We start from the raw sequence: 144,179 nt of genomic DNA, 5'->3' as shown, positions 1-144,179 counted from the left end.
ATCGTCATATTAGCCGCTCTTCTCCCATAAACGGTTACATTTATCGTCTGCAAAGCTATGTCGCGTGCTGCGGTATACGGAGACACTAAAAGCACCATAGTAGAACACAGATAAAGCTTCTAAGTTGATGTAATAGCCAGTAAGAAGTAGTACAATTCAAGATTTAGTTATCGATTATTGACTTTTTAGCTGGCTTTGGTGCCTTTCACATGAGGTAGGACTATACGATTTTGCATGAAAGGAGGACTAGCAGCCGTTTGCATGGGAGAATGTGGAAAGTGTTCATATGTAGTAAAAATCTGAGAAATCCGTCCGTTATCGTCATTTGTTATCAAATCAACTTGAAGCCAGATCGTCACATTGCACGCTCTTCTCTCTGAAACGGATGTACGTATCGTCTGCAAAGCTATGTCGCGTGCTGCGGTATGCGGAGACACTAAAAGCACCATAGTAGAACACAGATGAAGCTTCTAAGTTGATGTAATAGCCAGTAAGGAGTAGTACAATTCAAGTTTTAGGTATCGAATATTGACTTTTTAGCTGGTTTAGGTGCCTTGGACATGAGCTAGGACCTTAAGATTCTGCATGAAAGGAGGACTAGCAGCCGAGTTGCACGGGAGGATGTGAAAAGTGTTCATATGTAGCAAAAACCTGAGAAATCCGTCCGTTTTCGTAATTTATTATCGAATCGACTTAAAGCCAGATCGTCACAGTGGCCGCTCTTCTCTCTGAAGCGATTGTACTTATCGTCTGCAAAGCTATGTCGCGTGCTGCGGAATTCGGAGACACTAAAAGCACCATAGTAGAACACAGATGAAGCTTCAAAGTTGATGTAATAGCCAGTAAGGAGTAGTACAATTCAAGTTTTAGGTATCGAATATTGAATTTTTAGCTGGCTTTGGTGCCTTGGACATGAGGTAGGACCTTAAGATTGCTTAAGAAAGGAGGACTAGCAGCCGAGTGGCACGGGAGGATGCGAAAAGTGTTCATATGTAGTAAAAACCTGAGAAATCCGTCCATTTTCGTCATTTGTTATCGAATCGACTTAAAGCCAGATCGTCACATTGGCCCCTCTTCTCTCTGAAACGGTTGTACTTATCGTCTGCAAAGCTATGTCGCGTGCTGCGGTATGCGGAGAAACTAAAATCACCATAGTGGAACACAGATTAAGCTTCTAAGTTGATGTAATAAACAGTAAGAAGTAGTACAATTCAAGTTTTAGGTTTCGATTATTTCCTTTTTAGCTGGCTTTGGTGCCTTGGACATGAGCTATGTCCTTAAGATTCTGCATGAAAAGAGGACTAGCAGCCGAGTTGCATGCGAGGATGCGAAAAGTGTTCATATGCAGTAAAAACCTGAGAAATCCGTCCGTTTTCGTAATTTATTATCGAATCGCCTTAAAGCAGTGCGTCACATTGGCCGCTCATCTCTCTGAAACGGTTGTACTTATCGTCTGCAAAGCTATGTCGTGTCCTGCGGTATGCGGAGACACTAAAAAAACCATAGTAGAACACAGATAAAGCTTCTAAGTTGATGTAATAGCCAATAAGGAGTAGTACAATTCAAGTTTTAGGTATCGATTATTGACTTTTTAGCTGGCTTTGGTGCCTTGGACATGAGCTATGTCCTTAAGATTCTGCATGAAAGGTGGACTAGCAGCCGAGTTGCATGGGAGAATGTGGAAAGTGTTCATATGTAGTAAAAACCTGAGAAATCCGTCCGTTATCGTCATTTGTTATCGAATCGACTCAAAGCCAGATCGTCACATTGGTCGCTCTTCTCTCTGAAACGGTTGTACTTATCGTCTGCAAAGCTATGTCGCGTGCTGCGGTATGCGGAGACACTAAAAGCACCATAGTAGAACACAGATGAAGCTTCTAAGTTGATGTAATAGCCAGTAAGGAGTAGTACAATTCAAGTTTTAGGTATCGAATATTGACTTTTTAGCTGGCTTTGGTGCCTTGGACATGAGGTAGGACCTTAAGATTGCGCAAGAAAGGAGGACTAGCAGCCGAGTGGCACGGGAGGATGCGAAAAGTGTTCATATGTAGTAAAAACCTGAGAAATCCGTCTGTTTTCGTCATTTATTATCGAATCGACTTAAAGCCATATCGTTACATTGGCCGCTCATCTCTCTCAAACGGTTGTACTTATCGTCTTCAAAGCTATGTCGCGTGCTGCGGTATGCGGAGACACTAATAGCATTATAGTAGAACACAGATGAAGCTTCAAAGTTGATGTAATAGCCAGTAAGAAGTAGTACAATTCAAAATTTAGGTATCGATTATTGACTATTTTGCTGGCTTTGGTGCCTAGGACATGAGCTAATACCTTACGATTCTGCTTGAAAGGAGGACTAGCAGCCGAGTTGCACGGGAGAATGTAAAAATTGTTCAAATGTAGTAAAAAACTGAGAAATCCGTCCGTTTTCGTCATTTGTTATCGAATCGACTTAAAGCCAGATCGTTACATAGTCCGCTCTTCTCTCTGAAACGGTTGTACTTATCGTCTGCAAAGCTATGTCGCGTGCTGCGGTATGCGGAGACACTAAAATCACCATAGTGGAACACAGATGAAGCTTCTAAGTTGATGTAATAGCCAGTAAGAAGTAGTACAATTCAAGTTTTAGGTATCGATTTTTGACTTTTTAGCTGGCTTTGGTGCCTTGGTCATGAGCTATGTCCTTAAGAATCAGCATGAAAGGAGGACTAGCAGCCGAGTTGCATGGGAGAATGTGAAAAGTGTTCATATGTAGTAAAAACCTGAGAAATCCGTCCGTTTTCGTCATTTGTTATCGAATCAACTTGAAGCCAGATCGTCACATTGGCCGCTCTTCTCTCTGAAACGGTTGTACTTATCGTCTGCAAAGCTATGTCGCGTGCTGCGGTATGCGGAGACACTAAAAGCACCATAGTGGAACACAGATGAAGCTTCTAAGTTGATGTAATAGCCAGTAAGAAGTAGTACAATTCAAGATTTAGGTATCGATTATTAACTTTTTTGCTAGCTTTGGTGCCTTGGACATAAGCTAGGACATTACGATTCTGCATGAAAGGAGGACTAGCAGCCGAGTTGCACGGGAGAATGGAAATAGTGTTCATATGTAGTAAAAACATGAGAAATCCGTCCGTTTTCGTCATTTGTTATCGAATCGACTTAAAGCCAGATCATCACATTGGCCCCTCTCCTCTCTGAAACGGTTGTACTTGTCGTCTGCAAAGCTATGTCGCGTGCTGCAGTATGCGGAGACACTAAAAGCACCATAGTAGAACACAGATGAAGCTTCTAAGTTGATGTGATAGCCAGTGAGAAGTAGTACAATTCAAGTTTTAGGAATCGATTATTGACTTTGTAGCTGGCTTTGGTGCCTTGGACATGAGCTAGGACCATTAATATTCTGCATGAAAGGAGGACTAGCAGCAGCGTTGCACGGGAGTATGTGAAAAGTGTTCATATGTAGTGAAAACCTGAGAAATCCGTCCGTTTTCGTCATTTGTTACCGAATCAACTTGAAGCCTGATCGTCACATTGGCCGCTCTTCTCTCTGAAACGGTTGTACTTATCGTCTGCAAAGCTATGTCGCGTGCTGCGGTATGCGGAGACACTAAAAGCACCATAGTAGAACACAGATGAAGCTGCTAAGTTGATGTAATAGCCAGTAAGGAGTAGTACAATTCAAGTTTTAGGTATCGAATATTGAATTTTTAGCTGGCTTTGGTGCCTTGGACATGAGCTAGGAACTTAGATTCTGCATGAAAGGAGGACTAGCAGTCGAGTTGCACGGGAGAATGCGAAAAGTGTTCATATGTAGTAAAAACCTGAGAAATCCGCCCGTTTTCGTAATTTATTATCGAATCGACTTAAAGCAGTGAGTAACATTGGCCGCTCTTCTCTCTGAAACGGTTGTACATATCGTCTGCAAAGCTATGTCGCGTGCTGCGGTATGCGGAGACACTAAAAGCACCATAGTAGAACACAGATTAAGCTTCTAAGTTGTAATAGCCAGTAAGAAGTAGTACAATTCAAGTTTTAGGTATCGATTATTGACTTTTTAGCTGGCTTTTGTGCCTTGGACATGAGCTAGGACCTTATGATTCCGCATGGAAGGAGGACTAGCAGCCGAGTTGCATGGGAGAATGTGAAAAGAGTTCATATGTAGTAAAAACCTGAGAAAACCGTCCATTTACGTCATTTGTTATCGAATCGACTAAAAGCCAGATCGTCACATTGGCTGCTCTTCTCTCTGAAACGGTTGTACTTATCGTCTGCAAAGCTATGTCGTGTGCTGCGGTATGCGGAGACACTAAAATCACCATAGTGGAACACAGATGAAGCTTCTAAGTTGATGTAATAGCCAGTAAGAAGTAGTACAATTCAAGTTTTAGGTATCGATTATTGACTTTTTAGCTGGCTTTGGTGCCTTGGACAAGAGCTATGTCCTTAAGATTCTGCATGAAAGGAGGACTAGCAGCCGAGTTGCATGGGAGAATGTGAAAGGTGTTCATATGTAGTAAAAACCTGAGAAATCGGTCCTTTTTCGTCAGTTATTATCGAATCAACTTGAAGCCAGATCGTCACATTGCCCGCTCTTGTCTCTGAAACGGTTGTACTTATCGTCTGCAAAGCTATGTCGCGTGCTGCGGTATGCGGAGTCACTAAAAGCACCATAGTAGAACACAGTTGAAGCTTCTAAGTTGATGTAATAGCCAGTAATGAGTAGTATAATTCAAGTTTTAGGTATCGAATATTGACTTTTTAGCTGGTTTAGGTGCCTTGGACATGAGCTAGGACCTTAAGATTCTGCATGAAAGGAGGACTAGCAGCCGAGTTGCACGGGAGGATGTGAAAAGTGTTCATATGTAGTAAAAACCTGAGAAATCCGTCCGTTTTCGTAATTTATTATCGAATCGACTTAAAGCAGTGCGTCACATTGGCCGCTCTTCTCTCTGAAACGGTTGTACTTATCGTCTGCAAAGCTATGTCGCGTGCTGCGGTATGAAGAGACACTAAAAGCACCATAGTAGAACACAGATGAAGCTTCTAAGTTGATGTAATAGCCAGTAAGAAGTAGTACAATTCAAGTTTTAGGTATCGATTATTGACTTTTTAGCTGTCTTTTGTGCCTTGGACATGAGCTAGGACCTTATGATTCTGCATGAAAGGAGGACTAGCAGCCGAGTTGCATGGGAGAATGAGAAAAGGGTTCATATGTAGTAAAAACCTGAGTAATCCGTCTGTTTTCGTCATTTATTATCGAATCGACTTAAAGCCAGATCGTTACATTGGCCGCTCTTCTCTCTGAAACGGTTGTACTTATCGTCTTCAAAGCTATGTCGCGTGCTGCGGTATGCGGAGACACTAAAAGCACCATAGTAGAACACAGATGAAGCTTCAAAGTTGATGTAATAGCCAGTAAGAAGTAGTACAATTCAAGATTTAGGTATCGATTATTGACTTTTTTGCTGGCTTTGGTGCCTAGGACATGAGCTAATCCCTTACGATTCTGCATGAAAGGAGGACTAGCTGCCGAGTTGCACGGGAGAATGTAAAAATTGTTCAAATGTAGTAAAAAACTGAGAAATCCGTCCGTTTTCGTCATTTGTTATCGAATCGACTTAAAGCCAGATCGTTACATTGTCCGCTCTTCTCTCTGAAACGGTTGTACTTATCGTCTGCAAAGCTATGTCGTGTGCTGCGGTATGCGGAGATACATAAAGCACCATAGTAGAACACAGTTGAAGCTTCTAAGTTGATGTAATAGCCAGTAAGAAGTAGTACAATTCAAGATTTAGGTATCGATTATTGACTTTTTACCCTTCTTTGGTGCCTTGGACATGAGCTGGGGCCTTAAGATTCTGCATGAAGCGAGTACTAGCAGCCGAGTTGCACGGGAGAATGTGAAAAGTGTTCATATGTATTAAAAACCTGAGAAATCCGTCCGTTTTCGTCATTTGTTATCGAATCGACTCAAAGCCAGATCGTCACATTGGTCGCTCTTCTCTCTGAAACGGTTGTACTTATCGTCTGCAAAGCTATGTCACGTGCTACGGTATGCGGAGACACTAAAATCACCATAGTGGAACACAGATGAAGCTTCTAAGTTGATGTAATAGCCAGTAAGAAGTAGTACAATTCAAGTTTTAGGTATTGATTATTGACTTTTTAGCTGGCTTTGGTGCTTTGGTCATGAGCTATGTCCTTAAGATTCTGCATGAAAGGAGGACTAGCAGCCGAGTTGCATGGGAGAATGTAAAAAGTGTTCATATGTAGTAAAATCCTGAGAAATCCGTCCGTTTTCGTCATTTGTTATCGAATCAACTTGAAGCCAGATCGTCACATTGGCCGCTCTTCTCTCTGAAACGGTTGTACTTATCGTCTGCAAAGCTATGTCGCGTGCTGCGGTATGCGGAGACACTAAAAGCACCATTGTAGAACACAGATTAAGCTTCTAAGTTGATGTAATAGCCAGTAAGGAGTAGTATAATTCACATTTTAGGTATCGAATATTGACTTTTTAGCTGGCTTTGGTGCCTTGGACATGAGCTAGGACCTTAAGACTCTGCATGAAAGGAGGACTAGCAGCCGAGTTGCACGGGAGGATGCGAAAAGTGTTCATATGTAGTAAAAACCTGAGAAATCCGTCCGTTTTCGTAATTTATTATCGAATCGACTTAAAGCAGTGCGTCACATTGGCCGCTCTTCTCTCTGAAACGGTTGTACTTATCGTCTGCAAAGCTATGTCGCGTGCTGCGGTATGCGGAGACACTAAAAGCACCATAGTAGAACACAGATGAAGCTTCAAAGTTAATGTAATAGCCAGTGAGAAGTAGTACAATTCAAGATTTAGGTATCGATTATTAACTTTTTTGCTAGCTTTGGTACCTTGGACATGAGCTAGGACATTACGATTCTGCATGAAAGGAGGACTAGCAGCCGCGTTTCACGGGAGAATGTAAATAGTGTTCATATGTAGTAAAAACCTGAGAAATCCGTCCGCTTTCGTCATTTGCTATCGAATCGACTTAAAGCTACATCATCACATTGGCCCCTCTCCTCTCTGAAACGGTTGTTCTTATCGTCTGCAAAGCTATGTCGCGTGCTGCAGTATGCGGAGACACTAAAAGCACCATAGTAGAACACAGATGAAGCTTCTAATTTGATGTGATAGCCAGTGAGAAGTAGTACAATTCAAGTTTTAGGTATCGATTATTGACTTTGTAGCTGGCTTTGGTGCCTTGGACATGAGCTAGGACCTTAATATTCTGCATGAAAGGAGGACTAGCAGCAGCGTTGCACGGGAGTATGTGAAAAGTGTTCATATGTAGTGAAAACCTGAGAAATCCGACCGTTTTCGTCATTTGTTACCGAATCAACTTGAAGCCTGATCGTCACATTGGCCGCTCTTCTCTCTGAAACGGTTGTACTTATCGTCTGCAAAGCAATGTCGTGTGCTGCGGTATGCGGAGATACATAAAGCACCATAGTAGAACACAGATGAAGCTTCTAAGTTGATGTAATAGCCAGTAAGAAGTAGTACAATTCAAGATTTAGGTATCGATTATTGACTTTTTACCCTTCTTTGGTGCCTTGGACATGAGCTGGGGCCTTAAGATTCTGCATGAAAAGAGGACTAGCAGCCGAGTTGCACGGGAGAATGTGAAAACTGTTCATATGTATTAAAAACCTGAGAAATCCGTTCGTTTTCGTCATTTGTTATCGAATCGACTCAAAGCCAGATCGTCACATTGGTCGCTCTTCTCTCTGAAACGGTTGTACTTATCGTCTGCAAAGCTATGTCGCGTGCTGCGGTATGCGGAGACACTAAAATCACCATAGTGGAACACAGATGAAGCTTCTAAGTTGATGTAATAGCCAGTAAGAAGTAGTACAATTCAAGTTTTAGGTATCGATTATTGACTTTTTAGCTGGCTTTGGTGCCTTGGGCATGAGCTATGTCCTTAAGATTCTGCATGAAAGGAGGACTAGCAGCCGAGTTGCATGGGAGAATGTGAAAAGTGTTCATATATAGTAAAAACCTGAGAAATCCGTCCGTTTTCGTCATTTGTTATCGAATCAACTTGAAGCCTGATCGTCACATTGGTTGCTCTTCTCTCTGAAACGGTTGTACTTATCGTCTGCAAAGCTATGTCGCGTGCTGCGGTATGCGGAGACACTAAAAGCACCATAGTAGAACACAGATTAAGCTTCTATGTTGATGTAATAGCCAGTAAGGAGTAGTACAATTCACGTTTTAGGTATCGAATATTGACTTTTTAGATGGCTTTGGTGCCTTTTACATGAGCTAGGACCTTAAGACTCTGCATGAAAGGAGGACTAGCAGCCGAGTTGCACGGGAGGATGCGAAAAGTGTTCATATGTATTAAAAAACTGAGAAATCCGTCCGTTTTCTTCATTTGTTATCGAATCGACTTAAAGCCAGATCGTTACATTGGCCGCTCTTCTCTCTGAAACGGTTGTACTTATCGTCTGCAAAGCTATGTCGTGTGCTGCGGTATGCGGAGTAACATAAAGCACCATAGTAGAACACAGATGAAGCTTCTAAGCTGATGTAATAGCCAGTAAGAAGTAGTACAATTCAAGATTTAGGTATCGATTATTGACTTTTTACCCTTCTTTGGTGCCTTGGACATGAGCTGGGGCCTTAAGATTCTGCATGAAAAGAGGACTAGCAGCCGAGTTGCACGGGAGAATGTGAAAAGTGTTCATACACTCCTGGAAATGGAAAAAAGAACACATTGACACCTTTGTGTCAGACCCACCATACTTGCTCCGGACACTGCGAGAGGGCTGTACAAGTAATGATCACACGCACGGCACAGCGGACACACCAGGAACCGCGGTGTTGGCCGTCGAATGGCGCTAGCTGCGCAGCATTTGTGCACCGCCACCGTCAGTGTCAGCCAGTTTGCCGTGGCATACGAAGCTCCATCGCAGTCTTCAACACTGGTAGCATGCCGCGACAGCGTGGACGTGAACCGTATGTGCAGTTGACGGACTTTGAGCGAGGGCGTATAGTGGGCATGTGGGAGGCCGGGTGGACGTACCGCCGAATTGCTCAACATGTGGGGCGTGAGGTCTCCACAGTACATCGATGTTGTCGCCAGTGGTAGGCGGAAGGTGCACGTGCCCGTCGACCTGGGACCCGACCGCAGCGACGCACGGATGCACGTCAAGACCGTAGGATCCTACGCAGTGCCGTAGGGGACCGCACCGCCACTTCCCAGCAAATTAGGGACACTGTTGCTCCTGGGGTATCGGCGAGGACCATTCGCAACCGTCTCCATGAAGCTGGGCTACGGTCCCGCACACCGTTAGGCCGTTTTCCGCTCACGCCCCAACATCGCGCAGCCCGCCTCCAGTGGTGTCGCGACAGGCGTGAATGGAGGGACGAATGGAGACGTGTCGTCTTCAGCGATGAGAGTCGCTTCTGCCTTGGTGCCAATGATGGTCGTATGCGTGTTTGGCGCCGTGCAGGTGAGCGCCACAATCAGGACTGCATACGACCGAGGCACAAAGGGCCAACACCCGGCATCATGGTGTGGGGAGCGATCTCCTACACTGGCCGTACACCTCTGGTGATCGTCGAGGGGACACTGAATAGTGCACGGTACATCCAAACCGTCATCGAACCCATTGTTCTACCATTCCTAGACCGACAAGGGAACTTGTGTTCCAACAGGTCAATGCACGTCCGCATGTATCCTGTGCTACCCAACGTGCTCTAGAAGGTGTAAGTCAACTACCCTGGCCAGCAAGATCTCCGGATCTGTCCCCCATTGAGCATGTTTGGGACTGGATGAAGCGTCGTCTCACGCGGTCTGCACGTCCAGCACGAACGCTGGTCCAACTGAGGCGCCAGGTGGAAATGGCATGGTGAGCCGTTCCACAGGACTACATCCAGCATCTATACGATCGTCTCCATGGGAGAATAGCAGGCTGCATTGCTGCGAAAGGTGGATATACACTGTACTAGTGCCGACATTGTGCATGCTCTGTTACCTGTGTCTATGTGCCTGTGGTTCTGTCAGTGTGATCATTTGATGTATCTGACCCCAGGAATGTGTGAATAAAGTTTCCCCTTCCTGGGACAATGAATTCACGGTGTTCTTATTTCAATTTCCAGGAGTGTATGTATTAAAAACCTGAGAAATCCGTTCGTTTTCGTCATTTGTTATCGAATCGACTCAAAGCCAGATCGTCACATTGGTCGCTCTCCTCTCTGAAACGGTTGTACTTATCGTCTGCAAAGCTATGTCGCGTGCTGCGGTATGCGGAGACACTAAAATCACCATAGTGGAACACAGATGAAGCTTCTAAGTTGATGTAATAGCCAGTAAGAAGTAGTACAATTCAAGTTTTAGGTATCGATTATTGACTTTTTAGCTGGCTTTGGTGCCTTGGGCATGAGCTATGTCCTTAAGATTCAGCATGAAAGGAGGACTAGCAGCCGAGTTGCATGGGAGAATGTGAAAAGTGTTCATATGTAGTAAAAACCTGAGAAATCCGTCCGTTTTCGTCATTTGTTATCGAATCAACTTGAAGCCAGATCGTCACATTGGCCGCTCTTCTCTCTGAAACGGTTGTACTTATCGTCTGCAAAGCTATGTCGCGAGCTGCGGTATGCGGAGACACTAAAAGCACCATAGTAGAACACAGATTAAGCTTCTAAGTTGATGTAATAGCCAGTAAGGAGTAGTACAATTCACGTTTTAGGTATCGAATATTGACTTTTTAGATGGCTTTGGTGCCTTGGACATGAGCTAGGACCTTAAGACTCTGCATGAAAGGAGGACTAGCAGCCGAGTTGCACGGGAGGATGCGAAAAGTGTTCATATGTAGTAAAAACCTGAGAAATCCGTCCGTTTTCGTAATTTATTATCGAATCGATTTAAAGCAGTGCGTCACTTTGGCCGCTCTTCTCTCTGAAACGGTTGTACTTATCGTCTGCAAAGCTATGTCGCGTGCTGCGGTATGCGGAGACACTAAAAGCACCATAGTAGAACACAGATGAAGCTTCAAAGTTAATGTAATAGCCAGTAAGAAGTAGTACAATTCAAGATTTAGGTATCGATTATTAACTTTTTTGCTAGCTTTGGTGCCTTGGACATGAGCTAGGACATTACGATTCTGCATGAAAGGAGGACTAGCAGCCGAGTTGCACGGGAGAATGTAAATAGTGTTCATATGTAGTAAAAAAATGGGAAATCCGTCCGTTTTCGTCATTTGTTATCAGATCGACTTAAAGCCAGATCATCATCTTTGGCCACTCTCCTCTCTGAAACGGTTGTACTTATCGTCTGCAAAGCTATGTCGCGTGCTGCGGTATGCGGAGTCACTAAAAGCACCATAGTAGAACACAGATTAAGCTTCTAAGTTGATGTAATACCCAGTAAGAAGTAGTACAATTCAAGTTTTAGGTATCAACTACTGACTTTTTAGCTAACTTTTCTGCCTTGGACATGAGCTGGGACTTATTGATTCTGCATGAAAGGAGGACTAGCAGCCGCGTTACACGGGAGTATGTGAAAAGTGTTCATATGTAGTAAAAACCTGAGAAATCCGTCCATTTTCGTCATTTGTTATCGAATCGACTTAAAGCCAGATCGTCACATTGGCCCTTCTTCTCTCCGAAACGGTAGTACTTATCGTCTGCAAAGCTATGTCGCGTGCTGCGGTATGCGGAGACACTAAAATCACCATAGTGGAACACAGATGAAGCTTCTAAGTTGATGTAAAAGCCAGTAAGAAGTAGTACAATTCAAGATTTAGGTATCGAATATTGACTTTTTAGATGGCTTTGGTGCCTTGGACATGAGCTAGGACCTTAAGACTCTGCATGAAAGGAGGACTAGCAGCCGAGTTGCACGGGAGGATGCGAAAAGTGTTCATATGTAGTATTAACCTGAGAAATCCGTCCGTTTTCGTCATTTGTTATCGTATCGACTTAAAGCAGTGCGTCACATTGGCCGCTCTTCTCTCTGAAACGGTTGTACTTATCGCCTTCAAAGCTATGTCGCGTGCTGCGGTATGCGGAGACACTAAAAGCACCATAGTAGAACACAGATGAAGCTTCAAAGTTAATGTAATAGCCAGTAAGAAGTAGTACAATTCAAGATTTAGGTATCGATTATTAACTTTTTTGCTAGCTTTGGTGCCTTGGACATGAGCTAGGACATTACGATTCTGCATGAAAGGAGGACTAGCAGTCGAGTTGCACGGGAGAATGTAAATAGTGTTCATATGTAGTAAAAACCTGAGAAATCCGTCCGTTTTCGTCATTTGTTATCGAATCGACTTAAATCCAGATCATCACATTGGCCCCTCTCCTCTCTGAAACGGTTGTACTTATCGTCTGCAAAGCTATGTCGCGTGCTGCAGTATGCGGAGACACTAAAAGCACCATAGTAGAACACAGATGAAGCTTCTAAGTTGATGTGATAGCCAGTGAGAAGTAGTACAATTCAAGTTTTAGGTATCGATTATTGACTTTGTAACTGGCTTTGGTGCCTTGGACATGAGCTAGGACCTTAATATTCTGCATGAAAGGAGGACTAGCAGCCGAGTTGCACGGGAGAATGTGAAAAGTGTTCATATGTATTAAAAACCTGAGAAATCCGTCCGTTTTCGTCATTTGTTATCGAATCGACTCAAAGCCCGATCGTCACATTGGTCGCTCTTCTCTCTGAAACGGTTGTACTTATCGTCTGCAAAGCTATGTCGCGTGCTGCGGTATGCGGAGACACTAAAATCACCATAGTGGAACACAGATGAAGCTTCTAAGTTGATGTAATAGCCAGTAAGAAGTAGTACAATTCAAGTTTTAGGTATCGATTATTGACTTTGTAGCTGGCTTTGGTGCCTTGGACATGAGCTAGGACCTTAATATTCTGCATGAAAGGAGGACTAGCAGCAGCGTTGCACGGGAGTATGTGAAAAGTGTTCATATGTAGTGAAAACCTGAGAAATCCGACCGTTTTCGTCATTTGTTACCGAATCAACTTGAAGCCTGATCGTCACATTGGCCGCTCTTCTCTCTGAAACGGTTGTACTTATCGTCTGCAAAGCAATGTCGTGTGCTGCGGTATGCGGAGATACATAAAGCACCATAGTAGAACACAGATGAAGCTTCTAAGTTGATGTAATAGCCAGTAAGAAGTAGTACAATTCAAGATTTAGGTATCGATTATTGACTTTTTACCCTTCTTTGGTGCCTTGGACATGAGCTGGGGCCTTAAGATTCTGCATGAAAAGAGGACTAGCAGCCGAGTTGCACGGGAGAATGTGAAAACTGTTCATATGTATTAAAAACCTGAGAAATCCGTTCGTTTTCGTCATTTGTTATCGAATCGACTCAAAGCCAGATCGTCACATTGGTCGCTCTTCTCTCTGAAACGGTTGTACTTATCGTCTGCAAAGCTATGTCGCGTGCTGCGGTATGCGGAGACACTAAAATCACCATAGTGGAACACAGATGAAGCTTCTAAGTTGATGTAATAGCCAGTAAGAAGTAGTACAATTCAAGTTTTAGGTATCGATTATTGACTTTTTAGCTGGCTTTGGTGCCTTGGGCATGAGCTATGTCCTTAAGATTCTGCATGAAAGGAGGACTAGCAGCCGAGTTGCATGGGAGAATGTGAAAAGTGTTCATATATAGTAAAAACCTGAGAAATCCGTCCGTTTTCGTCATTTGTTATCGAATCAACTTGAAGCCTGATCGTCACATTGGTTGCTCTTCTCTCTGAAACGGTTGTACTTATCGTCTGCAAAGCTATGTCGCGTGCTGCGGTATGCGGAGACACTAAAAGCACCATAGTAGAACACAGATTAAGCTTCTATGTTGATGTAATAGCCAGTAAGGAGTAGTACAATTCACGTTTTAGGTATCGAATATTGACTTTTTAGATGGCTTTGGTGCCTTTTACATGAGCTAGGACCTTAAGACTCTGCATGAAAGGAGGACTAGCAGCCGAGTTGCACGGGAGGATGCGAAAAGTGTTCATATGTATTAAAAAACTGAGAAATCCGTCCGTTTTCTTCATTTGTTATCGAATCGACTTAAAGCCAGATCGTTACATTGGCCGCTCTTCTCTCTGAAACGGTTGTACTTATCGTCTGCAAAGCTATGTCGTGTGCTGCGGTATGCGGAGTAACATAAAGCACCATAGTAGAACACAGATGAAGCTTCTAAGCTGATGTAATAGCCAGTAAGAAGTAGTACAATTCAAGATTTAGGTATCGATTATTGACTTTTTACCCTTCTTTGGTGCCTTGGACATGAGCTGGGGCCTTAAGATTCTGCATGAAAAGAGGACTAGCAGCCGAGTTGCACGGGAGAATGTGAAAAGTGTTCATACACTCCTGGAAATGGAAAAAAGAACACATTGACACCTTTGTGTCAGACCCACCATACTTGCTCCGGACACTGCGAGAGGGCTGTACAAGTAATGATCACACGCACGGCACAGCGGACACACCAGGAACCGCGGTGTTGGCCGTCGAATGGCGCTAGCTGCGCAGCATTTGTGCACCGCCACCGTCAGTGTCAGCCAGTTTGCCGTGGCATACGAAGCTCCATCGCAGTCTTCAACACTGGTAGCATGCCGCGACAGCGTGGACGTGAACCGTATGTGCAGTTGACGGACTTTGAGCGAGGGCGTATAGTGGGCATGTGGGAGGCCGGGTGGACGTACCGCCGAATTGCTCAACATGTGGGGCGTGAGGTCTCCACAGTACATCGATGTTGTCGCCAGTGGTAGGCGGAAGGTGCACGTGCCCGTCGACCTGGGACCCGACCGCAGCGACGCACGGATGCACGTCAAGACCGTAGGATCCTACGCAGTGCCGTAGGGGACCGCACCGCCACTTCCCAGCAAATTAGGGACACTGTTGCTCCTGGGGTATCGGCGAGGACCATTCGCAACCGTCTCCATGAAGCTGGGCTACGGTCCCGCACACCGTTAGGCCGTTTTCCGCTCACGCCCCAACATCGCGCAGCCCGCCTCCAGTGGTGTCGCGACAGGCGTGAATGGAGGGACGAATGGAGACGTGTCGTCTTCAGCGATGAGAGTCGCTTCTGCCTTGGTGCCAATGATGGTCGTATGCGTGTTTGGCGCCGTGCAGGTGAGCGCCACAATCAGGACTGCATACGACCGAGGCACAAAGGGCCAACACCCGGCATCATGGTGTGGGGAGCGATCTCCTACACTGGCCGTACACCTCTGGTGATCGTCGAGGGGACACTGAATAGTGCACGGTACATCCAAACCGTCATCGAACCCATTGTTCTACCATTCCTAGACCGACAAGGGAACTTGTGTTCCAACAGGTCAATGCACGTCCGCATGTATCCTGTGCTACCCAACGTGCTCTAGAAGGTGTAAGTCAACTACCCTGGCCAGCAAGATCTCCGGATCTGTCCCCCATTGAGCATGTTTGGGACTGGATGAAGCGTCGTCTCACGCGGTCTGCACGTCCAGCACGAACGCTGGTCCAACTGAGGCGCCAGGTGGAAATGGCATGGTGAGCCGTTCCACAGGACTACATCCAGCATCTATACGATCGTCTCCATGGGAGAATAGCAGGCTGCATTGCTGCGAAAGGTGGATATACACTGTACTAGTGCCGACATTGTGCATGCTCTGTTACCTGTGTCTATGTGCCTGTGGTTCTGTCAGTGTGATCATTTGATGTATCTGACCCCAGGAATGTGTGAATAAAGTTTCCCCTTCCTGGGACAATGAATTCACGGTGTTCTTATTTCAATTTCCAGGAGTGTATGTATTAAAAACCTGAGAAATCCGTTCGTTTTCGTCATTTGTTATCGAATCGACTCAAAGCCAGATCGTCACATTGGTCGCTCTCCTCTCTGAAACGGTTGTACTTATCGTCTGCAAAGCTATGTCGCGTGCTGCGGTATGCGGAGACACTAAAATCACCATAGTGGAACACAGATGAAGCTTCTAAGTTGATGTAATAGCCAGTAAGAAGTAGTACAATTCAAGTTTTAGGTATCGATTATTGACTTTTTAGCTGGCTTTGGTGCCTTGGGCATGAGCTATGTCCTTAAGATTCAGCATGAAAGGAGGACTAGCAGCCGAGTTGCATGGGAGAATGTGAAAAGTGTTCATATGTAGTAAAAACCTGAGAAATCCGTCCGTTTTCGTCATTTGTTATCGAATCAACTTGAAGCCAGATCGTCACATTGGCCGCTCTTCTCTCTGAAACGGTTGTACTTATCGTCTGCAAAGCTATGTCGCGAGCTGCGGTATGCGGAGACACTAAAAGCACCATAGTAGAACACAGATTAAGCTTCTAAGTTGATGTAATAGCCAGTAAGGAGTAGTACAATTCACGTTTTAGGTATCGAATATTGACTTTTTAGATGGCTTTGGTGCCTTGGACATGAGCTAGGACCTTAAGACTCTGCATGAAAGGAGGACTAGCAGCCGAGTTGCACGGGAGGATGCGAAAAGTGTTCATATGTAGTAAAAACCTGAGAAATCCGTCCGTTTTCGTAATTTATTATCGAATCGATTTAAAGCAGTGCGTCACTTTGGCCGCTCTTCTCTCTGAAACGGTTGTACTTATCGTCTGCAAAGCTATGTCGCGTGCTGCGGTATGCGGAGACACTAAAAGCACCATAGTAGAACACAGATGAAGCTTCAAAGTTAATGTAATAGCCAGTAAGAAGTAGTACAATTCAAGATTTAGGTATCGATTATTAACTTTTTTGCTAGCTTTGGTGCCTTGGACATGAGCTAGGACATTACGATTCTGCATGAAAGGAGGACTAGCAGCCGAGTTGCACGGGAGAATGTAAATAGTGTTCATATGTAGTAAAAAAATGGGAAATCCGTCCGTTTTCGTCATTTGTTATCAGATCGACTTAAAGCCAGATCATCATCTTTGGCCACTCTCCTCTCTGAAACGGTTGTACTTATCGTCTGCAAAGCTATGTCGCGTGCTGCGGTATGCGGAGTCACTAAAAGCACCATAGTAGAACACAGATTAAGCTTCTAAGTTGATGTAATACCCAGTAAGAAGTAGTACAATTCAAGTTTTAGGTATCAACTACTGACTTTTTAGCTAACTTTTCTGCCTTGGACATGAGCTGGGACTTATTGATTCTGCATGAAAGGAGGACTAGCAGCCGCGTTACACGGGAGTATGTGAAAAGTGTTCATATGTAGTAAAAACCTGAGAAATCCGTCCATTTTCGTCATTTGTTATCGAATCGACTTAAAGCCAGATCGTCACATTGGCCCTTCTTCTCTCCGAAACGGTAGTACTTATCGTCTGCAAAGCTATGTCGCGTGCTGCGGTATGCGGAGACACTAAAATCACCATAGTGGAACACAGATGAAGCTTCTAAGTTGATGTAAAAGCCAGTAAGAAGTAGTACAATTCAAGATTTAGGTATCGAATATTGACTTTTTAGATGGCTTTGGTGCCTTGGACATGAGCTAGGACCTTAAGACTCTGCATGAAAGGAGGACTAGCAGCCGAGTTGCACGGGAGGATGCGAAAAGTGTTCATATGTAGTATTAACCTGAGAAATCCGTCCGTTTTCGTCATTTGTTATCGTATCGACTTAAAGCAGTGCGTCACATTGGCCGCTCTTCTCTCTGAAACGGTTGTACTTATCGCCTTCAAAGCTATGTCGCGTGCTGCGGTATGCGGAGACACTAAAAGCACCATAGTAGAACACAGATGAAGCTTCAAAGTTAATGTAATAGCCAGTAAGAAGTAGTACAATTCAAGATTTAGGTATCGATTATTAACTTTTTTGCTAGCTTTGGTGCCTTGGACATGAGCTAGGACATTACGATTCTGCATGAAAGGAGGACTAGCAGTCGAGTTGCACGGGAGAATGTAAATAGTGTTCATATGTAGTAAAAACCTGAGAAATCCGTCCGTTTTCGTCATTTGTTATCGAATCGACTTAAATCCAGATCATCACATTGGCCCCTCTCCTCTCTGAAACGGTTGTACTTATCGTCTGCAAAGCTATGTCGCGTGCTGCAGTATGCGGAGACACTAAAAGCACCATAGTAGAACACAGATGAAGCTTCTAAGTTGATGTGATAGCCAGTGAGAAGTAGTACAATTCAAGTTTTAGGTATCGATTATTGACTTTGTAACTGGCTTTGGTGCCTTGGACATGAGCTAGGACCTTAATATTCTGCATGAAAGGAGGACTAGCAGCCGAGTTGCACGGGAGAATGTGAAAAGTGTTCATATGTATTAAAAACCTGAGAAATCCGTCCGTTTTCGTCATTTGTTATCGAATCGACTCAAAGCCCGATCGTCACATTGGTCGCTCTTCTCTCTGAAACGGTTGTACTTATCGTCTGCAAAGCTATGTCGCGTGCTGCGGTATGCGGAGACACTAAAATCACCATAGTGGAACACAGATGAAGCTTCTAAGTTGATGTAATAGCCAGTAAGAAGTAGTACAATTCAAGTTTTAGGTATCGATTATTGACTTTTTAGCTGGCTTTGGTGCTTTGGTCATGAGCTATGTCCTTAAAATTCTGCATGAAAGGAGGACTAGCAGCCGAGTTGCATGGGAGAATGTGAAAAGTGTTCATATGTAGTAAAAACCTGAGAAATCCGTCCGTTTTCGTCATTTGTTATCGAATCAACTTGAAGCCAGATCGTCACATTGGCCGCTCTTCTCTCTGAAACGGTTGTACTTATCGTCTGCAAAGCTATGTCGCGTGCTGCGGTATGCGGAGACACTAAAAGCACCATTGTAGAACACAGATTAAGCTTCTAAGTTGATGTAATAACCAGTAAGGAGTAGTACAATTCACGTTTTAGGTATCGAATATTGACTTTTTAGCTGGCTTTGGTGCCTTGGACATGAGCTAGGACCTTAAGACTCTGCATGAAAGGAGGACTAGCAGCAGAGTTGCACGGGAGGATGCGAAAAGTGTTCATATGTAGTAAAAACCTGAGAAATCCGTCCGTTTTCGTAATTTATTATCGAATCGACTTAAAGCAGTGCGTCACATTGCCCGCTCTTCTCTCTGAAACGGTTGTACTTTTCGTCTGCAAAGCTATGTCGCGTGCTGCAGTATGAAGACACACTAAAAGCACCATAGTAGAACACAGATGAAGCTTCAAAGTTGATGTAAAAGCCAGTAAGAAGTAGTACAATTCAAGATTTAGGTATCGATTATTGACTTTTTTGCTAGCTTTGGTGCCTTGGACATGAGCTAGGACCTTACGATTCTGCATGAAAGGAGGACTAGCAGCCGCGTTACACGGGAGTAAGAGAAAAGTGTTCATATGTAGTAAAAACCTGAGAAATCCGTCCATTTTCGACATTTGTTATCGAATCGACTTAAAGCCAGATCGTCACATTGGCCCCTCTTCTCTCTGAAACGGTTGTTCTTATCGTCTGCAAAGCTATGTCGCGTGCTGCGGTATGCGGAGTCACTAAAAGCACCATAGTAGAACACAGATTAAGCTTCTAAGTTGATGTAATACCCAGTAAGAAGTAGTACAATTCAAGTTTTAGGTATCAACTACTGACTTTTTAGCTAACTTTTCTGCCTTGGACATGAGCTAGGACTTATTGATTCTGCATGAAAGGAGGACTAGCAGCCGCGTTACACGGGAGTATGTGAAAAGTGTTCATATGTAGTAAAAACCTGAGAAATCCGTCCATTTTCGTCATTTGTTATCGAATCGACTTAAAGCCAGATCGTCACATTGGCCCTTCTTCTCTCCGAAACGGTAGTACTTATCGTCTGCACAGCTATGTCGCGTGCTGCGGTATGCGGAGACACTAAAATCACCATAGTGGAACACAGATGAAGCTTCTAAGTTGATGTAAAAGCCAGTAAGAAGTAGTACAATTCAAGATTTAGGTATCGATTATTGACTTTTTGCTAGCTTTGGTGCCTTGGACATGAGCTAGGACCTTACGATTCTGCATGAAAGGAGGACTAGCAGCCGCGTTACACGGGAGTAAGTGAAAAGTGTTCATATGTAGTAAAAACCTAAGAAATCCGTTCGTTTTCGTCATTTGTTATCGAATCGACTCAAAGCCAGATCGTCACATTGGTCGCTCTCCTCTCTGAAACGGTTGTACTTATCGTCTGCAAAGCTATGTCGCGTGCTGCGGTATGCGGAGACACTAAAATCACCATAGTGGAACACAGATGAAGCTTCTAAGTTGATGTAATAGCCAGTAAGAAGTAGTACAATTCAAGTTTTAGGTATTGATTATTGACTTTTTAGCTGGGTTTGGTGCCTTGGGCATGAGCTATGTCCTTAAGATTCAGCATGAAAGGAGGACTAGCAGCCGAGTTGCATGGGAGAATGTGAAAAGAGTTCATATGTAGTAAAAACCTGAGAAATCCGTCCGTTTTCGTCATTTGTTATCGAATCAACTTGAAGCCAGATCGTCACATTGGCCGCTCTTCTCGCTGAAACGGTTGTACTTATCGTCTGCAAAGCTATGTCGCGTGCTGCGGTATGCGGAGACACTAAAAGCACCATAGTAGAACACAGATTAAGCTTCTAAGTTGATGTAATAGCCAGTAAGGAGTAGTACAATTCACGATTTAGGTATCGAATATTGACTTTTTAGATGGCTTTGGTGACTTGGACATGAGCTAGGACCTTAAGACTCTGCATGAAAGGAGGACTAGCAGCCGAGTTGCACGGGAGGATGCGAAAAGTGTTCATATGTAGTATTAACCTGAGAAATCCGTCCGTTTTCGTCATTTGTTATCGAATCGACTTAAAGCAGTGCGTCACATTGGCCGCTCTTCTCTCTGAAACGGTTGTACTTATCGCCTTCAAAGCTATGTCGCGTGCTGCGGTATGCGGAGACACTAAAAGCACCATAGTAGAACACAGATGAAGCTTCAAAGTTAATGTAATAGCCAGTTAGAAGTAGTACAATTCAAGATTTAGGTATCGATTATTAACTTTTTTGCTAGCTTTGGTGCCTTGGACATGAGCTAGGACATTACGATTCTGCATGAAAGGAGGACTAGCAGTCGAGTTGCACGGGAGAATGTAAATAGTGTTCATATGTAGTAAAAACCTGAGAAATCCGTCCGTTTTCGTCATTTGTTATCGAATCGACTTAAAGCCAGATCATCACATTATCCCCTCTCCTCTCTGAAACGGTTGTACTTATCGTCTGCAAAGCTATGTCGCGTGCTGCAGTATGCGGAGACACTAAAAGCACCATAGTAGAACACAGATGAAGCTTCTAAGTTGATGTGATAGCCAGTGAGAAGTAGTACAATTCAAGTTTTAGGTATCGATTATTGACATTGTAACTGGCTTTGGTGCCTTGGACATGAGCTAGGACCTTAATATTCTGCATGAAAGGAGGACTAGCAGCCGAGTTGCACGGGAGAATGTGAAAAGTGTTCATATGTATTAAAAACCTGAGAAATCCGTCCGTTTTCGTCATTTGTTATCGAATCGACTCAAAGCCCGATCGTTACATTGGTCGCTCTTCTCTCTGAAACGGTTGTACTTATCGTCTGCAAAGCTATGTCGCGTGCTGCGGTATGCGGAGACACTAAAATCACCATAGTGGAACACAGATGAAGCTTCTAAGTTGATGTAATAGCCAGTAAGAAGTAGTACAATTCAAGTTTTAGGTATCGATTATTGACTTTTTAGCTGGCTTTGGTGCTTTGGTCATGAGCTATGTCCTTAAGATTCTGCATGAAAGGAGGACTAGCAGCCGAGTTGCATGGGAGAATGTGAAAAGTGTTCATATGTAGTAAAAACCTGAGAAATCCGTCCGTTTTCGTCATTTGTTATCGAATCAACTTGAAGCCAGATCGTCACATTGGCCGCTCTTCTCTCTGAAACGGTTGTACTTATCGTCTGCAAAGCTATGTCGCGTGCTGCGGTATGCGGAGACACTAAAAGCACCATTGTAGAACACAGATTAAGCTTCTAAGTTGATGTAATAACCAGTAAGGAGTAGTACAATTCACGTTTTAGGTATCGAATATTGACTTTTTAGCTGGCTTTGGTGCCTTGGACATGAGCTAGGACCTTAAGACTCTGCATGAAAGGAGGACTAGCAGCCGAGTTGCACGGGAGGATGCGAAAAGTGTTCATATGTAGTAAAAACCTGAGAAATCCGTCCGTTTTCGTAATTTATTATCGAATCGACTTAAAGCAGTGCGTCACATTGCCCGCTCTTCTCTCTGAAACGGTTGTACTTTTCGTCTGCAAAGCTATGTCGCGTGCTGCAGTATGAAGACACACTAAAAGCACCATAGTAGAACACAGATGAAGCTTCAAAGTTGATGTAAAAGCCAGTAAGAAGTAGTACAATTCAAGATTTAGGTATCGATTATTGACTTTTTTGCTAGCTTTGGTGCCTTGGACATGAGCTAGGACCTTACGATTCTGCATGAAAGGAGGACTAGCAGCCGCGTTACACGGGAGTAAGAGAAAAGTGTTCATATGTAGTAAAAACCTGAGAAATCCGTCCATTTTCGACATTTGTTATCGAATCGACTTAAAGCCAGATCGTCACATTGGCCCCTCTTCTCTCTGAAACGGTTGTTCTTATCGTCTGCAAAGCTATGTCGCGTGCTGCGGTATGCGGTGACACTAAAATCACCATAGTGGAACACTGATGAAGCTTCTAAGTTGATGTAATAGCCAGTAAGAAGTAGTACAATTCAAGATTTAGGTATCGATTATTGACTTTTTTGCTGGCTTTGGTGCCTTGGACATGAACTAGGACCTTACGATTCTGCATGAAAGTAGGACTAGCAGCCGAGTTAAACGGGATAATGTAAAAAGTGTTCATATGTAGTAAAAACCTTAGAAATCCGTCCGATTTCGTCATTTGTTATCGAATCAACTTGAAGCCAGATCGTCACATTGGCCGCTCTTCTCTCTGAAACGGTTGTACTTATCGTCTGCAAACCTATGTCGCGTGATGCGGTATGCGGAGACACTAAAAGCACCATAGTAGAACACAGATGAAGCTTCTAAGTTGATGGAATAGCCAGTAAGGAGTAGTACAATTCAAGTTTTAGGTATCGATTATTGACTTTTTTGCTAGCTTTGGTGCCTTGGACATGAGCTAGGACCTTACGATTCTGCATGAAAGGAGGACTAGCAGCCGCGTTACACGGGAGTAAGTGAAAAGTGTTCATATGTAGTAAAAACCTAAGAAATCCGTTCGTTTTCGTCATTTGTTATCGAATCGACTCAAAGCCAGATCGTCACATTGGTCGCTCTCCTCTCTGAAACGGTTGTACTTATCGTCTGCAAAGCTATGTCGCGTGCTGCGGTATGCGGAGACACTAAAAGCACCATAGTAGAACACAGATGAAGCTTCTAAGTTGATGGAATAGCCAGTAAGGAGTAGTACAATTCAAGTTTTAGGTATCGATTATTGACTTTTTAGCTGGCTTTGGTGCCTTGGACATGAGCTAGGACCTTAAGATTCTGCATGAAAGGAGGACTAGCAGCCGAGTTGCACGGGAGGATGCGAAAAGTGTTCATATGTAGTAAAAACCTGAGAAATCCGTCCGTTTTCGTAATTTATTATCGAATCGACTTAAAGCAGTGCGTCACATTGGCCGCTTTTCTCTCTGAAACGGTTGTACTTATCGTCTGCAAAGCTATGTCGCGTGCTGCGGTATGCGGAGTCACTAAAAGCACCATAGTAGAACACAGATTAAGCTTCTAAGTTGATGTAATACCCAGTAAGAAGTAGTACAATTCAAGTTTTAGGTATCAACTACTGACTTTTTAGCTAACTTTTCTGCCTTGGACATGAGCTAGGACTTATTGATTCTGCATGAAAGGAGGACTAGCAGCCGCGTTACACGGGAGTATGTGAAAAGTGTTCATATGTAGTAAAAACCTGAGAAATCCGTCCATTTTCGTCATTTGTTATCGAATCGACTTAAAGCCAGATCGTCACATTGGCCCTTCTTCTCTCCGAAACGGTAGTACTTATCGTCTGCACAGCTATGTCGCGTGCTGCGGTATGCGGAGACACTAAAATCACCATAGTGGAACACAGATGAAGCTTCTAAGTTGATGTAAAAGCCAGTAAGAAGTAGTACAATTCAAGATTTAGGTATCGATTATTGACTTTTTTGCTAGCTTTGGTGCCTTGGACATGAGCTAGGACCTTACGATTCTGCATGAAAGGAGGACTAGCAGCCGCGTTACACGGGAGTAAGTGAAAAGTGTTCATATGTAGTAAAAACCTAAGAGATCCGTTCGTTTTCGTCATTTGTTATCGAATCGACTCAAAGCCAGATCGTCACATTGGTCGCTCTCCTCTCTGAAACGGTTGTACTTATCGTCTGCAAAGCTATGTCGCGTGCTGCGGTATGCGGAGACACTAAAATCACCATAGTGGAACACAGATGAAGCTTCTAAGTTGATGTAATAGCCAGTAAGAAGTAGTACAATTCAAGTTTTAGGTATCGATTATTGACTTTTTAGCTGGGTTTGGTGCCTTGGGCATGAGCTATGTCCTTAAGATTCAGCATGAAAGGAGGACTAGCAGCCGAGTTGCATGGGAGAATGTGAAAAGTGTTCATATGTAGTAAAAACCTGAGAAATCCGTCCGTTTTCGTCATTTGTTATCGAATCAACTTGAAGCAAGATCGTCACATTGGCCGCTCTTCTCGCTGAAACGGTTGTACTTATCGTCTGCAAAGCTATGTCGCGTGCTGCGGTATGCGGAGACACTAAAAGCACCATAGTAGAACACAGATTAAGCTTCTAAGTTGATGTAATAGCCAGTAAGGAGTAGTACAATTCACGTTTTAGGTATCGAATATTGACTTTTTAGATGGCTTTGGTGCCTTGGACATGAGCTAGGACCTTAAGACTCTGCATGAAAGGAGGACTAGCAGCCGAGTTGCACGGGAGGATGCGAAAAGTGTTCATATGTAGTAAAAACCTGAGAAATCCGTCCGTTTTCGTAATTTATTATCGAATCGACTTAAAGCAGTGCGTCACATTGGCCGCTCTTCTCTCTGAAACGGTTGTACTTATCGTCTTCAAAGCTATGTCGCGTGCTGCAGTATGCGGAGACACTAAAAGCACCATAGTAGAACACAGATGAAGCTTCTAAGTTGGTGATAGCCAGTGAGAAGTAGTACAATTCAAGTTTTAGGTATCGATTATTGACTTTGTAACTGGCTTTGGTGCCTTGGACATGAGCTAGGACCTTAATATTCTGCATGAAAGGAGGACTAGCAGCCGAGTTGCACGGGAGAATGTGAAAAGTGTTCATATGTATTAAAAACCTGAGAAATCCGTCCGTTTTCGTCATTTGTTATCGAATCGACTCAAAGCCCGATCGTCACATTGGTCGCTCTTCTCTCTGAAACGGTTGTACTTATCGTCTGCAAAGCTATGTCGCGTGCTGCGGTATGCGGAGACACTAAAATCACCATAGTGGAACACAGATGAAGCTTCTAAGTTGATGTAATAGCCAGTAAGAAGTAGTACAATTCAAGTTTTAGGTATCGAATATTGACTTTTTAGCTGGCTTTGGTGCCTTGGACATGAGCTAGGACCTTAAGACTCTGCATGAAAGGAGGACTAGCAGCCGAGTTGCACGGGAGGATGCGAAAAGTGTTCATATGTAGTAAAAACCTGAGAAATCCGTCCGTTTTCGTAATTTATTATCGAATCGACTTAAAGCAGTGCGTCACATTGCCCGCTCTTCTCTCTGAAACGGTTGTACTTTTCGTCTGCAAAGCTATGTCGCGTGCTGCAGTATGAAGACACACTAAAAGCACCATAGTAGAACACAGATGAAGCTTCAAAGTTGATGTAAAAGCCAGTAAGAAGTAGTACAATTCAAGATTTAGGTATCGATTATTGACTTTTTTGCTAGCTTTGGTGCCTTGGACATGAGCTAGGACCTTACGATTCTGCATGAAAGGAGGACTAGCAGCCGCGTTACACGGGAGTAAGAGAAAAGTGTTCATATGTAGTAAAAACCTGAGAAATCCGTCCATTTTCGACATTTGTTATCGAATCGAATTAAAGCCAGATCGTCACATTGGCCCCTCTTCTCTCTGAAACGGTTGTACTTATCGTCTTCAAAGCTATGTCGCGTGCTGCGGTATGCGGAGACACTAAAAGCACCATAGTAGAACACAGATGAAGCTTCAAAGTTAATGTAATAGCCAGTAAGAAGTAGTACAATTCAAGATTTAGGTATCGATTATTGACTTTTTTGCTGGCTTTGGTGCCTTGGACATGAACTAGGACCTTACGATTCTGCATGAAAGTAGGACTAGCAGCCGAGTTAAACGGGATAATGTAAAAAGTGTTCATATGCAGTAAAAACCTTAGAAATCCGTCCGATTTCGTCATTTGTTATCGAATCGACTTAAAGCCAGATCATCACATTGGCCCCTCTCCTCTCTGAAACGGTTGTACTTATCGTCTGCAAAGCTAAGTCGCGTGCTGCAGTATGCGGAGACACTAAAAGCACCATAGTAGAACACAGATGAAGCTTCTAAGTTGATGTGATAGCCAGTGAGAAGTAGTACAATTCAAGTTTTAGGTATCGATTATTGACTTTGTAGCTGGCTTTGGTGCCTTGGACATGAGCTAGGACCTTAATATTCTGCATGAAAGGAGGACTAGCAGCCGAGTTGCACGGGAGTATGTGAAAAGTGTTCATATGTATTAAAAACCTGAGAAATCCGTCCGTTTTCGTCATTTGTTATCGAATCGACTTAAAGCCCGATCGTCACATTGGTCGCTCTTCTCTCTGAAACGGTTGTACTTATCGTCTGCAAAGCTATGTCGCGTGCTGCGGTATGCGGAGACACTAAAATCACCATAGTGGAACACAGATGAAGCTTCTAAGTTGATGTAATAGCCAGTAAGAAGTAGTACAATTCAAGTTTTAGGTATCGATTATTGACTTTTTAGCTGGCTTTGGTGCTTTGGTCATGAGCTATGTCCTTAAGATTCTGCATGAAAGGAGGCCTAGCCGCCGAGTTGCATGGGAGAATGTGAAAAGTGTTCATATGTAGTAAAAACCTGAGAAATCCGTCCGTTTTCGTCATTTGTTATCGAATCAACTTGAAGCCAGATCGTCACATTGGCCGCTCTTCTCTCTGAAACGGTTGTACTTATCGTCTGCAAAGCTATGTCGCGTGCTGCGGTATGCGGTGACACTAAAAGCACCATTGTAGAACACAGATTAAGCTTCTAAGTTGATGTAATAACCAGTAAGGAGTAGTACAATTCACGTTTTAGGTATCGAATATTGACTTTTTAGCTGGCTTTGGTGCCTTGGACATGAGCTAGGACCTTAAGACTCTGCATGAAAGGAGGACTAGCAGCCGAGTTGCACGGGAGGATGCGAAAAGTGTTCATATGTAGTAAAAACCTGAGAAATCCGTCCGTTTTCGTAATTTATTATCGAATCGACTTAAAGCAGTGCGTCACATTGGCCGCTCTTCTCTCTGAAACGGTTGTACTTATCGTCTTCAAAGCTATGTCGCGTGCTGCAGTATGCGGAGACACTAAAAGCACCATAGTAGAACACAGATGAAGCTTCAAAGTTAATGTAATAGCCAGTAAGAAGTAGTACAATTCAAGATTTAGGTATCGATTATTAACTTTTTTGCTAGCTTTGGTGCCTTGGACATGAGCTAGGACATTACGATTCTGCATGAAAGGAGGACTAGCAGTCGAGTTGCACGGGAGAATGTAAATAGTGTTCATATGTAGTAAAAACCTGAGAAATCCGTCCGTTTTCGTCATTTGTTATCGAATCGACTTAAAGCCAGATCATCACATTATCCACTCTCCTCTCTGAAACGGTTGTACTTATCGTCTGCAAAGCTATGTCGCGTGCTGCAGTATGCGGAGACACTAAAAGCACCATAGTAGAACACAGATGAAGCTTCTAAGTTGGTGATAGCCAGTGAGAAGTAGTACAATTCAAGTTTTAGGTATCGATTATTGACTTTGTAACTGGCTTTGGTGCCTTGGACATGAGCTAGGACCTTAATATTCTGCATGAAAGGAGGACTAGCAGCCGAGTTGCACGGGAGAATGTGAAAAGTGTTCATATGTATTAAAAACCTGAGAAATCCGTCCGTTTTCGTCATTTGTTATCGAATCGACTCAAAGCCCGATCGTCACATTGGTCGCTCTTCTCTCTGAAACGGTTGTACTTATCGTCTGCAAAGCTATGTCGCGTGCTGCGGTATGCGGAGACACTAAAATCACCATAGTGGAACACAGATGAAGCTTCTAAGTTGATGTAATAGCCAGTAAGAAGTAGTACAATTCAAGTTTTAGGTATCGAATATTGACTTTTTAGCTGGCTTTGGTGCCTTGGACATGAGCTAGGACCTTAAGACTCTGCATGAAAGGAGGACTAGCAGCCGAGTTGCACGGGAGGATGCGAAAAGTGTTCATATGTAGTAAAAACCTGAGAAATCCGTCCGTTTTCGTAATTTATTATCGAATCGACTTAAAGCAGTGCGTCACATTGCCCGCTCTTCTCTCTGAAACGGTTGTACTTTTCGTCTGCAAAGCTATGTCGCGTGCTGCAGTATGAAGACACACTAAAAGCACCATAGTAGAACACAGATGAAGCTTCAAAGTTGATGTAAAAGCCAGTAAGAAGTAGTACAATTCAAGATTTAGGTATCGATTATTGACTTTTTTGCTAGCTTTGGTGCCTTGGACATGAGCTAGGACCTTACGATTCTGCATGAAAGGAGGACTAGCAGCCGCGTTACACGGGAGTAAGAGAAAAGTGTTCATATGTAGTAAAAACCTGAGAAATCCGTCCATTTTCGACATTTGTTATCGAATCGAATTAAAGCCAGATCGTCACATTGGCCCCTCTTCTCTCTGAAACGGTTGTTCTTATCGTCTGCAAAGCTATGTCGCGTGCTGCGGTATGCGGTGACACTAAAATCACCATAGTGGAACACTGATGAAGCTTCTAAGTTGATGTAATAGCCAGTAAGAAGTAGTACAATTCAAGTTTTAGGTATCGATTATTGACTTTTTAGCTGGGTTTGGTGCCTTGGGCATGAGCTATGTCCTTAAGATTCAGCATGAAAGGAGGACTAGCAGCCGAGTTGCGTGGGAGAATGTGAAAAGTGTTCATATGTAGTAAAAACCTGAGAAATCCGTCCGTTTTCGTCATTTGTTATCGAATCAACTTGAAGCCAGATCGTCACATTGGCCGCTCTTCTCGCTGAAACGGTTGTACTTATCGTCTGCAAAGCTATGTCGCGTGCTGCGGTATGCGGAGACACTAAAAGCACCATAGTAGAACACAGATTAAGCTTCTAAGTTGATGTAATAGCCAGTAAGGAGTAGTACAATTCACGTTTTAGGTATCGAATATTGACTTTTTAGATGGCTTTGGTGCCTTGGACATGAGCTAGGACCTTAAGACTCTGCATGAAAGGAGGACTAGCAGCCGAGTTGCACGGGAGGATGCGAAAAGTGTTCATATGTAGTAAAAACCTGAGAAATCCGTCCGTTTTCGTAATTTATTATCGAATCGACTTAAAGCAGTGCGTCACATTGGCCGCTCTTCTCTCTGAAACGGTTGTACTTATCGTCTTCAAAGCTATGTCGCGTGCTGCGGTATGCGGAGACACTAAAAGCACCATAGTAGAACACAGATGAAGCTTCAAAGTTAATGTAATAGCCAGTAAGAAGTAGTACAATTCAAGATTTAGGTATCGATTATTAACTTTTTTGCTAGCTTTGGTGCCTTGGACATGAGCTAGGACATTACGATTCTGCATGAAAGGAGGACTAGCAGTCGAGTTGCACGGGAGAATGTAAATAGTGTTCATATGTAGTAAAAACCTGAGAAATCCGTCCGTTTTCGTCATTTGTTATCGAATCGACTTAAAGCCAGATCATCACATTGGCCCCTCTCCTCTCTGAAACGGTTGTACTTATCGTCTGCAAAGCTAAGTCGCGTGCTGCAGTATGCGGAGACACTAAAAGCACCATAGTAGAACACAGATGAAGCTTCTAAGTTGATGTGATAGCCAGTGAGAAGTAGTACAATTCAAGTTTTAGGTATCGATTATTGACTTTGTAGCTGGCTTTGGTGCCTTGGACATGAGCTAGGACCTTAATATTCTGCATGAAAGGAGGACTAATGTTCATATGTATTAAAAACCTGAGAAATCCGTCCGTTTTCGTCATTTGTTATCGAATCGACTTAAAGCCCGATCGTCACATTGGTCGCTCTTCTCTCTGAAACGGTTGTACTTATCGTCTGCAAAGCTATGTCGCGTGCTGCGGTATGCGGAGACACTAAAATCACCATAGTGGAACACAGATGAAGCTTCTAAGTTGATGTAATAGCCAGTAAGAAGTAGTACAATTCAAGTTTTAGGTATCGATTATTGACTTTTTAGCTGGCTTTGGTGCTTTGGTCATGAGCTATGTCCTTAAGATTCTGCATGAAAGGAGGCCTAGCCGCCGAGTTGCATGGGAGAATGTGAAAAGTGTTCATATGTAGTAAAAACCTGAGAAATCCGTCCGTTTTCGTCATTTGTTATCGAATCAACTTGAAGCCAGATCGTCACATTGGCCGCTCTTCTCTCTGAAACGGTTGTACTTATCGTCTGCAAAGCTATGTCGCGTGCTGCGGTATGCGGTGACACTAAAAGCACCATTGTAGAACACAGATTAAGCTTCTAAGTTGATGTAATAACCAGTAAGGAGTAGTACAATTCACGTTTTAGGTATCGAATATTGACTTTTTAGCTGGCTTTGGTGCCTTGGACATGAGCTAGGACCTTAAGACTCTGCATGAAAGGAGGACTAGCAGCCGAGTTGCACGGGAGGATGCGAAAAGTGTTCATATGTAGTAAAAACCTGAGAAATCCGTCCGTTTTCGTAATTTATTATCGAATCGACTTAAAGCAGTGCGTCACATTGGCCGCTCTTCTCTCTGAAACGGTTGTACTTATCGTCTTCAAAGCTATGTCGCGTGCTGCAGTATGCGGAGACACTAAAAGCACCATAGTAGAACACAGATGAAGCTTCAAAGTTAATGTAATAGCCAGTAAGAAGTAGTACAATTCAAGATTTAGGTATCGATTATTAACTTTTTTGCTAGCTTTGGTGCCTTGGACATGAGCTAGGACATTACGATTCTGCATGAAAGGAGGACTAGCAGTCGAGTTGCACGGGAGAATGTAAATAGTGTTCATATGTAGTAAAAACCTGAGAAATCCGTCCGTTTTCGTCATTTGTTATCGAATCGACTTAAAGCCAGATCATCACATTATCCACTCTCCTCTCTGAAACGGTTGTACTTATCGTCTGCAAAGCTATGTCGCGTGCTGCAGTATGCGGAGACACTAAAAGCACCATAGTAGAACACAGATGAAGCTTCTAAGTTGGTGATAGCCAGTGAGAAGTAGTACAATTCAAGTTTTAGGTATCGATTATTGACTTTGTAACTGGCTTTGGTGCCTTGGACATGAGCTAGGACCTTAATATTCTGCATGAAAGGAGGACTAGCAGCCGAGTTGCACGGGAGAATGTGAAAAGTGTTCATATGTATTAAAAACCTGAGAAATCCGTCCGTTTTCGTCATTTGTTATCGAATCGACTCAAAGCCCGATCGTCACATTGGTCGCTCTTCTCTCTGAAACGGTTGTACTTATCGTCTGCAAAGCTATGTCGCGTGCTGCGGTATGCGGAGACACTAAAATCACCATAGTGGAACACAGATGAAGCTTCTAAGTTGATGTAATAGCCAGTAAGAAGTAGTACAATTCAAGTTTTAGGTATCGAATATTGACTTTTTAGCTGGCTTTGGTGCCTTGGACATGAGCTAGGACCTTAAGACTCTGCATGAAAGGAGGACTAGCAGCCGAGTTGCACGGGAGGATGCGAAAAGTGTTCATATGTAGTAAAAACCTGAGAAATCCGTCCGTTTTCGTAATTTATTATCGAATCGACTTAAAGCAGTGCGTCACATTGCCCGCTCTTCTCTCTGAAACGGTTGTACTTTTCGTCTGCAAAGCTATGTCGCGTGCTGCAGTATGAAGACACACTAAAAGCACCATAGTAGAACACAGATGAAGCTTCAAAGTTGATGTAAAAGCCAGTAAGAAGTAGTACAATTCAAGATTTAGGTATCGATTATTGACTTTTTTGCTAGCTTTGGTGCCTTGGACATGAGCTAGGACCTTACGATTCTGCATGAAAGGAGGACTAGCAGCCGCGTTACACGGGAGTAAGAGAAAAGTGTTCATATGTAGTAAAAACCTGAGAAATCCGTCCATTTTCGACATTTGTTATCGAATCGAATTAAAGCCAGATCGTCACATTGGCCCCTCTTCTCTCTGAAACGGTTGTTCTTATCGTCTGCAAAGCTATGTCGCGTGCTGCGGTATGCGGTGACACTAAAATCACCATAGTGGAACACTGATGAAGCTTCTAAGTTGATGTAATAGCCAGTAAGAAGTAGTACAATTCAAGATTTAGGTATCGATTATTGACTTTTTTGCTGGCTTTGGTGCCTTGGACATGAACTAGGACCTTACGATTCTGCATGAAAGTAGGACTAGCAGCCGAGTTAAACGGGATAATGTAAAAAGTGTTCATATGCAGTAAAAACCTTAGAAATCCGTCCGATTTCGTCATTTGTTATCGAATCAACTTGAAGCCAGATCGTCACATTGGCCGCTCTTCTCTCTGAAACGGTTGTACTTATCGTCTGCAAACCTATGTCGCGTGATGCGGTATGCGGAGACACTAAAAGCACCATAGTAGAACACAGATGAAGCTTCTAAGTTGATGGAATAGCCAGTAAGGAGTAGTACAATTCAAGTTTTAGGTATCGATTATTGACTTTTTTGCTAGCTTTGGTGCCTTGGACATGAGCTAGGACCTTACGATTCTGCATGAAAGGAGGACTAGCAGCCGCGTTACACGGGAGTAAGTGAAAAGTGTTCATATGTAGTAAAAACCTAAGAAATCCGTTCGTTTTCGTCATTTGTTATCGAATCGACTCAAAGCCAGATCGTCACATTGGTCGCTCTCCTCTCTGAAACGGTTGTACTTATCGTCTGCAAAGCTATGTCGCGTGCTGCGGTATGCGGAGACACTAAAATCACCATAGTGGAACACAGATGAAGCTTCTAAGTTGATGTAATAGCCAGTAAGAAGTAGTACAATTCAAGTTTTAGGTATCGATTATTGACTTTTTAGCTGGGTTTGGTGCCTTGGGCATGAGCTATGTCCTTAAGATTCAGCATGAAAGGAGGACTAGCAGCCGAGTTGCGTGGGAGAATGTGAAAAGTGTTCATATGTAGTAAAAACCTGAGAAATCCGTCCGTTTTCGTCATTTGTTATCGAATCAACTTGAAGCCAGATCGTCACATTGGCCGCTCTTCTCGCTGAAACGGTTGTACTTATCGTCTGCAAAGCTATGTCGCGTGCTGCGGTATGCGGAGACACTAAAAGCACCATAGTAGAACACAGATTAAGCTTCTAAGTTGATGTAATAGCCAGTAAGGAGTAGTACAATTCACGTTTTAGGTATCGAATATTGACTTTTTAGATGGCTTTGGTGCCTTGGACATGAGCTAGGACCTTAAGACTCTGCATGAAAGGAGGACTAGCAGCCGAGTTGCACGGGAGGATGCGAAAAGTGTTCATATGTAGTAAAAACCTGAGAAATCCGTCCGTTTTCGTAATTTATTATCGAATCGACTTAAAGCAGTGCGTCACATTGGCCGCTCTTCTCTCTGAAACGGTTGTACTTATCGTCTTCAAAGCTATGTCGCGTGCTGCGGTATGCGGAGACACTAAAAGCACCATAGTAGAACACAGATGAAGCTTCAAAGTTAATGTAATAGCCAGTAAGAAGTAGTACAATTCAAGATTTAGGTATCGATTATTAACTTTTTTGCTAGCTTTGGTGCCTTGGACATGAGCTAGGACATTACGATTCTGCATGAAAGGAGGACTAGCAGTCGAGTTGCACGGGAGAATGTAAATAGTGTTCATATGTAGTAAAAACCTGAGAAATCCGTCCGTTTTCGTCATTTGTTATCGAATCGACTTAAAGCCAGATCATCACATTGGCCCCTCTCCTCTCTGAAACGGTTGTACTTATCGTCTGCAAAGCTAAGTCGCGTGCTGCAGTATGCGGAGACACTAAAAGCACCATAGTAGAACACAGATGAAGCTTCTAAGTTGATGTGATAGCCAGTGAGAAGTAGTACAATTCAAGTTTTAGGTATCGATTATTGACTTTGTAGCTGGCTTTGGTGCCTTGGACATGAGCTAGGACCTTAATATTCTGCATGAAAGGAGGACTAGCAGCCGAGTTGCACGGGAGTATGTGAAAAGTGTTCATATGTATTAAAAACCTGAGAAATCCGTCCGTTTTCGTCATTTGTTATCGAATCGACTTAAAGCCCGATCGTCACATTGGTCGCTCTTCTCTCTGAAACGGTTGTACTTATCGTCTGCAAAGCTATGTCGCGTGCTGCGGTATGCGGAGACACTAAAATCACCATAGTGGAACACAGATGAAGCTTCTAAGTTGATGTAATAGCCAGTAAGAAGTAGTACAATTCAAGTTTTAGGTATCGATTATTGACTTTTTAGCTGGCTTTGGTGCTTTGGTCATGAGCTATGTCCTTAAGATTCTGCATGAAAGGAGGCCTAGCCGCCGAGTTGCATGGGAGAATGTGAAAAGTGTTCATATGTAGTAAAAACCTGAGAAATCCGTCCGTTTTCGTCATTTGTTATCGAATCAACTTGAAGCCAGATCGTCACATTGGCCGCTCTTCTCTCTGAAACGGTTGTACTTATCGTCTGCAAAGCTATGTCGCGTGCTGCGGTATGCGGTGACACTAAAAGCACCATTGTAGAACACAGATTAAGCTTCTAAGTTGATGTAATAACCAGTAAGGAGTAGTACAATTCACGTTTTAGGTATCGAATATTGACTTTTTAGCTGGCTTTGGTGCCTTGGACATGAGCTAGGACCTTAAGACTCTGCATGAAAGGAGGACTAGCAGCCGAGTTGCACGGGAGGATGCGAAAAGTGTTCATATGTAGTAAAAACCTGAGAAATCCGTCCGTTTTCGTCATTTGTTATCGAATCAACTTGAAGCCAGATCGTCACATTGGCCGCTCTTCTCTCTGAAACGGTTGTACTTATCGTCTGCAAAGCTATGTCGCGTGCTGCGGTATGCGGTGACACTAAAAGCACCATTGTAGAACACAGATGAAGCTTCAAAGTTGATGTAAAAGCCAGTAAGAAGTAGTACAATTCAAGATTTAGGTATCGATTATTGACTTTTTTGCTAGCTTTGGTGCCTTGGACATGAGCTAGGACCTTACGATTCTGCATGAAAGGAGGACTAGCAGCCGCGTTACACGGGAGTAAGAGAAAAGTGTTCATATGTAGTAAAAACCTGAGAAATCCGTCCATTTTCGACATTTGTTATCGAATCGACTTAAAGCCAGATCGTCACATTGGCCCCTCTTCTCTCTGAAACGGTTGTTCTTATCGTCTGCAAAGCTATGTCGCGTGCTGCGGTACGCGGTGACACTAAAATCACCATAGTGGAACACTGATGAAGCTTCTAAGTTGATGTAATAGCCAGTAAGAAGTAGTACAATTCAAGATTTAGGTATCGATTATTGACTTTTTTGCTGGCTTTGGTGCCTTGGACAAGAACTAGGACCTTACGATTCTGCATGAAAGGAGGACTAGCAGCCGAGTTAAACGGGATAATGTAAAAAGTGTTCATATGTAGTAAAAACCTTAGAAATCCGTCCGTTTTCGTCAATTATTATCGAATCGACTTAAAGCCAGATCGTCACATTGGCCGCTCTTCTCTCTGAAACGGTTGTACTTATCGTCTGCAAAGCTATGTCGCGTGCTGCGGTATGCGGAGACACTAAAAGCACCAAAGTAGAACACAGATGAAGCTTCAAAGTTGATGTAATAGCCAGTAAGAAGTAGTACAATTCAAGATTTAGGTATCGATTATTGACTTTTTTGCTGGCTTTGGTGACTCGGACATGAGCTAGGACCTTACGATTCTGCATGAAAGAAGGACTAGCAGCCGAGTTGCACGGGAGAATGTAAAAATTGTTCATATGTAGTAAAAAACTGAGAAATACGTCCGTTTTCGTCATTTGTTATCGAATCGACTTAAAGCCAGATCGTTACATTGTCCGCTCTTCTCTCTGAAACGGTTGTACTTATCGTCTGCAAAGCTATGTCGTGTGCAGCGGTATGCGGAGATACATAAAGCACCATAGTAGAACACAGATGAAGCTTCTAAGTTGATGTAATAGCCAGTAAGAAGTAGTACAATTTAAGATTTAGGTATCGATTATTGACTTTTTACCCTTCTTTGGTGCCTTGGACATGAGCTGGGGCCTTAAGATTCTGCATGAAAAGAGGACTAGCAGCCGAGTTGCACGGGAGAATGTGAAAAGTGTTCATATGTATTAAAAACCTGAGAAATCCGTTCGTTTTCGTCATTTGTTATCGAATCGACTCAAAGCCAGATCGTCACATTGGTCGCTCTCCTCTCTGAAACGGTTGTACTTATCGTCTGCAAAGCTATGTCGCGTGCTGCGGTATGCGGAGACACTAAAATCACCATAGTGGAACACAGATGAAGCTTCTAAGTTGATGTAATAGCCAGTAAGAAGTAGTACAATTCAAGTTTTAGGTATCGATTATTGACTTTTTAGGTGGCTTTGGTGCCTTGGGCATGAGCTATGTCCTTAAGATTCAGCATGAAAGGAGGACTAGCAGCCGAGTTGCATGGGAGAATGTGAAAAGTGTTCATATCTAGTAAAAACCTAAGAAATCCGTCCGTTTTCGTCATTTGTTATCGAATCAACTTGAAGCCAGATCGTCACATTGGCCGCTCTTCTCTCTGAAACGGTTGTACTTATCGTCTGCAAAGCTATGTCGCGTGCTGCGGTATGCGGAGACACTAAAAGCACCATAGTAGAACACAGATTAAGCATCCAAGTAAATGTAATAGCCAGTAAGGAGTAGTACAATTCACGTTTTAGGTATCGAATATTGACTTTTTAGATGGCTTTGGTGCCTTGGACATGAGCTAGGACCTTAAGACTCTGCATGAAAGGAGGACTAGCAGCCGAGTTGCACGGGAGCATGCGAAAAGTGTTCATATGTAGTAAAAACCTGAGAAATACGTCCGTTTTCGTCATTTGTTACCGAATCAACTTGAAGCCTGATCGTCACATTGGCCGCTCTTCTCTCTGAAACGGTTGTACTTATCGTCTGCAAAACTATGTGGCGTGCTGCGGTATGCGGAGACACTAAAAGCACCATAGTAGAACACAGATGAAGCTTCTAAGTTGATGTAATAGCCAGTAAGGAGTAGTTCAATTCAAGTTTTAGGTATCGAATATTGACTTTTTAGCTGGCTTTCGTGCCTTGGACATGAGCTAGGACCTTAAGATTCTGCATGAAAGGAGGACTAACAGCCGAGTTGCACGGGAGGATGCGAAAAGTGTTCATATGTAGTAAACACCCGAGAAATCCGTCCGTTTTTTTAATTTCTTAACGAATCGACTTAAAGCAGTGCTCCACAATGGCCGCTCTTCTCTCTGAAACGGTTGTACTTATCGTCTGCAAAGCTATGTCGCGTGCTGCGGTATGCGGAGACACTAAAAGCACCGTAGTAGAACACAGATGAAGCTTCTAAGTTGATGTAATAGCCAGTAAGAAGTAGTACAATTCAAGTTTTAGGTATCGATTATTACTTTTCAGCTTGCTTTTTTGCCTTGGACATGAGCTAGGACCTAATGATTCTGCATGAAAGGAGGACTAGCAGCCGAGTTGCATGTGAGAATGTGAAAAGTGTTCATATATAGTAAAAACCTGAGAAATCCGTCCGTTTTTGTCATTTGTTATCGAATCGACTTAAAGCCAGATCGTCACATTGGCCGCTCTTCACTCTGAAACGGTTGTACTTATCGTCAGCAAAGCTATGTCGCGTGCTGCGGTATGCGGAGACACTAAAAGCACCATAGTAGAACACAGATGAAGCTTCAAAGTTGATGTAATAGCCAGTAAGAAGTAGTACAATTCAAGATTTAGGTATCGATTATTGAGTTTTTTGCTGGCTTTGGTGCCTTGGTCAAGAGCAAGGACCTTACGATTCTGCATGAAAGGAGGACTAGCAGCCGAGTTGCACGGGAGAATGTAAAAAGTGTTCATATGTAGTAAAAACCTGAGAAATCCGTCCGTTTTCGTCATTTGTTATCGAATCGACTTAAAGCCAGATCGTCACATTGGCCCCTCTCCTCGCTGAAACGGTTGTACTTATCGTCTGCAAAGCTATGTCGCGTGCTGCAATATGCGGAGACACTAAAAGCACCATAGTAGAACACAGATGAAGCTTCTAAGTTGATGTGATAGCCAGTGAGAAGTAGTACAACTCAAGTTTTAGGTATCGAATATTGACTTTTTAGCTGGCTTTTGTGCCTTGGACATGAGCTAGGACCTTAAGATTCCGCATGAAAGGAGGAGTAGCAGCCGCGTTGCACGGGAGTATGTGAAAAGTGTTCATATATAGTAAAAACCCGATAAATCCGTCCATTTTCGTCATTTGTTTTCGAATCGACTTAAAGCCAGATCGTCACATTGGCTGCTCTTCTCTCTGAAACGGTTGTACTTATCGTCTGCACAGCTTTGTCGCGTGCTGCGGTATGCGAAGACACTAAAAGCACCATAGTAGAACACAGATTAAGCTTCTAAGTTGATGTAATAGCCAGTAAGAAGTAGTACAATTCAAGTTTTAGGTATCGAATATTGACTTTTTAGCTGGCTTTGGTGCCTTGGACATGAGCTAGGACCTTAAGATTCAGCATGAAAGGAGGACCAGCAGTCGAGTTGCACGGGAGGATGCGAAAAGTGTTCATATGTAGTAAAAACCTGTGAAATCCTTCCGTTTTCGTAATTTATTATCGAATCGACTTAAAGCAGTGCGTCACATTGGCCGCTCTTCTCTCTTAAACGGTTGTACTTATCGTCTGCAAAGTTATGTCGCATGCTGCGGTATGCGGAGACACTAAAATCACCATAGTGGAACACAGATGAAGCTTCTAAGTTGATGTGATAGCCAGTGAGAAGTAGTACAACTCAAGTTTTAGGTATCGATTATTGATTTTGTAGCTGGCTTTGGTGCCTTGGACAAGTGCTAGGACCTTAAGATTCCGCATGAAAGGAGGACTAGCAGCCGCGTTGCACGGGAGTATGTGAAAAGTGTTCATATGTAGTAAAAACCTGAGAACTCCGTCCATTTTCGTCATTTTTTATTGAATCGACTTAAAGCCAGATCGTCACATTGGCCGCTCTACTCTCTGAAACGGTTGTACTTATCGTCTGCACTGCTATGTCGCCTGCTGCGGTATGCGGAGACACTAAAAGCACCATAGTAGAACACAGATTAAGCTTCTAAGTTGAAGTAATAGCAAGTAAGAATTAGTACAATTCAAGTTTTAGGTATCGATTATTGACTTTTTCGCTGGCTTTGGTGCATTGGACATGAGCTAGGACCTTAAGATTCTGCATGAAAGGAGGACTAGCAGCCGAGTTGCACGGGAGGATGCGAAAAGTGTACATATGTAGTAAAAACGTGAGGAATCCGTCCGTTTTCGTAATTTATTATCGAATCGACTTCAAGCAGTGCGTCACATTGGCCGCTCTTCTCTCTGAAACGGTTGTACTTATCGTCTTCAAAGCTATGTCGCGTGCTGCAGTATGCGGAGACACTAAAAGCACCATAGTAGAACACAGATGAAGCTTCTAAGTTGATGTGATAGCCAGTGAGAAGTAGTACAACTCAAGTTTTAGGTATCGATTACTGACTTTTTAGCTGGCTTTTGTGCCTTGGACATGAGCTAGGACCTTACGATTCCGCATGAAAGGAGGAGGAGCAGCCGCGTTGCACGGGAGTATGTGAAAAGTGATCATATGTAGTAAAAACCTGAGAAATCCGTCCATTTTCGTCATTTGTTATCGAATCGACTTAAAGCCAGATCGTCACATTGGCCGCTCTTCTCTCTGAAACGGTTGTACTTATCGTCTGCACAGCTTTGTCGCGTGCTGTGGTATGCGGAAACACTAAAAGCACCATAGTAGAACACAGATGAAGACTCTAAGTTGATGTAATAGCCAGTGAGAAGTAGTACAATTCAAGATTTAGGTATCGATTATTGACTTTGTAGCTGGCTTTGGTGCCTTAGACATGAGCTAGGACCTTAATATTCTGCATGAAAGGAGGACTAGCAGCAGCGTTGCACGGGAGTATGTGAAAAGTGTTCATATGTAGTGAAAACCTGAGAAATCCGTCCGTTTTCGTCATTTGTTACCGAATCAACTTGAAGCCTGATCGTCACATTTTCCGCTCTTCTCTCTGAAACGGTTGTACTTATCGTCTGAAAGGTATGTCGCGTGCTGCGGTATGCAGAGACACTAAAAGGACCATAGTAGAACACAGATGAAGCATCTAAGATGATGTAATAGCCAGTAAGAATTAGTACAATACCAGTTTTAGGTATCGATTATTGACTTTTTAGCTGGCTTTGGTGTCTTGGACATGAGCTAGGACCTTAAGATTCTGCATGAAAGCAGGGCTAGCAGCCGAATTGCATGGGAGAATGTGAAAAGTGTTCATATGTAGTAAAAACCTAAGAAATCCGTCCGTTTTCGTCATTTGTTATCGAATCAACTTGAAGCCAGATCGTCACATTGGCCGCTCTTCTCTCTGAAACGGTTGTACTTATCGTCTGCAAAGCTATGTCGCGTGCTGCGGTATGCGGAGACACTAAAAGCACCATAGTAGAACACAGATTAAGCATCCAAGTTGATGTAATAGCCAGTAAGGAGTAGTACAATTCACGTTTTAGGTATCGAATATTGACTTTTTAGATGGCTTTGGTGCCTTGGACATGAGCTAGGACCTTAAGACTCTGCATGAAAGGAGGACTAGCAGCCGAGTTGCACGGGAGGATGTGAAAAGTGTTCATATGTAGTAAAAACCTGAGAAATCCGTCCGTTTTCGTCATTTGTTACCGAATCAACTTGAAGCCTGATCGTCACATTGGCCGCTCTTCTCTCTGAAACGGTTGTACTTATCGTCTGCAAAACTATGTCGCGTGCTGCGGTATGCGGAGACACTAAAAGCACCATAGTAGAACACAGATGAAGCTTCTAAGTTGATGTAATAGCCAGTAAGGAGTAGTTCAATTCAAGTTTTAGGTATCGAATATTGACTTTTTAGCTGGCTTTCGTGCCTTGGACATGAGCTAGGACCTTAAGATTCTGCATGAAAGGAGGACTAACAGCCGAGTTGCACGGGAGGATGCGAAAAGTGTTCATATGTAGTAAACACCCGAGAAATCCGTCCGTTTTCTTAATTTCTTAACGAATCGACTTAAAGCAGTGCTCCACAATGGCCGCTCTTCTCTCTGAAACGGTTGTACTTATCGTCTGCAAAGCTATGTCGCGTGCTGCGGTATGCGGAGACACTAAAAGCACCGTAGTAGAACACAGATGAAGCTTCTAAGTTGATGTAATAGCCAGTAAGAAGTAGTACAATTCAAGTTTTAGGTATCGATTATTACTTTTCAGCTTGCTTTTTTGCCTTGGACATGAGCTAGGACCTAATGATTCTGCATGAAAGGAGGACTAGCAGCCGAGTTGCATGTGAGAATGTGAAAAGTGTTCATATATAGTAAAAACCTGAGAAATCCGTCCGTTTTTGTCATTTGTTATCGAATCGACTTAAAGCCAGATCGTCACATTGGCCGCTCTTCACTCTGAAACGGTTGTACTTATCGTCAGCAAAGCTATGTCGCGTGCTGCGGTATGCGGAGACACTAAAAGCACCATAGTAGAACACAGATGAAGCTTCAAAGTTGATGTAATAGCCAGTAAGAAGTAGTACAATTCAAGATTTAGGTATCGATTATTGACTTTTTTGCTGGCTTTGGTGCCTTGGTCAAGAGCAAGGACCTTACGATTCTGCATGAAAGGAGGACTAGCAGCCGAGTTGCACGGGAGAATGTAAAAAGTGTTCATATGTAGTAAAAACCTGAGAAATCCGTCCGTTTTCGTCATTTGTTATCGAATCGACTTAAAGCCAGATCGTCACATTGGCCCCTCTCCTCGCTGAAACGGTTGTACTTATCGTCTGCAAAGCTATGTCGCGTGCTGCAATATGCGGAGACACTAAAAGCACCATAGTAGAACACAGATGAAGCTTCTAAGTTGATGTGATAGCCAGTGAGAAGTAGTACAACTCAAGTTTTAGGTATCGAATATTGACTTTTTAGCTGGCTTTTGTGCCTTGGACATGAGCTAGGACCTTAAGATTCCGCATGAAAGGAGGAGTAGCAGCCGCGTTGCACGGGAGTATGTGAAAAGTGTTCATATGTAGTAAAAACCCGAAAAATCCGTCCATTTTCGTCATTTGTTTTCGAATCGACTTAAAGCCAGATCGTCACATTGGCTGCTCTTCTCTCTGAAACGGTTGTACTTATCGTCTGCACAGCTTTGTCGCGTGCTGCGGTATGCGAAGACACTAAAAGCACCATAGTAGAACACAGATTAAGCTTCTAAGTTGATGTAATAGCCAGTAAGAAGTAGTACAATTCAAGTTTTAGGTATCGAATATTGACTTTTTAGCTGGCTTTGGTGCCTTGGACATGAGCTAGGACCTTAAGATTCAGCATGAAAGGAGGACTAGCAGCCGAGTTGCACGGGAGGATGCGAAAAGTGTCCATATGTAGTAAAAACCTGTGAAATCCTTCCGTTTTCGTAATTTATTATCGAATCGACTTAAAGCAGTGCGTCACATTGGCCGCTCTTCTCTCTTAAACGGTTGTACTTATCGTCTGCAAAGTTATGTCGCGTGCTGCGGTATGCGGAGACACTAAAATCACCATAGTGGAACACAGATGAAGCTTCTAAGTTGATGTGATAGCCAGTGAGAAGTAGTACAACTAAAGTTTTAGGTATCGATTATTGACTTTGTAGCTGGCTTTGGTGCCTTGGACAAGTGCTAGGACCTTAAGATTCCGCATGAAAGGAGGACTAGCAGCCGCGTTGCACGGGAGTATGTGAAAAGTGTTCATATGTAGTAAAAACCTGAGAACTCCGTCCATTTTCGTCATTTTTTATTGAATCGACTTAAAGCCAGATCGTCACATTGGCCGCTCTACTCTCTGAAACGGTTGTACTTATCGTCTGCACTGCTATGTCGCCTGCTGCGGTATGCGGAGACACTAAAAGCACCATAGTAGAACACAGATTAAGCTTCTAAGTTGATGTAATAGCAAGTAAGAATTAGTACAATTCAAGTTTTAGGTATCGATTATTGACTTTTTCGCTGGCTTTGGTGCATTGGACATGAGCTAGGACCTTAAGATTCTGCATGAAAGGAGGACTAGCAGCCGAGTTGCACGGGAGGATGCGAAAAGTGTACATATGTAGTAAAAACGTGAGGAATCCGTCCGTTTTCGTAATTTATTATCGAATCGACTTCAAGCAGTGCGTCACATTGGCCGCTCTTCTCTCTGAAACGGTTGTACTTATCGTCTGCAAAGCTATGTCGCGTGCTGCAGTATGCGGAGACACTAAAAGCACCATAGTAGAACACAGATGAAGCTTCTAAGTTGATGTGATAGCCAGTGAGAAGTAGTACAACTCAAGTTTTAGGTATCGATTACTGACTTTTTAGCTGGCTTTTGTGCCTTGGACATGAGCTAGGACCTTACGATTCCGCATGAAAGGAGGAGTAGCAGCCGCGTTGCACGGGAGTATGTGAAAAGTGATCATATGTAGTAAAAACCTGAGAAATCCGTCCATTTTCGTCATTTGTTATCGAATCGACTTAAAGCCAGATCGTCACATTGGCCGCTCTTCTCTCTGAAGCGGTTGTACTTATCGTCTGAAAGGTATGTCACGTGCTGCGGTATGCAGAGACACTAAAAGGACCATAGTAGAACACAGATGAAGCATCTAAGATGATGTAATAGCCAGTAAGAATTAGTACAATACCAGTTTTAGGTATCGATTATTGACTTTTTAGCTGGCTTTGGTGTCTTGGACATGAGCTAGGACCTTAAGATTCTGCATGAAAGCAGGACTAGCAGCCGAATTGCATGGGAGAATGTGAAAAGTGTTCATATGTAGTAAAAACCTGAAAAATCCGTCCGTTTTCGTCATTTGTTATCGAATCGACTTAAAGCCAGATCGTCACATTGGCCGCTCTTCTCTCTGAAACTGTTGTACTTATCATCTGCAAAGCTATGTCGCGTGCTGCGGTATGCGGAGACACTAAAATCACCATAGTAGAACACAGATGAAGCTTCTAAGATGATGTAATAGCCAGTAAGAATTAGTACAATACCAGTTTTAGGTATCGATTATTAAGTGTTTAGCTGGCTTTGGTGCCTTGCACATGAGCTAGGACCTTAAGATTCTGCATGAAAGGAGGACTAGCAGCCGAATTGCACGGGAGATTGTGAAAAGTGTTCATATGTAGTAAAAACCTGAGAAATCCGTCCGTTTTCGTCATTTTTTATGGAATCGACTTAAAGCCAGATCGTCACATTGGCATCTCTTCTCTCTGAAACGGCTGTACATATCGTCTGCAAAGCTATGTCGCGTGCTGCGGTATGTGGAGACACTAAAAGCACCATACTAGAACACAGATGAAGCTTCTATGTTGATGTCATAGCTAGTAAGAAGTAGTACAATTGAAATTTTAGATATCGATTATTGACTTTTTAGCTGACTTTGGTGCCTTGGACATGAGCTAGGACCTTAAGATTCTGCATGAAAGGAGGACTAGCAGCCGAGTTGCACGGGAGAATGTGAAAAGTGTTCATATGTAGTAAAAACCTGTGAAATTCGTCCGTTTTCGTCATTTGTTATCGTATCGACTTAAAGCCAGATCGTCACATTTGCCGCTCTTCTCTCTGAAACGGTTGTACTTATCGTCTGCAAAGCTATGTCGCAGTGCTGCGGTATGTGGAGACTCTAAAAGCACCATAGCAGAACACAGATGAAGCTTCTAAGTTGATGTAATAGCCTGTAAGAAGTAGTACAACTCAAGTTTAGGTATCGATTATTGACTTTTTAGCTGGCTTTGGTGCCTTGGACATGAGCTAGGACCATAAGACTCTGCATGAAAGGAGGACTAGCTGCCGAGTTGCACGGGAGAATGTGAAAAGTGTTCATATGTAGTAAAAACCCGAGAAATCCGTCCATTTTCGTCATTTGTTATCGAATCGACTTAAAGCCAGATCGTCACATTGGCTGCTCTTCTCTCTGAAACGGTTGTACTTATCGTCTGCACAGCTTTGTCGCGTGCTGCGGTATGCGGAGACACTAAAAGCACCATAGTAGAACACAGATTAAGCTTCTAAGTTGATGTAATAGCCAGTAAGAAGTAGTACAATTCAAGTTTTAGGTATCGAATATTGACTTTTTAGCTGGCTTTGGTGCCTTGGACATGAGCTAGGACCTTAAGATTCAGCATGAAAGGAGGACTAGCAGCCGAGTTGCACGGGAGGATGCGAAAAGTGTTCATATGTAGTAAAAACCTGTGAAATCCTTCCGTTTTCGTAATTTATTATCGAATCGACTTAAAGCAGTGCGTCACATTGGCCGCTCTTCTCTCTTAAACGGTTGTACTTATCGTCTGCAAAGCTATGTCGCGTGCTGCGGTATGTGGAGACACTAAAATCACCATAGTGGAACACAGATGAAGCTTCTAAGTTGATGTGATAGCCAGAGAGAAGTAGTACAACTCAAGTTTTAGGTATCGATTATTGACTTTGTAGCTGGCTTTGGTGCCTTGGACAAGTGCTAGGACCTTAAGATAACGCATGAATGGAGGACTAGCAGCCGCGTTGCACGGGAGTATGTGAAAAGTGTTCATATGTAGTAAAAACCTGAGAACTCCGTCCATTTTCGTCATTTTTTATTGAATCGACTTAAAGCTAGATCGTCACATTGGCCGCTCTACTCTCTGAAACGGTTGTACTTATCGTCTGCACTGCTATGTCGCCTGCTGCGGTATGCGGAGACACTAAAAGCACCATAGTAGAACACAGATTAAGCTTCTAAGTTGATGTAATAGCAAGTAAGAATTAGTACAATTCAAGTTTTAGGTATCGATTATTGACTTTTTCGCTGGCTTTGGTGCATTGGACATGAGCTAGGACCTTAAGATTCTGCATGAAAGGAGGACTAGCAGCCGAGTTGCACGGGAGGATTCGAAAAGTGTACATATGTAGTAAAAACGTGAGGAATCCGTCCGTTTTCGTAATATATTATCGAATCGACTTCAAGCAGTGCGTCACATTGGCCGCTCTTCTCTCTGAAACGGTTGTACTTTTCGTCTGCAAAGCTATGTCGCGTGCTGCAGTATGCGGAGACACTAAAAGCACCATAGTAGAACACAGATGAAGCTTCTAAGATGATGTAATAGCCAGTAAGAATTAGTACAATACCAGTTTTAGGTATCGATTATTAAGTGTTTAGCTGGCTTTGGTGCCTTGCACATGAGCTAGGACCTTAAGATTCTGCATGAAAGGATGACTAGCAGCCGAATTGCACGGGAGATTGTGAAAAGTGTTCATATGTAGTAAAAACCTGAGAAATCCGTCCGTTTTCGTCATTTTTTATGGAATCGACTTAAAGCCAGGTCGTCACATTGACATCTCTTCTCTCTGAAACGGTTGTACATATCGTCTGCAAAGCTATGTCGCGTGCTGCGGTATGTGGAGACACTAAAAGCACCATACTAGAACACAGATGAAGCTTCTATGTTGATGTCATAGCTAGTAAGAAGTAGTACAATTGAAATTTTAGATATCGATTATTGACTTTTTAGCTGACTTTGGTGCCTTGGACATCAGCTAGGACCTTAAGATTCTGCATGAAAGGAGGACTAGCAGCCGAGTTGCACGGGAGAATGTGAAAAGTGTTCATATGTAGTAAAAACCTGTGAAATTCGTCCGTTTTCGTCATTTGTTATCGAATCGACTTAAAGCCAGATCGTCACATTTGCCGCTCTTCTCTCTGAAACGGTTGTACTTATCGTCTGCAAAGCTATGTCGCAGTGCTGCGGTATGTGGAGACTCTAAAAGCACCATAGCAGAACATAGATGAAGCTTCTAAGTTGATGTAATAGCCAGTAAGAAGTAGTACAACTCAAGTTTTAGGTATCGATTATTGACTTTTTAGCTGGCTTTGGTGCCTTGGACATGAGCTAGGACCATAAGACTCTGCATGAAAGGAGGACTAGCTGCCGAGTTGCATGGGAGAATGTGAAAAGTGTTCATATGTAGTAAAAACCTGATAAATCCGTCCGTTTTCGTCATTTGTTATCGAATCGACGTAAAGCCAGATCGTCACATTGGCCGCTCTTCTCTCTGAAACGGTTGTACTTATCGTCTGAAAGCTATGTCGCGTGCTGCGGTATGCGGAGACACTAAAAGCACCATAGTAGAACACAGATGAAGCTTCTAAGATGATGTAATAGCCAGTAAGAATTAGTACAATACCAGTTTTAGATATCGATTATTGACTTTTTAGCTGGCTTTGGTGCCTTGGACATTACCTAGGACCATAAGATTCTGCATGAAAGGAGGACTAGCAGCCGAGTTGCACGGGAGAATGTGAAAAGTGTTCATATGTAGTAAAAACCTGAGAAATCCGTCCGTTTTCGTCATTTGTTATCGAATCGACTTAAAGCCAGATCATAACATTGGCCGCTCTTCTATATGATACGGTTGTACTTATCGTCTGAAAGCTATGTCGCGTGCTGCGGTATGCGGAGACACTAAAAGCACCATAGTAGAACACAGATGAAGCTTCTAAGATGATGTAATAGCCAGTAAGAATTAGTACAACTCAAGTTTTAGGTATCGATTATTGACTTTTTAGCTGGCTTTGGTGCCTTGGACATGAGCTAGGACCTTAAGATTCTGCATGAAAGGAGGACTAGCAGCCGAATTGCACGGGAGAATGTGAAAAGTGTTCATATGTAGTAAAAACCTGAGAAATTCGTCCGTTTTCATCATTTGTTATCGAATCGACTTAATGCCAGATCGTCACATTGGCCGCTCTTCTCTCTGAAACGGTTGTACTTATCATCTGCAAAGCTATGTCGCGTGCTGCGGTGTGCGGGGACACTAAAAGCACCATAGTAGAACACAGATGAAACTTCTAAGATGATGTAATAGCTAGTAAGAAGTAGTACAATTGAAATTTTAGATATCGATTATTGAATTTTTAGCTGGCTTTGGTGCCTTGGACATGAGCTAGGACCTTAAGATTCTGCATGAAAGCAGGACTAGCAGCCGAGTTGCACGGGAGAATGTGAAAAGTGTTCATATGAAGTAAAAACCTGAGAAATCCGTGTTTTCGTCGTTTGTTATCAAATCGACTTAAAGCCTGATCGTCACATTGGGCGCTCTTCTCTCTGAAACGGTTGCACTTATCGTCTGCAAAGCTGTGTCGCCTGCTGCATTATGTGGAGACACTAAAAGCAGCATAGTAGAACACAGATGAAGCTTCTAAGTTGATGTAATAGCTAGTAAGAAGTAGTACAATTGAAATTTTAGATATCGATTATTGACTTTTTAGCTGGCTTTGGTGCCTTGGACATGAGCTAGGACCTTAAGATTCTGCATGAAAGGAGGACTAGCAGCCGATTTGCACGGGAGAATGTGAAAAGTGTTCATATGTAGTAAAAACCAGAGAAATATGTACGTTTTCGTCATTGGTTATCGAATCGTCTTAAAGCCAGATCGTCACATTGGCCGCTCTTCTCTCTGAAACGGTTGTCCTTATCGTCTGCAAAGCTATGTCGAGTGCTGCGGTGTGTGGAGACACCAAAAGCACCATAGTAGAACACAGATGAAGCTTGTAAGGTGATGTAATAGCCAGTAAGAGGTAGTACAATTCAAGTTTTAGGTATCGGTTATTGACTTTTTATCTGGCTTTCGTGCCTTGCACATGAGCTAGGACCTTAAGATTCGGCATGAAAGGAGGACTAGCAGCTGACTTGCCTGGGAGAATATGAAAAGTGTTCATATGTAGTAAAAACCTGAGAAATCCTTCCGTTTTCGTCATTTGTTATCGAATCGACCTAAAGCCAGATCGTGACATTGGCCGCTCTTCTCTCTGAAACGGTTGTACTTATCGTCTGCAAAGCTATAACTCGTGCTGCGGTACGTGGAGACACTAAAAGCACCATAGTGGAACACAGATGAAGCTTCTAAGTTGATGTAATAGCCAGTAAGAAGTAGTACAACTCAAGTTTTAGGTATCGATTATTGACTTTTTAGCTGGCTTTGGTGCCTTGGACATGAGCTAGGACCATAAGATTCTGCATGAAAGGAGGACTAGCAGCCGAGCTGCACGGGAGGATGTGAAAAGTGTTCATATGTAGTAAAAACCTGAGAAATCCGTCCGTTTTCGTCATTTGTTATCGAACCGACTTAAAGCCAGATTGTCACATTGGCCGCTCTTCTCTCTGAAACACTTGTACTTATCGTCTGCAAAGCTATGTCGCATGCTGTGGTATGCAGAGACACTAAAATCACCATAGTAGGACACAGATGAAGCTTCTAAGTTGATGTAATAGCCAGTAAGAAGTGGTACAATTCATGTTTTAGGTATCGATTATTGACTTTTTAGCTGGCTTTGGTGCCTTGGACATGAGCTAGGACCTTACGAATCTGCATGAGAGGAGGACTAGGAGAAAAGTTGCACGGGAGAATGTGAAATGTGTTAATATGTAGTATTAACCTGAGAAATCCGTCCGTTTTCGTCTTTTGTTATCGAATCGACTTAAAGCCAGATCGTCACATTGTCCGCCCTTCTCTCTGAAACGGTTGTACTTATCGTCTGCAAAGCTATGTCGTCGTGTTGCGGTATGCGGAGACACTAAAAATACCATAGTAGAACACGGATGAAGCTTCTAAGTTGATGTAATAGCCAGTAAGAAGTAGTACAATTCAAGTTTTATATATCGATTATTGAATTTTTAGCTGGCTTTGGTGCCTTGGACATGAGCTAGGACCTTAAGATTCTGCATGAAAGCAGGACTAGCAGCCGAGTTGCACGGGAGAATGTGAAAAGTGTTCATATGTAGTAAAAACCTGAGAAATCCGTCCGTTTTCGTCATTTGTTATCGAATCGACTTAAAGCCAGATCGTAACATTGGTCGCTCTTCTATATGATACGGTTGTACTTATCGTCTGAAAGCTATGACGCGTGCTGCGGTATGCGGAGACACTAAAAGCACCATAGTAGAACACAGATGAAGCTTCTAAGATGATGTAATAGCCAGTAAGAATTAGTACAACTCAAGTTTTAGGTATCGATTATTGACTTTTTAGCTGGCTTTGGTGCCTTGGACATGAGCTAGGACCTTAAGATTCTGCATGAAAGGAGGACTAGCAGCCGAATTGCACGGGAGAATGTGAAAAGTGTTCATATGTAGTAAAAACCTGAGAAATTCGTCCGTTTTCGTCATTTGTTATCGAATCGACTTAATGCCAGATCGTCACATTGGCCGCTCTTCTCTCTGAAACGGTTGTACTTATCGTCTGCAAAGCTATGTCGCGTGCTGCGGTATGCGGAGACACTAAAAGCACCATAGTAGAACACAGATGAAACTTCTAAGATGATGTAATAGCTAGTAAGAAGTAGTACAATTGAAATTTTAGATATCGATTATTGAATTTTTAGCTGGCTTTGGTGCCTTGGACATGAGCTAGGACCTTAAGATTCTGCATGAAAGCAGGACTAGCAGCCGAGTTGCACGGGAGAATGTGAAAAGTGTTCATATGAAGTAAAAACCTGAGAAATCCGTCCGTTTTCGTCGTTTTTTATCAAATCGACTTAAAGCCTGATCGTCACATTGGGCGCTCTTCTCTCTGAAATGGTTGCACTTATCGTCTGCAAAGCTATGTCGCCTGCTGCAGTATGTGGAGACACTAAAAGCAGCATAGTAGAACACAGATGAAGCTTCTAAGTTGATGTAATAGCTAGTAAGAAGTAGTACAATTGAAATTTTAGATATCGATTATTGACTTTTTAGCTGGCTTTGGTGCCTTGGACATGAGCTAGGACCTTAAGATTCTGCATGAAAGGAGGACTAGCAGCCGATTTGCACGGGAGAATGTGAAAAGTGTTCATATGTAGTAAAAACCAGAGAAATATGTACGTTTTCGTCATTGGTTATCGAATCGTCTTAAAGCCAGATCGTCACATTGGCCGCTCTTCTCTCTGAAACGGTTGTCCTTATCGTCTGCAAAGCTATGTCGAGTGCTGCGGTGTGTGGAGACACCAAAAGCACCATAGTAGAACACAGATGAAGCTTGTAAGGTGATGTAATAGCCAGTAAGAGGTAGTACAATTCAAGTTTTAGGTATCGGTTATTGACTTTTTATCTGGCTTTCGTGCCTTGCACATGAGCTAGGTCCTTAAGATTCGGCATGAAAGGAGGACTAGCAGCTGACTTGCCTGGGAGAATATGAAAAGTGTTCATATGTAGTAAAAACCTGAGAAATCCTTCCGTTTTCGTCATTTGTTATCGAATCGACCTAAAGCCAGATCGTGACATTGGCCGCTCTTCTCTCTGAAACGGTTGTACTTATCGTCTGCAAAGCTATAACTCGTGCTGCGGTACGTGGAGACACTAAAAGCACCATAGTGGAACACAGATGAAGCTTCTAAGTTGATGTAATAGCCAGTAAGAAGTAGTACAACTCAAGTTTTAGGTATCGATTATTGACTTTTTAGCTGGCTTTGGTGCCTTGGACATGAGCTAGGACCTTAAGATTCTGCATGAAAGGAGGACTAGCAGCCGAGCTGCACGGGAGGATGTGAAAAGTGTTCATATGTAGTAAAAACCTGAGAAATCCGTCCGTTTTCGTCATTTGTTATCGAACCGACTTAAAGCCAGATTGTCACATTGGCCGCTCTTCTCTCTGAAACGCTTGTACTTATCGTCTGCAAAGCTATGTCGCATGCTGTGGTATGCAGAGACACTAAAATCACCATAGTAGGACACAGATGAAGCTTCTAAGTTGATGTAATAGCCAGTAAGAAGTGGTACAATTCATGTTTTAGGTATCGATTATTGACTTTTTAGCTGGCTTTGGTGCCCTGGACATGAGCTAGGACCTTACGAATCTGCATGAGAGGAGGACTAGGAGAAAAGTTGCACGGGAGAATGTGAAATGTGTTAATATGTAGTATTAACCTGAGAAATCCGTCCGTTTTCGTCTTTTGTTATCGAATCGACTTAAAGCCAGATCGTCACATTGTCCGCCCTTCTCTCTGAAACGGTTGTACTTATCGTCTGCAAAGCTATGTCGTCGTGTTGCGGTATGCGGAGACACTAAAAATACCATAGTAGAACACGGATGAAGCTTCTAAGTTGATGTAATAGCCAGTAAGAAGTAGTACAATTCAAGTTTTAGATATCGATTATTGAATTTTTAGCTGGCTTTGGTGCCTTGGACATGAGCTAGGACCTTAAGATTCTGCATGAAAGCAGGACTAGCAGCCGAGTTGCACGGGAGAATGTGAAAAGTGTTCATATGTAGTAAAAACCTGAGAAATCCGTCCGTTTTCGTCATTTGTTATCGAATCGACTTAAAGCCAGATCGTAACATTGGCCGCTCTTCTATATGATACGGTTGTACTTATCGTCTGAAAGCTATGACGCGTGCTGCGGTATGCGGAGACACTAAAAGCACCATAGTAGAACACAGATGAAGCTTCTAAGATGATGTAATAGCCAGTAAGAATTAGTACAACTCAAGTTTTAGGTATCGATTATTGACTTTTTAGCTGGCTTTGGTGCCTTGGACATGAGCTAGGACCTTAAGATTCTGCATGAAAGGAGGACTAGCAGCCGAATTGCACGGGAGAATGTGAAAAGTGTTCATATGTAGTAAAAACCTGAGAAATTCGTCCGTTTTCGTCATTTGTTATCGAATCGACTTAATGCCAGATCGTCACATTGGCCGCTCTTCTCTCTGAAACGGTTGTACTTATCGTCTGCAAAGCTATGTCGCGTGCTGCGGTATGCGGAGACACTAAAAGCACCATAGTAGAACACAGATGAAACTTCTAAGATGATGTAATAGCTAGTAAGAAGTAGTACAATTGAAATTTTAGATATCGATTATTGAATTATTAGCTGGCTTTGGTGCCTTGGACATGAGCTAGGACCTTAAGATTCTGCATGAAAGCAGGACTAGCAGCCGAGTTGCACGGGAGAATGTGAAAAGTGTTCATATGAAGTAAAAACCTGAGAAATCCGTCCGTTTTCGTCGTTTGTTATCAAATCGACTTAAAGCCTGATCGTCACATTGGGCGCTCTTCTCTCTGAAATGGTTGCACTTATCGTCTGCAAAGCTATGTCGCCTGCTGCAGTATGTGGAGACACTAAAAGCAGCATAGTAGAACACAGATGAAGCTTCTAAGTTGATGTAATAGCTAGTAAGAAGTAGTACAATTGAAATTTTAGATATCGATTATTGACTTTTTAGCTGGCTTTGGTGCCTTGGACATGAGCTAGGACCTTAAGATTCTGCATGAAAGGAGGACTAGCAGCCGAGTTGCACGGGAGAATGTGAAAAGTGTTCATATGTAGTAAAAACCAGAGAAATATGTACGTTTTCGTCATTGGTTATCGAATCGTCTTAAAGCCAGATCGTCACATTGGCCGCTCTTCTCTCTGAAACGGTTGTACTTATCGTCTGCAAAGCTATGTCGAGTGCTGCGGTGTGTGGAGACACTAAAAGCACCATTGTAGAACACAGATGAAGCTTGTAAGGTGATGTAATAGCCAGTAAGAGGTAGTACAATTCAAGTTTTAGGTATCGGTTATTGACTTTTTATCTGGCTTTCGTGCCTTGCACATGAGCTAGGACCTTAAGATTCTGCATGAAAGGAGGACTAGCAGCTGACTTGCCTGGGAGAATATGAAAAGTGTTCATATGTAGTAAAAACCTGAGAAATCCTTCCGTTTTCGTCATTTGTTATCGAATCGACCTAAAGAAAGATCGTGACATTGGCCGCTCTTCTCTCTGAAACGGTTGTACTTATCGTCTGCAAAGCTATAACTCGTGCTGCGGTACGTGGAGACACTAAAAGCACCATAGTGGAACACAGATGAAGCTTCTAAGTTGATGTAATAGCCAATAAGAAGTAGTACAACTCAAGTTTTAGGTATCGATTATTGTCTTTTTAGCTGGCTTTGGTGCCTTGGACATGAGCTAGGACCTTAAGATTCTGCATGAAAGGAGGACTAGCAGCCGAGCTGCACGGGAGGATGTGAAAAGTGTTCATATGTAGTAAAAACCTGAGAAATCCGTCCGTTTTCGTCATTTGTTATCGAACCGACTTAAAGCCAGATTGCCACATTGGCCGCTCTTCTCTCTGAAACGGTTGTACTTATCGTCTGCAAAGCTATGTCGCATGCTGTGGTATGCAGAGACACTAAAATCACCATAGTAGGACACAGATGAAGCTTCTAAGTTGATGTAATAGCCAGTAAGAAGTGGTACAATTCAAGTTTTAGGTATCGATTATTGACTTTTTAGCTGGCTTTGGTGCCTTGGACATGAGCTAGGACCTTACGAATCTGCATGAGAGGAGGACTAGCAGAAAAGTTGCACGGGAGAATGTGAAATGTGTTAATATGTAGTATTAACCTGAGAAATCCGTCCGTTTTCTTCTTTTGTTATCGAATCGACTTAAAGCCAGATCGTCACATTGTCCGCCCTTCTCTCTGAAACGGTTGTACTTATTGTCTGCAAAGCTATGTCGTCGTGTTGCGGTATGCGGAGACACTAAAAATACCATAGTAGAACACGGATGAAGCTTCTAAGTTGATGTAATAGCCAGTAAGAATTAGTACAATACCAGTTTTAGGTATCGATTATTGACTTTTTAGCTGGCTTTGGAGCCTTGCACATGAGCTAGGACCTTAAGATTCTGCATGAAAGGAGGACTAGCAGCCGAGTTGCACGGGAGAATGTGAAAAGTGTTCATATGTAGTAAAAACCCAAGAAATCCGTACGTTTTCGTCATTGGTTATCGAATCGTCTTAAAGCCAGGTCGTCACATTGGCCGCTCTTCTCTCTGAAACGGTTGTACTTATCGTCTGCAAAGCTAGGTCGAGTGCTGCGGTATGTGGAGACACTAAAAGCACCATAGTAGAACACAGATGAAGCTTCTAAGTTGATGTAATAGCCAGTAAGAGGTAGTACAATTCAAGTTTTAGGTATCGATTATTGACTTTTTAGCTGGCTTTCGTGCCTTGGACATGAGCTAGGACCTTAAGATTCTGCACGAAAGGGGGACTAGCAGCTGACTTGCCTGGGAGAATATGAAAAGTGTTTATATGTAGTAAAAACCTGAGAAATCCTTCCGATTTCGTCATTTGTTATCGAATCGACCTAAAGCCAGATCGTGACATTGGCCGCTCTTCTCTCTGAAACGGTTGTAATTATCGTCTGCAAAGCTATGTCTCGTGCTGCGGTATGTGGAGACACTAAAAGCACCATAGTGGAACACAGATGAAGCTTCTAAGTTGATGTAATAGCCAGTAAGAAGTAGTACAACTCAAGTTTTAGGTATCGATTATTGACTTTTTAGCTGGCTTTGGTGCCTTGGACATGAGCTAGGACCTTAAGATTCTGCAATAAAGGAGGACTAGCAGCCGAGCTGCACGGGAGGATGTGAAAAGTTTTCATGTGTAGTAAAAACCTGAGAAATCCGTCCATTTTCGTCATGTGTTATCGAGTCGACTTAAAGCCGGATCGTCACATTGGCCGCTCTTCGCTCTGAAACGGCTGTACTTATCGTCTGCAAAGTTATGTCGCGTGCTGCTGTATGCGGAGACACTAAAATAACCATAGTAGAACACAGATGAAGCTTCTATGTTGATGTAACGGCCAGTAAGAAGTAGTACAATTCAAGATTTGGGCATCGATTATTGACTTTTTAGCTGGCTTTGGTGCCTTGGACATGAGCTAGGACCTTAACATTCTGCATGAAAGCAGGACTAGCAGCCGAGTTGCACGGGAGAATGTGAAAAGTGTTCATATATAGTAAAAACCTGAGAAATCCGTCCGTTTTCGTCATTTGTTATCGAATCGACTTAAAGCCAGATCGTCACATTGGCCGCTCTTCTCTCTGAAACGGTTGTACTTATCGTCTGCAAAGCTATGTCGCGTGCTGCGGTATGCGGAGATACATAAAGCACCATAGTAGAACACAGACGAAGCTTCTAAGTTGATGTAATAGCCAGTAAGAAGTAGTACAATTCAAGATTTAGGTATCGATTATTGACTTTTTACCCTTCTTTGGTGCCTTGGACATGAGCTGGGGCCTTAAGATTCTGCATGAAAATAGGACTAGCAGCCGAGTTGCACGGGAGAATGTGAAAAGTGTTCATATGTAGTAGAAACCTGAGAAATCCGTCCGTTTTCTTAATTTCTTATCGAATCGACTTAAAGCAGTGCTCCACATTGGCCGCTCTTCTCTCTGAAACGGTTGTACTTATCGTCTGCAAAGCTATGTCGCGTGCTGCGGTATGCGGAGACACTAAAAGCACCGTAGTAGAACACAGATGAAGCTTCTAAGTTGATGTAATAGCCAGTAAGAAGTAGTACAATTCAAGTTTTAGGTAGCGATTATTACTTTTCAGCTTGCTTTTTTGCCTTGGACATGAGCTAGGACCTAATGATTCTGCATGAAAGGAGGACTAGCAGCCGAGTTGCATGTGAGAATGTGAAAAGTGTTCATATATAGTAAAAACCTGAGAAATCCGTCCGTTTTTGTCATTTGTTATCGAATCGACTTAAAGCCAGATCGTCACATTGGCCGCTCTTCACTCTGGAACGGTTGTACTTATCGTCTGCAAAGCTATGTCGCGTGCTGCGGTATGCGGAGACACTAAAAGCACCATAGTAGAACACAGATGAAGCTTCAAAGTTGACGTAATAGCCAGTAAGAAGTAGTAAAATTCAAGATTTAGTTATCGATTATTGACTTTTTTGCTGGCTTTGGTGACTTGGACATGAGCTAGGACCTTACGATTCTGCATGAAAGGAGGAGTAGCAGCCGAGTTGCACTCGAGGATGCGAAAAGGTGTTCATATGTAGTAAAAACCTGAGAAAACCGTCCGTTTTCGAAATTTATTATCGAATCGACTTAAAGCAGTGCGTCACATTGGCCGCTCTTCTCTCTGAAACGGTTGTACTTATCGTCTGCAAAGCTATGTCGCGTGCTTCGGTATGCGGAGACACTAAAAGCACCATAGTAGAACACAGATGAAGCTTCAAAGTTGATGTAATAGCCAGTAAGAAGTAGTACAATTCAAGATTTAGGTATCGATTATTGACTTTTTTGCTGGCTTTGGTGCCTTGGTCAAGAGCTAGGACCTTACGATTCTGCATGAAAGGAGGACTAGCAGCCGAGTTGCACGGGAGAATGTAAAAAGTGTTCATATGTAGTAAAAACCTGAGAAATCCGTCCGTTTTCGTCATTTGTTATCGAATCGACTTAAAGCCAGATCGTCACATTGGCCCCTCTCCTCGCTGAAACGGTTGTACTTATCGTCTGCAAAGTTATGTCGCGTGCTGCAATATGCGGAGACACTAAAAGCACCATAGTAGAACACAGATGAAGCTTCTAAGTTGATGTGTTAGCCAGTGAGAAGTAGTACAACTCAAGATTTAGGTATCGAATATTGACTTTTTAGCTGGCTTTTGTGCCTTGGACATGAGCTAGGACCTTAAGATTCCGCATGAAAGGAGGAGTAGCAGCCGCGTTGCACGGGAGTATGTGAAAAGTGTTCATATGTAGTAAAAACCCGAGAAATCCGTCCATTTTCGTCATTTGTTATCGAATCGACTTAAAGCCAGATCGTCACATTGGCTGCTCTTCTCTCTGAAACGGTTGTACTTATCGTCTGCACAGCTTTGTCGCGTGCTGCGGTATGCGGAGACACTAAAAGCACCATAGTAGAACACAGATGAAGCTTCTAAGTTGATGTAATAGCCAGTAAGAAGTAGTACAATTCAAGTTTTAGGTATCGAATATTGACTTTTTAGCTGGCTTTGGTGCCTTGGACATGAGCTAGGACCTTAAGATTCAGCATGAAAGGAGGACTAGCAGCCGAGTTGCACGGGAGGATGCGAAAAGTGTTCATATGTAGTAAAAACCTGTGAAATCCTTCCGTTTTCGTAATTTATTATCGAATCGACTTAAAGCAGTGCGTCACATTGGCCGCTCTTCTCTCTTAAACGGTTGTACTTATCGTCTGCAAAGCTATGTCGCGTGCTGCGGTATGCGGAGACACTAAAAGCACCATAGTATAACACAGATTAAGCTTCTGAGTTGATGTAATAGCCAGTAAGAAGTAGTACAATTCAAGTTTTAGGTATCGATTATTGACTTTTTAGCTGGCTTTGGTGCCTTGGATATGAGCTAGGACCTTACGATTCTGCATGAAAGGAGGACTAGCAGCCGGGTTGCATGGGAGAATGTGAAAAATGTTCATATGTAGTAAAAACCTGAGAAATCCGTCCGTTTTCGTCATTTGTTATCGAATCGACTTAAAGCCAGATCGTCACATTGGCCCCTCTTCTCTCTGAAACGGTTGTACGTACCGTCTGCAAAGCTAAGTAGCGTGCTGCAGTATGCGGAGACACTAAAAGCACCATAGTAGAACACAGATGAAGCTTCTAAGTTGATGTGATAGCCAGTGAGAAGTAGTACAACTCAAGTTTTAGGTATCGATTATTGACTTTGTAGCTGGCTTTGGTGCCTTGGACAAGTGCTAGGACCTTAAGATTCCGCATGAAAGGAGGACTAGCAGCCGCGTTGCACGGGAGTATGTGAAAAGTGTTCATATGTAGTAAAAACCTGAGAACTCCGTCCATTTTCGTCATTTTTTATTGAATCGACTTAAAGCCAGATCGTCACATTGGCCGCTCTACTCTCTGAAACGGTTGTACTTATCGTCTGCACTGCTATGTCTTCTGCTGCGGTATGCGGAGACACTAAAAGCACCATAGTAGAACACAGATTAAGCTTCTAAGTTGATGTAATAGGAAGTAAGAATTAGTACAATTCACGTTTTAGGTATCGATTATTGACTTTTTCGCTGGCTTTGGTGTATTGGACATGAGCTAGGACCTTAAGATTCTGCATAAAAGGAGGACTAGCAGCCGAGTTGCACGGGAGGATGCGAAAAGTGTACATATGTAGTAAAAACGTGAGGAATCCGTCCGTTTTCGTAATTTATTATCGAATCGACTTCAAGCAGTGCGTCACATTGGCCGCTCTTCTCTCTGAAACGGTTGTACTTATCGTCTGCAAAGCTATGTCGCGTGCTGCAATATGCGGAGACACTAAAAGCACCATAGTAGAACACAGATGAAGCTTCTAAGTTGATGTGATAGCCAGTGAGAAGTAGTACAACTAAAGTTTTAGGTATCGATTATTGACTTTTTAGCTGGCTTTTGTGCCTTGGACATGAGCTAGGACCTTACGATTCCGCATGAAAGGAGGAGTAGCAGCCGCGTTGCACGGGAGTATGTGAACAGTGTTCATATGTAGTAAAAACCTGAGAAATCCGTCCATTTTCGTCATTTGTTATCGAATCGACTTAAAGCCAGATCGTCACATTGGCCGCTCTTCTCTCTGAAACGGTTGTACTTATCGTCTGCACTGCTTTCTCGCGTGCTGTGGTATGCGGAAACACTAAAAGCACCATAGTAGAACACAGATGAAGCTTCTAAGTTGATGTGATAGCCAGTGAGAAGTAGTACAACTAAAGTTTTAGGTATCGATTATTGACTTTTTAGCTGGCTTTTGTGCCTTGGACATGAGCTAGGACCTTACGATTCCGCATGAAAGGAGGAGTAGCAGCCGCGTTGCACGGGAGTATGTGAACAGTGTTCATATGTAGTAAAAACCTGAGAAATCCGTCCATTTTCGTCATTTGTTATCGAATCGACTTAAAGCCAGATCGTCACATTGGCCGCTCTTCTCTCTGAAACGGTTGTACTTATCGTCTGCACTGCTTTCTCGCGTGCTGTGGTATGCGGAAACACTAAAAGCACCATAGAAGAACACAGATGAAGATCCTAAGTTGATGTAATAGCCAGTGAGAAGTAGTACAATTCAAATTTTAGGTATCGATTATTGACTTTGTAGCTGGCTTTGGTGCCTTGGACATGAGCTAGGACCTTAATATTCTGCATGAAAGGAGGACTGGCAGCAGCGTTGCACGGGAGTATGTGAAAAGTGTTCATATGTAGTGAAAACCTGAGAAATCCGTCCGTTTTCGTCATTTGTTACCGAATCAACTTGAAGCCTGATCGTCACATTTTCCGCTCTTCTCTCTGAAACGGTTGTACTTATCGTCTGAAAGGTATGTCGCGTGCTGCGGTATGCAGAGACACTAAAAGGACCATAGTAGAACACAGATGAAGCTTCTAAGATGATGTAATAGCCAGTAAGAATTAGTACAATACCAGTTTTAGGTATCGATTATTGACTTTTCGCTGGCTTTGGTGCCTTGGACATGAGCTAGGACCTTAAGATTCTGCATGAAAGCAGGACTAGCAGCCGAATTGCATGGGAGAATGTGAAAAGTGTTCATATGTAGTAAAAACCTGAGAAATCCGTCCGTTTTCGTCATTTGTTATCGAATCGACTTACAGCCAGATCGTCACATTGGCCGCTCTTCTCTCTGAAACTGTTGTACTTATCGTCTGAAAGCTATGTCGCGTGCTGCGGTATGCGGAGACACTAAAAGCACCATAGTAGAACACAGATGAAGCTTCTAAGATGATGTAATAGCCAGTAAGAATTAGTACAATACCAGTTTTAGGTATCGATTATTAAGTGTTTAGCTGGCTTTGGTGCCTTGCACATGAGCTAGGACCTTAAGATTCTGCATGAAAGGAGGACTAGCAGCCGAATTGCACGGGAGATTGTGAAAAGTGTACATATGTAGTAAAAACCTGAGAAATCCGTCCGTTTTCGTCATTTTTTATGGAATCGACTTAAAGCCAGGTCGTCACATTGGCATCTCTTCTCTCTGAAACGGTTGTACATATCGTCTGCAAAGCTGTGTCGCGTGCTGCGGTATGTGGAGACACTAAAAGCACCATACTAGAACACAGATGAAGCTTCTAAGTTGATGTCATAGCTAGTAAGAAGTAGTACAATTGAAATTTTAGATATCGATTATTGACTTTTTAGCTGACTTTGGTGCCTTGGACATGAGCTAGGACCTTAAGATTCTGCATGAAAGGAGGACTAGCAGCCGAGTTGCACGGGAGAATGTGAAAAGTGTTCATATGTAGTAAAAACCTGTGAAATTCGTCCGTTTTCGTCATTTGTTATCGAATCGACTTAAAGCCAGATCGTCACATTTGCCGCTCTTCTCTCTGAAACGGTTGTACTTATCGTCTGCAAAGCTATGTCGCAGTGCTGCGGTATGTGGAGACTCTAAAAGCACCATAGCAGAACACAGATGAAGCTTCTAAGTTGATGTAATAGCCAGTAAGAAGTAGTACAACTCAAGTTTTAGGTATCGATTATTGACTTTTTAGCTGGCTTTGGTGCCTTGGACATGAGCTAGGACCATAAGACTCTGCATGAAAGGAGGACTAGCTGCCGAGTTGCACGGGAGAATGTGAAAAGTGTTCATATGTAGTAAAAACCTGAGAAATCCGTCCGTTTTCGTCATTTGTTATCGAATCGACTTAAAGCCTGATCATCACATTGGCCGCTCTTCTATCTGAAACGGTTGTACTTATCGTCTGAAAGCTATGTCGCGTGCTGCGGTATGCGGAGACACTAAAAGCACCGTAGTATAACACAGATGAAGCTTCTAAGATGATGTAATAGCCAATAAGAATTAGTACAATACCAGTTTTAGGTATCGATTATTGACTTTTTAGCTGGCTTTGGTGCCTTGGACATGACCTAGGACCATACGAGTCTGCATGAAAGGACGACTAGCAGCCGAGTTGCACGGGAGAATGTGAAAAGTGTTCATATGTAGTAAAAACCTGAGAAATCCGTCCGTTTTCGTCATTTGTTATCGAATCGACTTAAAGCCAGATCATCACATTGGCCGCTCTTCTATATGAAACGGTTGTACTTATCGTCTGAAAGCTATGTCGCGTGCTGCGGTATGCGGAGACACTAAAAGCACCATAGTAGAACACAGATGAAACTTCTAAGATGATGTAATAGCCAGTAAGAAGTAGTACAATTCAAATTTTAGGTATCGATTACTGACTTTTTAGCTGGCTTTGGTGCATTGGACGTGAGCTAGGACCTTAAGATTCTGCATGAAAGGAGGACTAGCAGCCGAGTTGCACGGGAGAATGTGAAAAGTGTACATATGTAGTAAAAACCTGAGAAATCCTTCCGTTTTCGTCATTTGTTAACGAATCGACTTAAAGCCAGATCGTCACATTTGCCGCTCTTCTCTCTGAAACGGTTGTACTTATCGTCTGCAAAGCTATGTCGCGTGCCGCGGTATGTGGAGACACTAAAAGCACCATAGTAGAACACAGATGAAGCTTCTAAGTTGATGTAATAGCTAGTAAGAGGTAGAACAATTCAAGTTTTAGGTATGGATTATTGACTTTTTAACTGGATTTGGTGCCTTGGACATGAGGTAGGACCTTAAGATTCTGCATGAAAGGAGGACTAGCAGCCGAGTTGCACGGGAGGATGTGAAAAGTTTTCATATGTAGTAAAACCCTGAGAAATCCGTCCATTTTCGTAATTTTTAATCGAATCGACTTAAAACCGGATCGTGACATTGGCCGCTCTTCTCTCTGAAACGGTTGTACTTATCGTCTGCAAAGCTATGTCGCGTGCTGCGGTATGCGGAGACACTAAAAGCACCATAGTAGAACACAGATGAAGTTTCTAAGTTGATGTAATAGCTAGTAAGAAGTAGTACAATTGGAATTTTAGATATCGATTATTGACTTGTTAGCTGGCTCTGGTGCCATGGACATGAGCTAGGACCTTAAGATTCTGCATGAAAGGAGGACTAGCAGCCGAGTTGCACGGGAGAATGTGAAAAGTGTTCATATGTAGTAAAAACCTGAGAAGTCCGTCGGTTTTGTCATTTGTTATCGAATCGACTTAAAGCCAGATCGTCACATTGGCCGCTCTTCTCTCCGAAACGGTTGTACTTATCGTCTGAAAGCTATGTCGCGTGCTGCGGTATACGGAGACACTAAAAGCACCATAGTAGAACACAGATGAAGCTTCTAAGATGATGTAATAGCCTGTAACAATTAGTACAATTCAAGTTTTAGGTATCGATTATTGACTTTTCAGCTGGCTTTGGTGCCTTGGACATGAGTTAGGACCCTAAGAACCTGCATGAAAGGGAGACTAGCAGAAAATTGCACGGGAGAATGTGAAATGTGCTCATATGTAGTATTAACCTGAGAAATCCGTCCGTTTTCGTCTTTTGTTATCGAGTCGACTAAAGGCCAGATCGTAACATTGTCCGCCCTTCTCTCTGAAACTGCTGTACTTATCGTCTGAAAGCTATGTCGCGTGCTGCGGTATGCGGAGACATTAAAATCACCATAGCAGAACACAGATGAAAATTCTAAGTTGACGTAATAGCCACTAAGAAGTAGTACAATTCAAGTTTTAGGGATCGATTATTGACTTTTTAGCTGACTTTGGTGCCTTGGACATGAGCTAGGACCTTAACGTTCTGCATGAAAGGAGGACTAGCAGCCGAGTTGCACGGGAGAATGTGAAAAGTGTTCATATGTAGTAAAAACCTGAGAAATCCGACCGTTTTCGTCATTTGTTATCGAATCGACTTAAAGCCATATCGTCACATTGGCCGCTCTTCTCTCTGAAACGGCTGTACTTATCGTCTGAAAGCTATGTCGCGTGCTGCGGTATGCGGAGACACTAAAAGCACCATAGTAGAACACAGATGAAGCTTCTAAGTTGATGTAATAGCTAGTAAGAAGTAGTACAATTGAAATTTTAGATATCGATTATTGAATTTTTAGCTGGCTTTGGTGCCTTGGACATGAGCTAGGACCTTAAGATTCTGCATGAAAGCAGGACTAGCAGCCGAGCTGCACGGGAGAATGTGAAAAGTGTTCTTATGAAGTAAAAACCTGAGAAATCCGTCCGTTTTCGTCGATTGTTATCAAATCGACTTAAAGCATGATCGTCACATTGGGCGCTCTTCTCTCTGAAACGGTTGCACTTATCGTCTGCAAGGCTATGTCGCCTGCTGCAGTATGTGGAGACACTAAAAGCAGCATAGTAGAACACAGATGAAGCTTCTAAGTTGATGTAATAGCTAGTAAGAAGTAGTACAATTCAAGTTTTAGGGATCGATTATTGACTTTTTAGCTGACTTTGGTGCCTTGGACATGAGCTAGGACCTTAAGATTCTGCATGAAAGGAGGACTAGCAGCCGAGTTGCACGGGAGAATGTGAAAAGTGTACATATGTAGTAAAAACCTGAGAAATCCTTCCGTTTTCGTCATTTGTTAACGAATCGACTTAAAGCCAGATCGTCACATTTGCCGCTCTTCTCTCTGAAACGGTTGTACTTATCGTCTGCAAAGCTATGTCGCGTGCCGCGGTATGTGGAGACACTAAAAGCACCATAGTAGAACACAGATGAAGCTTCTAAGTTGATGTAATAGCTAGTAAGAGGTAGAACAATTCAAGTTTTAGGTATGGATTATTGACTTTTTAACTGGATTTGGTGCCTTGGACATGAGGTAGGACCTTAAGATTCTGCATGAAAGGAGGACTAGCAGCCGAGTTGCACGGGAGGATGTGAAAAGTTTTCATATGTAGTAAAAACCTGAGAAATCCTTCCGTTTTCGTCATTTGTTATCGAATCGACCTAAAGCCAGATCGTGACATTGGCCGCTCTTCTCTCTGAAACGGTTGTACTTATCGTCTGCAAAGCTATAACTCGTGCTGCGGTACGTGGAGACACTAAAAGCACCATAGTGGAACACAGATGAAGCTTCTAAGTTGATGTAATAGCCAGTAAGAAGTAGTACAAGTCAAGTTTTAGGTATCGATTATTGACTTTTTAGCTGGGTTTGGTGCCTTGGACATGAGCTAGGACCTTAAGATTCTGCATGAAAGGAGGACTAGCAGCCGAGCTGCACGGGAGGATGTGAAAAGTGTTCATATGTAGTAAAAACCTGAGAAATCCGTCCGTTTTCGTCATTTGTTATCGAACCGACTTAAAGCCAGATTGTCACATTGGCCGCTCTTCTCTCTGAAACGGTTGTACTTATCGTCTGCAAAGCTATGTCGCATGCTGTGGTATGCAGAGACACTAAAATCACCATAGTAGGACACAGTTGAAGCTTCTAAGTTGATGTAATAGCCAGTAAGAAGTGGTACAATTCAAGTTTTAGGTATCGATTATTGACTTTTTAGCTGGCTTTGGTGGCTTGGACATGAGCTAGGACCTTACGAATCTGCATGAGAGGAGGACTAGCAGAAACGTTGCACGGGAGAATGTGAAATGTGTTAATATGTAGTATTAACCTGAGAAATCCGTCCGTTTTCGTCTTTTGTTATCGAATCGACTTAAAGCCAGATCGTCACATTGTCCGCCCTTCTCTCTGAAACGGTTGTACTTATCGTCTGCAAAGCTATGTCGTGTGCTGCGGTATGCGGAGACACTAAAAATACCATAGTAGAACACGGATGAAGCTTCTAAGTTGATGTAATAGCCAGTAAGAAGTAGTACAATTCAAGTTTTAGGCATCGATTATTGACTTTTAGCTGGCTTTGGTGCCTTGGACATGAGCTAGGACCTTAAGATTCTGTATGAAAGGAGGACTAGCAGCCGAGTTGCACGGGAGAATGTGAAAAGTGTTCATATGTAGTAAAAACATGAGAAATCCGTCCGTTTTCGTCATTTGTTATCGAATCGACTTAAAGCCAGATCGTCACATTGGAAGCTCTTCTCTCTGAAACGGTTGTACTTATCGTCTGCAAAGCTATGTCGCGTGCTGCGGTATGTGGAGACTTTAAAAGCACCATAGTAGAACACAGATGAAGCTTCTAAGTTGATGTAATAGCTAGTAAGAAGTAGTACAATTTAAATTTTGGATATCGATTATTGACTTTTTAGCTGGCTTTGGTGCCTTGGACATGAGCTAGGACCTTAAGAATCTGCATGAAAGGAGGACTAGCATCCGAGTTGCATGGGAGAATCTGAAAAGTGTTCATATGTAGTAAAAACCTGAGAAACCCGTCCGTTTTCGTCATTTGTTATCGAATCGACTTAAAGCCAGATCGTCACATTGGCCGCTCTTCTCTCTGAAACGGTTGTACTTATCGTCTGAAAGCTATGTCGCGTGCTGCGGTTTGCGGAGGCACTAAAAGCACCATAGTAGAACACAGATGAAGCTTCTAAGATGATGTAATAGCTAGTAATAATTAGTACAATACCAGTTTTAGGTATCGATTATTGACTTTTTAGCTGGCTTTGGAGCCTTGCACATGAGCTAGGACCTTAAGTTTCTGCATGAAAGGAGGGCTAGCAGCTGAGTTGCACGGGAGAATGTGAAAAGTGTTCATATGTAGTAAAAACCTGAGAAATCCGTCCGTTTTCGTCGTTTGTTATCGAATCGACTTAAAGCCTGATCGTCACATTGGGCGCCCTTCTCTCTGAAACGGTTGCACTTATCGTCTGCAAAGCTATGTCGCGTGCTGCAGTATGCGGAGACACTAAAAGCAGCATAGTAGAACACAGATGAAGCTTCTAAGTTGATGTAATAGCTAGTAAGAAGTAGTACAATTGAAATTTAAGATATCGATTAATGACTTTTTAGCTGGCTTTGGTGCCTTGGACATGAGCTAGGACCTTAAGATTCTGCATGAAAGGAGGACTAGCAGCCGAGTTGCACGGGAGAATGTGAAAAGTGTTCATATGTAGTAAAAACCCAAGAAATCCGTCCATTTTCGTCATTTGTTATCGAATCGACTTAAAGCCGGATCGTCACATTGGCCGCTCTTCGCTCTGAAACGGTTGTACTTATCGTCTGCAAAGCTATGTCGCGTGCTGCTGTGTGCGGAGACACTAAAATAACCATAGTAGAACACAGATGTAAGCTTCTAAGTTGATGTAATGGCCAGTAAGAAGTAGTACAATTCAAGATTTGGGCATCGATTATTGACTTTTTAGCTGGCTTTGGTGCCTTGGACATGAGCTAGGACCTTAAGATTCTGCATGAAAGCAGGACTAGCAGCCGAGTTGCACGGGAGAATGTGAAAAGTGTTCATATGTAGTAAAAACCTGAGAAACCCGTCCGTTTTCGTCATTTGTTATCGAATCGACTTAATGCCAGATCGTCACATTGGCAGCTCTTCTCTCTGAAACGGTTGTACTTATCGTCTGAAAGCTATGTCGCGTGTTGCGGTTTGTGGAGACACTGAAAGCACCATTGTAGAACACAGATGAAGCTTCTAATTTGATGTAATAGCCAGTAAGAAGTAGTACAATTCAAGTTTTACTTATCGATTATTGACTTTTTAGCTAGCTGTGGTGCCTTGGACATGAGCTAGGACCTTAAGATTCTGCATGAAAGGAGGACTAGCAGCCGAGTTGCACGGGAGAATGTGAAAAGTGTTCATATGTAGTAAAAACCCGAGAAATATGTACGTTTTCGTCATTTGTTATCGAATCGACTTAAAGACAGATCGTCACATTGGCCGCTCTTCTCTCTGAAACGCTTGTACTTATCGTCTGCAAAGCTATAACTCGTGCTGCGGTACGTGGAGACACTAAAAGCACCATAGTGGAACACAGATGAAGCTTCTAAGTTGATGTAATAGCCAGTAAGAAGTAGTACAATTCAAGTTTTAGGTATCGATTATTGACTTTTTATCTGGCTTTCGTGCCTTGGACATGAGCTAGGACCTTAAGATTCTGCATGAAAGGAGGACTAGCAGCTGACTTGCCTGGGAGAATATGAAAAGTGTTCATATGTAGTAAAAACCTGAGAAATCCTTCCGTTTTCGTCATTTGTTATCGAATCGACCTAAAGCCAGATCGTGACATTGGCCGCTCTTCTCTCTGAAACGGTTGTACTTATCGTCTGCAAAGCTATAACTCGTGCTGCGGTACGTGGAGACACTAAAAGCACCATAGTGGAACACAGATGAAGCTTCTAAGTTGATGTAATAGCCAGTAAGAAGTAGTACAACTCAAGTTTTAGGTATCGATTATTGACTTTTTAGCTGGGTTTGGTGCCTTGGACATGAGCTAGGACCTTAAGATTCTGCATGAAAGGAGGACTAGCAGCCGAGCTGCACGGGAGGATGTGAAAAGTGTTCATATGTAGTAAAAACCTGAGAAATCCGTCCGTTTTCGTCATTTGTTATCGAACCGACTTAAAGCCAGATTGTCACATTGGCCGCTCTTCTCTCTGAAACGGTTGTACTTATCGTCTGCAAAGCTATGTCGCATGCTGTGGTATGCTGAGACACTAAAATCACCATAGTAGGACACAGTTGAAGCTTCTAAGTTGATGTAATAGCCAGTAAGAAGTGGTACAATTCAAGTTTTAGGTATCGATTATTGACTTTTTAGCTGGCTTTGGTGGCTTGGACATGAGCTAGGACCTTACGAATCTGCATGAGAGGAGGACTAGCAGAAACGTTGCACGGGAGAATGTGAAATGTGTTAATAAGTAGTATTAACCTGAGAAATCCGTCCGTTTTCGTCTTTTGTTATCGAATCGACTTAAAGCCAGATCGTCACATTGTCCGCCCTTCTCTCTGAAACGGTTGTACTTATCGTCTGCAAAGCTATGTCGTGTGCTGCGGTATGCGGAGACACTAAAAATACCATAGTAGAACACGGATGAAGCTTCTAAGTTGATGTAATAGCCAGTAAGAAGTAGTACAATTCAAGTTTTAGGCATCGATTATTGACTTTTAGCTGGCTTTGGTGCCTTGGACATGAGCTAGGACCTTAAGATTCTGTATGAAAGGAGGACTAGCAGCCGAGTTGCACGGGAGAATGTGAAAAGTGTTCATATGTAGTAAAAACATGAGAAATCCGTCCGTTTTCGTCATTTGTTATCGAATCGACTTAAAGCCAGATCGTCACATTGGAAGCTCTTCTCTCTGAAACGGTTGTACTTATCGTCTGCAAAGCTATGTCGCGTGCTGCGGTATGTGGAGACTTTAAAAGCACCATAGTAGAACACAGATGAAGCTTCTAAGTTGATGTAATAGCTAGTAAGAAGTAGTACAATTTAAATTTTGGATATCGATTATTGACTTTTTAGCTGGCTTTGGTGCCTTGGACATGAGCAAGGACCTTAAGAATCTGCATGAAAGGAGGACTAGCATCCGAGTTGCATGGGAGAATCTGAAAAGTGTTCATATGTAGTAAAAACCTGAGAAACCCGTCCGTTTTCGTCATTTGTTATCGAATCGACTTAAAGCCAGATCGTCACATTGGCCGCTCTTCTCTCTGAAACGGTTGTACTTATCGTCTGAAAGCTATGTCGCGTGCTGCGGTTTGCGGAGACACTAAAAGCACCATAGTAGAACACAGATGAAGCTTCTAAGATGATGTAATAGCCAGTAAGAATTAGTACAATACCAGTTTTAGGTATCGATTATTGACTTTTTAGCTGGCTTTGGAGCCTTGCACATGAGCTAGGACCTTAAGTTTCTGCATGAAAGGAGGGCTAGCAGCTGAGTTGCACGGGAGAATGTGAAAAGTGTTCATATGTAGTAAAAACCTGAGAAATCCGTCCGTTTTCGTCGTTTGTTATCGAATCGACTTAAAGCCTGATCGTCACATTGGGCGCCCTTCTCTCTGAAACGGTTGCACTTATCGTCTGCAAAGCTATGTCGCGTGCTGCAGTATGCGGAGACACTAAAAGCAGCATAGTAGAACACAGATGAAGCTTCTAAGTTGATGTAATAGCTAGTAAGAAGTAGTACAATTGAAATTTAAGATATCGATTAATGACTTTTTAGCTGGCTTTGGTGCCTTGGACATGAGCTAGGACCTTAAGATTCTGCATGAAAGGAGGACTAGCAGCCGAGTTGCACGGGAGAATGTGAAAAGTATTCATATGTAGTAAAAACCTGAGAAATACGTCTGTTTTCGTCAGTTGTTATCGAATCGTCTTAAAGACAGATCGTCACATTTGCCGCTCTTCTCTCTGAAACGGTTGTACTTATAGTCTGCAAAGCTATGTCGCGTGCTGCGGTATGCAGAGCCAGTAAAAGCACCATAGTAGAACACAGATGAAGCTTCTAAGTTGATGTAATAGCCAGTAAGATGTAGTACAATTCAAGTTTTAGGTATCGATTATTGACTTTGTAGCTGGCTTTGGTGCCTTGGACATGAGCTAGGACCTTAAGATTCTGCATGAAAGAAGGACTAGCAGCCGAGTTGTACGGGAGAATGTGAAAAGTGTTCGATTGTAGTAAAAACGTGAGAAATCCGTCCATTTTCGTCATTTGTTATCGAATCGACTTAAAACCGGATCGTGACATTGGCCGCTCTTTTCTCTGAAACGGTTGTACTTATCGTCTGCAAAGCTATGTCGCGTGCTGCGGTATGTGGAGACACTAAAAGCACCATAGTAGAACACAGATGAAGCTTCTAAGTTGATGAATAGCTAGTAAGAGGTAGTACAATTCAAGTTTTAGGTATCGATTATTGACCTTTTAGCTGGCTTTGGTGCCTTGGACATGAGCTAGGACCTTAAGATTCTGCATGAAAGGAGGACTAGCAGCCAAGTTGCACGGGAGGATGTGAAAAGTATTCATATGTAGTAAAAACCTGAGAAATCCGTCCATTTTCGTCATTTGTTATCGAATCGACTTAAAACGGGTCGTGACATTGGCCGCTCTTTTCTCTGAAACGGTTGTACTTATCGTCTGCAAAGCTATGTCGCGTGCTGCGGTATGTGGAGACAATAAAAGCACCATAGTAGAACACAGATGAAACTTCTAAGTTGATGTAATAGCCAGTAAGAAGTAGTACAATTCCAGTTTTAGGTATCGACTATTGAATTTTTAGCTGGCTTTGGTGCCTTGGACATGAGCTAGGACCTTAAGATTCTGCATGAAAGCAGTACTAGCAGCCGAGTTGCACGGGAGAATGTGAAAAGTGTTCATATGTAGTAAAAAGCTGAGAAATCCGTCCGTTTTCGTCGTTTGTTATCGAATCGACTTAAAGCCTGATCGTCACATTGGGCGCTTTTCTCTCTGAAACGGTTGCACTTATCGTCTGCAAAGCTATGTCGCGTGCTGCAGTATGCGGAGACACTAAAAGCAGCATAGTACAAAACAGATGAAGCTTCTAAGTTGATGTAATAGCTAGTAAGAAGTAGTACAATTGAAATTTTAGATATCGATTATTGACATTTTAGCTGGCTTTTGTGCCTTGGACATGAGCTAGGACTTTAAGATTCTGCATGAAAGGAGGACTAGCAGCCGAATTGCACGGGAGAATGTGAAAAGTGTTCATATGTAGTAAAAACCCGAGAAATCCGTACGTTTTCGTCATTCTTTATCGAATCGTCTTAAAGCCAGATCGTCACATTGGCCGCTCTTCTCTCTGAAACGGTTGTACTTATCGTCTGCAAAGCTATGTCGAGTGCTGCGGTATGTGGAGACACTAAAAGCACCATAGTAGACCACAGATGAAGCTTCTAAGTTGATGTAATAGCCAGTAAGAAGTAGTACAACTTAAGTTTTAGGTATCGATTATTGACTTTTTAGCTGGCTTTGGTGCCTTGGACATGAGCTAGGACCTTAAGAATCTGCATGAAAGGAGGACTTGCAGCCGAGTTGCAAGGGAGAATGTGAAAAGTGTTCATATGTAGTAAAAACCTGAGAAACCCGTCCATTTTCGTCATTTGTTATCGAATCGACTTAAAACCGGATCGTGACATTGGCCGCTCTTCTCTCTGAAACGGTTGTACTTATCGTCTGCAAAGCTATGTCGCGTGCTGCGGTATGTGGAGACAATAAAAGCACCATAGTAGAACACAGATGAAACTTCTAAGTTGATGTAATAGCCAGTAAGAAGTAGTACAATTCCAGTTTTAGGTATCGACTATTGAATTTTTAGCTGGCTTTGGTGCCTTGGACATGAGCTAGGACCTTAAGATTCTGCATGAAAGAAGGACTAGCAGCCGAGTTGTACGGGAGAATGTGAAAAGTGTTCGTATGTAGTAAAAACCTGAGAAATCCGTACGTTTTCGTCATTGGTTATCGATTCGTCTTAATGCAAGATCGTCACATTGGCTGCTCTTCTCTCTGAAACGGTTGTACTTATCGTCTGCAAAGCTATGTCGCGTGCTGCGGTATGCGGAGACACTAAAAGCATCATAGTAGAACACAGATGAAGCTTCTAATTTGATGTAATAGCCAGTAAGAAGTAGTACAATTCTAGTGTTAGGTATCGATTATTGACTTTTTAGCTGGCTGTGGTGCCTTGGACATGAGCTACGACCTTAAGATTCTGCATGAAAGGAGGACTAGCAGCCGAGTTGCACGGGGGAATGTGAAGAGTGTTCATATGTAGTAAAAACCTGAGAAATACGTCTGTTTTCGTCAGTTGTTATCGAATCGACTTAAAGACAGATCGTCACATTTGCCGCTCTTCTCTCTGAAACGGTTGTACTTATAGTCTGCAAAGCTATGTCGCGTGCTGCGGTATGCAGAGCCAGTAAAAGCACCATAGTAGAACACAGATGAAGCTTCTAAGTTGATGTAATAGCCAGTAAGATGTAGTACAATTCAAGTTTTAGGTATCGATTATTGACTTTGTAGCTGGCTTTGGTGCCTTGGACATGAGCTAGGACCTTAAGATTCTGCATGAAAGAAGGACTAGCAGCCGAGTTGTACTGGAGAATGTGAAAAGTGTTCGATTGTAGTAAAAACCCGAGAAATCCGTACGTTTTCGTCATTGGTTACCGAATCGACTTAAAGCCAGATCGTCACATTGGCCGCTCTTCTCTCTGAAACGGTTGTACTTATCGTCTGCAAAGCTCTGTCGAGTGCTGCGGTATGTGGAGACACTAAAAGCACCATAGTAGACCACAGATGAAGCTTCTAAGTTGATGTAATAGCCAGTAAGAAGTAGTACAACTCAAGTTTTAGGTATCGATTATTGAATTTTTAGCTGGCTTCAGTGCCTTGGACATGAGCTAGGACCTTAAGATTCTGCATGAAAGGAGGACTAGCAGCCGAATTGCACGGGAGGATGTGAAAAGTTTTCATATGTAGTAAAAACCTGAGAATTCCGTCCATTTTCGTCATTTGTTATCGAATCGACTTAAAGCCGGATCGTCACATTGGCCGCTCTTCTCTCTGAAACGGTTGTACTTATCGTCTGCAAAGCTATGTCGCGTGCTGCGGTATGCGAAGACACTAAAATAACCATAGTAGAACACAGATGAAGCTTCTAAGTTGATGTAATAGCCAGTAAGAAGTAGTACAATTCAAGATTTGGGCATCGATTATTGACTTTAACTGTCTTTGGTGCCTTGGACATGAGCTAGGACCTTAAGATTCTGCATGAAAGGAGGACTACCAGCCGACTTGCAGGGGAGAATGTGGAAGGTGTTCATATGTAGTAAAAACCTGAGAAATCCGTCCGTTTTCGTCATTTGCTATGGAATTGACTTATAGCCAGATCGTCACATTGGCCGCTCTTCTCTCTGAATCGGTTGTACTTATCGTCTGCAAAGCTATGTCGCGTGCTGCGGTGTTCGGAGACACTAAAAGCAGCATAGTAGAACACAGATGAAGCTTCTAAGTTGATGTAATAGCCACTAAGAAGTAGTACAATTCAAGATTTGGGCATCGATTATTGACTTTTAGCTGGCTTTGGTGCCTTGGACATGAGCTAGGACCTTAAGATTCTGCATGAAAGGAGGACTAGCAGCCGAGCTGCACGGGAGGATGTGAAAAGTTTTCATATGTAGTAAAAACCTGAGAGTTCCGTCCGTTTTCGTCATTTGTTATGGAATTGACCTAAAGCCAGATCGTCACATTGTCCGCTCTTCTCTCTGAATCGGTTGTACTTATCGTCTGCAAAGCTATGTCGCGTGCTGCGGTATTCGGAGACACTAAAAGCACCATAGTAGAACACAGATGAAGCTTCTAAATTAAAGTAATAGCCAGTAAGAGGTAGTACAACTCAAGTTTTAGGTATCGATTATTGACTTTTTAGCTCGCTTTGGTGCCTTGGACATGAGCTAGGACCTTAAGATTCTGCATGAAAAGAGGACTAGCAGCCGAGCTGCACGGGAGGATGTGAAAAGTTTTCATATGTAGTAAAAACCTGAGAATTCCGTCCATTTTCGTCATTTGTTATCGAATCGACTTAAAGCCGGATCGTCACATTGGCCGCTCTTCTCTCTGAAACGGTTGTACTTATCGTCTGCAAAGCTATGTCGCGTGCTGCGGTATGCGAAGACACTAAAATAACCATAGTAGAACACAGATGAAGCTTCTAAGTTGATGTAATAGCCAGTAAGAAGTAGTACAATTCAAGATTTGGGCATCGATTATTGACTTTTAGCTGTCTTTGGTGCCTTGGACATGAGCTAGGACCTTAAGATTCTGCATGAAAGGAGGACTACCAGCCGACTTGCAGGGGAGAATGTGGAAGGTGTTCATATGTAGTAAAAACCTGAGAAATCCGTCCGTTTTCGTCATTTGTTATGGAATTGACTTATAGCCAGATCGTCACATTGGCCGCTCTTCTCTCTGAATCGGTTGTACTTATCGTCTGCAAAGCTATGTCGCGTGCTGCGGTATTCGGAGACACTAAAAGCACCATAGTAGAACACAGATGAAGCTTCTAAGTTAAAGTAATAGCCAGTAAGAGGTAGTACAATTCAAGTTTTAGGTATCGATTATTGACTTTTTAGCTGGCTTTGGTGCCTTGGACATGAGCTAGGACCTTAACATTCTGCATTAAAGGAGGAGTATCAGCCGAGTTGCACGGGAGAATGTGAAAAGTGTTCATATGTAGTAAAACCCTGAGAAATACTTCCGTTTTCGTCATTTGTTATCGAATCGACTTAAAGCCAGATCGTGACATTGGCCACTCTTCTCTCTGAAACGGTTGTACTTATCGTCTGCTAAGCTATGTCGCGTGCTGCGGTATGTGGAGACACTAAAAGCACCATGGTAGAACACAGATGAAACTTCCAAGTTGATGTAATAGCTAGTACGAAGTAGTACAATTGAAATTTTAGATATCGATTATTGACTTTTTAGCTGGCTTTGGTGCCTTGGACATGAGCTAGGACCTTAAGATTCTGCATGAAAGGAGGACTAGTAGCCGAGTTGCACGGGAGAATGTGAAAAGTGTTCATATGTAGTAAAAACCCGAGAAATCAGTACGTTTTCGTCATTGGTTATCGTACGGTCTTAAAGCCGGTCGTCAAATTGGCCGCTCTTCTCCCTGAAACGGTTGTACTTATCGTCTGCAAAGCTATGTCGCGTGCTGCGGTATGCGGAGACACTAAAATAACCATATTACAACACAGATGAAGCTTCTAAGTTGATGTAATAGCCAGTAAGAAGTAGCACAATTCAAGATTTGGGAATCGATTATTGACTTTTAGCTGGCTTTGGTGCCTTGGACATGAGCTAGGACCTTAAGATTCTGCATGAAAGGTGGACTAGCAGCCGAATTGCAGGGGAGAATGTGAAAAGTGTTCATATGTAGTAAAAACCTGAGAAATCCGTCCGTTTTCGTCATTTGTTATGGAATTGACTTAAAGCCACATCGTCACATTGGCCGCTCTTCTCTCTGAATCGGTTGTACTTATCGTCTGCAAAGCTATGTCGCGTGCTGCGGTATTCGGAGACACTAAAAGCACCATAGTTGAACACAGATGAAGCTTCTAAGTTAAAGTAATAGCCAGTAAGAGGTAGTACAATTCAAGTTTTAGGTATCGATTATTGACTTTTTAGCTGGCTTTGGTGCCTTGGACATGAGCTAGGACCTTAAGATTCCGCATGAATGGAGGACTAGCAGCCGAGTTGAACGGGAGAATGTGAAAAGTGTTCATATGCAGTATAAACCTGAGAAATCCGTCCGTTTTTGTCATTTGTTATCGAATCGACTTAAAGCCAGATCGTCACATTGGCCGCTCTTCTCTCTGAAACGGTTGTACGTATCGTCTGTAAAGCTATGTCGTGTGCTGCGGTATGCGGAGACACTAAAATCACCATAGTTGGACACAGATGAAGCTTCTAAGTTGATGTAATAGCCAGTAAGAAGTAGTACAATTCAAGTTTTAGGTATCGATTATTGACTTTTTAGCTTGCTTGGGTGCCTTGGACATGAGCTAGGACCTTACGAATCTGCATGAGAGGAGGACTAGCAGAAAAGTTGCATGGGAGAATGTGAAATGTGTTAATATGTAGCATTAACCTGAGAAATCCGTCCGTTTTCGTCATTTGTTATCGAATCGACTTAAAGCCAGATCGTCACATTGGCCGCTCTTCTCTCTGAATCGGTTGTACTTATCGTCTGCAAAGCTATGTCGCGTGCTGCGGTATTCGGAGACACTAAAAGCACCATAGTAGAACACAGATGAAGCTTCTAAGATGATGTAATAGCCAGTAAGAAGTAGTACAATTCAAGATTTGGGAATCGATTATTGACTTTTAGCTGGCTTTGGTGCCTTGGACATGAGCTAGGACCTTAAGATTCTGCATGAAAGGTGGACTAGCAGCCCAATTGCAGGGGAGAATGTGAAAAGTGTTCATATGTAGTAAAAACCTGAGAAATCCGTCCGTTTTCGTCATTTGTTATGGAATTGACTTAAAGCCACATCGTCACATTGGCCGCTCTTCTCTCTGAATCGGTTGTACTTATCGTCTGCAAAGCTATGTCGCGTGCTGCGGTATTCGGAGACACTAAAAGCACCATAGTTGAACACAGATGAAGCTTCTAAGTTAAAGTAATAGCCAGTAAGAGGTAGTACAATTCAAGTTTTAGGTATCGATTATTGACTTTTTAGCTGGCTTCGGTGCCTTGGACATGAGCTAGGACCTTAAGATTTTCCATGTAAGGAGGACTAGCAGCCGAGATGCACGGGAGAATGTGAAAAGTATTCATATGTAGTAAAAACCTGAGAAATCCGTTCGTTATCGTCATATGTTATCGAATCGACTTCAAGCCATATCGTCACATTGGCCGCTCTTCTCTCTGAAACGGTTGTACTGATCGTCTGGAAAGCTATGTCGCGTGCTGCGGTATGTGGAGACACTAAAATCACCATAGTAGGACACAGATGAAGCTTCTTAGTTGATGTAATAGCCAGTAAGAAGTAGTACAATTCAAGTTTTAGGTATCGATTATTGACTTTTTAGCTGGCTTTGGTGCCTTGGACATGAGCTAGGACCTTAATATTCTGCATGAAAGGAGGACTAGCAGCCGAATTGCAGGGGAGAATGTGAAAAGTGTTAATGTGTAGTATTAAACTGAGAAATCCGTACGTTTTCGTCATTTGTTATGGAATTGACTTAAAGCCAGATCGTCACATTGGCCGCTCTTCTCTCTGAATCGGTTGTACTTATCGTCTGCAAAGCTATGTCGCGTGCTGCGGTATTCGGAGACACTAAAAGCACCATAGTAGAACACAGATGAAGCTTCTAAGTTAAAGTAATAGCCAGTAAGAGGTAGTACAATTCAAGTTTTAGGTAACGATTATTGACTTTTTAGCTGGCTTTGGTGCCTTGGACATGAGCTAGGACCTTAACATTCTGCATTAAAGGAGGAGTAGCAGCCGAGTTGCACGGGAGAATGTGAAAAGTGTTCATATGTAGTAAAACCCTGAGAAATACTTCCGTTTTCGTCATTTGTTATCGAATCGACTTAAAGCCAGATCGTGACATTGGCCACTCTTCTCTCTGAAACGGTTGTACTTATCGTCTGCTAAGCTATGTCGCGTGCTGCGGTATGTGGAGACACTAAAAGCACCATGGTAGAACACAGATGAAACTTCCAAGTTGATGTAATAGCTAGTACGAAGTAGTACAATTGAAATTTTAGATATCGATTATTGACTTTTTAGCTGGCTTTGGTGCCTTGGACATGAGCTAGGACCTTAAGATTCTGCATGAAAGGAGGACTAGTAGCCGAGTTGCACGGGAGAATGTGAAAAGTGTTCATATGTAGTAAAAACCCGAGAAATCAGTACGTTTTCGTCATTGGTTATCGTATGGTCTTAAAGCCGGTCGTCACATTGGCCGCTCTTCTCCCTGAAACGGTTGTACTTATCGTCTGCAAAGCTATGTCGCGTGCTGCGGTATGCGGAGACACTAAAATAACCATATTACAACACAGATGAAGCTTCTAAGTTGATGTAATAGCCAGTAAGAAGTAGCACAATTCAAGATTTGGGAATCGATTATTGACTTTTAGCTGGCTTTGGTGCCTTGGACATGAGCTAGGACCTTACGAATCTGCATGAGAGGAGGACTAGCAGAAAAGTTGCATGGGAGAATGTGAAATGTGTTAATATGTAGTATTAACCTGAGAAATCCGTCCGTTTTCGTCATTTGTTATCGAATCGACTTAAAGCCAGATCATCACATTGGCCGCTCTTCTCTCTGAATCGGTTGTACTTATCGTCTGCAAAGCTATGTCGCGTGCTGCGGTATTCGGAGACACTAAAAGCACCATAGTAGAACACAGATGAAGCTTCTAAGATGATGTAATAGCCAGTAAGAAGTAGTACAATTCAAGATTTAGGTATCGATTATTGACTTTTTAGCTGGCTTTGGTACCTTGGACATGAGCTAGGACCTTAAGATTGTGCATGAATGGAGGACTAGCAGCCGAGTTGAACGGGAGAATGTGAAAAGTGTTCATGTGTATTAAAAACCTGAGAAATCCGTCCGTTTTCGACATTTGTTATCGAATCGACTTAAAGCCAGATCGTCACATTGGCCGCTCTTCTCTCTGAAACGGTTGTACTTATCGTCTGAAAGCTATGTCGCGTGCTGCGGTATGCCGAGACACTAAAAATACCATAGTAGAACACGGATGAAGCTTCTAAGTTGATGTAATAGCCAGTAAGAATTAGTACAATACCAGTTTTAATTATCGATTATTGACTTATAGCTGGCTTTGGTGCCTTGGACATGAGCTAGGACCTTAAGATTCTGCATGAAAGGAGGGTTAGCAGCTGAGTTGCACGGGAGAATGTGTAAAGTGTTCATATGTAGTAAAAACCTGAGAAATCCGTCCGTTTTCGTCATTTGTTATGGAATCGACTTAAAGCCAGATCGTCACATTGGCCGCTCTTCTTTCTGAAACGGTTGTACTTATAGTCTGCAAAGCTATGTCGCGTGCTGCGGTATGCGGTGACACTAAAAGCACCATAGTAGAACCCAGATGAAGCTTCTAAGTTGATGTAATAGCCAGTAAGAAGTAGTACAATTCCAGTTTTAGGTATCGATTATTGACTTTTTAGCTGGCTTTGGTGCCTTGGACATGAGCTAGGACCTCAAGATTCTGCATGAAAAGAGGACTAGCAGCCGAGTTGCACGGGAGAATGTGAAAAGTGTTCATATGTAGTAAAAACCCGAAATATCCGTCCGTTTTCGTCATTTGTTATCCAATCGACTTAAAGCCAGATCGTCACATTGTCCGCCCATCTCTCGGAAACGGTTGTACTTATCGTCTGCAAAGCTATGTCGCGTGCTGCGGTATGCCGAGACACTAAAAATACCATAGTAGAACACGGATGAAGCTTCTAAGTTGATGGAATAGCCAGTAAGAAGTAGTACAATTCAAGTTTTAATCATCGATTATTGCCTTTTAGCTGGCTTTGGTGCCTTGGACATGAGCTAGGACCTTAAGATTCTGCATGAAAGGAGGACTAGCAGCTGAGTTGCACGGGAGAATGTGAAAAGTGTTCATATGTACTAAAAACCCGAGAAATCCGTCCGTTTTCGCCCTAACCGCCGTCTGCTTCACGTCTGCTGTGCAGCGAGCTACCTTAATTTAAGTATTATCTGTATTTTTCTTACTTGTCACTTCTTCTTCTGCGTGTTTTTGCTTTTAGGAAGCTTTAATAGTAGAGTGCTATTAAGTGTTCCATAGATCTCGTGTTAGTTTTGAATACAGTCAGAGAGAGTCCCTTTAGTCAGCCATAGTGCCAGTAGTGTCAGTGTCGCCCTAACCGCCGTCTGCTTCACGTCTGCTGTGCAGCGAGCTACCTTAATTTAAGTATTATCTGTATTTTTCTTACTTGTCACTTCTTCTTCTGCTTGTTTTTGCTTTTAGGAAGCTTTAATAGTAGAGTGCTATTAAGTGTTCCATAGATCTCGTGTGTGTTTCGAATACAGTCAGAGAGTCCCTTTAGTCAGCCATAGTGCTCGTAGTGCTAGTGTTTGTTTTCAATACCGTCCAGAGACAGGTAGTGCTATTTTCCTTGTTTCTACAAGTAGTGGTTAGCAATCACAGTTTAGTCAATAATCAACCGCCTTTAGTGAATTAGCAGTCTAGTTAAAAGCTGATTAACACTCTATAGTAAATTGATTTCTTAGGATGGCTAGGATGTGTGGCTGCTGTGTACGGACGCAGGAGGAGCTGGCCACTCTTCGCGAACAGCTGAGCGTGTTGATGGCCGCGGTCAGCCGTCTTCAGGCTGCTGCCTCGGAGTGTAGCGGCAGTGGGGAGTCTGGTGCGTCGCATGGTGCACCCCAGGTGTTAGATGCTTCACCCACTGTCCCTGCTGTCGAGACATCTTCGCGGGTACCGGGCGCGGTTGGGCCACCCTCTCCCCAAGGGGAGTGGCGGGTTCAGCGGCGTTCGCGGCGCACGAGGCGGAGGGTCAATGTGGAGGCTGGCCGTGTGGCATCGCCCGCTCTGCCTGTGAGTGGACATGTGGCTGCTCCTTCAGCAAGGTCCGAGCAGGCACACGGGGGGAGGGGTTTATTAGTTATTGGGAGCTCCAACGTTAGGCGGGTGATGGAGCCCCTTAGGGAAATAGCGGAAAGGTCGGGGAAGAAGGCCAGTGTTCACTCTGTCTGCTTGCCGGGGGGTCTCATCCGAGATGTGGAGGAGGCCCTACCGGCGGCGATAGAGAGCACTGGGTGCACCCGACTGCAAATTGTTGCTCATGTCGGCACCAATGACTCTTGCCATCTGGGTTCAGAGGTCATCCTCAGTTCGTACAGGCGGTTGGCGGAGTTGGTGCAGGTGGAAAGCCTCGCTCGCGGGGTGGAATCAGAGCTAACTATTTGTAGTATCGTTCCGAGAACCGATCGCGGTCCTCTGGTTTGGAGCCGAGTGGAAGGCTTAAACCAGAGGCTCAGACGATTCTGCGGAGAGCTGGGGTGCAAATTTCTCGACCTCCGCTATCGGGTGGAGAAATGTAGGGTCCCCCTGAATAGGTCAGGCGTGCACTACACGCCGGAAGCGGCTACGAGGGTAGCGGAGTACGTGTGGAGTGCACATGGGGTTTTTTTAGGTTAGAGAATTCCCTCCCTAGGCCCGACAAGACGCCTCCTGAGACGCGGCAAGGCAGGAGTAGGCAAAATGCAACAAGGAATAACAATATTAATGTGCTAATAGTAAACTGCAGAAGTGTCTATAGAAAGGTCCCAGAACTGCTCTCATTAATAAACGGTCACAACGCCCATACAGTAGTAGGAACAGAAAGTTGGCTGAAACCAGACGTAAACAGTAATGAAATCCTAAACTCTGATTGGAATGTATACCGCAGAGATAGGCTGGACAGTGAAGGGGGAGGCGTGTTTATAGCGATAAGAAGTGCAATAGTATCGAAGGAAATTGACGGAGATTCGAATTGTGAAATGATTTGGGTGAAGGTCACGGTTAAAGCAGGCTCAGACATGGTAATTGGATGTCTCTATAGGCCCCCAGGCTCAGCAGCTGTTGTGGCTCAGCACCTGAAGAATAATTTGGAAAATATTTCGAGTAGATTTCCCCACCATGTTATAGTTCTGGGTGGAGATTTTAATTTGCCGGATATAGACTGGGAGACTCAAACGTTCATAACGGGTGGCAGGGACAAAGAATCCAGTGAAATATTTTTAAGTGCTTTATCTGAAAACTACCTTGAGCAGTTAAACAGAAAACCGACTCGTGGCGATAATATATTAGACCTTCTGGTGACAAACAGAGCCGAACTATTTGAATCAGTTAATGCAGAACAGGGAATCAGCGATCATAAAGCGGTTACTGCGTCGATGATTTCAGCCGTAAATAGAAATATTAAAAAAGGTAGGAAGATTTTTCTGTTTAGCAAAAGTGACAAAAAGCAGATTACAGAGTACCTGACGGCTCAACACAAAAGTTTTGTCTCAAGTGCAGATAGTGTTGAGGATCAGTGGCCAAAGTTCAAAACCATGGTACAATATGCGTTAGATGAGTATGTGCCAAGCAAGATCGTAAGAGATGGAAAAGAGCCACCGTGGTACAACAACCGAGTTAGAAAACTGCTGCGGAAGCAAAGGGAACTTCACAGCAAACATAAACATAGCCAAAGCCTTGCAGACAAACAAAAATTACGCGAAGCGAAATGTAGTGTGAGGAGGGCTATGCGAGAGGCTTTCAATGAATTCGAAAGTAACGTTCTATGTACTGACTTGGCAGAAAATCCTAAGAAATTTTGGTCCTATGTCAAAGCGGTAGGTGGATCAAAACAAAATGTCCAGACACTCTGTGACCAAAATGGTACTGAAACAGAGGATGACAGACTAAAGGCCGAATTACTAAATGTCTTCTTCCAAAGCTGTTTCACAGAGGAAGACTGCACTGTGCTTCCTTCTCTAGATTGTCGCACAGTTGACAAAATGGTAGATATCGAAGTAGACGACAGAGGGATAGAGAAACAATTAAAATCGCTCAAAAGAGGAAAGGCCGCTGGTCCTGATGGGATACCAGTTCGATTTTACACAGAGTACGCGAAGGAACTTGCTCCCCTTCTTGCAGCGGTGTACCGTAGGTCTCTAGAAGAGCGAAGCGTTCCAAAGGATTGGAAAAGGGCACAGGTCATCCCCGTTCTCAAGAAGGGACGTCGAACAGATGTGCAGAACTATAGACCTATATCTCTAACGTCGATCAGTTGTAGAATTTTGGAACACGTATTATGTTCGAGTATAATGTCTTTTCTGGAGACTAGAAATCTACTCTGTAGGAATCAGCATGGGTTTCGAAAAAGACGATCGTGTGAAACCCAGCTCGCGCTATTCGTCCACGAGACTCAGAGGGCCTTAGACACGGGTTCACAGGTAGATGCCGTGTTTCTTGACTTCCGCAAGGCGTTTGACACAGTTCCCCATAGTCGTTTAATGAACAAAGTAAGAGCATACGGACTATCAGATCAATTGTGTGATTGGATTGAGGAGTTCCTAGATAACAGAACGCAGCACGTCATTCTCAATGGAGAGAAGTCTTCCGAAGTAAGAGTGATTTCAGGTGTGCCGCAGGGGAGTGTCATAGGACCGTTGCTATTCACAATATACATAAATGACCTGGTGGATGACATCGGAAGTTCACTGAGGCTTTTTGCAGATGATGCTGTGGTGTATCGAGAGGTTGCAACAATGGAAAATTGTACTGAAATGCAGGAGGATCTGCAGCGAATTGACGCATGGTGCACGGAATGGCAATTGAATCTCAATGTAGCGAAGTGTAATGTGATGCGAATACATAGAAAGATAGGTCCCTTATCATTTAGCTACAAAATAGCAGGTCAGCAACTGGAAGCAGTTAATTCCATAAATTATCTGGGAGTACGCATTTGGAGTGATTTAAAATGGAATGATCATATAAAGTTGATCGTCGGTAAAGCAGATGCCAGACTGAGATTCATTGGAAGAATCCTAAGGAAATGCAATCCGACAACAAAGGAAGTAGGTTACAGTACGCTTGTTCGCCCATTGCTTGAATACTGCTCAGCAGTGTGGGATCCGCACCAGGTAGGGTTGATAGAAGAGATAGAGAAGATCCAACGGAGAGCAGCGCGCTTCGTTACAGGATCATTTAGTAATTGCGAAAGCGTTACGGAGATGATAGATAAACTCCAGTGGAAGACTCTGCAGGAGAGACGCTCAGTAGCTCGGTACGGGCTTTTGTTGAAGTTTCGAGAACATACCTTCACCGAAGAGTCAAGCAGTATATTGCTCCCTCCTACGTATATCTCGCGAAGAGACCATGAGGATAAAATCAGAGAGATTAGAGCCCACACAGAAGCATACCGACAATCCTTCTTTCCACGTACAATACGAGACTGGAATAGAAGGGAGAACCGATAGAGGTACTCAGGGTACCCTCCGCCACACACTGTCAGGTGGCTTGCGGAGTACGGATGTAGATGTAGATTTGTTATCGAATCGACTTAAAGCCAGATCGTCACACTGTCCGCCCTTCTCTCTGAAACGGTTGTACTTATCGTCTGCAAAGCTATGTCGCGTGCTGCGGTATGCGGAGACACTAAAAATACCATAGTAGAACACGGATGAAGCTTCTAAGTTGATGTAATATCCAGTAAGAAGTAGTACAATTCAAGTTTTAGGCATCGATTATTGACTTTTAGCTGGCTTTGGTGCCTTGGACATGAGCTAGGACCTTAAGATTCTGCATGAAAGGAGGACTAGCAGCCGACTTGCACGGGAGAATGTGAAAAGTGTTCATATGTAGTAAAAACCTGAGAAATCCGTCCGTTTTTGTCATTTGTTATTGAATCGACTTAAAGCCCGATCGTCACATTGGCCGCTATTCTCTCTGAAACGGTTGTACTTATCGTCTGCAAATCTATGTCACGTGCTGCGGTATGTGGAGACACTGAAAGCACCATAGTAGAACACAGATGAAGCTTCTAAGATGTTGTAATAGCCTGTAAGAAGTAGTACAATTCCAATTTTAGGTATCAATTATTGACTTTTTAGCTGGCTTTGGTGCCTTGGACACGAGCTAGGACCTTAAGATTCTGCATGAAAGGAGGACTAGCAGCCGAGTTGCACGGGAGAATGTGAAAAGTGTTAATATGTAGTATTAACCTGAGAAATCCGTCCGTTTTCGTCTTTTGTCATCGAGTCGACTTGAAGACAGATCGTAAAATTGTCCGCCCTTCTCTCTGAAACGGTTGTACTTATCGTCAGCAAAGCTATGTCGCGTGCTCCTGTATGCGGGGACACTAAAAATACCATAGTAGAACACGGATGAAGCTTCTAAGTTGATGTAATAGCCAGTAAGAAGTAGTACAATTCAAGTTTTAATCATCGATTATTGACTTTTAGCTGGCTTTGGTGCCTTGGACATGAGGTAGGACCTAAAGATTCTGCATGAAAGGAGGACTAGCAGCCGAGTTGCACGGGAGAATGTGAAAAGTTTTCATATGCAGTAAAAACCTGAGAAATCCGTCCGTTTTTGTCATTTGTTATTGAATCGACTTAAAGCCAGATCGTCACATTGGCCGCTCTTCTCTCTGAAACGGTTGTACTTATCGTCTGAAAGCTATGTCGCGTGCTGCGGTATGCCGAGACACTAAAAATACCATAGTAGAACACGGATGAAGCTTCTAAGTTGATGTAATAGCCAGTAAGAATTAGTACAATTCCACTTTTAGGTATCGATTATTGACTTTTAGCTGGCTTTCGTGCCTTGGACATGAGCTAGGACCTTAAGATTCTGCATGAAAGGAGGACAAGCAGCTGAGTTGCACGGGAGAATGTGAAAAGTGTTCATATGTAGTAAAAACCTAAGAAATCCGTTCGTTATCGTCATTTGTTATCGAATCAACTTAAAGCCAGATCGTGACATTGGCGCTCTTCTCTCTGAAACGGTTGTACTTATCGTCTGCAAAGCTATGTCGCGTGCTGCGGTATGTGGTGACACTAAAAGCACCATAGTAGAACACAGACAAAGCTTCTAAGTTGATGTAATAGCCAGTAAGAAGTAGTACAATTCCAGTTTTAGGTATCTATTATTGACTTTTTAGCTGGCTTTGGTTCCTTGGACATGAGCTAAGACCTCAAGGTTCTGCATGAAAGGAGGACTAGCAGCCGAGTTGCACGGGAGAATGTGAAAAGTGTTCATATGTAGTAGAAAAACGAGAAATCCGTCCGTTTTCGTCATTTGATATCGAATCGACTTAAAGCCAGATCGTCACATTGTCCGCCCTTCTCTCTGAAACGGTTGTACTTATCGTCTGCAAAGCTATGTCGCGTGCTGCGGTATGCGGAGACACTAAAAATACCATAGTAGAACACGGATGAAGCTTCTAAGTTGATGTAATAGCCAGTAAGAAGTAGTACAATTCAAGTTTTAGGCATCGATTATTGACTTTTAGCTGGCTTTGGTGCCTTGGACATGAGCTAGGACCTTAAGATTTTGCATGAAAGGAGGACTAGCAGCCGAGTTGCACGGGAGAATGTGAAAAGTGTTCATATGTAGTAAAAACCTGAGAAATCCGTCCGTTTTCGTCATTTGTTATCGAATCGACTTAAAGCCAGATCGTCACATTGCCCGCTCTTCTCTCCGAAACGGTTGTACTTATCGTCTGAAAGCTATGTCGCGTGCTGCGGTATGCGGAGACGCTAAAAGCACCATAGTAGAACACAGATGAAGCTTCTAAGATGATGTAATAGCCAGTAAGAAGTAGTACAATTCAAGTTTTAGGTATGGATTATTGACTTTTTAGCTGGCTTTGGTGCCTTGGACATGAGCTAGGACCTTAAGATTCTGCATGAAAGGAGGACTAGCAGCCGAGTTGCACGGGAGAATGTGAAAAGTGTTAATATGTAGTATTAACCTGAGAAATCCGTCCGTTTTCGTCTTTTGCTATCGAGTCGACTTGAAGACAGATCGTAACATTGTCTGCCCTTCTCTCTGAAACGGTTGTACTTATCGTCTGCAAAGCTATGTCGCGTGCTCCTGTATGCGGGGACATTAAAAATACCATAGTAGAACACGGATGAAGCTTCGAAGTTGATGTAATAGAGAGTAAGAAGTAGTACAATTCAAGTTTTAATCATCGATTATTGACTTTTAGCTGGCTTTGGTGCCTTGGACATAAGGGAGGACCTTAAGATTCTGCATGAAAGGAGGACTAGCAGCCGAGTTGCACGGGAGAACGTGAAAAGTTTTCATATGCAGTAAAAACCTAAGAAATCCGTCCGTTTTTGTCATTTGTTATTGAATCGACTTAAAGCCAGATCGTCACATTGGCCGCTCTTCTCTCTGAAACGGTTGTACTTATCGTCTGAAAGCTATGTCGCGTGCTGCGGTATGCCGAGACACTAAAAATACCATAGTAGAACACGGATGAAGCTTCTAAGTTGATGTAATAGCCAGTAAGAATTAGTACAATTCCACTTTTAGGTATCGATTATTGACTTTTAGCTGGCTTTGGTGCCTTGGACATGAGCTAGGACCTTAAGATTCTGCATGAAAGGAGGACTAGCAGCTGAGTTGCACGGGAGAATGTGAAAAGTGTTCATATGTAGTAAAAACCTGAGAAATCCGTCCGTTTTCGTCATTTGTTATCGAATCGACTTAAAGCCAGATCGTCACATTGGCCGCTCTTCTTTCTGAAACGGTTGTACGTATAGTCTGCAAAGCTATGTCGCGTGCTGCGGTATGCGGTGACACTAAAAGCACCATAGTAGAACACAGATGAAGCTTCTAAGTTGATGTAACAGCCAGTAAGAAGTAGTACAATTCAAGTTTTAGGCATCGATTATTGACTTTTAGCTGGCTTCGGTGCCTTGGACATGAGCTAGGACCTTAAGATTCTGCATGAAAGGAGGACTAGCAGCCGACTTGCACGGGAGAATGTGAAAAGTGTTCATATGTAGTAAAAACCTGAGAAATCCGTCCGTTTTTGTCATTTGTTATTGAATCGACTTAAAGCCCGATCGTCACATTGGCCGCACTTCTCTCTGAATCGGTTGTACTTATCGCCTGCAAAGCTATGTCGCGTGCTGCGGTATTCGGAGACACTAAAAGCACCATAGTAGAACACAGATGAAGCTTCTAAGATGATGTAATAGCCAGTAAGAAGTAGTACACTTCAAGTTTTAGGCATCGATTATTGACTTTTTACCTTGGTTTGGTGCCTTGGACATGAGCTAGGACCTTAAGATTCTGCATGAATGGAGGACTAGCAGCCGAGTTGAACGGGAGAATGTGAAAGTGTTCATATGTAGTAAAAACCTGACTAATCCATCCGTTTACGTCATTTGATATCGAATCGACTTAAAGCCAGATCGTCACATTGGCCGCTCTTCTCTCTGAAACGGTTGTACTTATCGTCTGCAAAGCTATGTCGCGTGCTGTGGTATGCGGAGACACTAAAATCACCATAGTAGGCTACAGATGAAGCTTCTAAGTTGATGTAATAGCCAGTAAGAAGTAGTACAATTCAAGTTTTAATCATCGATTATTGTCTTTACCTGGCTTTGGTGCCTTGGACATGAGCTAGGACCTTAAGATTCTGAATGAAAGGAGGACTAGCAGCCGAGTTGCACGGGAGAATGTGAAAAGTGTTCATATGTAGTAAAAACCTGAGAAATCGGTTCGTTATAGTCATTTGTTATCGAATCGACTTATAGCCAGATCGTCACATTGGCCGCTGTTCTCTCTGAAACGATTGTACTTATCGTCTGCAAAGCTATGTCGCGTGCTGCGGTATGTGAAGACACTAAAAGCAAAATAGTAGAACACAGATGAAGCTTTCAAGTTGATGTAATAGCCAGTAAGAAGTAGTACAATTCAATTTTTAGTTATCGATTATTGACTTTTAAGCTGGCTTTGGTGCCTTGGACATGAGCTAGGACCTTAAGATTCTGCATGAAAGGAGGACTAGCAGCCGAGTTGTACGGGAGAATGTGAAAAGTGTTCATATGTAGTAAAAACCCGAGAAATCCCTCCGTTTTCGTCATTTGTTATCGAATCGACTTAAAGACAGATCGTCACATTGGCCGCTCTTCTCTCTGAAACGCTTGTACTTATCGTCTGCAAAGCTATGTCGCGTGCTGCGGTATGCGGAGACACTAAAAGCACCATAGTAGAACACAGATGAAGCTTCTAAGTTGATGTAATAGCCAGTAAGAAGTAGTACAACTCAAGTTTTAGGTAATGATTATTGACTTTTTGCCCTTTTTTGGTGACTTGGACATGAGCTAGGAAATTAAAATTTTGCATGAAGGAGGACTAGCAGCCGAGTTGCACGGGAGAATGTGAAAAGTGTTCATATGTAGTAAAAACCTGAGAAGTCGGTCCGTTTTCGTCATTTGTTATCGAATCGACTTCAAGCCAAATCGTCACATTGGCCGCTCTTCTCTCTGAAACGGTAGTACTTATTGTCTGCAAAGCTATGTCGCGTGCTGCGGTATGCGGAGGCACTAAAAGCACCATAGTAGAACACAGATGAAGCTTCTAAGTTGATGTAATAGCCAGTAAGAAGTAGTACAATTCAAGTTTTAGGTATCGATTATTGACTTTTTAGCTGGCTTTGGTGCCTTGGACATGAGCTAGGACCTTATGATTCTGCATGAAAGGAGGACTAGCAGCCGATTTGCACGGGAGAATGTGAAAAGTGTTCATCTGTAGTAAAAACCTGAGAAATCCGTAAGTTTTCGTCATTTGTTATCGAATCGACGTAAAGCCAGATCGTCACATTGGCCGCTCTTCTCTCTGAAACGGTTGTACTTATCGTCTGCAAAGCTATGTCGCGTGCTGCGGTATGCGGAGACAGTAAAAGCACCATAGTAGAACACAGATGAAGCTTCTAAGTTGATGTAATAGCCAGTAAGTTGTAGTAAAATTCAAGTTATAGGTATCGATTATTGACTTTTTAGCTGGCTTTGGTGCCTTGGACATGAGCTAGGACCTTAAGCTTCTGCATGAAAGGAGGATTAGCAGCGGAGTTGCACGGGAGAATATGAAAAGTGTTCATATGTAGTAAAAACCTAGAAATCCGTCCGTTTTCGTCATTTGTTATCGAATCTTCTTAAAGCCAGATCGTCACATTGGCCGCTCTTCTCTCTGAAACGGTTGTACTTATCGTCTGCAAAGCTATGTCGCGTGCTGCGGTATTCTGAAACACTAAAAGCACCATAGTAGAACACAGATAAAGCTTCTAAGTTGATGTAATACCCAGTAAGAAGTAGTACAATTCAAGTTTTAGGTATCGATTATTGACTTTTTAGCTGGCTTTGGTGCCTTGGACATGAGCTAGGACCTTATGATTCTGCATGAAAGGAGGACTAGCAGCCGATTTGCACGGGAGAATGTGAAAAGTGTTCATCTGTAGTAAAAACCTGAGAAATCCGTCCGTTTTCGTCATTTGTTATCGAATCGACGTAATGCCAGATCGTCACATTGGCCGCTCTTCTCTCTGAAACGCTTGTACTTATCGTCTGCAAAGCTATGTCGCGTGCTGCGGTATGCGGAGACACTAAAAGCACCATAGTAGTACACAGATGAAGCTTCTAAGTTGATGTAATAGCCAGTAAGAAGTAGTACAATTCAAGTTTTAGGTATCGATTATTGACTTTTTAGCTGGCTTTGGTGCCTTGGACATGAGCTAGGACCTTAAGATTCTGCATGTAAGGAGGACTAGCAGCCGAGTTGCACGGGAGAATGTGAAAAGTGTACATATGTAGTAAAAACCTGAGAAATCCGTCCGTTTTCGTCATTTGTTATCGAATCGACGTAAAGCCAGATCGTCACATTGGCCGCTCTTCTCTCTGAAACGGTTGTACTTATCGTCTGCAAAGCTATGTCGCGTGCTGCGGTATGCGGAGACACTAAAAGCTCCATAGTAGAACACAGATGAAGCTTCTAAGTTGATGTAATAGCCAGTAAGAAGTAGTACAATTCAAGTTTTAGGTATCGATTATTGACTTTTTAGCTGGCTTTGGTGCCTTGGACATGAGCTAGGACTTTATGATTCTGCATGAAAGGAGGGCTAGCAGCCGATTTGCACGAGAGAATGTGAAAAGTGTTCATATGTTGTAAAAAACTGAGAAGTCGGTCCGTTTTCGTCATTTGTTATCAAATCGACTTCAAGCCAGATCGTCACATTGGCCGCTCTTCTCTCTGAAACGGTAGTACTTATCGTCTGCAAAGCTATGTCGCGTGCTGCGGTATGCGGAGACACTAAAAGCACCATAGTAGAACACAGATGAAGCTTCTAAGTTGATGTAATAGCCAGTAAGAAGTAGTACAATTCAAGTTTTAGGTATCGATTATTGACTTTTTAGCTGGCTTTGGTGCCTTGGACATGAGCTAGGACCTTAATATTCTGCATGAAAGGAGGACTAGCAGCCGAGTTTCACGGGAAAATGTGAAAAGTGTTCAAATGTAGTAAAAACCTGAGAAATACGTCCGTTTTCGTCATTTGTTATCGAATCGACTTAAAGCCAGATCGTCACATTGGCCGCTCTTCTCTCTGAAACACTTGTACTTATCGTCTGCAAAGCTATGTCGCGTGCTGCGGTATGCTGAGACACTAAAAGCACCATAGTAGAACACAGATGAAGCTTCTAAGTTGATGTAATAGCCAGTAAGAAGTAGTACAATTCAAGTTTTAGGTATCGATTATTGACTTTTTAGCTGGCTTTGGTGCCTTGGACATGAGCTAGGACCTTAAGATTCTGCATGAAAGGAGGACGAGGAGCCAAGTTGCACGGGAGAATGTGAAAAGTGTTCATATGTAGTAACAACCTGAGAAATCGGTCCGTTTTCGTCACTTGTTATCGAATCGACTTAAAGCAGATCGCCTCATTGGCCGCTCTTCTCTCTGAAACGGTTGTACTTATCGTCTGTAAAGCTATGTCGCGTGCTGCGGTATGCGGAGACACTAAAAGCACCATAGTAGAACACAGATGAAGCTTCTAAGTTGATGTAATAGCCAGTAAGAAGTAGTACAATTCAAGTTTTAATCATCGATTATTGACTTTTTAGCTGGCTTTGGTGCCTTGGACATGAGCTAGGACCTTATGATTCTGCATGAAAGGAGGACTAGCAGCCGAGTTACACGGGAAAATGTGAAAAGTGTTCAAATGTAGTAAAAACCTGAGAAATACGTCCGTTTTCGTCATTTGTTATCGAATCGACTTAAAGCCAGATCGTCACATTGGCCGCTCTTCTCTCTGAAACGCTTGTACTATTCGTCTGCAAAGCTATGTCGCGTGCTGCGGTATGCGGAGACACTAAAAGCACCATAGTAGTACACAGATGAAGCTTCTAAGTTGATGTAATAGCCAGTAAGAAGTAGTACAACTCAAGTTTTAGGTATCGATTATTGACTTATTAGCTGGCTTTGGTGCCTTGGACATGAGCTAGGACCTTAAGATTCTGCATGTAAGGAGGACTAGCAGCCGAGTTGCACGGGAGAATGTGAAAAGTGTTCATATGTAGTAAAAACCTGAGAAATCCGTCCGTTTTCGTCATTTGTTATCGAATCTACGTAAAGTCAGATCGTCACATTGGGGGCTGTTCTCTCTGAAACGGTTGTACTTATCGTCTGCAAAGCTATGTCGCGTGCTGCGGTATGCGGAGACACTAAAAGCACCATAGTAGAACACAGATGAAGCTTCTAAGTTGATGTAATAGCCAGTAAGAAGTAGTACAATTCAAGTTTTAATCATCGATTATTGACTTTTTAGCTGGCTTTGGTGCCTTGGACATGAGCTAGGACCTTATGATTCTGCATGAAAGGAGGGCTAGCAGCCGATTTGCACGAGAGAATGTGAAAAGTGTTCATATGTAGTAAAAAACTGAGAAGTCGGTCCGTTTTCGTCATTTGTTATCGAATCGACTTCAAGCCAGATCGTCACATTGGCCGCTCTTCTCTCTGAAACGGTAGTACTTATTGTCTGCAAAGCTATGTCGCGTGCTGCGGTATGCGGAGGCACTAAAAGCACCATAGTAGAACACAGATGAAGCTTCTAAGTTGATGTAATAGCCAGTAAGAAGTAGTACAATTCAAGTTTTAGGTATCGATTATTGACTTTTTAGCTGGCTTTGGTGCCTTGGACATGAGCTAGGACCTTATGATTCTGCATGAAAGGAGGACTAGCAGCCGATTTGCACGGGAGAATGTGAAAAGTGTTCATCTGTAGTAAAAACATGAGAAATCCGTAAGTTTTCGTCATTTGTTATCGAATCGACGTAAAGCCAGATCGTCACATTGGCCGCTCTTCTCTCTGAAACGGTTGTACTTATCGTCTGCAAAGCTATGTCGCGTGCTGCGGTATGCGGAGACAGTAAAAGCACCATAGTAGAACACAGATGAAGCTTCTAAGTTGATGTAATAGCCAGTAAGTTGTAGTAAAATTCAAGTTATAGGTATCTATTATTGACTTTTTAGCTGCCTTTGGTGCCTTGGACATGAGCTAGGACCTTAAGCTTCTGCATGAAAGGAGGATTAGCAGCGGAGTTGCACGGGAGAATATGAAAAGTGTTCATATGTAGTAAAAACCTAGAAATCCGTCCGTTTTCGTCATTTGTTATCGAATCTTCTTAAAGCCAGATCGTCACATTGGCCGCTCTTCTCTCTGAAACGGTTGTACTTATCGTCTGCAAAGCTATGTCGCGTGCTGCGGTATTCTGAAACACTAAAAGCACCATAGTAGAACACAGATAAAGCTTCTAAGTTGATGTAATACCCAGTAAGAAGTAGTACAATTCAAGTTTTAGGTATCGATTATTGACTTTTTAGCTGGCTTTGGTGCCTTGGACATGAGCTAGGACCTTATGATTCTGCATGAAAGGAGGACTAGCAGCCGATTTGCACGGGAGAATGTGAAAAGTGTTCATCTGTAGTAAAAACCTGAGAAATCCGTCCGTTTTCGTCATTTGTTATCGAATCGACGTAATGCCAGATCGTCACATTGGCCGCTCTTCTCTCTGAAACGCTTGTACTTATCGTCTGCAAAGCTATGTCGCGTGCTGCGGTATGCGGAGACACTAAAAGCACCATAGTAGTACACAGATGAAGCTTCTAAGTTGATGTAATAGCCAGTAAGAAGTAGTACAACTCAAGTTTTAGGTATCGATTATTGACTTTTTAGCTGGCTTTGGTGCCTTGGACATGAGCTAGGACCTTAAGATTCTGCATGTAAGGAGGACTAGCAGCCGAGTTGCACGGGAGAATGTGAAAAGTGTTCATATGTAGTAAAAACCTGAGAAATCCGTCCGTTTTCGTCATTTGTTATCGAATCTACTTAAAGTCAGATCGTCACATTGGGGGCTCTTCTCTCTGAAACGGTTGTACTTATCGTCTGCAAAGCTATGTCGCGTGCTGCGGTATGCGGAGACACTAAAAGCACCATAGTAGAACACAGATGAAGCTTCTAAGTTGATGTAATAGCCAGTAAGAAGTAGTACAATTCAAGTTTTAGGTATCGATTATTGACTTTTTAGCTGGCTTTGGTGCCTTGGACATGAGCTAGGACCTGATGATTCTGCATGAAAGGAGGGCTAGCAGCCGATTTGCACGAGAGAATGTGAAAAGTGTTCATATGTAGTAAAAAACTGAGAAGTCGGTCCGTTTTCGTCATTTGTTATCGAATCGACTTCAAGCCAGTTCGTCACATTGGCCGCTCTTCTCTCTGAAACGGTAGTTCTTATCGTCTGCAAAGCTATGTCGCGTGCTGCGGTATGCGGAGGCACTAAAAGCACCATAGTAGAACACAGATGAAGCTTCTAAGTTGATGTAATAGCCAGTAAGAAGTAGTACAATTCAAGTTTTAGGTATCGATTATTGACTTTTTAGCTGGCTTTGGTGCCTTGGACATGAGCTAGGACCTTAATATTCTGCATGAAAGGAGGACTAGCAGCCGAGTTGCACGGGAAAATGTGAAAAGTGTTCAAATGTAGTAAAAACCTGAGAAATACGTCCGTTTTCGTCATTTGTTATCGAATCGACTTAAAGCCAGATCGTCACATTGGCCGCTCTTCTCTCTGAAACACTTGTACTTATCGTCTGCAAAGCTATGTCGCGTGCTGCGGTATGCTGAGACACTAAAAGCACCATAGTAGAACACAGATGAAGCTTCTAAGTTGATGTAATAGCCAGTAAGAAGTAGTACAATTCAAGTTTTAGGTATTGAATATTGACTTTTTAGCTGGCTTTGGTGCCTTGGACATGAGCTAGGACCTTAAGATTCTGCATGAAAGGAGGACGAGGAGCCAAGTTGCACGGGAGAATGTGAAAAGTGTTCATATGTAGTAACAACCTGAGAAATCGGTCCGTTTTCGTCACTTGTTATCGAATCGACTTAAAGCAGATCGCCTCATTGGCCGCTCTTCTCTCTGAAACGGTTGTACTTATCGTCTGTAAAGCTATGTCGCGTGCTGCGGTATGCGGAGACACTAAAAGCACCATAGTAGAACACAGATGAAGCTTCTAAGTTGATGTAATAGCCAGTAAGAAGTAGTACAATTCAAGTTTTAGGTATCGATTATTGACTTTTTAGCTGGCTTTGGTGCCTTGGACAAGAGCTAGGACCTTATGATTCTGCATGAAAGGAGGACTAGCAGCTGATTTGCACGAGAGAATGTGAAAAGTGTTCATATGTAGTAAAAAACTGAGAAGTCGGTCCGTTTTCGTCATTTGTTATTGAATCGACTTCAAGCCAGATCGTCACATTGGCCGCTCTTCTCTCTGAAACGGTAGTACTTATTGTCTGCAAAGCTATGTCGCGTGCTGCGGTATGCGGAGGCACTAAATGCACCATAGTAGAACACAGATGAAGCTTCTAAGTTGATGTAATAGCCAGTAAGAAGTAGTACAATTCAAGTTTTAGGTATCGATTATTGACTTTTTAGCTGGCTTTGGTGCCTTGGACATGAGCTAGGACCTTATGATTCTGCATGAAAGGAGGACTAGCAGCCGATTTGCACGGGAGAATGTGAAAAGTGTTCATCTGTAGTAAAAACCTGAGAAATCCGTCCGTTTTCGTCATTTGTTATCGAATCGACATAAGCCAGATCGTCACATTGGCCGCTCTTCTCTCTGAAACGGTTGTACTTATCGTCTGCAAAGCTATGTCGCGTGCTGCGGTATGCGGAGACAGTAAAAGCACCATAGTAGAACACAGATGAAGCTTCTAAGTTGATGTAATAGCCAGTAAGAAGTAGTACAATTCAAGTTATAGGTATCGATTATTGACTTTTTAGCTGGCTTCGGTGCCTTGGACATGAGCTAGGACCTTAAGCTTCTGCATGAAAGGAGGATTAGCAGCGGAGTTGCACGGGAGAATATGAAAAGTGTTCATATGTAGTAAAAACCTAGAAATCCGTCCGTTTTCGTCATTTGTTATCGAATCGACTTAAAGCAGATCGCCTCATTGGCCGCTCTTCTCTCTGAAACGGTAGTACTTATTGTCTGCAAAGCTATGTCGCGTGCTGCGGTATGCGGAGGCACTAAAAGCACCATAGTAGAACACAGATGAAGCTTCTAAGTTGATGTAATAGCCAGTAAGAAGTAGTACAATTCAAGTTTTAGGTATCGATTATTGACTTTTTAGCTGGCTTTGGTGCCTTGGACATGAGCTAGGACCTTATGATTCTGCATGAAAGGAGGACTAGCAGCCGATTTGCACGGGAGAATGTGAAAAGTGTTCATCTGTAGTAAAAACCTGAGAAATCCGTCCGTTTTCGTCATTTGTTATCGAACCGACTTAAAGCCAGATCGTCACATTGGCCGCTCTTCTCTCTGAAACGGTTGTACTTATCGTCTGCAAAGCTATGTCGCGTGCTGCGGTATGCGGAGACAGTAAAAGCACCATAGTAGAACACAGATGAAGCTTCTAAGTTGATGTAATAGCCAGTAAGAAGTAGTACAATTCAAGTTATAGGTATCGATTATTGACTTTTTAGCTGGCTTTGGTGCCTTGGACATGAGCTAGGACCTTAAGCTTCTGCATGAAAGGAGGATTAGCAGCGGAGTTGCACGGGAGAATATGAAAAGTGTTCATATGTAGTAAAAACCTAGAAATCCGTCCGTTTTCGTCATTTGTTATCGAATCTTCTTAAAGCCAGATCGTCACATTGGCCGCTCTTCTCTCTGAAACGGTTGTACTTATCGTCTGCAAAGCTATGTCGCGTGCTGCGGTATTCTGAAACACTAAAAGCACCATAGTAGAACACAGATAAAGCTTCTAAGTTGATGTAATACCCAGTAAGAAGTAGTACAATTCAAGTTTTAGGTATCGATTATTGACTTTTTAGCTGGCTTTGGTGCCTTGGACATGAGCTAGGACTTTATGATTCTGCATGAAAGGAGGACTAGCAGCCGATTTGCACGGGAGAATGTGAAAAGTGTTCATCTGTAGTAAAAACCTGAGAAATCCGTCCGTTTTCGTCATTTGTTATCGAATCGACGTAAAGCCAGATCGTCACATTGGCCGCTCTTCTCTCTGAAACGCTTGTACTTATCGTCTGCAAAGCTATGTCGCGTGCTGCGGTATGCGGAGACACTAAAAGCACCATAGTAGTACACAGATGAAGCTTCTAAGTTGATGTAATAGCCAGTAAGAAGTAGTACAACTCAAGTTTTTGGTATCGATTATTGACTTTTTAGCTGGCTTTGGTGCCTTGGACATGAGCTAGGACCTTAAGATTCTGCATGTAAGGAGGACTAGCAGCCGAGTTGCACGGGAGAATGTGAAAAGTGTTCATATGTAGTAAAAACCTGAGAAATCCGTCCGTTTTCGTCATTTGTTATCGAATCTACTTAAAGTCAGATCGTCACATTGGGGGCTCTTCTCTCTGAAACGGTTGTACTTATCGTCTGCAAAGCTATGTCCCGTGCTGCGGTATGCGGAGACACTAAAAGCACCATAGTAGAACACAGATGAAGCTTCTAAGTTGATGTAATAGCCAGTAAGAAGTAGTACAATTCAAGTTTTAGGTATCGATTATTGACTTTTTAGCTGGCTTTGGTGCCTTGGACATGAGCTAGGACCTGATGATTCTGCATGAAAGGAGGGCTAGCAGCCGATTTGCACGAGAGAATGTGAACAGTGTTCATATGTAGTAAAAAACTGAGAAGTCGGTCCGTTTTCGTCATTTGTTATCGAATCGACTTCAAGCCAGATCGTCACATTGGCCGCTCTTCTCTCTGAAACGGTTGTACTTATCGTCTGCAAAGCTATGTCGCGTGCTGCGGTATGCGGAGACAGTAAAAGCACCATAGTAGAACACAGATGAAGCTTCTAAGTTGATGTAATAGCCAGTAAGAAGTAGTACAATTCAAGTTATAGGTATCGATTATTGACTTTTTAGCTGGCTTTGGTGCCTTGGACATGAGCTAGGACCTTAAGCTTCTGCATGAAAGGAGGATTAGCAGCGGAGTTGCACGGGAGAATATGAAAAGTGTTCATATGTAGTAAAAACCTAGAAATCCGTCCGTTTTCGTCATTTGTTATCGAATCTTCTTAAAGCCAGATCGTCACATTGGCCGCTCTTCTCTCTGAAACGGTTGTACTTATCGTCTGCAAAGCTATGTCGCGTGCTGCGGTATTCTGAAACACTAAAAGCACCATAGTAGAACACAGATAAAGCTTCTAAGTTGATGTAATACCCAGTAAGAAGTAGTACAATTCAAGTTTTAGGTATCGATTATTGACTTTTTAGCTGGCTTTGGTGCCTTGGACATGAGCTAGGACTTTATGATTCTGCATGAAAGGAGGACTAGCAGCCGATTTGCACGGGAGAATGTGAAAAGTGTTCATCTGTAGTAAAAACCTGAGAAATCCGTCCGTTTTCGTCATTTGTTATCGAATCGACGTAAAGCCAGATCGTCACATTGGCCGCTCTTCTCTCTGAAACGCTTGTACTTATCGTCTGCAAAGCTATGTCGCGTGCTGCGGTATGCGGAGACACTAAAAGCACCATAGTAGTACACAGATGAAGCTTCTAAGTTGATGTAATAGCCAGTAAGAAGTAGTACAACTCAAGTTTTTGGTATCGATTATTGACTTTTTAGCTGGCTTTGGTGCCTTGGACATGAGCTAGGACCTTAAGATTCTGCATGTAAGGAGGACTAGCAGCCGAGTTGCACGGGAGAATGTGAAAAGTGTTCATATGTAGTAAAAACCTGAGAAATCCGTCCGTTTTCGTCATTTGTTATCGAACCGACTTAAAGCCAGATCGTCACATTGGCCGCTCTTCTCTCTGAAACGGTTGTACTTATCGTCTGCAAAGCTATGTCGCGTGCTGCGGTATGCGGAGGCACTAAAAGCACCATAGTAGAACACAGATGAAGCTTCTAAGTTGATGTAATAGCCAGTAAGAAGTAGTACAAATCAAGTTTTAGGTATCGATTATTGACTTTTTAGCTGGCTTTGGTGCCTTGGACATGAGCTAGGACCTTATGATTCTGCATGAAAGGAGGACTAGCAGCCGATTTGCACGGGAGAATGTGAAAAGTGTTCATCTGTAGTAAAAACCTGAGAAATCCGTCCGTTTTCGTCATTTGTTATCGAACCGACTTAAAGCCAGATCGTCACATTGGCCGCTCTTCTCTCTGAAACGGTTGTACTTATCGTCTGCAAAGCTATGTCGCGTGCTGCGGTATGCGGAGACAGTAAAAGCACCATAGTAGAACACAGATGAAGCTTCTAAGTTGATGTAATAGCCAGTAAGAAGTAGTACAATTCAAGTTATAGGTATCGATTATTGACTTTTTAGCTGGCTTTGGTGCCTTGGACATGAGCTAGGACCTTAAGCTTCTGCATGAAAGGAGGATTAGCAGCGGAGTTGCACGGGAGAATATGAAAAGTGTTCATATGTAGTAAAAACCTAGAAATCCGTCCGTTTTCGTCATTTGTTATCGAATCTTCTTAAAGCCAGATCGTCACATTGGCCGCTCATCTCTCTGAAACGGTTGTACTTATCGTCTACAAAGCAATGTCGCGTGCTGCGGTGTGCGGAGACACTAAAATCACCGTAGTAGAACACAGATGAGTCTTCTAAGTTGATGTAATAGCCAGTAAGAAGTAGTACAATTCAAGTTTTAGGTATCAATTATTGACTTTTTAGCTGGCTTTGGTGCCTTGGACATGAGCTAGGACTTTATGATTCTGCATGAAAGGAGGACTAGCAGCCGATTTGCACGGGAGAATGTGAAAAGTGTTCATCTGTAGTAAAAACCTGAGAAATCCGTCCGTTTTCGTCATTTGTTATCGAATCGACGTAAAGCCAGATCGTCACATTGTCCGCTCTTCTCTCTGAAACGCTTGTACTTATCGTCTGCAAAGCTATGTCGCGTGCTGCGGTATGCGGAGACACTAAAAGCACCATAGTAGTACACAGATGAAGCTTCTAAGTTGATGTAATAGCCAGTAAGAAGTAGTACAACTCAAGTTTTTGGTATCGATTATTGACTTTTTAGCTGGCTTTGGTGCCTTGGACATGAGCTAGGACCTTAAGATTCTGCATGTAAGGAGGACTAGCAGCCGAGTTGCACGGGAGAATGTGAAAAGTGTTCATATGTAGTAAAAACCTGAGAAATCCGTCCGTTTTCGTCATTTGTTATCGAATCGACTTCAAGCCAGATCGTCACATTGGCCGCTCTTCTCTCTGAAACGGTAGTTCTTATCGTCTGCAAAGCTATGTCGCGTGCTGCGGTATGCGGAGGCACTAAAAGCACCATAGTAGAACACAGATGAAGCTTCTAAGTTGATGTAATAGCCAGTAAGAAGTAGTACAATTCAAGTTTTAGGTATCGATTATTGACTTTTTAGCTGGCTTTGGTGCCTTGGACATGAGCTAGGACCTTAATATTCTGCATGAAAGGAGGACTAGCAGCCGAGTTGCACGGGAAAATGTGAAAAGTGTTCAAATGTAGTAAAAACCTGTGAATTACGTCCGTTTTCGTCATTTGTTATCGAATCGACTTAAAGCCAGATCGTCACATTGGCCGCTCTTCTCTCTGAAACACTTGTACTTATCGTCTGCAAAGCTATGTCGCGTGCTGCGGTATGCTGAGACACTAAAAGCACCATAGTAGAACACAGATGAAGCTTCTAAGTTGATGTAATAGCCAGTAAGAAGTAGTACAATTCAAGTTTTAGGTATTGAATATTGACTTTTTAGCTGGCTTTGGTGCCTTGGACATGAGCTAGGACCTTAAGATTCTGCATGAAAGGAGGACGAGGAGCCAAGTTGCACGGGAGAATGTGAAAAGTGTTCATATGTAGTAACAACCTGAGAAATCGGTCCGTTTTCGTCACTTGTTATCGAATCGACTTAAAGCAGATCGCCTCATTGGCCGCTCTTCTCTCTGAAACGGTTGTACTTATCGTCTGTAAAGCTATGTCGCGTGCTGCGGTATGCGGAGACACTAAAAGCACCATAGTAGTACACAGATGAAGCTTCTAAGTTGATGTAATAGCCAGTAAGAAGTAGTACAACTCAAGTTTTAGGTATCGATTATTGACTTTTTAGCTGGCTTTGGTGCCTTGGACATGAGCTAGGACCTTAAGATTCTGCATGTAAGGAGGACTAGCAGCCGAGTTGCACGGGAGAATGTGAAAAGTGTTCATATGTAGTAAAAACCTGAGAAATCCGTCCGTTTTCGTCATTTGTTATCGAATCTACTTAAAGTCAGATCGTCACATTGGGGCTCTTCTCTCTGAAACGGTTGTACTTATCGTCTGCAAAGCTATGTCGCGTGCTGCGGTATGCGGAGACACTAAAAGCACCATAGTAGAACACAGATGAAGCTTCTAAGTTGATGTAATAGCCAGTAAGAAGTAGTACAATTCAAGTTTTAGGTATCGATTATTGACTTTTTAGCTGGCTTTGGTGCCTTGGACATGAGCTAGGACCTGATGATTCTGCATGAAAGGAGGGCTAGCAGCCGATTTGCACGAGAGAATGTGAAAAGTGTTCATATGTAGTAAAAAACTGAGAAGTCGGTCCGTTTTCGTCATTTGTTATCGAATCGACTTCAAGCCAGATCGTCACATTGGCCGCTCTTCTCTCTGAAACGGTAGTTCTTATCGTCTGCAAAGCTATGTCGCGTGCTGCGGTATGCGGAGGCACTAAAAGCACCATAGTAGAACACAGATGAAGCTTCTAAGTTGATGTAATAGCCAGTAAGAAGTAGTACAATTCAAGTTTTAGGTATCGATTATTGACTTTTTAGCTGGCTTTGGTGCCTTGGACATGAGCTAGGACCTTATGATTCTGCATGAAAGGAGGACTAGCAGCCGATTTGCACGGGAGAATGTGAAAAGTGTTCATCTGTAGTAAAAACCTGAGAAATCCGTCCGTTTTCGTCATTTGTTATCGAATCGACGTAAAGCCAGATCGTCACATTGGCCGCTCTTCTCTCTGAAACACTTGTACTTATCGTCTGCAAAGCTATGTCGCGTGCTGCGGTATGCGGAGACAGTAAAAGCACCATAGTAGAACACAGATGAAGCTTCTAAGTTGATGTAATAGCCAGTAAGAAGTAGTACAATTCAAGTTATAGGTATCGATTATTGACTTTTTAGCTGGCTTTGGTGCCTTGGACATGAGCTAGGACCTTAAGCTTCTGCATGAAAGGAGGATTAGCAGCGGAGTTGCACGGGAGAATATGAAAAGTGTTCATATGTAGTAAAAACCTAGAAATCCGTCCGTTTCCGTCATTTGTTATCGAATCGACTTAAAGCAGATCGCCTCATTGGCCGCTCTTCTCTCTGAAACGGTAGTACTTATTGTCTGCAAAGCTATGTCGCGTGCTGCGGTATGCGGAGGCACTAAAAGCACCATAGTAGAACACAGATGAAGCTTCTAAGTTGATGTAATAGCCAGTAAGAAGTAGTACAATTCAAGTTTTAGGTATCGATTATTGACTTTTTAGCTGGCTTTGGTGCCTTGGACATGAGATAGGACCTTATGATTCTGCATGAAAGGAGGACTAGCAGCCGATTTGCACGGGAGAATGTGAAAAGTGTTCATCTGTAGTAAAAACCTGAGAAATCCGTCCGTTTTCGTCATTTGTTATCGAACCGACTTAAAGCCAGATCGTCACATTGGCCGCTCTTCTCTCTGAAACGGTTGTACTTATCGTCTGCAAAGCTATGTCGCGTGCTGCGGTATGCGGAGACAGTAAAAGCACCATAGTAGAACACAGATGAAGCTTCTAAGTTGATGTAATAGCCAGTAAGAAGTAGTACAATTCAAGTTATAGGTATCGATTATTGACTTTTTAGCTGGCTTTGGTGCCTTGGACATGAGCTAGGACCTTAAGCTTCTGCATGAAAGGAGGATTAGCAGCGGAGTTGCACGGGAGAATATGAAAAGTGTTCATATGTAGTAAAAACCTAGAAATCCGTCCGTTTTCGTCATTTGTTATCGAATCTTCTTAAAGCCAGATCGTCACATTGGCCGCTCTTCTCTCTGAAACGGTTGTACTTATCGTCTGCAAAGCTATGTCCCGTGCTGCGGTATGCGGAGACACTAAAAGCACCATAGTAGAACACAGATGAAGCTTCTAAGTTGATGTAATAGCCAGTAAGAAGTAGTACAATTCAAGTTTTAGGTATCGATTATTGACTTTTTAGCTGGCTTTGGTGCCTTGGACATGAGCTAGGACCTTAATATTCTGCATGAAAGGAGGACTAGCAGCCGAGTTGCACGGGAAAATGTGAAAAGTGTTCAAATGTAGTAAAAACCTGTGAATTACGTCCGTTTTCGTCATTTGTTATCGAATCGACTTAAAGCCAGATCGTCACATTGGCCGCTCTTCTCTCTGAAACACTTGTACTTATCGTCTGCAAAGCTATGTCGCGTGCTGCGGTATGCTGAGACACTAAAAGCACCATAGTAGAACACAGATGAAGCTTCTAAGTTGATGTAATAGCCAGTAAGAAGTAGTACAATTCAAGTTTTAGGTATTGAATATTGACTTTTTAGCTGGCTTTGGTGCCTTGGACATGAGCTAGGACCTTAAGATTCTGCATGAAAGGAGGACGAGGAGCCAAGTTGCACGGGAGAATGTGAAAAGTGTTCATATGTAGTAACAACCTGAGAAATCGGTCCGTTTTCGTCACTTGTTATCGAATCGACTTAAAGCAGATCGCCTCATTGGCCGCTCTTCTCTCTGAAACGGTTGTACTTATCGTCTGTAAAGCTATGTCGCGTGCTGCGGTATGCGGAGACACTAAAAGCACCATAGTAGAACACAGATGAAGCTTCTAAGTTGATGTAATAGCCAGTAAGAAGTAGTACAATTCAAGTTTTAGGTATCGATTATTGACTTTTTAGCTGGCTTTGGTGCCTTGGACATGAGCTAGGACCTTATGATTCTGCATGAAAGGAGGACTAGCAGCCGATTTGCACGAGAGAATGTGAAAAGTGTTCATATGTAGTAAAAAACTGAGAAGTCGGTCCGTTTTGGTCATTTGTTATCGAATCGACTTCAAGCCAGATCGTCACATTGGCCGCTCTTCTCTCTGAAACGGTAGTACTTATTGTCTGCAAAGCTATGTCGCGTGCTGCGGTATGCGGAGGCACTAAAAGCACCATAGTAGAACACAGATGAAGCTTCTAAGTTGATGTAATAGCCAGTAAGAAGTAGTACAATTCAAGTTTCAGGTATCGATTATTGACTTTTTAGCTGGCTTTGGTGCCTTGGACATGAGCTAGGACCTTATGATTCTGCATGAAAGGAGGACTAGCAGCCGATTTGCACGGGAGAATGTGAAAAGTGTTCATCTGTAGTAAAAACCTGAGAAATCCGTCCGTTTTCGTCATTTGTTATCGAATCGATGTAAAGCCAGATCGTCACATTGGCCGCTCTTCTCTCTGAAACGGTTGTACTTATCGTCTGCAAAGCTATGTCGCGTGCTGCGGTATGCGGAGACAGTAAAAGCACCATAGTAGAACACAGATGAAGCTTCTAAGTTGATGTAATAGCCAGTAAGAAGTAGTACAATGCAAGTTATAGGTATCGATTATTGACTTTTTAGCTGGCTGTGGTGCCTTGGACATGAGCTAGGACCTTAAGCTTCTGCATGAAAGGAGGATTAGCAGCGGAGTTGCACGGGAGAATATGAAAAGTGTTCATATGTAGTAAAAACCTAGAAATCCGTCCGTTTTCGTCATTTGTTATCGAATCTTCTTAAAGCCAGATCGTCACATTGGCCGCTCTTCTCTCTGAAACGGTTGTACTTATCGTCTGCAAAGCTATGTCGCGTGCTGCGGTATTCTGAAACACTAAAAGCACCATAGTAGAACACAGATAAAGCTTCTAAGTTGATGTAATACCCAGTAAGAAGTAGTACAATTCAAGTTTTAGGTATCGATTATTGACTTTTTAGCTGGCTTTGGTGCCTTGGACATGAGCTAGGACCTTATGATACTGCATGAAAGGAGGACTAACAGCCGATTTGCACGGGAGAATGTGAAAAGTGTTCATCTGTAGTAAAAACCTGAGAAATCCGTCCGTTTTCGTCATTTGTTATCGAATCGACGTAAAGCCAGATCGTCACATTGGCCGCTCTTCTCTCTGAAACGCTTGTACTTATCGTCTGCAAAGCTATGTCGCGTGCTGCGGTATGCGGAGACACTAAAAGCACCATAGTAGTACACAGATGAAGCTTCTAAGTTGATGTAATAGCCAGTAAGAAGTAGTACAACTCAAGTTTTAGGTATCGATTATTGACTTTTTAGCTGGCTTTGGTGCCTTGGACATGAGCTAGGACCTTAAGATTCTGCATGTAAGGAGGACTAGCAGCCGAGTTGCACGGGAGAATGTGAAAAGTGTTCATATGTAGTAAAAACCTGAGAAATCCGTCCGTTTTCGTCATTTGTTATCGAATCTACTTAAAGTCAGATCGTCACATTGGGGGCTCTTCTCTCTGAAACGGTTGTACTTATCGTCTGCAAAGCTATGTCCCGTGCTGCGGTATGCGGAGACACTAAAAGCACCATAGTAGAACACAGATGAAGCTTCTAAGTTGATGTAATAGCCAGTAAGAAGTAGTACAATTCAAGTTTTAGGTATCGATTATTGACTTTTTAGCTGGCTTTGGTGCCTTGGACATGAGCTAGGACCTGATGATTCTGCATGAAAGGAGGGCTAGCAGCCGATTTGCACGAGAGAATGTGAAAAGTGTTCATATGTAGTAAAAAACTGAGAAGTCGGTCCGTTTTCGTCATTTGTTATCGAATCGACTTCAAGCCAGATCGTCACATTGGCCGCTCTTCTCTCTGAAACGGTAGTTCTTATCGTCTGCAAAGCTATGTCGCGTGCTGCGGTATGCGGAGGCACTAAAAGCACCATAGTAGAACACAGATGAAGCTTCTAAGTTGATGTAATAGCCAGTAAGAAGTAGTACAATTCAAGTTTTAGGTATCGATTATTGACTTTTTAGCTGGCTTTGTTGCCTTGGACATGAGCTAGGACCTTAATATTCTGCATGAAAGGAGGATTAGCAGCCGAGTTGCACGGGAAAATGTGAAAAGTGTTCAAATGTAGTAAAAACCTGAGAAATACGTCCGTTTTCGTCATTTGTTATCGAATCGACTTAAAGCCAGATCGCCTCATTGACCGCTCTTCTCTCTAAAACGGTTGTACTTATCGTCTGCAAAGCTACGTCGCGTGCTGGGGTATGCGGAGACACTAAAATCACCATAGTAGACCACAGATGAAGCTTATAAGTTGATGTAATAGCCAGTAAGAAGTAGTACAATTCAAGTTTTAGGTATCGATTATTGACTTTTCAGCTGGCTTTGGTACCTTGGACATGAGCTAGGACCTTAAGATTCTGCATGAAAGGAGGACTAGCAGCCGAGTTTCACGGGAGAATGTGAAAAATGTTAATATGTAGTAAAAACCTTAGACATCCGTCCGTTTACGTCATTTGTTATCGAATCTACTTAAAGCCAGATCGTCACATTGGCCGCTCTTCTCTCTGAAACGGTTGTACTTATCGTCTGCAAAGCTATGTCGCGTGCTGCGGTATGCGGAGACAGTAAAAGCACCATAGTAGAACACAGATGAAGCTTCTAAGTTGATGTAATAGCCAGTAAGAAGTAGTGCAATTCAAGTTATAGGTATCGATTATTGACTTTTTAGCTGGCTTTGGTGCCTTGGACATTAGCTAGGACCTTAAGCTTCAGCATGGAAGGAGGATTAGCAGCGGAGTTGCACGGGAGAATATGAAAAGTGTTCATATGTAGTAAAAAAATTGAAATCCGTCCGTTTTCGTCATTTGTTATCGAATCTTCTTAAAGCCAGATCGTCACATTGGCCGCTCTTCTCTCTGAAACGGTTGTACTTATCGTCTGCAAAGCTATGTCGCGTGCTGCGGTATTCTGAGACACTAAAAGCACCATAGTAGAACACAGAAAAGCTTCTAAGTTGATGTAATAGCCAGTAAGAAGTAGTACAACTCAAGTTTTAGGTATCGATTATTGACTTTTTAGCTGGCTTTGGTGCCTTGGACATGAGCTAGGACCTTAAGATTCTGCATGTAAGGAGGACTAGCAGCCGAGTTGCACGGGAGAATGAGAAAAGTGTTCATATGTAGTAAAAACCTGAGAAATCCGTCCGTTTTCGTCATTTGTTATCGAATAGACTTAAAGCCAGTTCGTCACATTGGCCGCTCTTCTCTCTGAAAAAGTTGTACTTATCGTCTGCAAAGCTATGTCGCGTGCTGCGGAATGCGGACACACTAAAAGCACCATAGTAGAACACAGATGAAGCTTCTAAGTTGATGTAATAGCCAGGAAGAAGTAGTACAATTCAAGTTTTAGGTATCGGTTATTGACTTTTTACCCTTCTTTGGTGCCTTGAACATGAGCTAGGAAATTAAGATTTTGCATGAAAGGAGGACTAGCAGCCGAGTTGCACGGGAGAATGTGAAAAGTGTTCATATGTAGTAAAAACCTGAGAAATCCGTCCGTTTTCGTCATTTGTTATCGAATCTACTTAAAGCCAGATCGTCACATTGGGGGCTCTTCTCTCTGAAACGGTTGTACTTATCGTCTGCAAAGCTATGTCGCGTGCTGCAGTATGCTGAGACACTAAAAGCACTTTAGTAGAACACAGATGAAGCTTCTAAGTTGATGTAATAGCCAGTAAGAAGTAGTACAATTCAAGTTTTAGGTATCGATTATTGACTTTTTAACTGGCTTTGGTACCTTGGACATGAGCTAGGACCTTAAGATCCTGCATGAAAGGAGGACGAGGAGCCACGTTGCACGGGAGAATGTGAAAAGTGTTCATATGTAGTAAAAACCTGAGAAATCCGTCCGTTTTCGTCATTTGTTATCGAATCGACGTAAAGCCAGATCGTCACATTGGCCGCTCTTCTCTCTGAAACGGTTGTACTTATCGTCTGCAAAGCTATGTCGCGTGCTGCGGTATGCGGAGACAGTAAAAGCACCATAGTAGAACACAGATGAAGCTTCTAAGTTGATGTAATAGCCAGTAAGAAGTAGTACAATTCAAGTTATAGGTATCGATTATTGACTTTTTAGCTGGCTTTGGTGCCTTGGACATGAGCTAGGACCTTAAGCTTCTGCATGAAAGGAGGATTAGCAGCGGAGTTGCACGGGAGAATATGAAAAGTGTTCATATGTAGTAAAAACCTAGAAATCCGTCCGTTTTCTTCATTTGTTATCGAATCTTCTTAAAGCCAGATCGTCACATTGGCCGCTCTTCTCTCTGAAACGGTTGTACTTATCGTCTGCAAAGCTATGTCGCGTGCTGCGGTATTCTGAAACACTAAAAGCACCATAGTAGAACACAGATAAAGCTTCTAAGTTGATGTAATACCCAGTAAGAAGTAGTACAATTCAAGTTTTAGGTATCGATTATTGACTTTTTAGCTGGCTTTGGTGCCTTGGACATGAGCTAGGACCTTATGATACTGCATGAAAGGAGGACTAGCAGGCGATTTATACGGGAGAATGTGAAAAGTGTTCATCTGTAGTAAAAACCTGAGAAATCCGTCCGTTTTCGTCATTTGTTATCGAATCGACGTAAAGCCAGATCGTCACATTGGCCGCTCTTCTCTCTGAAACGCTTGTACTTATCGTCTGCAAAGCTATGTCGCGTGCTGCGGTATGCGGAGACACTAAAAGCACCATAGTAGTACACAGATGAAGCTTCTAAGTTGATGTAATAGCCAGTAAGAAGTAGTACAACTCAAGTTTTAGGTATCGATTATTGACTTTTTAGCTGGCTTTGGTGCCTTGGACATGAGCTAGGACCTTAAGATTCTGCATGTAAGGAGGACTAGCAGCCGAGTTGCACGGGAGAATGTGAAAAGTGTTCATATGTAGTAAAAACCTGAGAAATCCGTCCGTTTTCGTCATTTGTTATCGAATCTACTTAAAGTCAGATCGTCACATTGGGGGCTCTTCTCTCTGAAACGGTTGTACTTATCGTCTGCAAAGCTATGTCCCGTGCTGCGGTATGCGGAGACACTAAAAGCACCATAGTAGAACACAGATGAAGCTTCTAAGTTGATGTAATAGCCAGTAAGAAGTAGTACAATTCAAGTTTTAGGTATCGATTATTGACTTTTTAGCTGGCTTTGGTGCCTTGGACATGAGCTAGGACCTGATGATTCTGCATGAAAGGAGGGCTAGCAGCCGATTTGCACGAGAGAATGTGATAAGTGTTCATATGTAGTAAAAAACTGAGAAGTCGGTCCGTTTTCGTCATTTGTTATCGAATCGACTTCAAGCCAGATCGTCACATTGGCCGCTCTTCTCTCTGAAACGGTAGTTCTTATCGTCTGCAAAGCTATGTCGCGTGCTGCGGTATGCGGAGGCACTAAAAGCACCATAGTAGAACACAGATGAAGCTTCTAAGTTGATGTAATAGCCAGTAAGAAGTAGTACAATTCAAGTTTTAGGTATCGATTATTGACTTTTTAGCTGGCTTTGTTGCCTTGGACATGAGCTAGGACCTTAATATTCTGCATGAAAGGAGGACTAGCAGCCGAGTTGCACGGGAAAATGTGAAAAGTGTTCAAATGTAGTAAAAACCTGAGAAATACGTCCGTTTTCGTCATTTGTTATCGAATCGACTTAAAGCCAGATCGCCTCATTGACCGCTCTTCTCTCTAAAACGGTTGTACTTATCGTCTGCAAAGCTACGTCGCGTGCTGGGGTATGCGGAGACACTAAAATCACCATAGTAGACCACAGATGAAGCTTATAAGTTGATGTAATAGCCAGTAAGAAGTAGTACAATTCAAGTTTTAGGTATCGATTATTGACTTTTCAGCTGGCTTTGGTACCTTGGACATGAGCTAGGACCTTAAGATTCTGCATGAAAGGAGGACTAGCAGCCGAGTTTCACGGGAGAATGTGAAAAATGTTAATATGTAGTAAAAACCTTAGACATCCGTCCGTTTACGTCATTTGTTATCGAATCTACTTAAAGCCAGATCGTCACATTGGCCGCTCTTCTCTCTGAAACGGTTGTACTTATCGTCTGCAAAGCTATGTCGCGTGCTGCGGTATGCGGAGACAGTAAAAGCACCATAGTAGAACACAGATGAAGCTTCTAAGTTGATGTAATAGCCAGTAAGAGGTAGTGCAATTCAAGTTATAGGTATCGATTATTGACTTTTTAGATGGCTTTGGTGCCTTGGACATTAGCTAGGACCTTAAGCTTCAGCATGGAAGGAGGATTAGCAGCGGAGTTGCACGGGAGAATATGAAAAGTGTTCATATGTAGTAAAAAAATTGAAATCCGTCCGTTTTCGTCATTTATTATCGAATCTTCTTAAAGCCAGATCGTCACATTGGCCGCTCTTCTCTCTGAAACGGTTGTACTTATCGTCTGCAAAGCTATGTCGCGTGCTGCGGTATTCTGAGACACTAAAAGCACCATAGTAGAACACAGATAAAGCTTCTAAGTTGATGTAATAGCCAGTAAGAAGTAGTACAACTCAAGTTTTAGGTATCGATTATTGACTTTTTAGCTGGCTTTGGTGCCTTGGACATGAGCTAGGACCTTAAGATTCTGCATGTAAGGAGGACTAGCAGCCGAGTTGCACGGGAGAATGAGAAAAGTGTTCATATGTAGTAAAAACCTGAGAAATCCGTCCGTTTTCGTCATTTGTTATCGAATCGACTTAAAGCCAGTTCGTCACATTGGCCGCTCTTCTCTCTGAAAAAGTTGTACTTATCGTCTGCAAAGCTATGTCGCGTGCTGCGGAATGCGGACACACTAAAAGCACCATAGTAGAACACAGATGAAGCTTCTAAGTTGATGTAATAGCCAGTAAGAAGTAGTACAATTCAAGTTTTAAGTATCGGTTATTGACTTTTTACCCTTCTTTGGTGCCTTGAACATGAGCTAGGAAATTAAGATTTTGCATGAAAGGAGGACTAGCAGCCGAGTTGCACGGGAGAATGTGAAAAGTGTTCATATGTAGTAAAAACCTGAGAAATCCGTCCGTTTTCGTCATTTGTTATCGAATCAACTTAATGCCAGATCGTCACATTGGGGGCTCTTCTCTCTGAAACGGTTGTACTTATCGTCTGCAAAGCTATGTCGCGTGCTGCAGTATGCTGAGACACTAAAAGCACTATAGTAGAACACAGATGAAGCTTCTAAGTTGATGTAATAGCCAGTAAGAAGTAGTACAATTCAAGTTTTAGGTATTGAATATTGACTTTTTAGCTGGCTTTGGTGCCTTGGACATGAGCTAGGACCTTACGATTCTGCATGAAAGGAGGACTAGCACCCGAGTTGCACTGGAGAATGTGAATAGTGTTCATATGTAGTAAAAACCTGAGAAATCGGTCCGTTTTCGTCATTTGTTATCGAACCGATTTAAAGCCAGATCGTCACATTGGCCGCTCTTCTCTCTGAAACGGTTGTACTTATCGTCTGCAAAGCTATGTCGCGTGCTGCGGTATGCGGAGACAGTAAAATCACCATAGTAGAACACAGATGAAGCTTATAAGTTGATGTAATATCCAGTAAGAAGTAGTACAATTCAAGTTTTAGGTATCGATTATTGACTGTGTAGCTGGCTTTGGTACCTTGGACATGAGCTAGGACCTTAAGATCCTGCATGAAAGGAGGACTAGCAGCCGAGTTGCACGGGAGAATGTGAAAAATGTTCATATGTAGTAATAATCTGAGACATCCGTCCGTTTACGTCATTTGTTATCGAATCTACTTAAAGCCAGATCGTCACATTGGCCGCTCTTCTCTCTGAAACGGTTGTACTTATCGTCTGCAAAGCTATGTCGCGTGCTGCGGTATGTATAGACACTAAAAGCACCATAGTAGAACACAGATGAAGCTTCTAAGTTGATGTAATAGCCAGTAAGATGTAGTACAATTCAAGTTTTAGGTATCGATTATTGACTTTTCAGCTGGCTTTGGTACCTTGGACATGAGCTAGGACCTTAAGATTCTGCATGAAAGGAGGACTAGCAGCCGCGTTGCACGGGAGAATGTGAAAAATATTCATATGTAGTAAAAACCTGAGACATCCGTTCGTTTACGTCATTTGTTATCGAATCTACTTAAAGCCAGGTCGTCACATTGGCCGCTCTTCTCTCTGAAACGGTTGTACTTATCGTGTGCAAAGCTATGTCGCGTGCTGCGGTTTTCTGAGACACTAAAAGCACTATAGTAGAACACAGATGAAGCTTCTAAGTTGATGTAATAGCCAGTAAGAAGTAGTACAATTCAAGTTTTAGGTATCGATTATTGACTTTTTAGCTGGCTTTGTTGCCTTGGACATGAGCTAGGACCTTAATATTCTGCATGAAAGGAGGACTAGCAGCCGAGTTGCACGGGAAAATGTGAAAAGTGTTCAAATGTAGTAAAAACCTGAGAAATACGTCCGTTTTCGTCATTTGTTATCGAATCGACTTAAAGCCAGATCGCCTCATTGACCGCTCTTCTCTCTAAAACGGTTGTACTTATCGTCTGCAAAGCTACGTCGCGTGCTGGGGTATGCGGAGACACTAAAATCACCATAGTAGACCACAGATGAAGCTTATAAGTTGATGTAATAGCCAGTAAGAAGTAGTACAATTCAAGTTTTAGGTATCGATTATTGACTTTTCAGCTGGCTTTGGTACCTTGGACATGAGCTAGGACCTTAAGATTCTGCATGAAAGGAGGACTAGCAGCCGAGTTTCACGGGAGAATGTGAAAAATGTTAATATGTAGTAAAAACCTTAGACATCCGACCGTTTACGTCATTTGTTATCGAATCTACTTAAAGCCAGATCGTCACATTGGCCGCTCTTCTCTCTGAAACGGTTGTACTTATCGTCTGCAAAGCTATGTCGCGTGCTGCGGTATGCGGAGACAGTAAAAGCACCATAGTAGAACACAGATGAAGCTTCTAAGTTGATGTAATAGCCAGTAAGAAGTACTGCAATTCAAGTTATAGGTATCGATTATTGACTTTTTAGCTGGCTTTGGTGCCTTGGACATTAGCTAGGACCTTAAGCTTCAGCATGGAAGGAGGATTAGCAGCGGAGTTGCACGGGAGAATATGAAAAGTGTTCATATGTAGTAAAAAAATTGAAATCCGTCCGTTTTCGTCATTTGTTATCGAATCTTCTTAAAGCCAGATCGTCACATTGGCCGCTCTTCTCTCTGAAACGGTTGTACTTATCGTCTGCAAAGCTATGTCGCGTGCTGCGGTATTCTGAGACACTAAAAGCACCATAGTAGAACACAGATAAAGCTTCTAAGTTGATGTAATAGCCAGTAAGAAGTAGTACAACTCAAGTTTTAGGTATCGATTATTGACTTTTTAGCTGGCTTTGGTGCCTTGGACATGAGCTAGGACCTTAAGATTCTGCATGTAAGGAGGACTAGCAGCCGAGTTGCACGGGAGAATGAGAAAAGTGTTCATTAGTAGTAAAAACCTGAGAAATCCGTCCGTTTTCGTCATTTGTTATCGAATCGACTTAAAGCCAGTTCGTCACATTGGCCGCTCTTCTCTCTGAAAAAGTTGTACTTATCGTCTGCAAAGCTATGTCGCGTGCTGCGGAATGCGGACACACTAAAAGCACCATAGTAGAACACAGATGAAGCTTCTAAGTTGATGTAATAGCCAGTAAGAAGTAGTACAATTCAAGTTTTAAGTATCGGTTATTGACTTTTTACCCTTCTTTGGTGCCTTGAACATGAGCTAGGAAATTAAGATTTTGCATGAAAGGAGGACTAGCAGCCGAGTTGCACGGGAGAATGTGAAAAGTGTTCATATGTAGTAAAAACCTGAGAAATCCGTCCGTTTTCGTCATTTGTTATCGAATCAACTTAATGCCAGATCGTCACATTGGGGGCTCTTCTCTCTGAAACGGTTGTACTTATCGTCTGCAAAGCTATGTCGCGTGCTGCAGTATGCTGAGACACTAAAAGCACTATAGTAGAACACAGATGAAGCTTCTAAGTTGATGTAATAGCCAGTAAGAAGTAGTACAATTCAAGTTTTAGGTATTGAATATTGACTTTTTAGCTGGCTTTGGTGCCTTGGACATGAGCTAGGACCTTACGATTCTGCATGAAAGGAGGACTAGCACCCGAGTTGCACTGGAGAATGTGAATAGTGTTCATATGTAGTAAAAACCTGAGAAATCGGTCCGTTTTCGTCATTTGTTATCGAACCGATTTAAACCCAGATCGTCACATTGGCCGCTCTTCTCTCTGAAACGGTTGTACTTATCGTCTGCAAAGCTATGTCGCGTGCTGCGGTATGCGGAGACAGTAAAATCACCATAGTAGAACACAGATGAAGCTTATAAGTTGATGTAATAGCCAGTAAGAAGTAGTACAATTCAAGTTTTAGGTATCGATTATTGACTTTGTAGCTGGCTTTGGTACCTTGGACATGAGCTAGGACCTTAAGATCCTGCATGAAAGGAGGACTAGCAGCCGAGTTGCACGGGAGAATGTGAAAAATGTTCATATGTAGTAATAATCTGAGACATCCGTCCGTTTACGTCATTTGTTATCGAATCTACTTAAAGCCAGATCGTCACATTGGCCGCTCTTCTCTCTGAAACGGTTGTACTTATCGTCTGCAAAGCTATGTCGCGTGCTGCGGTATGTATAGACACTAAAAGCACCATAGTAGAACACAGATGAAGCTTCTAAGTTGATGTAATAGCCAGTAAGATGTAGTACAATTCAAGTTTTAGGTATCGATTATTGACTTTTCAGCTGGCTTTGGTACCTTGGACATGAGCTAGGACCTTAAGATTCTGCATGAAAGGAGGACTAGCAGCCGCGTTGCACGGGAGAATGTGAAAAATATTCATATGTAGTAAAAACCTGAGACATCCGTTCGTTTACGTCATTTGTTATCGAATCTACTTAAAGCCAGGTCGTCACATTGGCCGCTCTTCTCTCTGAAACGGTTGTACTTATCGTGTGCAAACCTATGTCGCGTATTGCGGTATGCGGAGACAGTAAAAGCACCATAGTAGAACACAGATGAAGCTTCTAAGCTGATGTAATAGCCAGTAAGAAGTAGTACAATTCAATTTTTAGGTATCGATTATTGACTTTTTAGCTGGCTTTGGTGCCTTGGACATGAGCTAGGACCTTAAGCTTCTGCATGAAAGGAGGATTAGCAGCGGAGTTGCGCGGGAGAATATGAAAAGTGTTCATATGTAGTAAAAACCTAGAAATCCGTCCGTTTTCGTCATTTGTTATCGAATCTTCTTCAAGCCAGATCGTCACATTGGCCGCTCTTCTCTCTGAAACGGTTGTACTTATCGTCTGCAAAGCTATGTCGCGTGCTGCAGTATTCTGAGACACTAAAAGCACCATAGTAGAACACAGATAAAGCTTCTAAGTTGATGTAATAGCCAGTAAGAAGTAGTACAATTCAAGTTTTAGGTATCGATTATTGACTTTTTAGCTGGCTTTGGTGCCTTGCACATGAGCTAGGACCTTATGATTCTGCATTAAAAGGAGGACTAGCAGCCGATTTGCACGGGAGAATGTGAAAAGTGTTCATATGTAGTAAAAACCTGAGAAATCCTTCCGTTTTCGTCATTTGTTATCGAATCGACGTAAAGCCAGATCGTCACATTGGCCGCTCTTATCTCTGAAACGGTAGTACTTATCGTCTGCAAAGCTATGTCGCGTGCTGCGGTATGCGGAGACACTAAAAGCACCATAGTAGAACACAGATGAAGCTTCTAAGTTGATGTAATAGCCAGTAAGAAGTAGTACAATTCTAGTTTTAGGCATCGATTATTGACTTTTTAGCTAGCTTTGGTGACTTGGACATGAGCTAGGACCTTAAGATTCTGCATGAAAGGAGGACTAGCAGCCGAGTTGCACGGGAGAATGTGAAAAGTTTTCATATGTAGTAAAAACCTGAGAAATACGTCAGTTTTCGTCATTTGTTATCGAATCGACTTAAAGCCAGATGGTCACATTGGCCGCTCTTCTCTCTGAAACACTTGTACTTATCGTCTGCAAAGCTATGTCGCGTGCTGCGGTATGCGGAGACACTAAAAGCACCATAGTAGAACACAGATGAAGCTTCTAAGTTGATGTAATAGCCAGGAAGAAGTAGTACAATTCAAGTTTTAGATATCGTTTATTGACTTTTTGGCTGGCTTTGGTGCCTTGGACATGAGCTAGGACCTTAACATTCTGCATGAAAGGAGGACTAGCAGCCGATTTCCATGGGAGAATGTGAAAAGTGTTCATATGTAGTAAAAACCCGAGAAATCTGTCCGTTTTCGTCATTTGTTATCGAATCGACTTAAAGCCAGATCGTCAAATTAGCTGCTCTTCTCTCTGAAACGGTTGTACTTATCGATTGCAAAGCTATGTCGCGTGCTGCGTTGTGCGGAGACACTAAAAGCACCATAGTAGAACACAGATGAGGCTTCTACGTTGATGTAATAGCCAGTAAGAAGTAGTACAGTTCAAGTTTTAGGTATCGATTATTGACTTTTTAGCTGGCTTTGGTGCCTTGGACATGAGCTAGGACCTTAAGCTTCTGCATGAATGGAGGATTAGCTGCGGAGTTGCACGGGAGAATATAAAAAGTGTTCATATGTAGTAAAAACCAAGAATTCCGTCCGTTTTCGTCATTTGTTATCGAATCTTCTTCAAGCCAGGTCGTCACATTGGCCGCTCTTCTCTCTGAAACGGTTGTACTTATAGTCTGCAAAGCTATGTCGCGTGCTGCGGTATGCGGACACACTAAAAGCACCATAGTAGAACACAGATGAAGCTTCTAAGTTGATGTAATAGCCAGTAAGAAGTAGTACAATTAAAGTTTTAGGTATCGGTTATTGAGATTTTACCCTTCTTTGGTGCCTTGAACATGAGCTAGGAAATTAAGATTTTGCATGAAAGGAGGACTAGCAGCCGAGTTGCACGGGAGAATGTGAAAAGTGTTCATATGTAGTAAAAACCTGAGAAATCCGTCCGTTTTCGTCATTTGTTATCGAATCTACTTAATGCCAGATCGTCACATTGGGGGCTCTTCTCTCTGAAACGGTTGTACTTATCGTCTGCAAAGCTATGTCGCGTGCTGCAGTATGCTGAGACACTAAAAGCACTATAGTAAAACACAGATGAAGCTTACAAGTTGATGTAATAGCCAGTAAGAAGTAGTACAATTCAAGTTTTAGGTATCGATTATTGACTTTTTAGCTGGCTTTGGTGCCTTGGACATGAGCTAGGACGTTAAGCTTCTGCATGAAAGGAGGATTAGCAGCGGAGTTGCACGGGAGAATATAAAAAGTGTTCATATGTAGTAAAAACCAAGAATTCCGTCCGTTTTCGTCATTTGTTATCGAATCTTCTTCAAGCCAGGTCGTCACATTGGCCGCTCTTCTCTCTGAAACGGTTGTACTTATCGTCTGCAAAGCTATGTCGCGTGCTGCGGTATGCGGACACACTAAAAGCACCATAGTAGAACACAGATGAAGCTTCTAAGTTGATGTAATAGCCAGTAAGAAGTAGTACAATTAAAGTTTTAGGTATCGGTTATTGAGTTTTTACCCTTCTTTGGTGCCTTGAACATGAGCTAGGAAATTAATATTTTGCATGAAAGGAGGACTAGCAGCCGAGTTGCACGGGAGAATGTGAAAAGTGTTCATATGTAGTAAAAACCTGAGAAATCCGTCCGTTTTCGTCATTTGTTATCGAATCAACTTAATGCCAGATCGTCACATTGGGGGCTCTTCTCTCTGAAACGGTTGTACTTATCGTCTGCAAAGCTATGTCGCGTGCTACAGTATGCTGAGACACTAAAAGCACTATAGTAGAACACAGATGAAGCTTCTAAGTTGATGTAATAGCCAGTAAGAAGTAGTACAATTCAAGTTTTAGGTATTGAATATTGACTTTTTAGCTGGCTTTGGTGCCTTGGACATGAGCTAGGACCTTACGATTCTGCATGAAAGGAGGACTAGCAGCCGAGTTGCACTGGAGAATGTGAATAGTGTTCATATGTAGTAAAAACCTGAGAAATCGGTCCGTTTTCGTCATTTGTTATCGAACCGACTTAAAGCCAGATCGTCACATTGGCCGCTCTTCTCTCTGAAACGGTTGTACTTATCGTCTGCAAAGCTATGTCGCGTGCTGCGGTATGCGGAGACAGTAAAATCACCATAGTAGAACACAGATGAAGCTTCTAAGTTGATGTAATAGCCAGGAAGAAGTAGTACAATTCAACTTTTAGGTATCGATTATTGACTTTTTAGCTGGCTATGGTGCCTTGGACATGAGCTAGGACCTTATGATTCTACATGAAAGGAGGACTAGCAGCCGATTTGCACGGGAGAATGTGAAAAGTGTTCATATGTAGTAAAAACCTGAGAAATCCGTCCATTTTCCTCATTTGTTATTGAATCGACTTAAAGCCAGATCGTCACATTGGTCGCTCTTCTCTCTGATACACTTGTACTTATCGTCTGCAAAGCTATGTCGCGTGCTGCGGTATGCGGAGACAGTAAAATCACCATAGTAGAACACAGATGAAGCTTATAAGTTGATGTAATAGCCAGTAAGAAATAGTACAATTCAAGTTTTAGGTATCGATTATTGACTTTGTAGCTGGCTTTGGTACCTTGGACATGAGCTAGGACCTTAAGATCCTGCATGAAAGGAGGACTAGCAGCCGAGTTGCACGGGAGAATGTGAAAAATGTTCATATGTAGTAAAAATCTGAGACATCCGTCCGTTTACGTCATTTGTTATCGAATCTACTTAAAGCCAGATCGTCACATTGGCCGCTCTTCTCTCTGAAACGGTTGTACTTATCGTCTGCAAAGCTATGTCGCGTGCTGCGGTATGTATAGACACTAAAAGCACCATAGTAGAACACAGATGAAGCTTCTAAGTTGATGTAATAGCCAGTAAGATGTAGTACAATTCAAGTTTTAGGTATCGATTATTGACTTTTCAGCTGGCTTTGGTACCTTGGACATGAGCTAGGACCTTAAGATTCTGCATGAAAGGAGGACTAGCAGCCGCGTTGCACGGGAGAATGTGAAAAATGTTCATATGTAGTAAAAACCTGAGACATCCGTTCGTTTACGTCATTTGTTATCGAATCTACTTAAAGCCAGGTCGTCACATTGGCCGCTCTTCTCTCTGAAACGGTTGTACTTATCGTGTGCAAACCTATGTCGCGTATTGCGGTATGCGGAGACAGTAAAAGCACCATAGTAGAACACAGATGAAGCTTCTAAGCTGATGTAATAGCCAGTAAGAAGTAGTACAATTCAATTTTTAGGTATCGATTATTGACTTTTTAGCTGGCTTTGGTGCCTTGGACATGAGCTAGGACCTTAAGCTTCTGCATGAAAGGAGGATTAGCAGCGGAGTTGCACGGGAGAATATGAAAAGTGTTCATATGTAGTAAAAACCTAGAAATCCGTCCGTTTTCGTCATTTGTTATCGAATCTTCTTCAAGCCAGATCGTCACATTGGCCGCTCTTCTCTCTGAAACGGTTGTACTTATCGTCTGCAAAGCTATGTCGCGTGCTGCAGTATTCTGAGACACTAAAAGCACCATAGTAGAACACAGATAAAGCTTCTAAGTTGATGTAATAGCCAGTAAGAAGTAGTACAATTCAAGTTTTAGGTATCGATTATTGACTTTTTAGCTGGCTTTGGTGCCTTGCACATGAGCTAGGACCTTATGATTCTGCATTAAAAGGAGGACTAGCAGCCGATTTGCACGGGAGAATGTGAAAAGTGTTCATATGTAGTAAAAACCTGAGAAATCCTTCCGTTTTCGTCATTTGTTATCGAATCGACGTAAAGCCAGATCGTCACATTGGCCGCTCTTATCTCTGAAACGGTAGTACTTATCGTCTGCAAAGCTATGTCGCGTGCTGCGGTATGCGGAGACACTAAAAGCACCATAGTAGAACACAGATGAAGCTTCTAAGTTGATGTAATAGCCAGTAAGAAGTAGTACAATTCAAGTTTTAGGCATCGATTATTGACTTTTTAGCTAGCTTTGGTGACTTGGACATGAGCTAGGACCTTAAGATTCTGCATGAAAGGAGGACTAGCAGCCGAGTTGCACGGGAGAATGTGAAAAGTTTTCATATGTAGTAAAAACCTGAGAAATCCGTCCGTTTTCGTCATTTGTTATCGAATCGACTTAAAGCCAGACGGTCACATTGGCCGCTCTTCTCTCTGAAACACTTGTACTTATCGTCTGCAAAGCTATGTCGCGTGCTGCGGTATGCGGAGACACTAAAAGCACCATAGTAGAACACAGATGAAGCTTCTAAGTTGATGTAATAGCCAGGAAGAAGTAGTACAATTCAAGTTTTAGATATCGTTTATTGACTTTTTGGCTGGCTTTGGTGCCTTGGACATGAGCTAGGACCTTAACATTCTGCATGAAAGGAGGACTAGCAGCCGATTTGCATGGGAGAATGTGAAAAGTGTTCATATGTAGTAAAAACCCGAGAAATCTGTCCGTTTTCGTCATTTGTTATCGAATCGACTTAAAGCCAGATCGTCAAATTAGCTGCTCTTCTCTCTGAAACGGTTGTACTTATCGATTGCAAAGCTATGTCGCGTGCTGCGGTGTGCGGAGACACTAAAAGCACCATAGTAGAACACAGATGAAGCTTCTAAGTAGATGTAATAGCCAGTAAGAATTAGTACAATTCAAGTTATAGGTATTGAATATTGACTTTTTAGCTGGCTTTGGTGCCTTGGACATGAGCTAGGACCTTAAGATTCTGCATGAAAGGAGGACGAGGAGCCAAGTTGCACTGGAGAATGTGAAAAGTGTTCATATGTAGTAAAAACCTGAGAAATCGCTCCGTTTTCGTCACTTGTTATCGAATCGACTTGAAGCCCGATCGTCTCATTGGCCGCTCTTCTCTCTGAAACGGTTGTACTTATCGTCTGCAAAGCTATGTCGCGTGCTGCGGTATGCGGAGACAGTAAAAGCTCCATAGTAAAACACAGATGAAGCTTACAAGTTGATGTAATAGCCAGTAAGAAGTAGTACAATTCAAGTTTTAGGTATCGATTATTGACCTTTTAGCTGGCTTTGGTGCCTTGGACATGAGCTAGGACCTTAAGCTTCTGCATGAATGGAGGATTAGCTGCGGAGTTGCACGGGAGAATATAAAAAGTGTTCATATGTAGTAAAAACCAAGAATTCCGTCCGTTTTCGTCATTTGTTTTCGAATCTTCTTCAAGCCAGGTCGTCACATTGGCCGCTCTTCTCTCTGAAACGGTTGTACTTATAGTCTGCAAAGCTATGTCGCGTGCTGCGGTATGCGGACACACTAAAAGCACCATAGTAGAACACAGATGAAGCTTCTAAGTTGATGTAATAGCCAGTAAGAAGTAGTACAATTGAAGTTTTAGGTATCGGTTATTGAGATTTTACCCTTCTTTGGTGCCTTGAACATGAGCTAGGAAATTAAGATTTTGCATGAAAGGAGGACTAGCAGCCGAGTTGCACGGGAGAATGTGAAAAGTGTTCATATGTAGTAAAAACCTGAGAAATCCGTCCGTTTTCGTCATTTGTTATCGAATCTACTTAATGCCAGATCGTCACATTGGGGGCTCTTCTCTCTGAAACGGTTGTACTTATCGTCTGCAAAGCTATGTCGCGTGCTGCAGTATGCTGAGACACTAAAAGCACTATAGTAAAACACAGATGAAGCTTACAAGTTGATGTAATAGCCAGTAAGAAGTAGTACAATTCAAGTTTTAGGTATCGATTATTGACTTTTTAGCTGGCTTTGGTGCCTTGGACATGAGCTAGGACGTTAAGCTTCTGCATGAAAGGAGGATTAGCAGCGGAGTTGCACGGGAGAATATAAAAAGTGTTCATATGTAGTAAAAACCAAGAATTCCGTCCGTTTTCGTCATTTGTTATCGAATCTTCTTCAAGCCAGGTCGTCACATTGGCCGCTCTTCTCTCTGAAACGGTTGTACTTATCGTCTGCAAAGCTATGACGCGTGCTGCGGTATGCGGACACACTAAAAGCACCATAGTAGAACACAGATGAAGCTTCTAAGTTGATGTAATAGCGAGTAAGAAGTAGTACCATTAAAGTTTTAGGTATCGGTTATTGAGTTTTTGCCCTTCTTTGGTGCCTTGAACATGAGCTAGGAAATTAAGATTTTGCATGAAAGGAGGACTAGCAGCCGAGTTGCACGGGAGAATGTGAAAAGTGTTCATATGTAGTAAAAACCTGAGAAATCCGTCCGTTTTCGTCATTTGTTATCGAATCTACTTAATGCCAGATCGTCACATTGGGGGCTCTTCTCTCTGAAACGGTTGTGCTTACCGTCTGCAAAGCTATGTCGCGTGCTGCAGTATGCTGAGACACTAAAAGCACTATAGTAGAACACAGATGAAGCTTCTAAGTTGATGTAATAGCCAGTAAGAAGTAGTACAATTCAAGTTTTAGGTATTGAATATTGACTTTTTAGCTGGCTTTGGTGCCTTGGACACGAGCTAGGACCTTACGATTCTGCATGAAAGGAGGACTAGCAGCCGAGTTGCACTGGAGAATGTGAAAAGTGTTCATATGTAGTAAAAACCTGAGAAATCCGTCCGTTTTCGTCATTTGTTATCGAACCGACTTAAAGCCAGATCGTCACATTGGCCGCTCTTCTCTCTGAAACGGTTGTACTTATCGTCTGCAAAGCTATGTCGCGTGCTGCGTTATGCGGAGAAACTAAAAGCACCATAGTAGAACACAGAGGAAGCTTCTAAGTTGATGTAATAGCCAGGAAGAAGTAGTACGATTCAACTTTTAGGTATCGATTATTGACTTTTTAGCTGGCTATGGTGCCTTGGACATGAGCTAGGACCTTATGATTCTACATGAAAGGAGGACTAGCAGCCGATTTGCACGGGAGAATGTGAAAAGTGTTCATATGTAGTAAAAACCTGAGAAATCCGTCCATTTTCCTCATTTGTTATCGAATCGACTTAAAGCCAGATCGTCACATTGGTCGCTCTTCTCTCTGAAACACTTGTACTTATCCTCTGCAAAGCTATGTCGCGTGCTGCGGTATGCTGAGACACTAAAAGCACCATAGTAGAACACAGATGAAGCTTATAAGCTGATGTAATAGCCAGTAAGAAGTAGTACAATTCAAGTTTTAGTTAGCGATTATTGACTTTTTAGCTGGCTTTGGTACATTGGACATGAGCTAGGACCTTAAGATTCTGCATGAAAGGAGGACTAGCAGCCGAGTTGCACGGTAGAATGTGAAACATGTTCATATGTAGTAAAAATCTGAGACATCCGTCCGTTTACGTCATTTGTTATCGAATCTACTTAAAGCCAGATCGTCACATTTGCCGCTCTTCTCTCTGAAACGGTTGTACTTATCGTCTGCAAAGCCATGTCGCGTGCTGCGGTATGCGGAGACACTAAAAGCACCATAGTAGAACACAGATGAAGCTTCTAAGTTGATGTAATAGCCAGTAAGAAGTAGTACAATTCAAGTTTTAGGTATCGGTTATTGACTTTTTACCCTTCTTTGGTGCCTTGGACATCAGCTAGGAAATTAAAATTTTGCATGAAGTAGGACTAGCCGCCGAGTTGCACGGGAGAATGTGAATAGTGTTCATATGTAGTAAAAACCTGATACATCCGTCCGTTTTCGTCATTTGTTATCGAATCGACTTAAAGCCAGATCGTCACATTGGCCGCTCTTCTCTCTGAAACGGTTGTACTTATCGTCTGCAATGCTATGTGGCGTTCTGCGGTATGCGGAGACAGTAAAAGCACCATAGTAGAACACAGATGATGCTTCTAAGTTGATGTAATAGCCAGTAAGAAGTAGTACAATTCAAGTTTTAGGTATCGATTATTGACTTTTTAGCTGGCTTTGGTGCCTTGGACATGAGCTAGGACCTTAAGATTCTGCATGTAAGGAGGACTAGCAGCCGAGTTGCACGGGAGAATGTGAAAAGTGTTCACATGTAGTAAAAACCTGAGAAATACGTCCGTTTTCGTCATTTGTTATCGAATCGACTTAAAGCCAGATCGTCTCATTGGCCGCTCTTCTCTCTGAAACGGTTGTACTTATCGTCTGCAAAGCTATGTCGCGTATTGCGGTATGCGGAGACAGTAAAAGCACCATAGTAGAACACAGATGAAGCTTCTAAGTTGATGTAATAGCCAGTAAGAAGTAGTACAATTCAAGTTTTAGGTATCGATTATTGACTTTTTAGCTGGCTTTGGTTCCTTGGACATGAGCTAGGACCTTAAGCTTCTGCATGAAAGGAGGATTAGCAGCGGAGTTGCACGGGAGAATACGAAAAGTGTTCATATGTAGTAAAAACCTAGAAATCCGTCCGTTTTCGTCATTTGTTATCGAATCTTCTTCAAGCCAGATCGTCACATTGGCCGCTCTTCTCTCTGAAACAGTTGTACTTATCGTCTGGAAAGCTATGTCGCATGCTGCGGTATGCGGAGACACTAAAAGCACCAAAGTAGAACACAGATGAAGCTTCTAAGTTGATTTAATAGCCAGGAAGAGGTAGTACAATTCAAGTTTTAGATATCGTTTATTGACTTTTTAGCTGGCTTTGTTGCCTTGGACATGAGCTAGGACCTTAGCATTCTGCATGAAAGGAGGAGTAGCTGCCGATTTGCATGGGAGAATGTGAAAAGTGTTTATAGGTAGTAAAAACCCGATAAATCCGTCCGTTTTCGTCATTTGTTATCGAATCGACTTAAAGCCTGATCGTCAAATTAGCTGCTCTTCTCTCTGAAACGGTTGTACTTATCGATTGCAAAGCTATGTCGCGTGCTGCGGTATGCGGAGACACTAAAAGCACCATAGTAGAACACAGATGAAGCTTCTACGTTGATGTAATTGCCAGTAAGAAGTAGTACAGTTCAATTTTTAGGTATCGATTATTGAATTTGTAGCTGGCTTTGGTGCCTTGGACATGAGCTAGGACCTTAACATTCTGCATGAAAGGAGGACTAGCAGCCGAGTTGCACGGGAGAATGTGAAAAGTGTTCATATGTAGTAAAAACCTGAGAAATCCGTACGTTTTCGTCATTTGTTATCGAATCGACTTAAAGCCAGATCGTCACATTGGCCGCTCTTCTCTCTGAAACACTTGTCCTTATCGTCTGCAAAGCTATGTCGCGTGCTGCGGTATGTATAGACACTAAAAGCACCATAGTAGAACACAGATGAAGCTTCTAAGTTGATGTAATAGCCAGTAAGATGTAGTACAATTCAAGTTTTAGGTATCGATTATTGACTTTTCAGCTGGCTTTGGTACCTTGGACATGAGCTAGGACCTTAAGATTCTGCATGAAAGGAGGACTAGCAGCCGCGTTGCACGGGAGAATGTGAAAAATGTTCATATGTAGTAAAAACCTGAGACATCCGTTCGTTTACGTCATTTGTTATCGAATCTACTTAAAGCCAGGTCGTCACATTGGCCGCTCTTCTCTCTGAAACGGTTGTACTTATCGTGTGCAAACCTATGTCGCGTATTGCGGTATGCGGAGACAGTAAAAGCACCATAGTAGAACACAGATGAAGCTTCTAAGCTGATGTAATAGCCAGTAAGAAGTAGTACAATTCAATTTTTAGGTATCGATTATTGACTTTTTAGCTGGCTTTGGTGCCTTGGACATGAGCTAGGACCTTAAGCTTCTGCATGAAAGGAGGATTAGCAGCGGAGTTGCACGGGAGAATATGAAAAGTGTTCATATGTAGTAAAAACCTAGAAATCCGTCCGTTTTCGTCATTTGTTATCGAATCTTCTTCAAGCCAGATCGTCACATTGGCCGCTCTTCTCTCTGAAACGGTTGTACTTATCGTCTGCAAAGCTATGTCGCGTGCTGCAGTATTCTGAGACACTAAAAGCACCATAGTAGAACACAGATAAAGCTTCTAAGTTGATGTAATAGCCAGTAAGAAGTAGTACAATTCAAGTTTTAGGTATCGATTATTGACTTTTTAGCTGGCTTTGGTGCCTTGCACATGAGCTAGGACCTTATGATTCTGCATTAAAAGGAGGACTAGCAGCCGATTTGCACGGGAGAATGTGAAAAGTGTTCATATGTAGTAAAAACCTGAGAAATCCTTCCGTTTTCGTCATTTGTTATCGAATCGACGTAAAGCCAGATCGTCACATTGGCCGCTCTTATCTCTGAAACGGTAGTACTTATCGTCTGCAAAGCTATGTCGCGTGCTGCGGTATGCGGAGACACTAAAAGCACCATAGTAGAACACAGATGAAGCTTCTAAGTTGATGTAATAGCCAGTAAGAAGTAGTACAATTCAAGTTTTAGGCATCGATTATTGACTTTTTAGCTAGCTTTGGTGACTTGGACATGAGCTAGGACCTTAAGATTCTGCATGAAAGGAGGACTAGCAGCCGAGTTGCACGGGAGAATGTGAAAAGTTTTCATATGTAGTAAAAACCTGAGAAATCCGTCCGTTTTCGTCATTTGTTATCGAATCGACTTAAAGCCAGACGGTCACATTGGCCGCTCTTCTCTCTGAAACACTTGTACTTATCGTCTGCAAAGCTATGTCGCGTGCTGCGGTATGCGGAGACACTAAAAGCACCATAGTAGAACACAGATGAAGCTTCTAAGTTGATGTAATAGCCAGGAAGAAGTAGTACAATTCAAGTTTTAGATATCGTTTATTGACTTTTTGGCTGGCTTTGGTGCCTTGGACATGAGCTAGGACCTTAACATTCTGCATGAAAGGAGGACTAGCAGCCGATTTGCATGGGAGAATGTGAAAAGTGTTCATATGTAGTAAAAACCCGAGAAATCTGTCCGTTTTCGTCATTTGTTATCGAATCGACTTAAAGCCAGATCGTCAAATTAGCTGCTCTTCTCTCTGAAACGGTTGTACTTATCGATTGCAAAGCTATGTCGCGTGCTGCGGTGTGCGGAGACACTAAAAGCACCATAGTAGAACACAGATGAAGCTTCTACGTTGATGTAATAGCCAGTAAGAAGTAGTACAGTTCAAGTTTTAGGTATCGATTATTGACTTTTTAGCTGGCTTTGGTGCCTTGGACATGAGCTAGGACCTTAACATTCTGCATGAAAGGAGGACTAGCAGCCGAGTTGCACGGGAGAATGTGAAAAGTGTTCATATGTAGTAAAAACCTGAGAAATCCGTACGTTTTCGTCATTTGTTATCGAATCGACTTAAAGCCACATCGTCACATTGGCCGCTCTTCTCTCTGAAACACTTGTACTTATCGTCTGCAAAGCTATGTCGCGTGCTGCGGTATGCTGAGACACTAAAAGCACCATAGTAGATCACAGATGAAGCTTCTAAGTAGATGTAATAGCCAGTAAGAATTAGTACAATTCAAGTTATAGGTATTGAATATTGACTTTTTAGCTGGCTTTGGTGCCTTGGACATGAGCTAGGACCTTAAGATTCTGCATGAAAGGAGGACGAGGAGCCAAGTTGCACTGGAGAATGTGAAAAGTGTTCATATGTAGTAAAAACCTGAGAAATCGCTCCGTTTTCGTCACTTGTTATCGAATCGACTTGAAGCCCGATCGTCTCATTGGCCGCTCTTCTCTCTGAAACGGTTGTACTTATCGTCTGCAAAGCTATGTCGCGTGCTGCGGTATGCGGAGACAGTAAAAGCTCCATAGTAAAACACAGATGAAGCTTACAAGTTGATGTAATAGCCAGTAAGAAGTAGTACAATTCAAGTTTTAGGTATCGATTATTGACTTTTTAGCTGGCTTTGGTGCCTTGGACATGAGCTAGGACGTTAAGCTTCTGCATGAAAGGAGGATTAGCAGCGGAGTTGCACGGGAGAATATAAAAAGTGTTCATATGTAGTAAAAACCAAGAATTCCGTCCGTTTTCGTCATTTGTTATCGAATCTTCTTCAAGCCAGGTCGTCACATTGGCCGCTCTTCTCTCTGAAACGGTTGTACTTATCGTCTGCAAAGCTATGACGCGTGCTGCGGTATGCGGACACACTAAAAGCACCATAGTAGAACACAGATGAAGCTTCTAAGTTGATGTAATAGCCAGTAAGAAGTAGTACCATTAAAGTTTTAGGTATCGGTTATTGAGTTTTTGCCCTTCTTTGGTGCCTTGAACATGAGCTAGGAAATTAAGATTTTGCATGAAAGGAGGACTAGCAGCCGAGTTGCACGGGAGAATGTGAAAAGTGTTCATATGTAGTAAAAACCTGAGAAATCCGTCCGTTTTCGTCATTTGTTATCGAATCTACTTAATGCCAGATCGTCACATTGGGGGCTCTTCTCTCTGAAACGGTTGTACTTACCGTCTGCAAAGCTATGTCGCGTGCTGCAGTATGCTGAGACACTAAAAGCACTATAGTAGAACACAGATGAAGCTTCTAAGTTGATGTAATAGCCAGTAAGAAGTAGTACAATTCAAGTTTTAGGTATTGAATATTGACTTTTTAGCTGGCTTTGGTGCCTTGGACACGAGCTAGGACCTTACGATTCTGCATGAAAGGAGGACTAGCAGCCGAGTTGCACTGGAGAATGTGAAAAGTGTTCATATGTAGTAAAAACCTGAGAAATCCGTCCGTTTTCGTCATTTGTTATCGAACCGACTTAAAGCCAGATCGTCACATTGGCCGCTCTTCTCTCTGAAACGGTTGTACTTATCGTCTGCAAAGCTATGTCGCGTGCTGCGTTATGCGGAGAAACTAAAAGCACCATAGTAGAACACAGAGGAAGCTTCTAAGTTGATGTAATAGCCAGGAAGAAGTAGTACGATTCAACTTTTAGGTATCGATTATTGACTTTTTAGCTGGCTATGGTGCCTTGGACATGAGCTAGGACCTTATGATTCTACATGAAAGGAGGACTAGCAGCCGATTTGCACGGGAGAATGTGAAAAGTGTTCATATGTAGTAAAAACCTGAGAAATCCGTCCATTTTCCTCATTTGTTATCGAATCGACTTAAAGCCAGATCGTCACATTGGTCGCTCTTCTCTCTGAAACACTTGTACTTATCCTCTGCAAAGCTATGTCGCGTGCTGCGGTATGCTGAGACACTAATAGCACCATAGTAGAACACAGATGAAGCTTATAAGCTGATGTAATAGCCAGTAAGAAGTAGTACAATTCAAGTTTTAGTTAGCGATTATTGACTTTTTAGCTGGCTTTGGTACATTGGACATGAGCTAGGACCTTAAGATTCTGCATGAAAGGAGGACTAGCAGCCGAGTTGCACGGTAGAATGTGAAACATGTTCATATGTAGTAAAAATCTGAGACATCCGTCCGTTTACGTCATTTGTTATCGAATCTACCTAAAGCCAGATCGTCACATTTGCCGCTCTTCTCTCTGAAACGGTTGTACTTATCGTCTGCAAAGCCATGTCGCGTGCTGCGGTATGCGGAGACACTAAAAGCACCATAGTAGAACACAGATGAAGCTTCTAAGTTGATGTAATAGCCAGTAAGAAGTAGTACAATTCAAGTTTTAGGTATCGGTTATTGACTTTTTACCCTTCTTTGGTGCCTTGGACATCAGCTAGGAAATTAAAATTTTGCATGAAGTAGGACTAGCCGCCGAGTTGCACGGGAGAATGTGAATAGTGTTCATATGTAGTAAAAACCTGATACATCCGTCCGTTTTCGTCATTTGTTATCGAATCGACTTAAAGCCAGATCGTCACATTGGCCGCTCTTCTCTCTGAAACGGTTGTACTTATCGTCTGCAATGCTATGTGGCGTTCTGCGGTATGCGGAGACAGTAAAAGCACCATAGTAGAACACAGATGATGCTTCTAAGTTGATGTAATAGCCAGTAAGAAGTAGTACAATTCAAGTTTTAGGTATCGATTATTGACTTTTTAGCTGGCTTTGGTGCCTTGGACATGAGCTAGGACCTTAAGATTCTGCATGTAAGGAGGACTAGCAGCCGAGTTGCACGGGAGAATGTGAAAAGTGTTCACATGTAGTAAAAACCTGAGAAATACGTCCGTTTTCGTCATTTGTTATCGAATCGACTTAAAGCCAGATCGTCTCATTGGCCGCTCTTCTCTCTGAAACGGTTGTACTTATCGTCTGCGAAGCTATGTCGCGTATTGCGGTATGCGGAGACAGTAAAAGCACCATAGTAGAACACAGATGAAGCTTCTAAGTTGATGTAATAGCCAGTAAGAAGTAGTACAATTCAAGTTTTAGGTATCGATTATTGACTTTTTAGCTGGCTTTGGTTCCTTGGACATGAGCTAGGACCTTAAGCTTCTGCATGAAAGGAGGATTAGCAGCGGAGTTGCACGGGAGAATACGAAAAGTGTTCATATGTAGTAAAAACCTAGAAATCCGTCCGTTTTCGTCATTTGTTATCGAATCTTCTTCAAGCCAGATCGTCACATTGGGCGCTCTTCTCTCTGAAACAGTTGTACTTATCGTCTGGAAAGCTATGTCGCATGCTGCGGTATGCGGAGACACTAAAAGCACCAAAGTAGAACACAGATGAAGCTTCTAAGTTGATTTAATAGCCAGGAAGAGGTTGTACAATTCAAGTTTTAGATATCGTTTATTGACTTTTTAGCTGGCTTTGTTGCCTTGGACATGAGCTAGGACCTTAGCATTCTGCATGAAAGGAGGAGTAGCTGCCGATTTGCATGGGAGAATGTGAAAAGTGTTTATAGGTAGTAAAAACCCGATAAATCCGTCCGTTTTCGTCATTTGTTATCGAATCGACTTAAAGCCTGATCGTCAAATTAGCTGCTCTTCTCTCTGAAACGGTTGTACTTATCGATTGCAAAGCTATGTCGCGTGCTGCGGTATGCGGAGACACTAAAAGCACCATAGTAGAACACAGATGAAGCTTCTACGTTGATGTAATTGCCAGTAAGAAGTAGTACAGTTCAATTTTTAGGTATCGATTATTGAATTTGTAGCTGGCTTTGGTGCCTTGGACATGAGCTAGGACCTTAACATTCTGCATGAAAGGAGGACTAGCAGCCGAGTTGCACGGGAGAATGTGAAAAGTGTTCATATGTAGTAAAAACCTGAGAAATCCGTACGTTTTCGTCATTTGTTATCGAATCGACTTAAAGCCAGATCGTCACATTGGCCGCTCTTCTCTCTGAAACACTTGTCCTTATCGTCTGCAAAGCTATGTCGCGTGCTGTGGTATGCTGAGACACTAAAAGCACCATAGTAGAACACAGATGAAGCTTCTAAGTTGATGTAATAGCCAGTAAGAAGTAGTACAATTCAAGTTATAGGTATTGAATATTGACTTTTTAGCTGGCTTTGGTGCCTTGGACATGAGCTAGGACCTTAAGATTCTGCATGAAAGGAGGACGAGGAGCCAAGTTGCACGGGAGAATGTGAAAAGTGTTCATATGTAGTAAAAACCAGAGAAATCGGTCCGTTTTCGTCACTTGTTATCGAATCGACTTAAAGCCAGATCGTCTCATTGGTCGCTCTTCTCTCTGAAACGGTTGTACTTATCGTCTGCAAAGCTATGTCGCGTGCTGCGGTATGCGGACACACTAAAAGCACCATAGTAGCACACAGATGAAGCTTATAAGTTGATGTAATAGCCAGTAAGAAGTAGTACAATTCAAGTTTTAGGTATCGATTATTGACTTTTTAGCTGGCTTTGGTACCTTGGACATGAGCTAGGACCTTAAGATTCTGCATGAAAGGAGGACTAGCAGCCGAGTTGCACGGGAGAATGTGAAACATGTTCATATGTAGTAAAAATCTGATACATCCGTCCGTTTACGACATTTGTTATCGAATCTACTTAAAGCCAGATCGTCACATTGGCCGCTCTTCTCTCTGAAACGGTTGTACTTATCGTCTGCAAAGCTATGTCGCGTGCTGCGGTATGCGGAGACACTAAAAGCACCATAGTAGAACACAGATGAAGCTTCTAAGTTGATGTAATAGCCAGTAAGAAGTAGTACAATTCAAGTTTTAGGTATCGGTTATTGACTTTTTACCCTTCTTTGGTGCCTTGGACATCAGCTAGGTAATTAAGATTTTGCATGAAGTAGGACTAGCAGCCGAGTTGCACGGGAGAATGTGAATAGTGTTCATATGTAGTAAAAACCTGAGACATCCGTCCGTTTTCGTCATTTGTTATCGAAACGACTTAAAGCCAGATCGTCACATTGGCCGCTCTTCTCTCTGAAACGGTTGTACTTATCGTCTGCAAAGCTATGTGGCGTTCTGCGGTATGCGGAGACAGTAAAAGCACCATAGTAGAACACAGATGATGCTTCTAAGTTGATGTAATAGCCAGTAAGAAGTAGTACAATTCAAGTTTTAGGTATCGATTATTGACTTTTTAGCTGGCTTTGGTGCCTTGGACATGAGCTAGGACTATAAGATTCTGCATAAAACGAGGACTAGCAGCGGAGTTGCACGGGAGAATGTGAAAAGTGTTCATATGCAGTAAAAACCTGAGAAATCCTTCCGTTTTCGTCATTTGTTATCGAATCGATGTAAAGCCAGATCGTCACATTGGCCGCTCTTCTCTCTGAAACGGTTGTACTTATCGATTGCAAAGCTATGTCGCGTGCTGCGGTATGCTGAGACACTAAAAGCACCATAGTAGAACACAGATGAAGCTTCTAAGTTGGTGTAATAGCCAGTAAGAAGTAGTACAATTAAAGTTATAGGTATTGAATATTGACTTTTTAGCTGGCTTTGGTGCCTTGGACATGAGCTAGGACCTTAAGATTCTGCATGAAAGGAGGACGAGGAGCCAAGTTGCACGGGAGAATGTGAAAAGTGTTCATATGTAGTAAAAACCTGAGAAATCGGTCCGTTTTCGTCACTTGTTATCGAATCGGCTTAAAGCCAGATCGTCTCATTGGTCGCTCTTCTCTCTGAAACGGTTGTACTTATCGTCTGCAAAGCTATGTCGCGTGCTGCGGTATGCGGAGACACTAAAATCACCATAGTAGAACACAGATGAAGCTTATAAGTTGATGTAATAGCCAGTAAGAAGTAGTACAATTCAAGTTTTAGGTATCGATTATTGACTTTTTAGCTGGCTTTGGTACCTTGGACAAGAGCTAGGACCTTAAGATTCTGCATGAAAGGAGGACTAGCAGCCGAGTTGCACGGGAGAATGTGAAACATGTTCATATGTAGTAAAAATCTGAGACATCCGTCCGTTTACGACATTTGTTATCGAATCTACTTAAAGCAGGATCGTCACATTGGCCGCTCTTCTCTCTGAAACTGTTGTACTTATCGTCTGCAAAGCTATGTCGCGTGCTGCGGTATGCGGAGACACTAAAAGCACCAAAGTAGAACTCAGATGAAGCTTCTAAGTTGATGTAATAGCCAGGAAGAAGTAGTACAATTCAAGTTTTAGATATCGTTTATTGACTTTTTAGCTGGCTTTGGTGCCTTGGACATGAGCTAGGACCTTAACATTCTGCATGAAAGGAGGGGTAGCAGCCGAGTTGCACGGGAGAATGTGAAAAGTGTTCATATGTAGTAAAAACCTGAGAAATCCGTACGTTTTCGTCATTTGTTATCGAATCGACTTAAAGCCAGATCGTCACATTGGCCGCTCTTCTCTCTGAAACACTTGTACTTATCGTCTGCAAAGCTATGTCGCGTGCTGCGGTATGCTGAGACACTAAAAGCACCATAGTAGAACACAGATGAAGCTTCTAAGTTGATGTAATAGCCAGTAAGAAGTAGTACAATTCAAGTTTTAGGTATTGAATATTGACTTTTTAGCTGGCTTTGGTGCCTTGGACATGAGCTAGGACCTTAAGATTCTGCATGAAAGGAGGACGAGGAGCCAAGTTGCACGGGAGAATGTGAAAAGTGTTCATATGTAGTAAAAACCTGAGAAATCGGTCCGTTTTCGTCACTTGTTATCGAATCGACTTAAAGCCAGATCGTTTCATTGGCCGCTCTTCTCTCTGAAACGGTTGTACTTATCGTCTGCAAAGCTATGTCGCGTGCTGCGGTATGCGGAGACACTAAAATCACCATAGTAGTTGATGTAATAGCCAGTAAGAAGTAGTACAATTCAAGTTTTAGGTATTGAATATTGACATTTTAGCTGGCTTTGGTGCCTTGGACATGAGCTAGGACCTTAAGATTCTGCATGTAAGGGGGACTAGCAGCCGAGTTTCACGGGAGAATGTGAAAAGTGTTCATATGTAGTAAAAACCTGAGAAATCGGTCCGTTTTCGTCATTTGTTATCGAATCGACTTAAAGCCAGATCGTCACATTGGCCGCTCTTCTCTCTGAAACACTTGTACTTATCGTCTGCAAAGCTATGTCGCGTGCTGCGTTATGCGGAGACACTAAAAGCACCATAGTAGAACACAGATGAAGCTTCTAAGTTGATGTAATACAAAGGAAGAAATAGTACAATTCAAGTTTTAGGTATCGATTATTGACTTTTTAGCTGGCTTGGTGCCTTGGACATGAGCTAGGACCTTAACATTCTGCATGAAAGGAGGACTAGCAGCCGATTTGCACGGGAGAATGTGAAAAGTCTTCACATGTAGTAAAAACCCGAGAAATCCGTCCGTATTCGTCATTTGTTATCGAATCGACTTAAAGCCAGATCGTCACATTGGCCGCTCTTCTCTCTGAAACGGTTGTACTTAACGATTGCAAAACTATGTCGCGTGCTGCGGTATGCGGAGACAGTAAAAGCACCATAGTAGAACACAGATGAAGCTTCTAAGTTGATGTAATAGCCAGTAAGAAGTAGTACAATTCAAGTTTTAGGTATCGGTAATTGACTTTTTACCCTTCTTTGGTGCCTTGGACATCAGCTAGGAAATTAAGATTTTGCATGAAGGAGGACTAGCAGCCGAGATGCACTTGAGAATGTGAATAGTGTTCATATGTAGTAAAAACCTGAGACATCCGTCCGTTTTCGTCATTTGTTATCGAATCGACTTAAAGCCAGATCGTCACATTGGCCGCTCTTCTCTCTGAAACGGTTGTACTTGTCGTCTGCAAAGCTATGTGGCGTTCTGCGGTATGCGGAGACAGTAAAAGCACCATAGTAGAACACAGATGATGCTTCTAAGTTGAAGTAATAGCCAGTAAGATATAGTACAATTCAAGTTTTAGGTATCGATTATTGACTTTTTAGCTGGCTTTGGTGACTTGGACATGAGCTAGGACCTTAAGATTCTGCATGAAAGGAGGACTGGCAGCCGATTTGCACGGGGGAATGTGAAAAGTGTTCAAATGTAGTAAAAACCTAAGAAATCCGTCCGTTTTCGTCATTTGTTATCGAATCGACTTAAAGCCAGATCGTCACATTGGCCGCTCTTCTCCATGAAACGGTTGTACTTATCGATTGCAAAGCTATGTCGCGTGCTGCGGTATGCGGAGACACTAAAAGCACCATAGTAGAACACAGATGAAGCTTCTAAGTTGATGTAATAGCCAGTAAGAAGTAGTACAATTCAAGTTTTAGGTATCGATTATTGACTTTTTAGCTGGCTTTGGTGCCTTGGACATGAGCTAGGACCTTAAGATTCTGCATGAAAGGAGGACTAGCAGCCGAGTTGCACGGGAGAATGTGAAAAGTGTTCATACGTAGTAAAATCCTGAGAAATCCCTCCGTTTTCGTCATTAGTTATCGAATCGACTTCAAGCCAGATCGTCACATTGGCCGCTCTTCTCTCTGAAAAAGTTGTACTTATCGTCTGCAAAGCTATGTCGCGTGCTGCGGTATGCGGAAACAGGAAAAGCACCGTAGTAGAACACAGATGAAGCTTCTAAGTTGATGTAATAGCCAGTAAGAAGTAGTACAATTCAAGTTTTAGGTATCGGTTATTGACTTTTTACCCTTCTTTGGTGCCTTGGACATGAGCTAGGAAATTAAGATTTGGCATGAGGGAGGACTAGCAGCCAAGTTGCACGGGAGAATGTGAATAGTGTTCATATGTAGTAAAAACCTGAGACATCCGTCCGTTTTCGTCATTTGTTATCGAATCGACTTAAAGCCAGATCGTCACATTGGCCGCTCTTCTCTCTGAAACGGTTGTACTTATCGTCTGCAAAGCTATGTGGCGTTCTGCGGTATGCGGAGACAGTAAAAGCACCATAGTAGAACACAGATGATGCTTCTAAGTTGATGTAATAGCCAGTAAGAAGTAGTACAATTCAAGTTTTAGGTATCGATTATTGACTTTTTAGCTGGCTTTGGTGCCTTGGACATGAGCTAGGACCTTAAGATTCTGCATGAAAGGAGGACTAGCAGCCGAGTTGCACGGGAGAATGTGAAAAGTGTTCATACGTAGTAAAAACCTGAGAAATCCGTCCGTTTTCGTCATTTGTTATCGAATCGACTTAAAGCCAGATCGTCACATTGGCCGCTCTTCTCTCTGAAACGGTTGTACTTATCGATTGCAAAGCTATGTCGCGTGCTGCGGTATGTGGACACACTAAAAGCACCATAGTAGAACACAGATGAAGCTTCTAAGTTGATGTAATAGCCAGTAAGAAGTAGTACAATTCAAGTTTTAGGTATCGATTATTGACTTTTTAGCTGGCTTTGGTGCCTTGGACATGAGCTAGGACCTTAAGATTCTGCATGAAAGGAGGACTAGCAGCCGAGTTGCACGGGAGAATGTGAAAAGTGTTCATACGTAGTAAAAACCTGAGAAATCCGTCCGTTTTCGTCATTTGTTATCGAATCGACTTCAAGCCAGATCGTCACATTGGCCGCTCTTCTCTCTGAAAAAGTTGTACTTATCGTCTGCAAAGCTATGTCGCGTGCTGCGGTATGCGGACACACTAAAAGCACCATAGTAGAGCACAGATGAAGCTTCTAAGTTGATGTAATAGCCAGTAAGAAGTAGTACAATTAAAGTTTTAGGTATCGGTTATTGACTTTTTACCCTTCTTTGGTGCTTTGGACATGAGCTAGGAAATTAAGATTTTGCATGAAGGAGGACTAGCAGCCGAGTTGCACGGGAGAATGTGAAAAGTGTTCATATGTAGTAAAAACCTGAGAAATCCGTCCGTTTTCGTCATTTGTTATCGAATCGACTTAAAGCCATATCGTCACATTGGCTGCTCTTCTCTCTGAAACGGTTGTACTTATCGTCTGCAAAGCTATGTCGCGTGCTGCGGCACGCTGAGACACTAAAAGCACCATAGCAGAACACAGATGAAGCTTCTAAGTTGATGTAATACCCAGTAAGAAGTGTACAATTCAAGTTTTAGGTATTGAACCCTGACTTTTTAGCTGGCTTTGGTGCCTTGGACTTGAGCTAGGACCTTAAGATTCTGCATGAAAGGAGGACTAGCAGCCGATTTGCACAGGATAATATGAAAAGTGTTCATATGTAGTAAAAACCTGAGAAATCCGTCCGTATTCGTCATTTGTTATCGAATCGACTTAAAGCCAGATCGTCACATTGGCCGCTCTTCTCTCTGAAACGGTTGTACTTATCGTCTGCAAAGCTATGTCGCGTGCTGCGGTATGCGGAGACACTAAAAGCAACATAGTAGAACACAGATGAAGCTTGTAAGTTGATGTAATAGCCAGTAAGAAGTAGTACAATTAAAGTTTTAGGTATCGTTTATTGACTTTTTAGCTGTCTTTGGTGCCTTGGACATGAGCTAGGACCTTAAGATTCTGCATGAAAGGAGGACTAGCAGCCGAGTTGCACGGGAGAATGTGAAAAGTGTTTATATTTAGTAAAAACCTGAGAAATCCGTACGTTTTCGTCATTTGTTATTTAATCGACTTAAAGCCAGATCGTCACATTGGCCGCTCTTCTCTCCAAAACACTTGTACTTATCGTCTGCAAAGCTATGTCGCGTGCTGCGGTATGCGGAGACACTAAAAGCACCATAGTAGAACACAGATGAAGCTTCTAAGTTGATGTAATACAAAGGAAGAAGTAGTACAATTCAAGTTTTAGGTATCGATTATTGACTTTTTAGCTGGCTTTGGTGCCTTGGACATGAGCTAGGACCTTAACATTCTGCATGAAAGGAGGACTAGCAGCCGATTTGCACGGGAGAATGTGAAAAGTCTTCACATGTAGTAAAAACCCGAGAAATCCGTCCGTATTAGTCATTTGTTATCGAATCGACTTAAAGCCAGATCGTCACATTGGCCGCTCTTCTCTCTGAAACGGTTGTACTTATCGTCTGCAAAGCTATGTCGCGTGCTGCGGTATGCTGAGACACTAAAAGCACCATAGTAGAACACAGATCATGCTTCTAAGTTGATGTAATAGCCAGTAAGAAGTAGTACAATTCATTTTTTAGGTATTGAATATTGAATTTTTAGCTGGCTTTGGTGCTTGGACATGAGCTAGGACCTTAATATTCTGCATGAAAGGGGGACTAGAAGCCGAGATACACGGGAGAATGTGAAAAGTCTTCAAATGTAGTAAAAACCTGAGAAATACGTCCGTTTTCGTCATTTGTTATCGAATCGACTTAAAGCCAGATCGTCACATTCGCCGCTCTTCTCTCTGAAACGGTTGTACTTATCGTCTGCAAAGCAATGTGGCGTTCTGCGGTATGCGGAGACAGTAAAAGCACCATAGTAGAACACAGATGATGCTTCTAAGTTGATGTAATAGCCAGTAATATATAGTACAATTCAAGTTTTAGGTATCGATTATTGACTTTTTAGCTGGCTTTGGTGCCTTGGACATGAGCTATTACCTTAAGATTCTGCATGAAAGGAGGACTGGCAGCCGATTTGCACGGGAGAATGTGAAAAGTGTTCATATGTAGTAAAAACCTGAGAAATCCGTCCGTTTTCGACATTTGTTATCGAATCGACTTAAAGCCAGATCGTCACATTGGCCGCTCTTCTCTCTGAAACGGTTGTACTTATCGTCTGCAAAGCTATGTCGCGTGCTGCGGCATGCTGAGACACTAAAAGCACCATAGCAGAACACAGATGAAGCTTCTAAGTTGATGTAATACCCAGTAAGAAGTAGTACAATTCAAGTTTTAGGTATTGAATACTTACTTTTTAGCTGGCTTTGGTGCCTTGGACTTGAGCTAGGACCTTAAGATTCTGCATGAAAGGAGGACTAGCAGCCGAGTTGCACAGGAGAATATGAAAAGTGTTCATATGTAGTAAAAACCTGAGAAATCCGTCCGTTTTCGTCATTTGTTATCGAATCGACTTAAAGCCAGATCGTCACATTGGCCGCTCTTCTCTCTGAAACGGTTGTACTTATCGTCTGCAAAGCTATGTCGCGTGCTGCGGTATGCGGAGACACTAAAAGCAACATAGTAGAACACAGATGAAGCTTCTAAGTTGATGTAATAGCCAGTAAGAAGTAGTACAATTAAAGTTTTAGGTATCGTTTATTGACTTTTTAGCTGTCTTTGGTGCCTTGGACATGAGCTAGGACCTTAAGATTCTGCATGAAAGGAGGACTAGCAGCCGAGTTGCACGGGAGAATGTGAAAAGTGTTCATATTTAGTAAAAACCTGAGAAATCCGTCCGTTTTCGTCATTTGTTATCGAATCGACTTAAAGCCAGATCGTCACATTGGCCGCTCTTCTCTCCAAAACACTTGTACTTATCGTCTGCAAAGCTATGTTGCGTGCTACGGTATGCTGATACACTAAAAGCACCATAGTAGAACACAGATGAAGCTTCTATGTTGATGTAATAGCCAGGAAGAAGTAGTACAATTCAAGATTTAGGTATCGATTATTGACCTTTTAGCTGGCTTTGGTACCTTGGACATGAGCTAGGACCTTAACATTCTGCATGAAAATAGGAATAGCAGCCGATTTGCACGGGAGAATGTGAAAAGTGTTCATATGTAGTAAAAACCTGAGAAATCCGTCCGTTTTCGTCATTTGTTATCGAATCGACTTAAAGCCAGATCGTCACATTGGCCGCTCTTCTCTCTGAAACGGTTGTACTTATCGATTGCAAAGCTATGTCGCGTGCTGCGGTATGCCGAGACACTAAAAGCACCATAGTAGAACACAGATGAAACTTCTATGTTGATGTAATAGCCAGTAAGAAGTAGTACAATACAAGTTTTAGTTATCGATTATTGACGTTTTAGCTCACTTTGGTGCCTTGGACATGAGCTAGGACCTTAAGATTCTGCATGAAAGGAGGACTAGCAGCCGAGTTGCACGGGAAAATGTGAAAAGTGTTCAAATGTAGTAAAAACCTGAGAAATCCGTCCGTTTTCGTCATTTGTTATCGAATCGACTTAAAGTCAGATCGTCACATTGGCCGCTCTTCTCTCTGAAACGCTCGTAGTTATCGTCTGCAAAGCTATGTCGCGTGCCGCGGTATGCGGAGACACTAAAAGCACCATAGTAGAACACAGATGAAGCTTCTAAGTTGATGTAATACAAAGGAAGAAGTAGTACAATTCAAGTTTTAGGTATCGATTATTGACTTTTTAGCTGGCTTTGGTGCCTTGGACATGAGCTAGGACCTTAACATTCTGCATGAAAGGAGGACTAGCAGCCGATTTGCACGGGAGAATGTGAAAAGTCTTCACATGTAGTAAAAACCCGAGAAATCCGTCCGTATTAGTCATTTGTTATCGAATCGACTTAAAGCCAGATCGTCACATTGGCCGCTCTTCTCTCTGAAACGGTTGTACTTATCGTCTGCAAAGCTATGTCGCGTGCTGCGGTATGCTGAGACACTAAAAGCACCATAGTAGAACACAGATCATGCTTCTAAGTTGATGTAATAGCCAGTAAGAAGTAGTACAATTCAAGTTTTAGGTATTGAATATTGAATTTTTAGCTGGCTTTGGTGCTTGGACATGAGCTAGGACCTTAATATTCTGCATGAAAGGGGGACTAGCAGCCGAGTTACACGGGAGAATGTGAAAAGTCTTCAAATGTAGTAAAAACCTGAGAAATACGTCCGTTTTCGTCATTTGTTATCGAATCGACTTAAAGCCAGATCGTCACATTGGCCGCTCTTCTCTCTGAAACGCTTGTACTTATCGATTGCAAAGCTATGTCGCGTGCTGCGGTATGCGGAGACACTAAAAGCACCATAGTAGAACACAGATGAAGCTTCTAAGTTGATGTAATAGCCAGTAAGAAGTAGTACAATTCAAGTTTTAGGTATTCAATATTGAATTTTTAGCTGGCTTTGGTGCCTTGGACATGAGCTAGGACCTTAGGATTCTGCATGAAAGGAGGATTAGCAGCGGAGTTGCACGGGAGAATATGAAAAGTGTTCATATGTAGTAAAAACCTGAGAAATCCGTCCGTTTTCGTCATTTGTTATCGAATCAACTTAAACCTAGATCGTCACATTGGCCGCTCTTCTCTCTGAAACGGTTGTACTTATCGTCTGCAAAGCTATGTCGCGTGCTGCCTTATGCTGAGACACTATGAGCACCATAGTAGAACACAGATGAAGCTTCTAAGTTGATGTAATTTCCAGTAACAAGTAGTACAATTCAAGTTTTAGGTATCGATTATTGAATTTTTAGCTGGCTTTGGTGCCTTGGACATGACCTAGGACCTTAAGATTCTGCACGAAAGGAGGACTAGCAGCCCTGTTGCACGGGAGAATGTGAAAAGTGTTCATATGTAGTAAAAACCTGAGACATCCGTCCGTTTTCCTCATTTGTTATCGAATCGACTTAAAGCCAGATCGTAACATTGGCCGCTCTTCTCTCTGAAACGGTTGTACTTATCGTCTGCAAAGCTATGTCGCGTGCTGCGGTATGCGGAGACAGTAAAAGCACCATAGTAGAACACAAATGATGCTTCTAAGTTGATGTAATAGCCAGTAAGAAGTAGTCCAATTCAAGACTTAGGTATCGATTATTGACTTTTTAGCTGGCTTTGGTGCCTTGGACTTGAGCTAGGACCTTAACATTCTGCATGAAAGGAGGACTAGCAGCCGATTTGCACGGGAGAATGTGAAAAGTCTTAACATGTAGTAAAAACCCGAGAAATCCGTCCGTTTTCGTCATTTGTTATCGAATCGACTTAAAGCCAGATCGTCACATTGGCCGCTCTTCTCTCTGAAACGCTTGTACTTATCGTCTGCAAAGCTATGTCGCGTGCTGCGGTATGCTGAGACACTAAAAGCACCATAGTAGAACACAGATGAAGCTTCTAAGTTGATGTAATAGAAAGGAAGAAGTAGTACAATTCAAGTTTTAGGTATCAATTACTGACTTTTTAGCTGACTTTGGTGCATTGGACATGAGCTAGGACCTTAAGATTCTGCATGAAAGTAGGACTAGCAGCCCTGTTGCACGGGAGAATGTGAAAAGTGTTCATATGTAGTAAAAACCTGAGAAATCGGTCCGTTTTCGTCATTTGTTATCGAATCGACTTAAAGCCAGATCGTCACATTGGCCGCTCTTCTCTCTGAAACGGTTGTTCTTATCGTCTGCAAAGCTATGTCGCGTGCTGCGGTATGCGGAGACACTAAAAGCACCATAGTAGAACACAGATGAAGCTTCTAAGTTGATGTAATAGCCAGTAAGAAGTAGTACAATTCAAATTTTAGGTATTCAATATTGAATTTTTAGCTGGCTTTGGTGCCTTGGACATGAGCTAGGACCTTAAGATTCTGCATGAAAGGAGGACTAGCAGCCCTGTTGCACGGGAGAATGTGAAAAGTGTTCATATGTAGTAAAAACCTGAGAAATCGGTCCGTTTTCGTCATTTGTTATCGAATCGACTTAAAGCCAGATCGTCACATTGGCCGCTCTTCTCTCCAAAACACTTGTACTTATCGTCTGCAAAGCTATGTTGCGTGCTACGGTATGCTGATACACTAAAAGCACCATAGTAGAACACAGATGAAGCTTCTATGTTGATGTAATAGCCAGGAAGAAGTAGTACAATTCAAGATTTAGGTATCGATTATTGACCTTTTTGCTGGCTTTGGTACCTTGGACATGAGCTAGGACCTTAACATTCTGCATGAAAATAGGAATAGCAGCCGATTTGCACGGGAGAATGTGAAAAGTGTTCATATGTAGTAAAAACCTGAGAAATCCGTCCGTTTTCGTCATTTGTTATCGAATCGACTTAAAGCCAGATCGTCACATTGGCCGCTCTTCTCTCTGAAACGGTTGTACTTATCGATTGCAAAGCTATGTCGCGTGCTGCGGTATGCCGAGACACTAAAAGCACCATAGTAGAACACAGATGAAACTTCTAAGTTGATGTAATAGCCAGTAAGAAGTAGTACAATACAAGTTTTAGTTATCGATTATTGACGTTTTAGCTCACTTTGGTGCCTTGGACATGAGCTAGGACCTTAAGATTCTGCATGAAAGGAGGACTAGCAGCCGAGTTGCACGGGAAAATGTGAAAAGTGTTCAAATGTAGTAAAAACCTGAGAAATCCGTCCGTTTTCGTCATTTGTTATCGAATCGACTTAAAGTCAGATCGTCACATTGGCCGCTCTTCTCTCTGAAACGCTCGTAGTTATCGTCTGCAAAGCTATGTCGCGTGCCGCGGTATGCGGAGATACTAAAAGCACCATAGTAGAACACAGATGAAGCTTCTAAGTTGATGTAATACAAAGGAAGAAGTAGTACAATTCAAGTTTTAGGTATCGATTATTGACTTTTTAG

The sequence above is a fragment of the Schistocerca gregaria genome, unplaced genomic scaffold (genome assembly GCF_023897955.1).
Source record: "Schistocerca gregaria isolate iqSchGreg1 unplaced genomic scaffold, iqSchGreg1.2 ptg000244l, whole genome shotgun sequence".
Classification (NCBI taxonomy): domain Eukaryota; kingdom Metazoa; phylum Arthropoda; class Insecta; order Orthoptera; family Acrididae; genus Schistocerca; species Schistocerca gregaria.
This window is presented reverse-complemented; position numbering follows the sequence as displayed.